Source organism: Eschrichtius robustus, chromosome 10 (assembly GCF_028021215.1).
Source record: "Eschrichtius robustus isolate mEscRob2 chromosome 10, mEscRob2.pri, whole genome shotgun sequence".
NCBI classification, from domain to species: domain Eukaryota; kingdom Metazoa; phylum Chordata; class Mammalia; order Artiodactyla; family Eschrichtiidae; genus Eschrichtius; species Eschrichtius robustus.
The window spans coordinates 97448207-97592385 of NC_090833.1; the positions used below are offsets into that span (position 1 = coordinate 97448207).

The following is a 144179-nucleotide window of genomic DNA, read 5'->3' on the forward strand; positions in this document are numbered from 1 at the left end:
TCCTAGGTTCAGACCACGTAGTTGGGGAAATCATTAATTCAAGGCAAAGACAGTTTTATGGACTTAATTAAGAAATGTCACTATTCCGAACTGTTTATTCTTAATTAGAGATTAATGTAAATATTAATGTAAGCATTGAAAATCTACACTACACCCATCTGTAAAATAGCTTACTGGTAAGCATTATGTACAGTCTACACTACTTATTACTATAACAGCCTTAAACCTCCATTCCCAGAAGGATTGCTCAGTTAATGAGATGGTTAGTCCCATCACTCCCTAGCAAGTTCTGTGCTGGCAAATAAAAACTCAGGTATAAAAGAGAACGAAAGAAAATTTTAGACATACAAAGAGGTAGAAAGTTCATAACACACAGACTTTTCTGAAAGAATTCTTCCAGGATGTTCTCTAGTGCAAAACAAAAGCTGAATTCAAGAGAGAGGGAAACAGGATACAAGAACAGTGGCAACAACTATAATTGTAACTTATGATTAAGTCTAATATACTGTCAATAAATTATAATCTGGATCTAAAATCCCATATGATATCAGCATTAGATCTGGAGTGGAACTCTCAGAGTTCTGGGCCAAATGCAGGGAGAACACAAGAGCCCTACTCTCACTGTCTCCACTGGCCATTCAATCTTCGTGAAGCAGCAGTTGTCATAGAATAATGACTCTGCTGGATCAAAATCAACGCCTACCAGTAAATGAGCAAATTCTTTGAGCACCTTAGAAAAGACGTGCCCTATAGAAACAAATTACACAATTTTGAATATTTTTATTGTTAATGAAAACTTAGAGCATCTTGTATCCTTACAGTAAGAGGTAATATCACAGATTCTCATATCACTGAACTTGAAAAATACATTTCTTCGAATCTGATCTCCAGAAACTTTGTTAGGCTCAATTATGATGTTTTTGTATTAAGTGTGATTATAGTGGAAATTTTTGAAATAAAGCTGCATCTCACATATACTTACATGTGATACATGATATGAAGGGCTTTCAGGAGAAAAAAATATTTCTTGTGTGGCTTTCCTGCATGTTAATAATCAAAGAAGCAAACTGAGCACAATGCTTGAAAAAATTCTTATGGAATTTAAAAGGAAATAACTGCCTACGAACAAATCACAATTTAAAAAGTTTAGGCAAAACACAAGACAAACGCAAACCAAAATATGTGCAGGGAAGAAACAACAGTGAAACTAGTATAGGCATTGGGTCACATATTCCTGGGAACCAATTTGGTTCTAGCTGCTAGGATTTATGTGAACCTAAGTATATTAAAAGCATCTCTGGGGACTTCCCTGGTGGCACAGTGGTTAAGAATCTGCCTGTCAATGCAGAGCACACGGGTTTGATCCCTGGTCTGGGAGGATCCCACATGGTGCGGGGCAGCTAAGCCGGTGCGCCACAACTACTGAGCCCACGTGCTGCAACTACTGAAGCCTGAGCACCTGGAGCCCGTGCTCCACAACGAAAGAAGCCACCACAGTGAGAAGCATGCGCTCTGCAAAGAGGAGTGGCCCCCGCTCACAACAATTAGAGAAAGCCCATGTGCAGCAACGAAGACCCAACGCAGCCAAAAAATAAATAAAAATAAGAAATAAAATTTTAAAACAGCATCTCTGAATTAAGACACAAAATGGAGTATTAATATGTATTTAACTGGCAGAGTAGTTAGAAGCATCTGAAATATATACATTCAAAAAATTGTGTGTGTGGGCTTCCCTGGTGGCGCAGTGGTTGAGAATCCGCCTGCCAATGCAGGGGACACGGGTTCGTGCCCTGGTCCGGGAGGATCCCACATGCCACGGAGCAACTAGGCCCGTGAGCCACAACTACTGAGCCTGCGCGTCTGGAGCCTGTGCTCCGCGTCTGGAGCCTGTGCAACGGGAGAGGCCGCGACAGTGAGAGGCCCGCGCACCACGATGAAGAGTGGCCCCCACTCTCCACAACTGGAGAAAGCCCTCGCACAGAAACGAAGACCCAACACAGCCAAAAATAAATAAATAAATAATTTTTAAAAAAAAAACCACTATTAAAAAAAAAAAAAATTGTGTGTGTGTATACATGCATCAGAAGGTAGATATATAGACATATATATATACATATATACACATAAACATTTTGCCCCATTTATTTTATCTCTTGTTCACTCTCTTTCTCCATATGTTTTTCTTTCTGAATCATTTGAAAATAAGTCACAGACACTACGTTTTACTACCCCTTAAATACTTAAGTATAAGAACACTTCTTACATACTCACAGTACAAAAATAAAAACCTGGAAATCCAACATCGACACAACACTATTAACTAAAATATAGCCTATATTTAAATTTTGTTAATTTTCTTTATATATGTGTGTGTGTATATATATATATTTGCACATTGTGGACACACAGCTTTTTTGTTGTTATTGTTAAATACACACCAAAAAAGAGCTTAACAGAAATTGTCTTAATTTTTAATCTCAGTCAAAACTTTAGACTTGATAATTCAGGAAAGTGAGCTGAAGAATGTTTAAGAGTAATAAACACATTTAATTTCCTAATTCATTAATTTCATGATGTATTTAAATATAGTGCTACCTGTATTTCAAAGCACCATTTCCTGTTATAATTTGTAAGAAAAGAAAATAGAAATTTAGCTAAAAAAAAAAGTATTCTTTTGAAAGCAGAAGCCCTGAAACCCAGCTCTAAGTATAAACACTATTTAGCATATATTTTTAAAAAGTGTAATTGAGTTATTACTGGTAAATTAATAGGAAAAGAACTGCAGACGTGGGCCTTAAGTACCTTCCTGAGGCATTCTGTAGGGGCTTAAAATCATTCACCCTACAGAATAAGGGCGTTCTGTCCTTGCTCATAGTGACACAAACAGTCCCAGGGTTTCCCCTCCTGGAGATCTTGGTGGAGCAGGGAGGCCTGAAAGTCTAGCTCCAAGTCCTGCAACTGTCCAAAGGAGCTGCCGGTGTGAGGCCAACTGCTGCTCCCTGAGGCTGGAAGGGTCCTGCCCCAGGATTCCAAGGAAGGCACTGGCCTCAGTGGCAGTTAAATGAGAAGACCTAACTGTACAGGCTTGATGGGCATCCATGTATAATGGCCCATCCTGTGGGAAAGGAGGAAATCCTTCCCTGGATCATAGGGTGGGAGAAATCCAAAAGGGCATTCTGGTGATGACATTGTGATACTGAATCATTCAACATAGCCTTTGAACTCTGAACTTTCATATACATACATATATATACAAAATATATATGATTTTATATATATATATAGGACAAGCAGAAATCGCTATAAGTCATTTCATAATTTTTTTATTCTGTTTTATTTTGTTGAGATATTTCCTTTTGGTAACCATTAATTTTGATAAAATTTCAAACTTGCAGAAAAGCTTAAGAATAGACAAAGGCCTCCTGTAAATTCTTTATCAAATTTACCATTTTAAACATTTTGCCCCATTTACTTTACCTCTCTCTTATTCTCTCACTCCATTTGTTTCTTTGTTTTGTTTTGGTTTTTTTCTGAATCATTTGAAAGTAAGTCACAGACATTAAGCTTTATTACCCCTGAAATACTTAAGAATAAGGACACTCCTTACATAATCACAGTACAAAATTAAAACCCTGAAAATTCAACATCAACACAACACTATTAACTAAAATATAGCCTCTATTCAAATTTTGTTAATTGTCCTAATAATGTCCTTTGTAATTATTTTTCTCCAGGTTCAGGATGGAATCCAGGACTGTTAGCTGCATTTAGGTGACATCTTTAATCTGGAGACGTTCCTCAGTTTGTCCTTGTCTTTTATGACTTGGAGACTTTGACAAATACAGATCAATTATTTTCAGTTTGGTTTCCATATGATTAGATCCATGTTAGCAGCTTGGAGAGGAATTCCATAAAACTGATGTTCTGCCCAATTGCACCCTCTAAGATGGCACAAACTCCAACACCATGCGCCCCAGGGACACTTGATGCCTATTTGTTGGTGATATTAACTTTGGATAACCAGATTGTTTCTTTACTGTAAATTTTCTGTTCTCCATTTCTAACTAATAAGCTGTTCTGTAGGAAAATATTTCAAAACTAAGCAGTTATCCTGTTCCTCATCAAACTTTCATCCACTGATCATTCTTACCTGAATGTTATTAATATGCTCTGAAGACAGGTTTCCAATGCCATCATTCCTTCTACATTTGTTAATTGGCATTCACTATAAGAAACAGCTTTTCCTTTTCTCTCACTTACTATGTATTCATTAATTTATTTATACCTGAATATACTAATGGGCTCCGATTTCATCTCATTCCTTATTTATTTTGATGCTCAATTGTCTCCTGTATTAGTCAGCTCAGGGTACTCTAACAAAATACCATAGGCTGGGTAGCTTAGACAACAGAAATGTCTTTCTCACAGTTCTGGAGGCTACAAGCCCAAGAACAAGGCATCATAAAAGTAGGTGTCACCCTGAGCCTTCTTCTTTTGGCTCGTAGGTGGCTGCTGTCTCACTGTGTGCTCATATGGCCTCTTCTTTGTGTGCGCTTGGAGAGAGAGAGAGCAGTTTTGATGCCTCTTATAAGTGCCTCACTCTCATGACCTCATCAAACCTAGTCACCTCCCAAAGCCCCCACCTCCAAATCCCATCACATTGGAGGTTAGGACTTCAACATATGAATTTAGGAGGGGAAAATATGTTGATCCCGTCTGGACAATTATCTCCTATTGGTCAGAGGGAAACACTTCAAGCCGACTCTTAAGTCCTTTTCACAAGCTCCAATATTATTTGAAGGCTTAATTGTTTTCTGGCATAAGATGTACCAAGGTCATCTTGTTCTTTCATTGTCCTAGATATGGAATCAAGAATTTTCCAAGGACCCCTGTTTCTTTTTATGGGGAGTGATATTTAGAAAACAGCACACTATATGTGCTGTTTGCTACTGGCTTATTGCTCACTGCTACTGGCTTATCCCTGCTCTCGGTCCTCTCAGCAGAAAGAACTAGGTGAACATGCAGATATATGCACACACATATACATATACGCACACACACATGTACATATACAAACATACATATACACGTACACGTACCACTCAAATACACATACCCATGTACACACACATGCTTGTACGCATACCACACATGCACAACTTATATATACACACACAGACATAGAGACACAGACATATATACATGTATATAAGCTTTGTAAAAATAATAAAATGAAACACAAAATAGACATTTTAAATCTGATTCCTGAACCTGACACTATCACAGAAGCATATCTCTTAGGAAATGTAGTAGGAGCTAGACAACATGGTGAACAAACCTCAAAGAATCAGGAGTCATTGACTCTTACCACACCTGTTCACCTGAGAAGCAGCTGTGAAGCATGCTAAGCAGAGTGGCAGCTGTATCTCTTAGCAATACCTTGAGTCTTAAATGTTCTGTGTTCAAAATCTCTACTCTTATAGTCACAAAGGTCATATTCACATTTACTTTAACGTTGGAATAAATATGGCTATATAACAACAACTCTTAGTCTGTGAAACATAGAGATGAATACCTGTTTTCCTTGGGGATTTGCTAGTGCAAAGCCTTCATTTGGTTGGGCTCATACTGAATGATGCACAAAGAGGCAAGTAGTGGATCAAGGGAAGGCAAGACTCCATGGGACACAATCTAGTCCCTTAATCTCAACTCTAGACCATGAGGAAATTCTCATTTAAATGAGAATTAAATGCAGTTCATTCAATGCTCTTAGCTATATTAAATTAATAGGTAGTATTCTATATTATAAATCTCTTTTATAATGTAATCTTTGAGGGCAGGATTGATACACTCATAGCATTTTAGTGGACCTTCTGAAATCTGCTAAGAGAAGACTGGAAGGCAGTGTGAAAGAATGCTGTATCAAGGCTTGCTGAATGATGGATGTTATCAATGAGACCATCCCGTGTGGGTCAGCTCAGGGACACTCCAGATGATGTTTTCCAAGACAAGAGTAAATAAGGACCAGTTGGTCTGAAAAGTGTAACTGGAAACTGTTCTATATACATCAAATTGTTTAAGAAAATTAATTAATTCAAGGAAGATAAATGATTATCTGCCACCATATGAAGTTTTGCTTGTTAGTGAGGGATTACGCACATACACAACCACACACAATATTATTGAAAACATTTTAACGATGGTTCTTTCCAGAATACTGTGTTCACTAATACATCTGGATAAGAGGAACTGTGTAAAAATTGTATACAAACTCCTCTAACTTCTTCCAACAAGCTCTAGTTTCTCCCCATCTTAAGCCAAAAAGAAAAATGATAAAACTTCAGTCCTCAGCTAAGTTTACCCCAGAATGACTATAAAATAAGACTAAAATAGCATAAAACAAAAATCCAGGTCTTTGAAGCCATTTGAGGACAGCCAAAGCCACCAAGATACCAGAGTAAAGGGAAATACATAGAGTGGGCCTTATATTCGCCACAACCCTTTCCTTCAGAGCATTTGTTAGTTTGCCATTCTGCGCACAGACACAAAACAAAAAATAGCAGCCCAGAACTTACAGCAATCTCACTGGGCTGCAGGAGCTGATGGCCAAAATTTGAGAAGAAAGGGAACCAAAGAGGACTTGACATTCTGCATGCAACTTCCTTCTGCACAGGGCGTTTGATAAATTCTAGGCTGTATGTATGGATCAAAGAAGACAAGCAAAAAAGCAGTTTTAAGAGACTATAAAATGAAAGCAGAGTTTCAGCTGTTTAATAGTGCTGGAGAAATGGAAGTTGGAGTTCAGAGCCTATCAAAGAGCAGAAGTCCTGGTCAACATTCGAGGTTTTCATTTGAGACCTCAGAAAGTCTTCACCCTGGGAGTCAGAACAAACTAGAAAATGCCAGCTTTAACAATGTCTGAAATACCATCTGAACTGGATTCAGGTGAACTACCCACTCTCTATCTGCCTACCAGCAGAAAATCCAATCTAAGGAAAGACAGCTTCATCCTGAGCCTCTATAATTGCTTATGAAATTTCTGTTATTTAATGAAAATGCAGTGCACTAAGAATTCCAGAAACATGATCAGGTAAACAAAAATACAAAAGTAAAAACAGACAATAGAGAAAACCCACAGGTAAACCATATCTTGTCATGTCTCCAATCCCGCAGAGGCCAACTGTGAGTCAGAGTTTATTCAGAAATGCACTCGTGAGCAATAATTATGGAAGGGAGGGTACAGGGGCAGTACTGGGAAGAGAGAGAAGTTGAGTCATCATGAAGACCCAATTATAGTCTAAACTGACTCCATGGAGAACTCTAGACCAAGAATGGGCTTTCTGAGTTTTGTTAACTTGCGCAAAGATAGGCAGGCATTTATGTTCCTCATCAGTCAATGGATGTGGGCTCCCCTAGGGTGGTAAGACCTTGGCAAAGTGGTTCTGCATCTACAGCTGAGGCAATCCCTGGAGTTACTGAGAGCTGAAAGCTGTCTGCTGACAGAACTCTGAGCAGTGGAGCCAACAAACGTTTCAGTGAAGAGGGAATGTGGGTACACATCACATGTTCAAGAGGATGTATAAAAGATGAAAGATAGATAAAACTAAACTGGGATTTAAAAAAGATGTCGTGTTATTGGGACCTACGAAAAAACAGAAGCCAAGACAAGATTCAATGTGCAAGATATTTATTAGGAGAAACACTTGTAAGAGTGTATTAATCATGTTTGTTATTTTCTATATTTTATGATGCTTTGATATCTTGAGGCCTTATGGACCCAGAGAGAGATTGACCCTTGCAGGGTTAGCTAACTCCTAGAGAGAGCAAACAACTTGCCTGAAAGCATGCCTCTGATATGCAAACCAACTAATCCAGAGCCTATACTCCCAACCACCTCCTTTATCTAATTCTCACACACACCAAGCCAGTACTCCTCCTGCCCTACATCACCTCCGTGCCAGGTACCAGACAACTAGGGATGACTTTTATAGCCCAGAGTCCACCAAAATCATTCAAACTATCCAATCTTAGACCTGCTCAGATGCTTAGCCTGTCTTACCTTTCCTCCCCATGAAACCACACTAAATTCTCTGGCTCATGCTTTTGCCTCTCCTTCTCCCTCCTGACTGACCCTGGTGCTTCCCCATGTGGCCCTGCAGGGCACAGTATGCTCCCTCCCTTTGGGAATTTTAAGTAATAAACTCCTCCTTCAAGGCAGTCATCAGTCCATATCTGTCATCTTACCATACCTAATTAAACCAAATCCAAGCTACCCACCATAACAGAGAGGAAATGGAGAGGGACCCTGGGCGAACCCAGATATGACCCCAGGAGAAGGAAAGAGAGAAGAAAGGAACATGTGTGGAAGGACCTTATACTGAAGTGCAGTTCTAAGGTATGCCTGGCAAGGATGTCGGGGACACCTTAAGGCAAACTCTCCTGGCAAATGAGTCCTCCATCTCTCAGGACCATCCTGACCTTGGTATTCCTACAAAGCTCACTGTCTGGGGTCAGCCTGTGGGAATCACAGCCCCAGTACAAACACTGTGATGAATTTAGAATGCAGCTGCTGAGACCAATGGTCAATTAAATATAGTCCCTACTTTGGGAGGTAAGAGGTACATTCTCATGGCCACCAAAGATGGTAATTCTAGAACACAAAACATGTAACTTGAAACAGAGATTCAACAGATGGGATATTAGTGAACAGGAAAATGGGTCAATAAAATTTTTTTCGATAGAAAAATTATGGGAAGGGAGAAGGAAAATACAGAAAGTTTGAAGACTGTACATGAAAAGCAGTGGAAATGTATTAACAAAAATATTTATAGTACAAGAATAATGAAGAGGGAGAATTGGACAAAAGTAGTATTAGAATAGGTACTGACCAAGAATTTTCCAAAATTAGTATCAAGTGACAAATTCAGAAAGCTCTACAAACCTCAAATCTGACAAACAAAAAATAAGCCAAATCTAAATTTATCTTACTAAAATTGCCGATAATCAGTGACAAAGAGGGGGAAAAGAATCATTTTGCTTTCAAACAGAAAACAATAACATTTTTCAGAAAAATTATGGGAGTATCTCTCTCATTATTTGGTCAATAAAAGAACAACATTTTTTAAGAGCTTAATGAAAATAACTGCCAACTTACAATTCTATATCCAGTAAAGAATATACTTCAAAAAAGCATGTGGTTATACTGGAGATATAATATGGAACATGATGAGTATCATTTACATGGCTGTATGGTATATTTGAAAGTTTTTAAGAGAGTAAATCTTAAGAGCTCTCATCACATGGGAAAAAAAAAACATTTTTAGCTATATGAGATGATAGATGCTATCTGTAACAATTACAAATTCACATACTCTTTCACTCAGCTATTCCACATATAAGAATTTATACTACAAATAAACCCTCAAATGTTTGCAAGAATGTACGGATAACATTATTATCCATGGCTTTTGTTTAAGGACAGTAAATGGTTAAATCAATTTTCATACTTTGACTCAATGGAATACTAAGTGGCCATATCAAGGAAATGATCATGTATTGATAGATTGATCGCCACTATACTCTTAAGTGAAAAAAGCAAAATATATAACAGAATACACAGTATGCTATCTTTTGTGAAAAGGAGAGTATAGAAGTATATATGAGTATTTGTATCTTCCCTGAATGTATGCATAAATTTTCTTTGAACAAATATGTTACAAATTAATAATATTGCTTGCCAGCAGGGAATGGGATTGATTAAGTGGGAAACAGCAGAATAAGGGAGATTTTTCACTGTACGCTCTTTTGTAACTTGTAAATTTATTATCTATTCTGTCTATTAATTTTTTTTAAGTAAAGCACTGGAAGTTTCCAGTTCTGGTAAAGATGGAACAAGCACGCTCCATCTTATTGAAGGCAAATAAAATCCTAGGGCAGAATAAATGGAACAGCTATCTGAGGACACTGAAATGTAAATGGTAAAAGGTAGATTGAAGAAACAAACCAGAATCCAAGTAAGAACAATCCAGCAGTGAGGTTCTTAGATATTTTCCCCCCCTTTGGTATCTCCTGACCTGAATTCAAAGTCAGCTTGAAACCTGAAATTGCACACAAGGTGTAGAGAGAATGAATTCCAAGAGAAGCCTTTTCTTTCTGATCTACCTTTAACAATAAAGAAGGGTGACTTGTGGGGGAGAATCAAGATCAAGAGGTGAAGTCAAGGGCCAAGGAGAGTTATTTCTAGACCTTGAAACCTAATTGAGGAACCCCCAATATTTACCTGGCTAGAGTTCAGAACGTGTATGGTAAAGTGACTACTTTTTTACCTTCCATTTTATCTCATTTTGAATCACAATGTCTAAAGCTTCTATCCTGTGCCTGCTATCATGCCCTTGTATAATTCCATTCTGCTGAAGGTGGGTGGGCCATGTGACCTGCTTGTAGCCTATAGAATATGTCAAAAGTGATAGCATGTTACACCTGTGATTATATTGCCTTATATAAAATTCTATCTTGCTAGCATAGATTCTCCTTCAGAGCATGATGAAGTAAGTATCCATGCTGGAGAAGCTCACATGACAAAAGCAGATGGCCTATAAGGTCTGAGAGAGCCTCCAGCTGATAGCCAGCAAAAGTCATATAGCTGCAAGAAAATACATTCTGCCAACAACATGAATGAACCAGAAGTAAATGCTTCTCCAGTTAAGCCTCCAGATGAGAATACAGCCTGACCAACACTTTGATTGCAGCCATATGAGACACTAAGCAGAAGACTCATCTAAATTTTATCTGGACTCTCCTGACCCACATAACCTCTGAGATAATAAATGTATGTGCTATTTTAGCCACTAAGTTTAAGGCCATTTGTTATGCAGCAATAGAAAACTGAATATAGTGGAATGAAATGCACTGAACCACAGAGAGAAAAATAGATTGGAAAACAAAAAAGGAACAGAGCCTCAGACTTATTAGACAACATCAAAGGGTTTAAAATTTGTGTCACAGTCCTAGAAGAGAATGTGTGCAGAAAAAATATTTTAAGAAATCATGACTAAAAACTTCCCAACATTGGCAAAAGACATAAACTTCCACATTGAAGAAACTCAGTGAATCCAAATAAATCCTTACTCAGATACATCATGAGCAAACTGCTAAAAAAAAAAAAAAAACCAGAGAAAAATAATGCATAACACAGAGAGAAACAGTGATTTGAATGATGACATGTTTCTCATCAAAAACCATAGTGGCATAATTCAAAAAGAGTTATGTACCACAATGTTCATTGCAGCTCTTTACAATAGCCAGGACATGGAAGCAACCTAAGTGTCCATCGACAGATGAATAGATAAAGATGTGGCACACATATACAATGGAATATTACTCAGCCATAAAAAGAAATGAAATTGAGTTATTTGTAGAGAGGTGGATGGACCTAGAGTCTGTCATACAGAGTGAAGTAAGTCAGAAAGAGAAAAACAAATACCATATGCTAACACATATATATGGAATCTAAAAAAAAAAAAAAAGGTTCTGAGGAACCTAGGGGCAGGACAGGAATAAAGATGCAGACGTAGAGAATGGACTTGAGGACACAGGGAGGGGGAAGGGTAAGCTAAGATGAAGTGAGAGAGTGGCATGGACTTATAAATACTACCAAATGTAAAATACATAGCTAGTGGGAAGCAGCCACATAGCACAGGGAGATCAGCTCAGTGCTTTGTGACCACCTAGAGGAGTAGGATAGGGAGGGTGGGAGGTAGATGCAAGTGGGAGGAGATATGAAGATATATGTATATGTATAGCTGATTCACTTTGTTATAAAGCAGAAACTAACACACCATTGTAAAGAAATTATACTCCAATAAAGATGTTAAAAAAACAAAAAAAACATAATGGTCAGAAGACAGTGGAACACATGTTATGCTAGGAGAAAAAAATCCATGTGCATGTAAAATATTATTCAGGAATGAAGGCAATAAAAAGATATTCTCAGATGAAGGAAAATTAAGAGAATTTGTCACCAGCAAACCCACTGTAAAAGAAATGCTGAAAAAAGTTCTTGTGAAATAACACCCAAAGAAAATATAGAATTTCAGGAATAAGAAAAGAGAAAAAGAAATAGTATCTATTTAAATATTTTAAAATTTTCTCTGCTTAAGTTCTTTTAAATATGTGTGACAACTAAAATCAGAAATTATAACATTGTCTTATAGGATTTTGTATATATGTCTACAACATAAATGGGGGAAAGTTAATGGACTTATGTTGTGGTAAAGTTTCTATATTCAACTTGAAGTGGTAAAATGTAAAATTCTTAGTATAATAGGAAATGTTAAATATGTATATTTTAATACCTAGAGCAATCAATAGAAAATTACAGAAATATTATTTTTAAAATTCAATAGATAATTTTAAATGGAAACCTAAAAACAATTCAAATACTTCAAAAGAAGTCAAGAAAGAGTAACCAGGAACAGAAAACAGAGGGAATAAACAGAAAACAAGTAATAGGAGAGCAGACCTAAATGCACACATATCAATATTATGTTATATGTTAATGGTATAAACACACAAATTAAAAGACAGAGATTGTTGGAATGGATTTAGAACTGACTGTATGCTGCTTGGAAGAAATGCAGTTTAAATAAATGATACACACAGGTTAAATGCGAAAGGTTGAAAAAAGGATAAACCATGCAAACACTGGTGAAATCAGGAGTGGTTACACTAATATCAGACAAAGTAGATTTCTGAGCAAGGAAAAACAGCATGAATAAAGAAGAACATTAAACAATGACAAAAGTGTCAAATAACAAAGAATACATAACAGTCCTAATGTGTATGCATCAAACAACAGAGATTCAAACTGCATGAAGCAAAAACTGAAAGAATGGGCAGATCTACAGTTACCGTTGAAGACTTCAGTATTCCGTTCTCAGTAATCAATACAACAATCAGAGAGTAAATCAGCATGAATACAGAAGAACTGAACAACATCATCTAACAACTTGATCTAATATTTATAGAACACTTCATCCAACAGGAGCAGAATTTTCATCAAGAGAGATCATATCCTAGGTCATAAAACAAACCTCAACAATCAGACAGAATGTATTCTCTGACCATAATTAAACTATCTAGAAATCAATTATAAAAAGATAACTGAAAATTCTCCAAATATTTAGAAACAAAAAACATACTTTTAAATAATCTATATGCAAAGAGAAAGTTTCAAGGGAAATTAGAAAATATTTTGAACTGAATGAAAATGAAAATATAGCTCATCAAAATTTGTGGAATGTAGCTAAAGCACTAGAGAGAAATTTATAGATTTAACTGTTTATTTAGAAAAGAAGAAAAAATTCAACTCAGTGATCTTAAATTTCCAACTTAAAAACTAGAAAAAGAAGTAAAAAATGCAAAACTAGGGGCTTCCCTGGTGGCGCAGTGGTTGAGAATCTGCCTGCCAATGCAGGGCACACGGGTTCGAGCCCTGGTCTGGGAAGATCCCACATGCCGTGGAGCGGCTGGGCCCGTGGGCCACAATTGCTGAGCCTGCGTGTCTGGAGCCTGTGCTCCGCAACAAGAGAGGCCGCGATAGTGAGAGGCCTGCGCACTGCGATGAAGACTGGCCCCCGCTTGCCGCAACTAGAGGAAGCCCTCGCACAGAAACGAAGACCCAACACAGACAAATAAATAAATAAATAAATAATAATTAAAGGTGCTAATAATTAAAAAAAAAAAAAATGCCAGACCCTTAGCTGTTTAAAAAAAAAAAAAATGCAAAACTAGTGGAAAAAAAAGAATTAGTACAGATAAGAACAAAGGTCAGTGAAACTGAAGACAGAAAAACAGTAATGAAAATGAATAAAACCTAAAACTGATTTTTTTTAAGAATTAATAACTTTGATAAACCTCTAGCCAGAATAACAATGAAAAAGAAAGAGAAGACACAAATTATCAATAACAGGAGTGAAAAAAAAAAGATATCACCCCAGACCTCACAGATATTAAAAGGATAATAAGAGAGCAATATAACAATTCTAGGCACATAAATTAGACTTAGATAAAATAGACAATTTCCTTGAAATCCATAAACTATACTAAAGCTCACCCAAGAAAGACTAGACAAGCCAAAGAGTACTATATCTAACAAGGAAATTAAACTCATAATATAAAAATACCCCTTCACAAAAGACTATAGGCCCCAATAGTTTCACTGGAAAATACTATCAAATCTTTAATGAAGAAATAAATCTTCATAAATAAATGGTGCCAGAACAATTAGTTACTTGTATGCAAAAGAAAAAAAACCTCAAACTAAACTTCACACCTTATACCAATAGTAACTCAAAAGTGTATCACAGATCTAAGTGTAAAATGTAAAACTATAAAACTTTTAGAAGAAAACATAGGAGACAATTTTAATTACCTTGGTTGGGCAAAGTGTTCTTGGCATGTTTTAAAAGAAAAAAAATAATAAATTGAACTTCATCAAAATTAAAAACTCTTGCCCTGTAAAATATATTATTAAGAGAATGAAGAAACAAGGTATAGACTGGGAGAAAACATTTACAAAACACTTATCTGACAAAGAACTTATATCCAGAATATATATATATTTTTTAAAATTCCCAAATCTCAACAGTAATAAAACAAACCAACTTTTTAAAATGGCAAAACATTTGAACAGACATTTCACCAAAGAAGATGTATTGTTGGCTCATCAGAAGATGCTTAGTATAATTAGCCATTATCTATTTGGTAAATGCAAATTAAAATCATAATGAGTTATAGTTTCACACCTATTAGAATAGCTTAAATTTTTTAAAATGTCAATGCCATGTCTGGCAAGAACACAGGGTAACTTGAATTCTCATACATTGTTAGTAAGAATGCAAAATGATACAACCACTGTGGAAAAGAGCTTGGTAAGTTCAAGAAGTTAAATATACAAACACTATATGACCCAACAATCCTAATCCTATGTATTCACTCTTTTTTTTTTTTTTTTTTAAAGATTTATTTATTGATTGATTACTATGTTGGGTCTTCGTTTCTGTGCGAGGGCTTTCTCTAGTTGCGGCAAGCGGGGGCCACTCTTCATCGCGGTGCGCGGGCCTCTCACTATCGCGGCCTCTCTTGTTGCGGAGCACGGGCTCCAGACGCGCAGGCTCAGTAGCTGTGGCTCACGGGCCTAGCCGCTCCGCGGCATGTGGGATCTTCCCAGACCAGGACTCGAACCCGTGTCCCCTGCATTGGCAGGCAGACTCTGAACCACTGCGCCACCAGGGAAGCCCTGTATTCACTCTTGATAAATAAAAACATGTTGACAGAAAATCTATACACAAATGTCTATAACAGCACTTTTTATAAATCATCAAAAGCTGCCAACTAGAGAAATGTCTTTTAATAGGTTATTCAGTAAATTCTGATACATCCATACAATGGAATATTACTGAACAATAAAAAAAAACCCTAAACTATTACAATACACAACTTTGATAAAACTTAAGGACATTACACTGAGTGCAAAAATCCAACCTCAAAAAATTATATACTCTATGATTCCATTTATACAGTACTCTATACACGTGTTCAAACTCATATACAACTGTACACAAAAGGAAGCCGACTTACTATATGTAAAATTTTTAAATAATATAAATTAAAATAAACAATGCAAATGAAGCTGTAGGCAAGAAGCACAGGATTCCTCAAAGACTTTTTAGTTGACAGTGTGTGTTTTGTCCTGGTTCTTCTCTAAATTCTTTAAAAAAATTTTTTCCTATCTGCAAACAGCAAATGCTGGAGAGGGTGTGGAGAAAAGGGAACCCTCTTGCACTGCTGGTGGGAATGTAAATTGATACAGCCACTATGGAGAACAGTATGGAGGTTCCTTAAAAAACTAAAAATAGAACTACCATACGATCCAGCAATCCCACTACTGGGCATATACCCTGAGGAAACCAGAATTCCAAAAGAGTCATGTACCAAAATGTTCATTGCAGCTCTATTTACAATAGCCAGGACATGCAAGCAACCTAAATGCCCATCGACAGACGAATGGATAAAGAAGTTGTGGTACATATATACAATGGAATATTACTCAGCCATAAAAAGGAAAGAAATTGGGTCATTTGTAGAGAGGTGGATGCACCTAGAGTCTGTCATACAGAGTGAAGTAAGTCAGAAAGAGAAAAACAAATATTGTATATTAACACATATATGTGGAATCTAGAAAAATGCTACAGATGAACCAGTTTGCAAGGCAGAAATAGAGACACAGATGTAGAGAACAAACGTATGGACACCAAGGTGGGAAAGCAGGGAAGGGGTGGTGGTGGTGGTGGGATGAATTGGGAGATTGGGATTGACATGTATACACTAATATGTATAAAATAGATAACTAATAAGAAGCTGCTGTATAAAAAATAAAATTAAATTAAAAAAAAATTTCCCTACAGTTGTGGGTGAGCTAGGAATCATTCCCCATTTGGCTCATTTGTGATTCAATGAACCAATCTCATAATTGGCCACTTGAGAATGGAAAATTCTCATTTGGGCTTTCCCTTTAGCCTTGTCCAAGTATCCTACATTTTGACTGCACTAAAAGATTACTAAATACAAGAAAGGAAAAGGAGAAAGGAGAAACATATTAACCTGTGCACTTACCATATTTTATACAACTATCATCAATCTACAGGAGGGCCAGTTCCACAGCTAAGGTGCTAAGGTCTCCCAGAGCCTTCTGCTATGGCCCAACTGCACCAGAAGGTTTGAGGTGAACTGACTATATGTAATAGAGGTTTAATTCTCGTGGTAAGGTAGCAAGTGAAAGATGAAGCACAGCAAGGGACAGGTATGGCCAGAAGAATTTTTCAGCAAACTTTCTTTAATTTTCTACTCAACATTAGTAATAATCAGATATTCTGTGGGTGATATTTCCTTCCTTGAATGGTTTATGGAAAAAGCCATCACCTACCTATCCTGAGACAGGCAGAAAAAGAGACAGACTTGTGTACACACAACTCCATAAACATGACATGGAGGTCAGACCCCTGCCTCACTCACTCATGTCTGAGATGACTGACAGTAATGATATCTGATTCTAACTCCTTCTTTCTCATTTGGGACTCAGGGAAGTGGGCCACCTTTAAGAGAAATATCACCAAGTAGGAAGCATATAAAAGTTCCCTTGGCAAAGAACAGACACACAGACTTCACCAGGTCTCTCATGCTTTTATTCCCTCTCTTGTAACTTAGGTAAATGGCCTTTTGGGAAAACAATGGTCCCGCCTCATGGTATTCTCAAGTGACAGCTTGGCATATCTATCTTTTCTGAAATGAAAAAGAATTGTTACAGCACAAATGGCCAAAAATCTTGTCCTGCAAAGTGGTATTTTCCAAGGGTGCACTGAACACCAGGCAGGCTTGAGTTTCCTTAATAAAGTCCCAAACCATTGTCAGTGCAGCTACAGCCAAACTCAGCTACAGCCTTGGCCTCTGTCATAGTCCCCCAACATCCAGCAGGTACCCCAGACACTCACATCTGTCTAGTTGTTACCACTTTTGTGGCCTTTTCCCAGCCCACACATTTGCTTCTGTCTTTCCCCTGACTTCATATTTGCCCCTGTTCATACCCTTGTTTCCTCCAGCCTTTTCCTACCCAGTCCCTACCACTTCTCCCCATCCCCCTGCTCACTTATTTCAGGATTTTCACTCAATCCCTTTTCTTCTCAACAGTTCTTTTCTGTTTCTCTAGTCCCTCCCGGTCACTTGGTCATTGATCAAAAGACATTTTTTGAGAGAGATAATAAAAGTTTTGGCAAGGATGTGAAGAAATTGGAACCCTCTTACAATGCTGGTGGGAATATGCAATGGTGCAATTGTTAGAGAATAAAGTCTGTCAGGAGGGAATTCACAGAACATGTGAAGTAGGATGTGCCAGGAATCTGTCTCTCCATCTAGACAAAAATTGCACTGACAGAATCTGTCTGATGTAACTATATTGGAAATCTGGAGCCTATTGAAGGCTTGCAACTTCCAGGGAAGTCTTGGATGGTAAATTGCAGTCAATTTGGGGCAATTTCAGCTCTTACCACAGTAGCAGCTACCCATCCCCCAACTACAGCCATGTGGCAGGCAGCTGTGCACGTGTTCTATGAGCAACTTGAACAGAGCTTGTAGGAGATGGGATGAGGAAAAAGGAGTCTATCCTCCAAATATGGGGGGATCTGTGCTCTAACTGTTTTTGGGTTTTTTTTGTAATGTATTTTTTTTAACATCTTTATTGAAGTATAATTGCTTTACAATGGTGTGTTAGCTTCTGCTGTATAACAAAGTGAATCAGCCATACATACACATATATCTCCATATCTCCTCCCTCTTGCGTCTCCCTCCCACCCTCCCTATCCCACCCCTCTAGGTGGACACAAAACACCGAGCTGATCTCCTTGTTCTATGAAGCTGTTTCCCACTAGCTATCTATTTTACGGTTGGTAGTGTATATATGTCCATGTCACTCTCTCACTTTGTCCCAGCTTACACTTCTCCCTCCCCGTGTCCTCAGGTCCATTCTCTATGTCTGTGTCTTTATTCCTGTCCTGCCCCTAGGTTCTTTAGAACTTTTTTTTTTTTTTTTAGATTACATATGTTATGTGTTAGCATACAGTATTTGTATTTCTCTTTCTGACTTACTTCACTCTGTATGACAGACTCTAGGTCCATCCACCTCACTACAAATAACTCAATTTCGTTTCTTTTTATGGCTGAGTAATATTCCACTGTATATATGTGCCACATCTTCTTTATCCACTCATCCGTTGATGGACACTTAGGTTGCTTCCATGTCCTGGCTATTGTAATTAGTGTGCTCTAATTGTTGATTGCTGCTTCTGGTCACAGAGGCACAGATGAAGAGGCAGGCAATCATTGTTGCTGCACCTTCGCCCACTGTTGCAAGCCCCTCCTATTTTGGCTAATGTGATTTCCAGGAAATTTCAAGGGCTGGTGCCATTTTATTCCACTACATGTTTTGCTTTTCCTCATTCAGAAGCCAGACATTAAAGACTAGGACATCCAAAAACAAGTGCACATACAGGAAAAATTTAGAAAGTTGCTGTGCATGCCTAAAGTATCAGAAAAGACAGAAGAAGACATTAAGTTTATATCACAGGCTGATGCTCAGCACAGAGAGGCTGCAATAGTCAACAAAAACAAAACCAATAGACAAAAACAATGACAAAAAATAACAAGCCCTAGGGAAGGCTAGAAACCCTGAGTTCCAGAGTTACTGAATTATTAAATTCAAGTGTCCAGTGTTCAAAAAAACCACAAGGCATACAAAGAAACAAGAAAGTATGGCCCAGGGACTTCCCTGGTGGTCCATTGGGTAAGATTCCACGCTCCCAATGCAAAGAGCCTGGGTTCAACCCCTGGTCAGGGGACTAGATCCCACATGCATGCCACAAGTAAGAGAAGTCCGCATGCCGCAACTAGGAAGTCCGCATGATGCAACCAGAAGACCATGCATGCCGGACTTCCCTGGTGGCACAGTGGTTAAGAATCCACCTGACAATGCAGAGCACACGGGTTCGAGCCCTGGTCTGGTAAGATCCCACATGCCATGGAGCAACTAAGCCCGTGTGCCACAACTACTGAAGCCCGCGTGCCTAGAGCCGGTGCTCCGCAACAAGAGAAGCCACCACAGTGAGAATCCCGCGCACCGCAACAAAGAGTAGCCCCCACTCGCCGCACCTAGAGAAAGCCCGCGCACAGCAATGAAGACCCAATGCAACCAAAAATAAATTAATTAGTTAATTAATTTAAAAAAATAAATGGATATTAAAAAAAAAAGATCCCGCATGCCACAACTAAAGATCCCACATGCCACAGCTAAGACCCAGCACAGCCGAAATAAATAAATAAAAATAAATAAATAAATAAATAAAATATTACACACAATAAAGAAAGTATGCCTCATCCAAAAGAAAATAATAATTCAACAAAATTTGTCCCTGAAAAAGACTTAACATAAGACACATTAGACAAAGTCCTCAGAATAACAGTCTTAAAGATGCTTGAAGAATTAAAGGAAGATGTGGAAAAAATCAAGAAAACGATGTATGAACAAAATGGAAATATCGATAAAGAGACAGAAAACCTTAAAAGAAATCAAAATGAAATTCTGGAGCTGAAAATTACAAAAACTGAAATTTAAAAATTTACTAGAAGGATTCAAAGACAGTTTTGAGCAGGCAGAAGAAAGAATCCATAAACTTAAATACAGGACAATGGAAATTATCATGGTTGAGGAACAAAAAGAAAAAAAAGAATGAAGAAAAGTGAACATAGCCTAAGAGAAATAGGGACACCATCAAAAGAACTAACATATGCATCATGGGAGTCCTAGAAGAAGTAGAAGAAAGATAAATGGGCAGAGAGGATACTCGAAGAAATGATGACTGGAAACTTCTCAAATTTGAAGAAAGACATGAAAATAAACATACAAGAAACTCGATAAACTCCAACTGAGATGATCACAAAAAAACCCACACCAAGACACATTAGAATCAAACTTTCGAGAGTTAAAGATAAAGAGCAATCTTAGAAGCAACAAAAGAGAAATTAATCATCACTTACAAGTGATCCTCACTAAGATTATAAGCAGATTTCTCATCAGAAACTTTGGAGGCCAGAAGACAGTGAGCTGATTTATTCAAAGTGCTAAAAGGAAAAAAAACTCTCAAGCAAAAATACTATATCTGGCAAACTGTTATTCATAAGTGAGAGGAAAATCAATACATTCCCAGAGAAACAAATGTTAAGGGAGTTTCTGACCACCAGACCTTCCCTGCAAGAAATGATCATTAAAGTCCTATGACGTGAAATGAAAGGACAAAGATGGTAACTCAAAGGTGTGTGGAGAAATAAAGATCTTAATAAAGATAGATACATGGACAAATATAAAAGCTTGTATTACTGTGACAATGGTTTGTAACTATACTTTTTGTTTTCTGTATATTTTAAGAGACAAATACAGTGGGATAGATTTAGAAATCAATAACACAAAGAAAACTGGAAAATTCACAAAACGGTGGAAATTAAACAACACACTTTTAAACAACAAATGGGTAAAAGAAGAAATCACTAGGGAAATTCAAAAATAGAGATGAATGAAAACAAAAACATACCAAAACTTATGGCTCTCAATGAAAGTGGTGTTAAGGAGGAAATTTATAGCTATAACAGCTTACATTTAAAAAACAAGAAAGATCTCATATCAACAACCTAACTTTACAACTTTAGGAACTTAAAAAGAAGAACAAACTGAAACCAATCTAGCAGAAGGAAGGAAATAAAGATTAAGCCAGAGATAAATGAAATACAGTATACATAAACAATAAAGAAAATCAATAAAACCAAAAAGTGTTTCTTTCAAAAGAGGAACAAAATTGGCAATACTTTAGCTAGATGGACCAAGGAAAAAAAGAGAGAAAACTCAAATTACTAACACCAGAAGTGAAAGTGGGGGCATTACTATCAATTCCACAGAAATAAAAAGGAAAGTACTGTGAATCTTTGTACTCAAAAAAATTGAATAACTTAAATTAAGTGGACAAATTCCTAGAAACACAAAACCCACCAAGACTAAATCACAAAGAAATAGAAAGAGAATAGACCTGTAACTGGTAAGGAAATTGAATCAGTAATCAAAAATCTCCCAAAAAATAAAAACCCTGGATCTGTTGGCTTCACTGTGAATTCTACCAAACATTTTAAAATGCACTAATACCAATCCTTCTCAAAGTTTTCAAAATATTAAAGAGGAAGGAACAGCTCCTAACTCATTCTATGAAGCCAGCATAACCCTGACACCAAAGCCAGACAAAGATACTACAAGAAAACTACCGACCAATATCTCTTATGAACCTTGATACAAAAATCCTCAACAAAATACTACCAAACAAAATTCAGCAGCATGTTAAAAGGATTACGCACCTTGACCGAGCAAGATTTATTCCTGGAATGCAAGGATGGTTCAAAATATGAAAATCAATCAATGTAATATGCCACATCAAGAAAATGAAGGAAAAAAACACATGATCATCTAAATTGATGCAGAAAAATTATTTGAAAAAAATTGAACATCTTTTTACGATAAAAACCGTCAACAAAATAAGAATAGAAGGAAACTACTTCCACATAATAAAAGCCATATATGAAAAACCCATAGTAAACATGTGATGAAAGATGGAAAGCTTTTTCTCTAAGATCAGAAACAAGACAAGGATGCCCACTTTCACTACTTCTATTCTACATAGTACTGGAAGTTCTAGCCAGAACAATTAGGCAAGAAAAAGAAAAATAAGACATCCAAATTGGAAGGGAAAAAGTAAAATTATCTCTGTTTGCAGATGATACAATCTTACATGTAGAAAATCCTGACAACTCCAAAAAAATATGTTAGAACTAATAAATGAATTCAACCAAGTGATACAAAATCAACACACAAAATTACTTGCATTTCAGTACACAAATAATGAACAACCTGAAAAGGAAATTACAAAGACAATTCAATTTACAATAACATCAAAAAGAATTAAATATTGATATTTAGGAATTATCTTAACCTTAACCAAGGAAATGGAAGACTTATACAATGAAAATGACAAAATATTGGTGATAAAAATGAAAGATGACAAAATAAGTGGAAACACATTCCACATTCAAGGACTGGAAGAGTTAATATTGTTAAAATGTCAGTATTATGCAAAGCGATCTACAGATTCAATGCAATCCTTATTAAAATTCCAAAGATATTTTTTGCAGAAATAGAAAAATCCATCCTAAAATTCATATAGAATTTCAAGGGACCCCAAATAACTGAAACAATATTGAAAAAAAAAGAACAAAACTGGAGGATTCACACTTCCTAATTTCAAAACCTACTACAAAGCTATCATAATCTAAACAGTGCAACAAGTGCAACATTGGCATGAAGACAGACATATAGATCAAAGGAATAGAATAACGAGCCAGAAATAAGCTCTTTATTATATGGTAAAATGATTTTTGACAAGGTGCCAAGACCATTCAATAAAGGACAGTCTTTTCAACAAAAGGTACTGGGAAAACTGGATATCCACATGCAAAAGAATAAAGTTGGAAAGTTGGACCCTTACTTAACACCGTATATAAAAATTAGCTCCAAATCGATCAAAGATTTAATGTAAGACCTAAAACAGTAAAACTCTGAGAAAAAAAAAACAAAACATGGAACAAAAGCTTCACAACTTTAGATTTGCCAGTGATTTCTTGGATATGACACCAAAGGCACAGGCAACAAAAGTAAAAGTAGACAAATTGAACTTCATGAAAATTTTAAATTTTTTGTCAAGACATTATTCACAGAGTAAGAAGGCAACCCACAGATTGAAATAAAATATTTGCAAATCATATGTCTGATAAGGGATAATTATCCAGAATACACAGAGAACTCCTAAAACTCAACAACAAAAACAAACAACGTGATTCAAAAATGGGTAAAGGACTTTAATAGATATTTCTCTAAAGAAGCTATACAAAAGGCCAATAAGCACATGAAAAGATGATCAACTTCACTAATCCTTCAGGAAACGCAAATGAAAACTGCAATGAGATACGACCCTACACCCATTTAGATGGCTACAATCTAAAACAACAACAACAAAACATTGTGTTGGTGGTGAAGTGGAGAGATTGGAACCCAGTGCAGTGTTGGTGGGAATGCAATATGGTATAGTCACTGTGGAAAACACCATGAGGTTCCTTGAAAAATTAAAAATAAAATTAGCATATGATCCAGCAATTCCATGTTTGGGTATATATCCAAATGAAATGAAAGCAGGGTCTCAAGGAATATCTTCACACCCATGTACATAGAAGCATTATTCACTACAGCTAAAATATGGAAGCAACCCAAATGTCCATCACCAATGAATAGGTAAGCAAAATGTGGTACATACATATAGTGGAAGATTTTTCAGCCTTAAAAAGGAAGGAAATTCTGCAATATCCTACAACATGGATGAGCCCTAAAGACATTATACTAAGTGAAATAAGCCAGTCACAGAAAAACAAATATTATATGATTCCACCTATATGAGGTACTTAGAGTAGTCAAAATCATAAAGAGAGAAAGTAGGATAGTGGTTGCCAGGAGCTAGAGGGAAGGGAGAAAGGGGAGTTATTATTTAATAGGTAATAGAGTTTCAGATTTGCAAGATTTGTTGGAGGGGATGATGGTGATGGTTATATAGCAATGTGAAAGTATTTAATACCATTACACTTAAACGTAGTTAAGAAGGTAAATTTTACGTTATGTGTATTTTAACACAATTTTTAAGAAGGAGGAAAAAGTCTGGCAGTTCCTCAAAAGGTTAAACTTAGAAATACCATATGATCCACCAGATGGTGGATCTACTAGACTAAGACAACTGTCTTTGAAATAACTGTCTTAAGGATGTTCAAAGAACTCAAGGAAGATGTGGCTAAAGTCAAGAAAACAATGTACAAACAAAATGGAAAATGTCAATAAAGAGATAGAAAACATAAAAAAAATCAAAAAGAAATCATAGAGCTGAAAATTACAACAACTGGCAAAAAAAAAATCACTAAAGGAATTCAAAGGCAGATTTAAGCAGGCAGAATAAGGAATTTGTGAACTTGAAGAAAAGAAATTATTGAAGCTGATGAACAGAAAAAGACTGAAGAAAAGTGAAAAATGCCTATGGGACTTATGGGGTACTATCAAACAGATCAACATACCCATAGTTGGGAGTCCTAGGAGGAAAATAAAGAGACAGAGAAATTATCTTAAGAAATAATGGCTGAAAACTTACCAAGTTTGATGAAAGATATGAATACAAACATCCCAAAAGCTCAACAAACTCAGACTAGGATGAGCTCAAAGAAATCCACACCAAGACACGTTATAATTAAACTTTCAAAAGACAAAGACAAAGAGAGAATCTTGAAAGCAGCAAGAATGAAGCAACTTGTCACATACAAAGGATCCTAACTAAGATTATCAGTAGATTTTTTTCATCAGAAACTTTGGAGGCCAGAAACAGTGGGCTGATACATTCCTAAGTGCTAAAAGAAAAAAAAAAATTAACAGCTAACAATCCTATAACCAACAAAACTGTCTTTCAAAAGTGAGAAAGTAATTAAGACATTTCAGGTAAACAAAAAATAATGTAGTTTGTGACACTAGACCTGCCTTGCAAGAAATTCTAAAGGGAGTCCTACAGGTTGAAATGGAAGGACACAAGACAGTAGTTTAAAGCTGAATGAAGAAATAATCCTCAAGAAATGTAAATATATGGGCAATTATAAAAGCTAGTATTATTCTAACAACAGTTTGTAACTCCACTTTCTGTTTCCTTCATGATTTAAGAAACTAATACATAAAAAGTTATTAGTCTAAACGCTAATATTATTCTAACTTTGGTTTGTAACTCCACATTTTGTTTTCTACATAATTTAAGAGATAAATGCATTTAAAAAATTATTAGTTCATGTTTTTGGACACACAATGTATAGATGTAATTTCATGACATCAGTAACTGAAAGGAGTGGGGACAGAGCTGAAAAGGAGCAGAGTTGCTTTATGTTATTGAATTTAAGCTGTTATAAATTCAAATTAGAATGATTTAACATGAGGATGTTAAATGTAATCCCCAAGGTAACCACAAATAAAATAGTTAAAACATGAAAGCAACCCAAGTGTCCATCAATAGATGAATGGATAAACAAAATATGGTGTATGAATACAATGGAACATCTTTCAGCCTTAAAAAGGAAGGAAATGCTGACACAGGCTACAACATAGATGAACACTGAGGACATTATGCTAAGTGAAATAAGCCAGTCGCAAAAAGACAAATCTGTGTGACTCCACTCATATGAAGTGCCTGGGGTAGTCAAATTCATAGAAACAGACAGTAGAATGCTGGGGGCCTGGGGGAAAGGAGGAATGAGGAGTTATTGTTTAATGGGTAGAGATTTTCAGTTTTGCAAGATGAAAAGAATTCTGGAGATGGATGGTGGGAATGGTTGCACAACAATATGAATCTATTTAATGTCACTGAACAGTACACTTGAAAATGGTTAAGATGGCAAAAATTATGTTACATGTATTTTACCATAATAAAAAAGAGCAAGGGAGTGGCTGAGTTCCTGAAAACAGGTGTGTGGGTGAGGGGACTGCTCAAGCCTTCAGAGCTTGGAAGTATGAGCTCTGGAGTGTAGTCTTCCCTGTGCTTTCATGTTGATGATTTTCCTTGGACCTCACAGTCATCTGTGCAGAAGGCAGACCCTTACTTCCTCATTTTAAAGATCAGACTAGAAACAATAAATGCTGGAGAGGCTGTGGAGAAAGGGAAAACTCTTGCACTGTTGGTGGGAATGTAAATTGATACAGCCACTAAGGAGAACAGTATGGAGGTTCCTTCAAAAACTAAAAATAGAACTACCATACGATCCAGCAATCCCACTACTGGGCATATACCCTGAGAAAACCAGAATTCCGAAAGAGTCACGTACCAAAATGTTCATTGCAGCTCTATTTACAATAGCCAGGACATGGAAGCAACCTAAGTGTCTATCAACAGATGAATGGATAAAGAAGATGTGGCACATATATACAGTGGAATATTACTCAGCCATAAAAAGAAACGAAATTGAGTTATTTGTAATGACGTGGATGGACCTAGAGTCTGTCATACAGAGTGAAGTAAGTCAGAAAGAGAAAAAGAAATACCGTATGCTAACACATATATATGGAATCTAAGAAAAAAAAAAAAAAAAAGGTCATGAAGAACCTAGGGGCAAGACGGGAATAAAGACACAGACTTACTAGAGAATGGACTTGAGGATATGGGGAGGGGGAAGGGTAAGCTGTGACAAAGTGAGAGAGTGGCATGGACATATATACACTACCAAACATAAAATAGATAGCTAGTGGGAAGCAGCCGCATAGCACAGGGAGATCAGCTTGGTGCTTTGTGACCATCTAGAGGGGTGGGATAGGGAGGGTGGGAGGGAGGGAGATGCAAGAGGGAAGAAATATGGGAACATATGTATATGTATAACTGATTCACTTTGTTATAAAGCAGAAACTAACACACTATTGTAAAGCAATTATACTCCAATAAAGATGTTAAAAAAAAAATTTAAAAAAAAGAAGTTCTTCAGGGAGAAGGAAAATAATACAGGTCAGAAACTCAAATCTACATAATAAAGAGTATCAGAGAATGAATAAGTTAAAGGTGAAATAAAAACATATTTTTCTTATTCTTTTGTTCAAAATAATATTAGCAGCAAGGTATTCAGTTATGTATGCTTATGTGTGTATGTGTGTGTATATAGTAAACATACTCTTACCAAAAATCCAACAATAGCACTTTTTGGTATTTACTCAAATGAACTGAAAATGTATGACTATGCAGAAATCTGCACATAAATGTGTACAGCAGCTTTATTCATTCATAATTACCAAAACTTGGAAGCAACCAAGACATCCTTAAGTAGGAGAATGGACAAATAAACTGTGATACATCCACAATGGAATACTATTCAGCACTAAAAACAAATGAGCTATGAAGCCATGAAAAGACATGGAGGAACCTTAAATGCATATCTCTAAGTGAAAGGAGCCAACCTGAAAAGGCTACAAACCATATGATTCCAACTACTGTATATGACATTCTGGAAATACTAAAACCTATGGGGACAGTGAAAAGACCAGCGGTTGCCAAAGGTTAGAAGAGAACAAGGGATGAATAGCTGGAGCACAAAAGATTTTTAGGGCAGTAAAACTTCTGTATCATACTATAATTGTAGATACCTGTCATTATAAATTTGTCAAAGCCAGTAGAATGTATAACATCAAAAGTGAACCCTAATATAGCCTATGGACTTTGGGTGATAATGATGTATCAGTGTAGGTTCATCAATTGCAACAAACAGACCTCTCTGGTCGGGGACGTTAATAGTGGATATTGATAGTGGAATAGACTGTGCCTTGTAGGGACAGGGAGTAAATGGGAAATTTCTGTGCTTTCTGCTCAGTTTTGCTGTGAACCTAAAACTGCTCTAAAAAAGAACTTATTCATTAAAAAAAAAAAATAACCACAGGTAGCAAAGACATAACAATATTGTTCTGTTGTTATTTTTATGGTGATTACATTGCTAATTTTCCTTACAGGAAGTGAGGAAGTGTTTTAGCTATATTAGTAAATTTCTAACCACCTGCTCATTCCCTTGGGAATTCTAAGAGGTTTTAGAACTCATTGGGAAAACCACTTACTCTCCATAGAAATGCAGCTTTAGGATTTAAATCCACATTTAATCACGGAAATAAAAAGGAACACAGTGTTAAGTGGGTAGCCTTGCAAACGTCTTAAACACTATTGTGCAAACCTGCCATTGAGAAATCCAGCTCAAAGAAATCCAGCAAAGGGGATTGGCATGTTGTCAAACTCGTCCTACTCCCTGTGGATCCTGAATGTTTGACTCCAGAAACCTGGCACTTAATTTTAATCAAGATTTTCAAGAAGACACAGGACATTCCTACTTTCCTTGGCTCCTTCCCCATTTCCAACACAAATAAGATGTGCTCTGGGCTCAGGACTAGCATTGCCACACACCCGAACACTCATATGTTTGGAATGAAGAAGGAGTGGTTATTAATTTCCTCCAGTCTGTGACATAAAAAACAAACAAACAAACAAACAAACTCAGTTTGAGAGCTCAAGGTTGCAGACAAAAAGCACAATAGGATTTCATTTTAAAAATATGATTGAACACAACTCGGTCCAGAATTTGGGAGAAAGAAAGATTTCGGGGCTCCACCTAGGAGGGTCTGGACCCTGCATTTGGAGGGCACTTTGCTCAAGATGGAGAACAAGCTGACTTTCAAATCAAGTAATTATGAGAAACGAGGAGAATAGGGACTATAAGGAGTTTAGAGCCCCCCTTGGCCTCTGCTTGGCACTGCCCTGATTCCACCACCTCCTTTTTGAGCGCCTCTCTGAGTCCCTACCACTTGGACCAACATGGCAGCTCATGATGGGCTTTTATGTTGCCCTATACATAATTTGGCTTGAACTTTATGCTAACTAGAACAACCCGTCTTGTGGTCTATGAAACATACATTGTACATCTGCTTTAACCATTAAAGAAAAGGGTGCATTGTCCAGGGGTAAAGAGTGTCCATCTGGAAGACAGAGATAAATGCCTCCCTTCCTGGGACTCCTTTGATGATAAGGCTTCCTTCCTACGAGCTAAGGCCATACTGACTCGCTGTGGATGTGCCAATCTGTCTTTTTTGAAACCTTGAAGAAATGTACCCCCATCAGGTTTGATGTTTTGTTCCGACAAAATATAAAACTGTCCTGAAAACCATGCTTCTCTGGAGCATTTCCTCAGAGCTATCTGAGAAGCTGTCTTCTGGGCTATAGTCCCCAGTTTGGCTTGAATAAAACTCTCCTCTATTCTTACTATAGATTGGTTTATTCAGTGTTTCCAGTGACATCAGCAATCTTAGCGAGCACCCTGTCAAACCCCTTCATCTACAGATCAGGAAACTGAGGTTAAGAAAGGTGGAATGACTGACCTGAGGACACCAAGAAAATAAGCAGCAAGCACAGAAGGGAGGTCAGTCACCAATAGGTTACCCTTGTTCACTGTGCCAAGATGAATTGTGCCAACTCTCTGACTCCTTCCTTTAAACCTTGCTGATTGAGGTGGGAGGAAGAAAGGGCGTGAAATATAAACATGACACAGAGAGTCCTTTTGCCTTATTCTCTGATCATATTTTTGTTCAGGGTACATATGAATGCTTTCTTCAACCTAGATGACCCAGATGAAGCCACAGGTGTGCATGTCTGGTCCACCTCTGCTGGGGATCCTGGCAAGTCACCTAGTAACTCCCTAAATTGGCTCTGAACACATCCTCCAACTTCCAGGTAATGCGTCCCTGCCCTTCTGTCACCATTGAAACTGGAACCTCTCCAATGATTACAATAACTGCCAGTTATTACTGTCTATTACTGTGCTAGGTGCTTCATATTTATTAAACCATTTTATCTTCATGATAATCCAAGAGGGAATTACCATTTCCATGGTACAGATGAGAAAACTAAGAAAGCAGAGGGATTCTTTTAAATGTGCTGAGAAGGTTAAAGCTAGGACAGGAGACCAGACCCATTCACCTGGGCCTGGACTACACTCATTCCCCCGCTCTGGGGACTGTGGCCTTCTGTCCCCACTCCAGCTCCCAGACATGGGCCTGCAGCCTTCCCAAAAGAATCAAACTTAAATCTTTTTTTTATTCCATGAACACATCACACCTGGAACCCAAGCTAGACCCAGAGCCTGGGGCTCCTTGACTATCTAATAAAGAAGATTGATATGATTACTTTGTTTCAGGGTCTTCATCTAATAAAGAAATGTAATAGATGGAAAAATAGAGAGAAGAAAGGAGAAGTGAGGAAGGGAGAGAGAAAGATACTAAAGCAAACCTCCCTATACTGGCTTATCTCACTACCCTGGGGGTATTCATAGTAGTGCAAAGCAGTGCATCAATACATACATGCATACATATACATACACACATGCATGCACATACAAACACATGAATGCATGTGTATATGCAGGAGTGTGTAGACATGAATATATATGTAATGTATATATTTGACTCTAATGTATAAAACTAGTAAGGATTGGTTGTACATGATTGTGAGTCATTGAAATGGAAATGCTAAATGCATGTGAAAAGATGCTTCCTGAATGACAAATGCAAGTCATCCATCTCAACCAGTGGAACAGGAAGAGGGGACACTTGGGCATCCCACGATCACCTGGTGGGATCTGAATAGCTCTGACTTCTCTTTTTCCTTGTCACTGGGGAAGGTCGTTAACTGTGCTGGGTGGAAAGTGCCCTGCCCCTGCCTCTGTGCCTTTGCCCATGCTGTTCCTGTCTCCTGAAAACCTCATTCCCAACTCCCTACTCAACCCCTCAGTTCATCCTCCTCCTCCTTAAACGGCCCAACTTAAGTCTTCCTATTCCAGGAAATTTTTTCCTGATCAACACAAGCTCACAACTCTTTTCTTGTCTGAAACCCTATACAATGAGTTCTTCTTTACTGTTATTTATTGTTGAGATTGTCATGAGGAGTTAGGGAGATAAGTGACATAAAAGCTCCCAGCACTAAGTCTAAAATATGATAGGTACTCAACAGTGAAGACTGCTATGGCTATGCTGGAAATAACATAGAACAGGAAGCAAAATAAAAACAAAAATGTAAGTTTCTTGTAGAAATGTTTCATTTTAAAACATCTGGATTTTTTTTTCCCACACAATAGTAGTAAGGGTCTAGGTGAATGTAGGTTACGTGCTAGGCACAGTTCTGAGCACTTAGCATGTGCTGTCTTGTTCTGTCTTGTTTATTCCCCCACGGTCATCCTTGGAAATGAGTTCCACCATCATCCTTGCTTGACAGATGAGGGAACGAGGCACACAACTAGGAAGAGGGTGTATGGGGCTTAACCCATCCTCCAGACCACTCTGCACCCCCTTGCTCTCCCCAACATGAAGCACAGATCTTGTAAGGTCAGAAGGTTCACCTTCAAAATAGCATTTCCTTTTTAAAAAAATTTTTTTTAACTTTATTGAAGTATAGTTGATTTACAATATTGTGTTAGTTTCTGCTGCACAGAAAAGTGACTCAGTTATATATATATATATATATATATATCCTTTTTCATATTCTTTTCCATTATGGTTTATCACAGGATATTAAATATAGTTCCCTGTGCTATACAGTAGGACCTTATTGCTTATCCTATATATAATAGTTTGCATCTAAAATAGCATTTCCTTTTGTCCAAGCCCAAAGCCCAAAGCCCAAAGCCCCTGGTGACTTTAAGTTCACGGTTCTGTTTGTATGACCAGCAGAGTTGAGAATTGCAGTGTGCCTGGGACTTCCCTTTAAACAGCATGCTTCCCACTGCCTAGTACAAAAGCACAACACAGGAGAACAACAAACATTATCAACAGCATTTTTTCTCTTGAGTGTATTCATTTTAGCAGTTCAAATTCATTTTTCAAGTTTCCTATAAGCAGTTTCCCTATTAAATTGGACTCCTCAGAACTCACGTGAACTCTTCACTCTTTTTTCCTTCCCTAGTAAATTAGATTTGTTTTGTTTTGTTTTGGAAACAGGATTTTGATTAAATTTTGTTTCCTTTGAAAGAATAAAGCAGTGAAAAGAATAAAACACTTTTAAGCAGGTAAAATTCTATTCTTCTCAGGAAGTGGAGAAAAGTTCACCGGCAGAACCCAGGGAAGATCTGGGCTGATTCCAGGCTGGTGTTGGGTTAGCTGCAGTGCCTGATTCAGGGGCAACCGCACTGGGCAACCGTCCATCTGAGAGATGAAAATCCCTCAACTGCTGCTGGGGTGAGTCTCCTTGGTGGCCCAGATGCATTTCAGGGCCCAGTGCTCACTTCTGGCAGAAGGACTGCCCTGCAGTGGGCCCTGGAGCTGCCTCCAGTTCAGACACGGCCAGCTCACTCAGGGATCACACAGGGGCCATTCAGGGCTCCCCCATTTGGCTCAATGAACCTTCAAGAGAAGGTAGGCCACTAGAATCATTTTCTACATTCCAGATATTTATCTGATATGACCTTTGAGCCCTTTATAAAGATATCCTCTACAGGTGCATAGTAGTAGTATTAAAGATCACCAATTAAGAGAAGACATTTTAATTAAAAACTAATATAGTCATTGGAAAGAATGTTTATATTTTGCTCATTATAGGGAACAGAGATAGAGTTTGCTAAGGACCAAGGACTCCTGGCCCTGGGTCCTCTCAGTGGCTTCAGAACCAGGATGGCCTCTGCCACAGTGTTTCCCAGAGCTGCTCCCATCCATCGACTCCTCCTATTCAGAGAAGCGGAGAAAACCTGTCTATAACAGGTCTCCTAAAAGACAGTGAGGGATTAAGGGGTCCCAGCTCATGCAACTAACTTATTCCTGCCTCTCTGTACCTTGACGGGTAATGGCCGGACCACAGGAAGTATTTGCAACTCCTAGAAAAGAAGGGGATTACAAATTAACACAATGTAAATATAATAAAGTAAAATGTTATCCTAAAACAGAGAGGTGCACAACTGTTTTTCTTTTACAACGTGTCTCTGTCTCTAACTAGCTAGGTGACTTTGAACAAGTCACTTTATCCCCTGTCCTTCCGCCCCTGAGTTGTTCCCTCTGAAAAATGACTGAATTTGAACTTGATGGCTCCTGCATGCCCTTCATGCCCTGCAGTCCCGGGCACTCTGGGCTGCCATGCGGGGATGATGGCTTCTTGGCAGCTGAGGCATCAAGTGAGAGCAGCATGGTGTACCAGGTACTTGCAGCCACAACTTGATTTAATTTAAACTGTATTTCATGAGGTAGATATTAATATCCCCATTACAGATGGGAATACAGAGGTTTAGAGAGAATAAATGATTTATCAAGGTTCCTAGAGCTGGTTAAGTGGTAGAGCCTGGATTCAAACCTTGAAAACCCATGCTTTTGGCGGCTCTGCGTTGAGATCCTGCCACTATGCTAGACATTGGAGTAACAACCCCAGGTACACAGCACTTACCAGGAGCCAGACACAGTTCTAAGCACTTTGCATATACTAATTCGCCTAATCCTCACAACGGTCTCATGCCATTTCACAATTGAGGAAACTGGGGCACAGAGAGATTAAACAACTTGCCCAAGGTCACAGAGCTGGTATGTATAGGAGGGATATTCATAAGCACAAACGATAACTTTAACTGGGTTTCTCCTTTAAAATAAAGTATGGAAATACTATTTTTTTACATCTATCTGTAGAATATTGGCACAGAAATTTTTCCAATACCAAATCATCTACCTTTCAAAACTTCCTCCAATACTAAGATTCTGTTCCCCAAGAAACCTAGTCACAGCGTCACCCCAGGACCCTCAGGTTGGGTATACTATAAAATACATTCGTTTCTAGAACAATTAATTTATCCTTCTTTAAGAGGGCTCTCCTAATTATGTTAATCTGCACTTTTAAAAAAAATGTGTAACTTAGTTATCCAAAACTTGAAAGATGAATAGGATTCTATAACATTATAAATTGTTTATTTGTAGTATCCTGAACTGAAACTTAATAATTTCACCAAGCATAAAATAAGCTCTTGTTTAAGTAAAATGCTGGACAATCATTGCTTGGACAATCTAAGATCACCCTTTTGAAGTTTTTCAGGATTTAGGATTCAAAATAACATTTTTAAATGACTCAGTGTTTATACAACACCAGCACAGGGAGATGTGGGTGAAGGTGAGAGAGCAAAACACAGTGCTCATATATTTTATAATTATTTATTGAGTATGCACTAGATACTCGTGAATACAGTGATGAAAATATTGTCACAGCTCCTATCTTTGGTCAATGGAGAAGGCAGACATTAATTCATACATGCACAACTACATACTTAGGTTTTATTACGTGAAACCAAGAAGTTCAGAGTCCTGAAAAAAAAAGAAGTGCAGAGTCCTAAGAGAGCTTATAACTCAGGGAGGGGAGAGCTCCCTGAGAAAGTAATGTTTGAGCTGAGATCTGAAGGATATATATCTCAGATCTTGGTTGAGAGATGAGAGCATTCTAGGTACAGAGTGTGCATTCCAGGTACATGTGCCAAGATGCACAGAAGAGGAAAGGAAGGGCTAGTGGTGATGGGACACAGAAGGAAGGATGGTTAAGGATGGGGCTTTAGGTAATGGTGTGGCTGGCACAGTGGCACATCCAATTCTACTCCCTCTTTCCCGAAAACAGAACCCCACTTTATTGAGGCAGTGGGCAGAGACCCCTTGATCTCAGTGAAGGCAGGCCCAGTCCCCAGACTCAAAAGATAAGTCATTACCGGTTGGCTAATTTTTTGCCTCCTTTCTCAGTGACCGGAGAGGGGTTGGCAAGTGGCCAGTTCTGACCAATAAAGGAAAAATGCAAGAATGCTGGAGGGTTCTTGGGAAAAATCAGATTTTCAAATAAAACCTCAGAGATCAAGAGAAGACATCCTTTTTGCCTTGCCCCTCTTGTCCTGACTGTATGTGACAGTGCGGCACTGTGGTCACCTGGAATGCATGACAATCTTAACAACACAAAGCCACCGGGTGGAGGATGGCAGAGTGGAAAAGTAGCATCTGGGTCCTTGACATTTCCAAGCCTCTGAGCAAACCCTGGAACTGCCTCCCCCAGGCTCCTTGATATGTAGGATCATGGAAGGCCTTTGTTTAAGTCATTATTGCTCAGGTCCTCTTATTCACAGCCAGATGCAACCAAAACTGATATGTGGGGGAAGACATTTGTTTCAGTGGTCTATTGTTAAGTCGTGAACCACCTCAGAACTTGATGGCATAAAGCACCCATTTATTATTATCTCTCACAGTTCTGTAGGTTGACTGTGCCCAGCTGGGCAGTTCTCACTTGAAGTCTTACAGGTGGTTGCCGTCATACAAAAGTTGCAGTCACGTGAAAACTCGACCAGGTTGGATGCCCAAGGTGGCTCACTGACATGGCTTTTGGCTGGGTGCTCAGCTGGGGCTGTCAACCATTGTGCCTATTCATGGCTTTTTCACGCAGCTTTAGCAGCTCACAGTATGGTGGCTGGTTTCCTAGAGGGAGTATTCTAAAAAACAGTGTTCTAGCAGAAACAGTAAAATTTTTTTATGACCCACTTTCCGAAGCCACATGGCATCACTGGTCAAAAGCAAATTGCAGAGCCAACCCAGATTCAAGATGTGAATACCAGGAGGTGTAATTCAGTGGGAGGGTCGTCTTTGAAGACTAGGTGCCATACTGTTGAAGGATTTTAAGTGATGAGTGATGTAGTCAGATGGTTGCTGTATCGAATGGATCAGTGGAAAGGAAGATAAAATAGGGAGACCAGTGAAGTGGCTTTCGAGGATTGTGATTGACTCCAATATCCATTCTGTTCCTCCCATTGTGTATCAGCAAATCATCCCTTCTCTCCTTTACACTGACTGATTCAGGTGTGGACAGATCCAAGTCATGTAGACCAAGGAGACTTGAGCAGAACTCTCAGGGTCTCTTAGAAAATTCGTTCCTTGCTCTTAAGAAAAAACCTCTTGAAACCAGTCTCTCTCTTTGCCTGGACGTGAACATGGAATCATGCAGAACTGATTACCATCAGCTGCTGTCTTATAGCCAGTGAGGAGTACTGGTCTTAAAATTATCTTGATATTGGTCTTACAAAGAAGTTGATACTGTGGGTAGTGGAACAAAGATCTCAGAAGAACCAGAGGCTTCAATAGCTTTGTTGAGCCACAGGACTGGGGTTATCCAGGGATGACCTGAACCTCACTTTTTAAATTTTTCACAAATTATTTGATTGATTGATTATCACTGCATATTTTGCAAGGCTACAGGTATAATTAAAGACATTAGAGCAGGTGTCCAGAAGGACAAGGGATGAGAATGGGAGTGGGGACTGGAGACAAAGTGGGGGGAAACGAATGGATGGATGAATAAAGAGACTACAAGTGATTTATAAACTTAGCAGTCTGAATAACTCAACTTTATACCCCTACAATAATAAAAATAATAATAATGAATTGAGAGCCCTTAAGAAATATTATCTAAGAAAGGGTTGCAGGAATGGATTCAAGGGTGTGCATACAAAACTACCTGTTTGATATACGGCAGGGTAATGGGAGATTTAAGGGATTTTCAGTTAATTTTAATATTATGCCAACAAATCTATTTGATTTTAGAGCCAAACAGAAATTCTTCTACACCCCACAATAAGATATTTTTCCACTGTTCAATACACATAAATCACTGATAACAGTGACTGACACATAATGCTATATACGTTAGGTAAAATATTATAAAGAACAATTAAAGATACAACTTTGCTGAATTTTGATTTTTTTTCCCATTTAGCACATACACTATATACACATATACATATATACTTACGTATATTATAGCTTAAGAATTCAGAGAAAAGCACGAGGTTTATAAAAATAAAAATCTGTCCTGGCCCACCCTTCCCCACCCCAGATTCCCATTTCCAAAAGGCAACTACTTCTTTTAGTTTCTTCTAAACATTTCTTTATATTTTTAAGCAGCTTGCTCTTCTTGTATTTATGATATTTTCATTTTGCTGTTATTCATTAACAACATGTTATAGAAGATGAAGATTCAGGTGTCTTAACATTATCCCTCACACACATTTCAACATTTCACCAACTCCCATCTTCTCAATATAGTTGAACCCATTTTTCAGTTAAGTTCATTCACAGTGTTTCTATTATTAAGTGACTTTAAACGTTGTTCACTGTCAAGCCAAATAGTGATTCCTCTCTGTAACATTTTTCTTCTGGGTTTAATTGCCTCTTTTTGTTAATTTTCTTGATGTTGGACCCACTTAGATCCATTCCTTCTGTCCTCCATCCCGTTAATCCAATTTGGCCTAGTCACACTTAGGCCTGCCCACAGCTGTCCTCCTGGAATCTCCTTCCCTTCTTTTCTGTGTGAGGTGTCCCATGCCGTCTTCTTTCTTGTTTTGCTACTCATTTGGGAGTGGCAGATCACCCAGGAGTTTCTTGAGAAAGAGTACCAAGGTGGATCGGTTATTAAGAACTTGTGTGCAGGCATCAGTGCTGTTCTGTTTTCCAGACATGGAGTAACGTCACACCTCCTCGCCCCGTGAGTAGAAGTGGCATGTCACCTTCATGCCACAGCACTAGTTGCTAGTGTGAAACTGGCACTAACGCAATGATAGGTGATGTCCAGGATGGTGGCTGTTGCGTTGGCCTGGATCATGAAAAAGGGCAGTGTTGCAGAATCTCCCCTACTCTCAGATTTACAAAGGGGTGTAGCATAAGCAAGAAATAAACTTGTTATAATAAGCCACAAAGATTTGGGGGATGGTTGTTACTGTAGCATCACCTAACTGATCCTAATTGAGATACACTGTATGTCTTCATTCTACTTTTATTATTGAGTAATAGTTAATGATAGACTCCTTTGTTGGAAATCATTTCCTTCAGAAGTTTGAAGGCATTGAGGACTTCCCTGGTGGCGCAGTGGTTAAGAATCCGCCTGACAATGCAGGGGACAGGGGTCCAATCCCTGGTCCGGGAGGATCCCACATGCTGCGGAGCAACTAAGCGCGTGTGCCCAACTGTTGAGCCCGAGCTCTAGAGCCCACGAGCCACAGCTACTGAGACCGTGTGCCACCACTACTGAAGCCTGCATGCCTGGAGCTGGTGCTCCACAACAAGGGAAGCCACTGAAATAAGAAGCCTGCGCACCGCAAGGAAGAGTAGCCCCCGCTTGCAGCAGTGAAGACCCAACACAGCCAAAAATAAATAAAATTAATTAATTAAAAAAAGAAGTTTGAAGACATTGGTCTATGCTGTCTGGCTTCTAATATTGCTAATGAGAAGTCTGACCCTATATTTACACTTGAACCTTTTTATATGACCTGTCCTCCTATCCCCCCTTTTAGAAGATTTAGGAGCTTTCTTTATTTTCATTTTTCTTTAACTTTACAATGATATAAGTAGTTGTGGGACTTCTTATAATCAGTATGTTGGGCACTTGAGGGAGCCTTTCAATCTGGAAACTCATGTCCTTTGGGGAATTTTCTTCTATTATGTCTTAGATTGTTTCCTCTCCATCTTTTCCTATGTGCTGTCTTTCTGGAACTCAAGTATATGAATCTTGCAGTTCCTAAACTGTTTCTCTCATCTGTGTGTCTATTGTCCCTAATTTCTATCTCTTTGTTTTTTTTGTTTGTTTGTTTGTTTTTTTGTTGTTTTTTTTTATCTCTTTGTTTTTTTGTTATATTTTCTGGGACATTTCTTTAACTTTATCTTTCAAGACTTTTAACACATTCTTTCATTTCTGCTTCCATGTTTTTAATTCCCAAGAGCTCTTCCTTATTACCTAGATGTTCCTTTTTATGACATATGGCTCTTGCCTCATGGTTGCATTATATTCTTCTTCTTTCCATGAAACTATATTTTTTCCTTCTTCATTTCACATTAACCCTGTTTCCCCAAGTTCCTTTTTTTTAAAATAAGCTTTTTATTTTACAATAGTTTTAGATTTACAGAAAAAATTGTGAAGATAGTAGAGTTCCTATATAACTCACAACTAGTTCCCCTATAATTAAACAGCTTATACTAGTATGGTGCATTTGTCACAGCTGCAAAGCCAGTTGTGCCAAGCTCTTTTTATTCTTTGTTTTGGTGTTTTTCTTTCATGTTAAATTATTTTTTCAACTCTGCGGTGTCTCTTGGATGACCATTAATATTTAAGAGTTAGGAAAATCCTGATATATAAAGTAAATGGCATTTTACTGGGCTTTAATAAAAAAGTCTTTTCAGTGACTATGGTAAAGTCTGTCACTATATTAACATTCACTTTATTCAGTGTCTGAGTGGGCAGCAGTCCAAGGTAGGAAAAAATTAAAATTTTAGAAAAATTTTTTAAATTTTAGAAATTTTTTCAAGTGTACTGGAAACTAATACCTAATACGACCAAATAGAAGTAATATCTGAGGAAATATGGTTAATAGGGAAAACAGGAGGCCATCTTAAAGTAAATGTAGTTAATATACCCAGAAAGTGGTGCTTTAAGGCAGAGCCTTTATACCTCTTTTCTCCTGTATCTACACTCATTTCCATTTCTATTCCTTACCTCTCTTCTGAACTTCAGATCCAAACATCCACCTGCCTATGGGACATCTCCATGTAGATGTCTAACATCTGCTTTCAAACTTGCTCACCTTCAGTCTTCCCCATCTCAGAAAACGGTAATGCCATTCACTCAGTGATTCAGGCTAAAGACCTTGGAGAATCCTTGATCTACCTTTCTCTCCCATCCCACAGTGGCAAATCTTATCAGTTCTATCTTGAAACTGTCTCTGGTATGATGACTTCTCACCTCATCCAACTCTACCACCAGCGTCTAACTAAGTCAGGACCTTTGCAGTAGCTCCCCTCACCCTACACCAGCCACACTCTCGTCTTTGGTATTTCTTGAACTCCCAAAATATTTTCTCATCCCTTGGTCTTTCCCCTACCTATAACACTCTTTCACCAAACATTCATAAATTTCATTCCTTTATTAAAAGTTCTGCCCAAACAACAACTCTTTAGAGAGCCTTCCCTGTCCACTTTCTGTAATTCTTTATCTCTATACATACTTTCCCTTTCTTCATAGCATTTCATGACATTAAGCCGTATATTTTGTTGTTTATCTGTTTATTACCTGTCTACCCACTAGAGTGTAAGCACCAAGAGAGCAGGGATGTGACATTTTTTGTGCATTTCTATGCTCCAGTGCCTTAGGAAGTAAGTGCTCAATAAATAAATGTTGATGAATTCCACATCTAGAATTTTAAATAATTTACTTCTCTAGAAATTAAAAATGATCACTGAAATTGATTTTAAATCAATGACCTGATGGGCTGAATAGGCACAACTAAAGACAAAATGGTGGACTAGAATATTGACACCAGGAATTTTACCAAAATGAAGCTTAAAAGGACAAAAATTGGAAATTTTGGAAAAAAAGTGAATCTATATAAAATTTAAATACATACATATAAAGAAAAAGGAGTTCTTTATTGTGGTAAAACATACATACATAACAAAATTTACCATTTTAACCACTTTTAAGTGTATAATTCAGCACCATTAAGCATCCTTTTATGTGCTTAGTGACTATTTGTATACCTTCTTTGGTGAAATATCTGTTCAAATCCTTTGCCCATTTTTTAACTTGGTTGTTTGTTTTGTTGTTTTTGTTCAGTTGCAGGAGTTCTTTATACATTCTGGATATTAATCTCTTATCACTTATGTAGTTTGCAAATATTTTCTCCCATAAATAAAAAACTGTTTTAAAGGTAACATAAATAATAAGGTAGATATAGTCAAAAAAATTGTTCTAGAACTGAAGAAAGACATAATGCTTCAGCTTGAAAGAAACCACCTAGTACCCAGTAAAATAAATGAAAAATGTTTAACATTACTATATATAATACTCATGTGTGTGTGTGTTGTGTTAGTCTCAGACTCTTGATAGTGATGCTTATGGTTAGGAATGCCTGAGACACTTACCCAGGGCCTATATTACAAGCAGCCAGTCCCCACAGACATTTCCCTGACCTGAGCCAATGTTGTGGCTGGTCTGGTCCTTGCAGTACTTATTATGATTGCAGGATGCACTTCAGCAAAAACCATCAGGGAACTTTAAGGAACAAGGTTTATTACTCACAGGTCTTGGAGGGTACACGGCAAGCTCCAGGGCCACACTGTGAGGTCATGGAGAGGGAGGGAGGGAGGGAGGGAGGGATGGCGGGGGGAGAGAGAGAGAGAGAGAGAGAACCTAGCAAGAATCAGGGGCTCTGCCTTTGTTAGGGTCCAAGGTTGGGGTGTGTAGGGTTTTGCAGGTTCACTCTGTCAGGAGGAAGAAATTATTCTCTACCCTTCTAGGTTCTTCTGGCTGGTCTAAGAATTAAATTGACATGAAACAGATTAACAGGAGAAAATCACACAAAATTTTAATAACATGTATACATTGGAGAGACCCAGGAAAACCGGATAACTCACCAAAATGGCAGGAACCCTCACCTTACATATCATCTTCAGCTAAAGACAAAATAGGATGTTGGGGATAGCAGTTTGGGACTTCAAAGAGGGGGAAGGCAATTTACATGGAGATGGAAAAGCAACTGTTTGGTAAACAAATGTTTGCTGGCCATGCAGAGACAGTGAGACAGAGAGGAATTTTAAAAAACACACTGCTAGGTTCCTCCCTGTGTACACACCCAGTTCATACCATAGTTATCTATGGTGATAGCTCCCTTCCTGAAACAGGTCCTCTATCTACATTCTTTAGGCAGTTAGGAGGAAGGTCAAAGGTTCTTCCTGAGTCTTTTGGGCTTTGATTTTTTTCAGCTCAAAATAATCTGCATGCCAAAGAAACATTTTGGGGTGAGAAATTTTGCTCCTCTGTCGTCCCACTTTTGAAACTTAAGTTTCACAGTCCAGAAGTTAAGTTGATAGATTGCTTTATATCTCACTGAACCAGTATCTTAGTCCTGATCAGTTCAGTTACTCATTTCAGGAAGCAGAGATGCAGGTGGGCTCCCAAAGCTAGGTCTATAGGGTGTGAGAAGTTGGGTATTTAATAAGAGGCATTTCTACGGAGACAAAAGAAAAACAATGGTTAATGATTGGAGCAAGTTATAAACTCACTGTCTGAGTGAGTTCTGATTGCTGCCAGTGCAGAAGATTTCTCGATGTCAGGATTGAAGCATCTTTTGCAGTTTGAAATGTCTCTGAGGATGTCATCAGGTGTTCAGGTAAACTTTCTGAGTGCCTTACACAGCAATAAGCACAGAGATGGTCTAAACATGGGCTATTGAGGTAACCTCGCTTAAGTTTATATCAAGTTGTTCAGTTTCAGTTCACAGGGCTTCAGGAAAAGGGCAGTTTTAGTTCTCAACGATTCCAAGTCCAAAGTGGGAGAAAAACTGGAAACATTAGTTTGAAAAGTTGTAGTAAAAGATTTGAGTAAACTAGAAGAATTCAGGATCCAGACCAGCTAAGGAGTAGAAAAGCAAAACCTTGAAGACAATTAACAGAACTAGAATCTAATACCCATGACTGTGTATTAAAGTTCTACTGAAAAACAACTTTTTTCTCTAAAGTCATCCTCATTTCTAACAAAGATAGCTGAATTAACATTTAATTTGTTTGCCAAATAAATTTAGTTTCATTAAACCTAGCCTGATTACTTAAATCCAGAAAGAATAGTGATTGACCATAAAGACTATTTTAAATTTGCTTCGCTGGAACTTTTCACAAGGAATCCCAGATTAAATTTTTATTAGCCTATGGAGGCCAGGAAGCCATGAAGCCACACCAAGGACTTGCCATCTGACTTGCCTGTAATACCTATATATTTGGGTGAATTCCTCTCTTCTTGAGGTCCCCAAAATATTCTGAGATTCTTGTGCCTGCCAGGAAGTGACCTTCCTTACTCACCTGGTAAGGCCACTGAGAACCTGTTAGCAGGGTACCAGGCTAACTTTCCAAGGGATTTTATGGCTCCCTAAAGTCAGCCTCAGTTCCTTAAGGCTGTCTGGTTGTATCTGATTCTATGCACATTCTCAAATATGACTTTCCAGCCAAAGCCATAGCCAAAGTTTCCAATTGGGTCCTGTTATAAGGGGAACATATTCTTAGTGAACTTATACAAATAACTATATTGCCATGAAAATAAGAATACTCACTAAGAGTCTCCAAATTCTGGAGCAATCAGGTAGGGAGAAAAAAAGATAAATGTTTCAATTCTACTTACAAATGTGTAATTTACCAAGTAGCTATAATATTGTCAGCTTAAGAGGAAAGATTTCCTTATATCTGGAAAGCAAAGATTAAAAAGCCTGTAATAGTTCAGATGAAAAATCATAAAACTTATGATCATGTTCATCAGTTCATTCAGTTTGGTATAATTAATTCTTATTGATCTTGATCTTTGTTAGCAGTTTTATGAAGCCATCAGGGTTTTCATTAGAGTTCTGTAATTTCTTACTCAGTTAAGTATATGATTTGAAAGTTATCAGAAAGGTATGTATGTCAAAAAATTCTTTCTATAAATCTTCTTGAACATGAAGCATTTTTGTAAAAGCATCAGAGTAAAACAGTAACTGTCTATAAATGACAAAATACTTAAAATGGTATGGTTTAAGATCTTATTATAATGCAATTGACAAGGAAATTTGGTTATTTCTGTGACATACAACATTATAAAATAGTAACTAGAATTGTGATTGATATTATACCAAGACATATCTGAGTTTTAAGAATTTTATATAATTTCTATAACATTTATATTAGTAACGTTCATTCATACAATATAACCTAAGGTTTATCGCAAATTATCACTCATTTGACAATGCTTTCCATGTAATTTAACATACCAAATAAGCCTAATAAGTTTAATATCTCTCTTTGAGATTTTTCAGGGGCCCTCTGAAAACCTCAAAGTTAGCTAGAGGTCAAAAAGACTTCATCTAGAATTTGATTTGGGGAAATTTGTCAAAGATATCAAAAGGTTTAAAACACTTGGTCAAATAGGATCATAGGTCACTGTGAAAGAATACTTATTCACTTAACCAAAGTGACAATAAGATATTTCAAAGGCAAATACAGAAACTTACAACAGATTATTTAAAAGGTAAAGAAATTTTACAATCTGCTATCAAAAACAGATCAATATTGCAAGATAACTTTGCCCACTTAACAGAGAGAAAAATTCAAATTCTAGTTTTGCAACAGCTTAGTTTTAATATTAAAATTCATTCACTCAATTAAATTTATTATATTTATTCTAAATTTATTCTATTTTATTCTTAGCCAGTCCTAACCACGCACAAAAATTTTTCTCAGGGTTTCTTTTCCATAAACCTCTATAACACCTTTCTTTTGTATATTCAAATTTTGTCCTATGCTTTCCCTTTCTCTCTCTCTCTCCTTTATTTTTTAACTTCTTTTTAGGACAAAATTACTTGTTTTCCCCTTAACAAAATGCATTTCCATTCCTTATACTTTTTTCCCCTTACATATAAAGATGTTTTCCTTATTAATTTTAATAATTTTAATTATTTATATTAATTAGAGTTCTTAACCCTTAGAAACCTTAATTTCTAGTGAAAACTAAGGAGTAAGCAGTTGTGACCTGCTTGTTATACCAGTATTTTTTGGTTGTCAAACATGTGAATACATTTCATAATTTCTAGAAACATACATTTCCTCATAACATAATAATTTTTTTTCAATGTGGTACATGACATGTTTCTAATAAATCTAAACATATTTAGTTTTTCTGTAATAAGAAGACAAAAAGTAGGTATATTTATACTTGTTTAGCAATTAATATTTCAGCAATTTATCATATTTGGAAATGATCTAGACATTCGATGAATTTTCATCATTTAATTTAACTTAGCAAAACTATACAGTTTTGTTACCAAATTATTTTGGAAGCTGTTTTTAAGATTTAACTTACTTACATTTATCTACATCACTTGTTCCCAAAAATCATGTTTAGATCACCCTTGAAAACTTCAGGAGACATTAGACAAAGTCGATCAACATCCCAAGCTATTTTTCTTGCTGGCAAATTTTGTATCAGAGATAACATAAACTTATTTGACTTTTAATACATTTTTGGGGGGAATTATTTATTTATGGCTGTGTTGGGTCTTCGTTTTTGTGCGAGGGCTTTCTCTAGTTGCGGCAAGTGTGGGCCACTCTTCATCGCAGCGCGCGGGCCTCTCACTATCGCGGCCTCTCTTGTTGCCGAGCACAGGCTCCAGATGCACAGGCTCAGTAGTTGAGGCTCACGGGCCCAGCTGCTCCGCGGCATGTGGGATCTTCCCAGACCAGGGCTCGAACCGTGTCCCCTGCATTGGCAGGCAGACTCTCAACCACTGCGCCACCAGGGAATTCCCCGTGACTTTTAATAAACCTAGGTTTAATAAAAGTTTTACATTTAATGCTGACAACTCTAAACACATGCCTATTTTAATTGAACTGATAACCTTAAATTTACTTTTATTTGTTAAAGATTAATCCTGGATCACATGAACTTGAAAAATATTTGGGTTTGTTTCTATTACATTTAAAAATATTTAATTTGTAAGCACTTTTAAGCAAAGTAAACAGAGCTCTTTTACAAATTAATTTCAATAATACTATCAGAGGTAGAAAAAAATACCGTATCTCCAACATACACCACAGACATACAGACACAACCAGTGATCTCATAGCTTCACTTTAAAACTTTAGTCATGAATCAGGTATTACAATATAAAACTCACTAGTTTATAAATAACAGTTGGAATAAGTTGTTTATCTGCTCAGAAGACTAAGGTTTTTTACTATTTGTGGAAGAGACTTTTAAGATTTGCATTTGTCCTTGAAAAATCTTTACAGAGAGTATGAATTAGATTTTGGGGCAAGGAAGTCTTTCCAACAGGTTGTACTTTTTTAAAGCTCTCTTTCCTTCTTTTTGCCCCCTTTGGTTTCAGGTACTACCTGACTGAGGTCACAGGGCCCAGTCTTAGGCAATAATGAGCTGTGTTTACATTTCTGATTAGGTAGAGATTACAAGACAATGTTTTCAATTTCCCCAAAGAACTGGGTTGCTGCCTAAATGATATGAAAAGGCTGACTTGCTGGTCCAATTACATTTTCTTTCACTTGCTTCTTTATATCAAGGAGATTTCCAACAACTAAAATGGAAATCAAAATATTTCTATGTTCTAGAATTTCGGGGTTTATGTACCACATCTTTAAAAAATCTGCACAAGGCATTCAACAAAGGCCCTCTATCTGAGTGCATAAGTCAACCCTAAACCAGTTCACCCTAGGGATAAAAATCCTCCGCTACTACTCCTGTCAACCCCCAGTTTCCACCTTACACTACGTGGGATCAGGCAACCCTATTGACTTCTTTTAGTATGTTCAATTCACGTACGACGTTGCCCAAAAGGTGGATTTATATGGCCTGTCTTACAATACCAGGCAGGGGAAGCATTCCACAGTGAGACACAAAGTTCACTCCCACAAAACAATCAGGCAAAAGAGACACAACCATTTTACATAAAGCCCATTCAAATATTCCCATTTTCTCCAAACTGAGGTAAATAGAGCAGACTTGTTTGGGGCCCTTTAATGTTGGGGGGATGAGTAGGGGAGTAAGTAACCACATCAGTGTTTGTTTTATATATCCCACTTCTTAATAATTATCAAAAGATTTTCATTCCTCTGTGATGAATCCCATGATTCTTCCTTTTTTGATTCCTCTTTATTCTGCCTCTAGCAATATTTGTTAGACGTAGGTTGTTGTGAGGTTGCCCCTGAGCAGAGCTATTTACTTAGGTGGCAGCTGCCATTAAAAGTGCTAAAGAACTTCAGGCAGGGCAAACTTGACTCAGAGCAAAGTATCAGGTTTGCTTTCTCACCACTCAAGTGGTTTATTTTTCCTTGTTAGACCCTAGCTGATACATTGCTTCTAAAATGATCCCATCAATCAATTTTCAAGGAGCTGGCAGAGAAATCCTGGCAAATGCAAGCCAGAGCATGTCTCTCTTCTGTTCAGAACCCTCCAACAGCCCCCATGTCATCTGGGAAATGGCAGAGTCCTGAGAGCGACCTACAATCCCCATAAGACCAGGTTTCTTCCTCACTCCTAACCTCACCTCCTACTCTTCTGCCCTCTGGGTCAATCCAATCCAGCCAGATTGGCCCCTCATTCTGCCTTGAGCATTCTGAGAATGCTCCAACCTTAGGGCCTTGCACCTGTTAGTCTCTCTACCTACAAAGTTCATAGGAGCTGAGAAATTTTTGTAGTGTGTAGCACAAAAGACAATAGTATTGACTAGGTATCTGCATGGCTAGCTCTTTCATTTGCAACTAGTATTTAAGTCAAAAGTTAAATTCTCAATAAGCCTTCCCTGGTCATCCGATCTAAAATATCAACCTCGCAAACAATTGATATCCCCCTTCCCTGCTTTATTACTTTCTCTCTAGCATTTATCACTAAGACACTATATATTTTCCTTGTCTGTCTTGTTTCTTTCTGGTTCCCTTAGTAGGATATAAGCTCCAGGAAGAAAAAGATCTTTGACTATTTTGTTCACTTCTTTGTCCCTATCTCCTTAGGCTTATAGTGGGTACTGGTTAAATATCAGTTGAAAGAGTAAATGAAAAGGAAATGTAACCTCATGAAAGAAGAACTGACTGTTATGAATAAGAAATAATGAGCCAACTGAATTGCTACATTCACCAGAACAAAATACCACAAAACTACAGTGAATTAAAAAAAACATGGTGCAAACCACTTAATGGCAAAGGAATAGTATCTAGATTACACAAAGAACTCTTAAAACTGAACAGTTAACATAAAATCCAGTTGGAAAATGGGCAAAAGACATAAACAGACATTTTACCAAGGTTGATATACAGACCTCTCTCATCCTTATTTAATAACAAATAAACATACGAAAATTGGAAAATTCAAATTAAAACTACAGTGAGATATAATTACATACCTATCAGAATGGCCAAAGTAAAAAATTGTGACAACACCTGGCGAGGATGTAGAGAAACTAGATCACTGATACGTTCCTGATGGGAAAGCAAAATGGTACAGGCACTCTGCAAAATAGTTTGGCAGGTTTTGTAAAACTAAACATAAAATTACCATATGACTCACCAGTTTCACTCCTGGGTATGAATCCCAGAGAAATGAAAGTTGATGTTCACACAAAAATCTGTACACAAATCTTAATAGGAGCTCTAAAACTGGAAACTACTCAAGTGTCCTTCAACATGTGAATGGCCTAACAATGAGCAGAGCTAACAACGGCCTAACAATGACCTAACATCCATATCACAGAATACCACTCAGTAATGAAAAGGGAAACACTATTGATACATGCAACTTCCTGGATGAATCTTAGGGAATTATGCTGAAATTTAAATGCCAATCTTAAAATTTCCCCTATGGTATGATTCCATTTATATAAAATTCTAAAAATGCAAAATTATAGAAATGGAGAACAGATTAGGGGGTGTCAGGGGACAGAGACTGAGGAGGGAGAAGGGGAAGTGGGTGTGGCCATAAAAAGGCAAAATGAGGGATCCTTGTGGCAAGGGAATTCTTCTGTATCCTGACTGTATCAATGTCAGTATTCTGGTTTTAATATTGTACCATAGTTTTGCAAGATGTTATGATTGAAGAAAACTGGGTAAAGGGGACATGAGATCTCTCTGATTTATTTCTTACAATGCCATATGGACCTGAAAATATTTCAAAATAAGTAATTTATTTTTTTAAGTAATATTGTATCAGAATGGGCACAAATAAAATAGATTAATGGAATCAAATAGATGCTCCAGATACAAACTCTATCAAGTATGGTTTTCCAGAAGCAGACTACGAGGCAAGGATATGTGTGAAAATGATTTGTTAAGAAGCATTCTCGGGAAAAACTGGTGGGAGAGATTGGTGGTAGGATCAGAAAAGAAAGGAGGCTGTAGTAAGTTGAATAGTGGCCCCCAAAGACATGGTCTTATCCCAATCCTAATCCTACATTGTAAATGTCACCTTATTTGGAAAAAGGGCTGTAACTAAGTTGTAATTAAGGATTCTAAGATGAGATCATCCTAGATTATCCAGATGGGTCCTAAATCCAGTGACAGTATCTTTATAAGAAACACAGAGGAGACATACACAGAGAAAGAGGAGAAGACCATGTGAAGATGGAGATAGAAATTAGAGTGATGCAGCCACAAGCCAGGGAATGAATGGAGCCACCAGAACCTGGAAGAAGAAAGGACACATTCTCCCCTAAAGCCTTCAAAGTGAGTACAGCCCTGCAAACAGCTTGATTTTGGATTTTTGACCTCTCAGAATATAAGAAAATAAATTTCTCTTTTTTTTTCTCCCACCCCATTCGTGGTAATTTGTTATGACAGCCCTAGGAAACTAATACAGATTTTGGTACTAGGAAGTGAAGTGCTGCTGTAACAAATACCTAAAACTATGGAAGTGGCTTTGGAATTAGGTAATGGATAGAGGTTGGAAGAATTTTGAGGTGCATGAGAGAAAAAGATTTGAAGAGTCTGCAAGTAGAAATATGGGCTTTAAGGATAATCCTGGTGAGATCTCAGAAGAAAGTGAAGAGCATGGTAGAGAAAATGTCTGTCATCTTAGAGAATGGGGATCCCATCATGACCAGAATGTTAGTAAATATGGATGTTAAAGTCCTTTCTGTTGAGGGCTCAGAAGGAAATGTGGAACATGTTATTAGAAACTAGAGGAAAGGCAATCGTGGTGATACAGTGGCAAAGAACCTAACTGAATTGTGTCCTGTAGCTACGGTGGAAAGCAGAACTTTTAAGTAATGAACTTGGATAATTAGCTGAGGAAATTTCTAAGCAAAGTGTTGAAAGTGTGGTCTGGTTCCTTCATGCTGTTTCTTCAAAAATATGAGAGGAAAGAGGTAAATTGAGGAAGGAACTGTCAGGCAAAAAAGAACACAGCACTTGATGACTTGGGAGGTTCTTGGGTTATCCATATTGCAAAGGATGAAAAAATTAGTAGAGTCACTGTTGGGAAAGTATGCTCTGGAGAGAGGGCCAAGGATGCAGCTGGACAAACTTTTTGTAAAGAGATTAAATATGTGACTCATGGATCCACTCAATCGTCTCAGCAGAGCCAGAAGTAGAGACGGGGTTATTCAGAAAAGATCTCTGGAGGACTCTCTGTTTATGGCACAGTCTCATGACATACATGGGAGACCCACAAGGTTTCTGAGAATGTTGTATCAGCAGAAACACGGTCAGCTTGGCCTGAAGGGACAGAGACAGGACAAAGTGAAAGAGTGCTGTTGAATTTCCAGAATTCTGTTGAATTTCCAGAATTCTACAGGGCTGTTAAAGCTTCTTAGCTATAAGCATATGCTCCCCTTCAAGAAAAATGAAGAATGACTACAAGGGCAGAGCCATGGACTCAAGAGGTAGAAGCTGGAGTTGTAGGAGCAGAGACCTACCAATCTACCATAGGTGCAGAAGCCTATGGAGCTGTGTGCCCAGATGATGTAGCTTCATAACACAGAGAATTATTCTCAGGTCTTGAAACAAAATGAAACTGGCCCTGCTGGATTGCTAACTTTCTTGGGACTGATGACTCCTTTATTCCTTGCATTTTCTCCCTTTTGGCATGGAAATGTCTATCCTATTCCTGTCCCACCCTTGTATTTTGTATGTGATCTTCTGGCTTTACAGGTCAATAGATGGAGAATTTTGCCGTTGGATGGGTTATACCTAGAGATTCATTCATATCTGATTTAGATGACTTAGATGATGAGATTTTGGACTTTTCGAACTGATGTAGATGAGGGTTGAAACTTTTGGAAATGTTGGAACGGAGCAAATGTATTTTGCATGTGGGACAGATGTGAATTGTGGGCCAGAGATTGGACTGTAGCTGAGTTGAATGGTGGGCCCCCAAAGTACATGTCCATGTCATAATCTCTGGAACCTGTGAATATGGTCTTATTTGGAAAAAGGTTCTTTGCAGATGTAATTAAATTAAGGCTCTTGAGATGACATCAGCCTGGATTATCAGGATGGGTCCTAAATCCAATGACAAGTGTGTGTAAAGAGACACATATAGGACAGAGAAGATCATGTGAATACAGAGGCAGAGACTGTAGTTGTGCAGTCACAAGCTAAAGAATGCCAGGAGCCACCAGAAGCTGGAAGAGACAAGGAAGGATTATCCCCCAGAGTCTTTGGAGGGAGTGCAGCCCTGTCGACAACTTGACTTTGGACTTCTGGCCTCCAGAACTGTGAGAGAATAAATTTTTGTTGTTTCAAGCCACCCAGTTTCTGATAATTTGTTATGGCAACCTTAGGAAAATAATACAGGGACCATGCAAGAGTGCAAAAGCCTGCAAGGTTCCACAGGGTACCCATTCCAGTGATCTATTGTAGCAGATAACTTCTACATAGCAACCAATCCCAAAGCAGTGGCTTAGGACAATAACAATCATTTGTTTTGCTCACAAATTTTGGGGTTGTCTGAGCTTAGCTAGACATTTTTCACTCAAAGTCTCTCAGGTGGTTGAACCAGAGGGTGATTAGAGCCAGGGTCATCTTGAAGGCAACTTCCCTTACATGTCTGGCACCTGGACTGGTAAGACTCAAACAGCAGGGGGCTGGAGCAGGTGGGGTCACTTCGCCATCTCTTTTCCTGTGTATGAGGTACCCACATGATCTCTCCACATGGCAGCAGCAATCTACTGTAGAAGTTGTCACAAGGTACACCCAGATTCAAGCAAAGAGAACATAGACTCTACCTCTTGATGGGTGTGTCAAAGAATTTGCACACAGTACCCTTGACTCAATCTAGAGGAGATGGTGAGGTTCACCCCTTCGAATCGTCTTGCTCTGTGCGGCCAGGAAGCTCGAATATTTTACACCCCAGCAACCATCAGTCACCCACCCAGTAAAGGGCTGCCTGAGAAAACATGTTCTCAGATCCTTCCAGTTCTCCATGAGAGTAGGAAACATGGGTTCTGGCAGCCTGAAGGTAGGCCTCTGAAAATTGCAGGAGCTGGCTGTTGGGAGTGAATGCACCTGGGCGAGGCAGCGTGCGCAAGCATGGTACTGGATCCCAGGGCACCAACACCATCGGGTACATAGTGGCAACTTCATGTGCAGTGCATAGTGCTGGTGCCATTTCACAGAATTTGGGAAAATCAGGATTACTCAAATAAATGGCACTGAGAAAAATTGTTATTCCTTTAGGAAAAAATAAAGGCCCATACCTCTCATCATACAAAAATATAATTTCCAGAATAATTAAAGAGCTAACTATAAACAACAAACTGAAGCATGGGAGGAAAACCTAAGTGTGGTGAAGATGGTCTTTCTAAGCAAGATACAAACCCACAGGCAATAAAGGAACAGACTGACACATTACATAAAAATTAAAATATAGGTATGACAAAAGACAATGTAAACAACTAGACAGAAATTGGGCAAAAATAATTGTCACATATGAAATAGGAAAATATAAGATATTCAGAATGCATAAAGAACTTCCATACATCCATTAGAAAGTGAAAAATAACTAATAGAAAACTGGGCAAAGAATATGAATTGATGATTCACAAACGGACTACAAATGCCAATAAACATATAAGAATAACCATGAATAACCAGCAGCATGGAAAGTAAAATTCAGTGGAGACATTTTATCTCCATTAAATTCAATTGGCCAAAAATTTTAAAAGATTGATAATATCCATCATGAGATAGAGTGTGAATACACTTTCAAACATTTAAAATTGGTTGAGCCATTCTGGAGAGCAGTATGGCAGTATTTATCGACATTAGCATGCATATTGAGTAAAATTCGACTTTGAGGAAACTTGTCAGATATACCCCAACACGCACAGAAAGACAATAGGGCACATCAATGTTTACTGTAGCATTGTTTGTAATAGGTGAAAAAGTAGAAAAAACCTAAGTGTTCACCAATAGGAAAATGTTTAAATAAAATGGAAAGAGAAATACACATAACAAATTATTCCAATAAATAGGCTTCTTCGTTGATTAAAAACACAAGATTTATAGCCAAAAAAAGAATGGAAGAAAAGCAATTGTAGAACAATATTGTCCCTATGCTCCCGGTTATATTTAAGAAATCCAACCGAAGTGTGTGTGCACACCACGTTGGGATACAGAGGCTCTTGAAGGTTCCACACCAAACTCCTATATGGCTTAATACCTGCAAATCCTTAGGCTAGGCTTTATACGCAGTAAGTGCTATATAAGAGTTGTCTATTTTTTTTTACGATAATGCATTCCTGCATTACTTATGTAATTTAAAAGTAAAGAATATGTTTGCGATTGCATTAATAACTCCCTGCACCCAACTGCCTAACAAGCACGAGGGCCATTTATTAAATCTCTCCATCCTGAGAGCCTATCACAGGGTCTGGCACATAATGGCCACGTTGTGAATATCTGTTGCGGGGACCAGCCTGCCGCTTCCCACCCCTCCCCGCACCCAAGCGAGACCTCAAGTTGACCTTCCACCCCGAAACCTTCCTCAGCCAGCGCAGCCACCGGCCGCCCAGTACGCAGGAGCGAGAAGGCGGGGCCCAACTCACGGCAGCCCCGCCTTCCGGGCGTGTAGACGTCACTGGACCGCGCCGCGCAATATCTGACGTGCCTGCGGCCCGCCTTCCGGAAGGAAACCCTGGCGGCTAACTATGGCGACGGTGGCGGAGCAGTGGGTGCTGGTGGAGATGGTACAGGCGCTCTACGAGGTGAGCTTGGCGGCCCCAGGGGTCCACGACCACACCCAGCCCTGGGGAGGTGGGACGTTTTGTGTGGATTTTTGGTCTGAGGCCTGGGCAGGCCTGGCCCGGTTACGCCCGGACCCCCGGCGTCCCTCGCTGGAAAGGCTCATAGGCGCACACATTTCCCAGTGGCGGAATGTAGGGAGGCACGGGCGGGAGCCGGAGCCGGGGGTCTCGTATTGCGCTGCTGCGAGCGCGGAGCCCTCTCCAGGTCCTGCCCGAATACAGGACAGAGGCTAGTCAAAAACAAGAGTTGGGACTGATGGTAAAACGGAGTGATGAAAGTAGAGTGGAAAATCTCAGTCTGGAGAGGTCCCAGGGAAGACAGGTTCTCGGAACTGTGGAGCAGGGAATAGGGGAAAGAATTGTAATAAGTTGGACTTTGTTTTTGTTGGGACGTGGGGTTAAAAAGGAAGCCGAATGATTTAGGTATGTGAAATAGTTTGTCATTCTTCCCGCCTACGTCCCATCTTCTGTCTTGTAAAGATAAAATTATTTTAGTAAAAATTTAAAGAAAGACCAGTTAGGAGCTTTTTTGAAAGGCCAGCTGTTTCAAGTAGGTAAAATAATATGAAATTTAAATGTCAGTCTTGGAGAATGTTCATTCATTTGACATTTAGTGAGTTTCCATGCACTGTGCAATGGAACTTTCTGCGTGTTCTCTGAGCTGTTCAGTACAGTAGCCCACTAACCACATGTGGCTGTTAAGCACTTGAAACGTGGCTAGTGCAACTGAGGGGCTGAATTTTTCATTTAATTTAATTTAGATGTGTATTTAAATAGTTGAATGATGCTAGTGACTACAGTATTGGACAGCAGAGATCTAGATGCTAGGAATAGTGCAATGAGGGAACAGGTGGAAGTCCCTGTGCTTACAGAGCTTACATTCACTTAAAGTGAATCTGTTTTCTTTTGATAATTTTCTTAAAACTTAATATAGCGTTTACTGGTAAGCGTGATGATGCAAGATGTATTATTGCAAAACCCATCAGGACTTTTTGAAAAAAAACAGTTAAGAGAGCAAATAGAGCTTAGGTGATGTCCAACCTTAGATAGATTATAGTGACTAAGAAGAACCACTAAAATCTAAGATTTCTTTCTTAGAAATGAATAATTTCTACTATATGTTGTTGCTGCCTTTTTGAAGACTGCCCTTTGACTATGTAACTTCTCATACCCTGGTATTGACCATGAGTGAGACTTGAGAGAAGGTCTCCTTGATGTAACATTTCCTAGGGAAGAAAAGAAGCCACATTTGTGATTTTTATTAATTCAGTAGACATTTCAACTTTTCTTAGGATTTCTTTGTGGAGTGGAATGTTTAGTGACTTGGACTTATGTTTGTCAACTATAATCCAATTATTGATAAAACCAAAAGGATTTTTTTAGTAGAGTCCTCATTCTTAAATGAATTATAGTCAGGAGGGATCAGCAAATTTTAAAAATAGTCTTAGATTTCTGGTTTTGCTTCTAATTTCTGTGCACAGTGTATGCAGAATTTGAGGAGTCTTGCTGTGTACCCATACATATGTAACATGTATGTAGTTTTAAAGTTATTTGTCCAATGACCTGAAAGTTTATTTATGAAATAGTCAGCAGTGTCCCTGGTCCCCGCTTCTGAACTTTTTTAACTATTGTGAATCATCATTGCTTTTTTTTGTCTAATGTTTGAAAATAATTTGTATTTACGTTTCTAAATACCTCTTTTTTTTTTTAACATCTTTATTGGAGTATAATTGCTTTACAATCGTGTGTTGGTTTCTGCTTTATAACAAAGTGAATCAGCTGTACATGTACATATATCCCCATATCTCTTCCCTCTTGCATAAATACCTCTTTTAAATGACTTTTCAATGACAACCTATTGGAATGTAGCACCCGATAACTGACTTATGGAGGTTTAGTTGATACCTGGAATCTTTTATATGCACTTACTGTATCTAGTTGTGTAAGACGTAAAAGTCAGCCTGGCTTTTATCCTGGAAATGTTCAGTTGAAAAGAAGACCTGATGTGGATAATTTCATTAAGGTACCTTTGTGGATGTTGACATGGAAAACACTACATACTTTTGGGGAACTGTGGTAGAAAAGAGACCTGCTATTTCTTTAAGCACTTATAAAGTCTTTTTTTCTCTGCCACGTTCCAAGGAGAATTTAAAGAGGCCTATTGGGGATACAGGAAATATAGTAAGTTGTGCAAAAGTCTTTGAGAATTATGGAAACTGGTGTCCAAATAATTCTCAATTTATCCATGGTATGTGGGGGTTGTAGAAGGCTTGTGAAGCTGTGAAATGTTTGTTACAGTCATTTCCCACCAGTAAAAATATAAATTACCTGAAGGATCTGATAGTTGATATTGTTTGACTATTGGAATTCTGTGTCAGATTTAATTTTAAAAATTAATTTTATTCCTAAAGATGTTTTTATCCCTAACGCTGCAGTTTTAGAGATTTTTCATGTAGGAGAAATTGCCTTCTGTTAGAAATGGGAAAAGGAATGAGTAGAAATGAAGTGCGCTTTGAAAGTAAATTTTAAGAAGTAATAAATAGGTTAAAGGTCATGGGAGCAGTATATGCAAGTGAATTAAATTTTATGTGCAGGTTTTGGAAATGTTTATTTCCCTTCTTGTTTTGCTTCTGTTTTTGACTGACTCCTAGGCTCCTGCTTATCATCTTATTTTGGAAGGAATTTTAATACTCTGGATAATCAGACTTCTTTTCTCTAAAACTTACAAGTTACAAGAACGATCTGATCTTACAGTCAAGGTAAGAAGTTAAATCTCTATTTTATTATTTGGTGTATGATTATAGTTGCTACATCTTTCAAAAAAGGACTTGTGGTGGCTCAACTATAAATGTTAAAATATTTTCTGGAATGTAAGGAAATCAGGGTAAGCAAAATACGGGGATGCCAGGGATAAAGTGAATACACAAAGGAGTACCATGTTACAGGCCTTTATACTTTGCTAGGAGTAAACAGCAGCCTGGGAACGTACTAGATGCTGGACGGGAAGCATGGATGCATGCTGCATTTCAAATGTCCGTATACAAGAAAGATTACATGAGTTGCTCGGGAAAAGCACCACTATTTCTGAAGCCTGAATGAAAGTTTTCCCTGTGGTCTTTATAAAGGAAATTCAGAGTTAGAAAGAATCCTCCCCATCCCACTGCTCTCCACCTTCCCACCCCAAATCAAATTTTGATGTGTTCTGTATGGTAAGGGACCCAGCTCAAGCCCAAGCTAGGCAAACCTTAGGAAGCAGACGTGTCGAGAGGACTTGCAGTCCTGCCCACTTCGAGTCTGTTAGTATGAGGGACCAAGGGGTTTGTGGAATCCCCTACCTTCTCACGCAGGTAGGAACGCTTAGTAACTGTGCCCCAGGTGTGAGAGGAAGAGCAGTTTTGACTGCAGTGTGGTTTCTGTAGCTTGGATTGTTTCCTTATCCAGCCTCTGTAGCAATGTGCCAGAATACTACTTAGGGATACAGAGACGGTGAGAGATGTTTTCCCACAAAAATGCCTGAAACTTTGGTTCACAAGGCAGCATTGAGTGCTGCACAATGAAGGAGCACTGCTCTCTTCTGGAGCATTCACAGAAGGAAGTGCAAGTGGAATGGAATTACAGCAATGTGGCAATTGTTTCCCTGGTTTCACTGGCTGCCCCTGCTGTCCTGATCATTCATATTTGTCATGAGATGGTCAGGCAGTATCCCCCCTAGGGGATAAGGGATATGCAGCAAATGGTTCTTAGGGCAAATAAGTTTTGGAAACCTGGGTAAAGAAGACTAAAGAGGTGTCTCATTGCATGATTTCTTGTAACCTTTAATATGACAGTGGATATTTGAACTGCTGTTTGGAGAACTGCCCTAAACTTGACCATAGATCCCCACCCCCGCCTTTTTTTTTATGAATACCTTGTGAGATAAGTGTGCCATAGAACACACTTTTGATAGTATTGCAGTAAGATTGGGCTATCTGGGCCAGAAATCCTGTCTCTACTTTTTTCCCTTGGTATTTAGGAACTCCACGTGAATGATTATGAGGCCATGGAATAGATTTCTAGCCCAGCTTTTTAAGGGGTTGATCATTCCTAATATTCTTAGTTTAAGTTTAAACAAGTCAATCCACACAAATATGCATTTTAAAAGAAGGATACTGAAACATAATTTTAGGATAACCCTCTAAAAGCAGAACTTACCTAGAGCAAGATTCAGTAATCACTGACATCTTACCCTAAAAGCTGTGGAAGAAAAAAAAACTATATGAGTGTTTCTAAAGCTTAACTTATGGCAGCAAAGAAGAAATGCCCTTCTCAGTTTTATAGGTCTGCAGAGTCTCTTTTTTTATTATTAATTAATTTATTTATTTTATTTTTGGCTGCGTTGGGTCTTCGTTGCTGCGCGTGGGCTTGCTCTAGTTGCAGCGAGCGGGGGCTACTCTCCGTTGAGGTGCGCAGGCTTCTCATTATGGTGGCTTCCGTTGTTGCGGAGCACGGGCTCTAGGTGTGCGGGCTTCAGTAGTTGTGGCAGGCAGGCTCAGTAGCTGTGGCTCGCGCGCTATAGGGTACAGCCTCAGTAGTTGTGGTGCACGGGCTTAGTTGCTCTGCAGCATGTGGAATCTTCCCGGACCAGGGCTTGAACCCATATCCCCTGCATTGGCAAGCAGATTCTTAACCACGGCACCACCAAGGAAGTCCCCTGCAGAGACTCTTGAATACCAGGCAATCTTGAGTTGATTCTCAAATCTGTCTCTGTGGTAGCAAGTGGACAGTATGCATGATACATACTTCAGGCTTGTTCAGGCTGCTGTTCTGTGCAGTCCTTGGCAGAAATAGATGAGGAATTTATTGGCTGATTTACTCAGCCAGCATTTTTGAGTGCCTGAGCATCAGGTGAATATGCTCCTAGCCATGCCCTAGAATTGCCTATTAGGAGAAAAGTGCACAGAAGCATTTAACAGGAGTGTGAAAATAGAAGTATTGAGAGTGGGCCTGTGTAAGGCAAGAATTGCTGTGGCTGTCATGTTCATCAGGTGCCTCATCTCATCCTGTACATCCAGACTACATTTTCAAAATTACATTGTTTTCTAGTTCAAGAAAGGATAAGAAACTCAAAATAGTCAAAATACTTGGAATGCATGAAATAACAGGTAAAAAGAATAAAGTGGTTTTTTATGAGAAATTTCCAAACAACTAAATCCTATTACAATAATTATTATAAGAGAGTCTTTTGGTATATTTCAGTTACTTCTGAATCCTTGCCAATGGCTTGTAGAAACAGTGCTTTGTAGTCTAGTTGATCCCTTCCTGTGACAGTCATGCCTGTAAGAACTTAAGGCATGGCTGTCTGTCATATCTTGCAGTAGAGGCTGAGCTCCCTTACCTGCAGTCATGCCTCTCACCTTTGTGTTATAGACTTTTTGTTTTATCATCAGTAGCAGTTATACTTCCTACTTCCCACAGTGAAAACTCCTGAACATAGAAATAACAGTTTTTAAGAAATTTCCAGTCAGCCACAAAGCTTCATGGAAAAAGAGCCTTTAGCCTGAGATAAGGAAAGAGGTGAGGGGTTAAGTGCACAAAACTCAATAGCGATTCTGTGTCATTTCCAGGCACAGCAGCTGGACGTCTGTGTCTAGCATTGTGTTCATTATGATGGTTCCATTACAACGAAAAGCTTAGATACTGCTAGAGTTGCTGTCCAGTAATTAGCACTGCACTGTATTTTAACTGCTTTTCCCCTGTAGGAAAAGGAAGAATTGATTGAAGAGTGGCAACCAGAACCTCTTGTTCCTCCTGTCTCAAAAGACCATCCTGCTCTCAACTACAACATCGTTTCAGGGTAAATTGTTTTTGCTAGTCGAGGGCTTATATTTGGTTTCCTGTAGGTAAACTCAACAAAGTATACAGTGGTTTATATAGTATTCCTTTTTTAACTGAAATAAGATTTTTAGAAATTTCTGGAGATCAGAAACTGCTTTTTAATAGTCTCCAATTTGGGTTTCTGAGTTTGTCCCTTTTTAAAAATATATATATACATATATTTTAAAGTAATACACACATGTAATATTTCAAATGGGAAGACAGTGAAAATGAAAAACAGCATTCCTACTTTTTCCCACCTGGATTGTTTCTGATTTTAGATCTGTTGAAGGTTACCTTCATAACTAGATATTAGCAGTATGCTTACACTACTGTTTCTTGATTGATTAATGATAGGCAGTGCCTGTTGACTTTCACAATATGAATTATGAAACTTCAGCTCACTTATGCTACCTACCTCCTGGCTTCCAGTGTTTTATTTATTTTTATTTTTATTTCTTAAATTTAAGTATACAGAAAATATCAGGCACATATGTATCTACCACCCAGAAGTAATAGGTATTAACATTTTGCTCTCTTTACTTTAAATCTATTTTTTAAAAGAAATAAAACATTAGAAATGCAGTTGACCCTTGAACAGTATGGGGGTTAGGGGCCCTGACCCTCTGGGCAGTCAAAAACCTGCATATAAATTAGAGTCAGCTCTCCAGATACCCAGTTCCTCCAGATATGTGGTTCTACATCCATGGATTCAACCAACTGTGGATCATGTAGTACAGTAGTATCTACTGTTGAAAAAAATCTGTGTATAAGTGGACCTGCACAGTTCAAACCCATGTTGTTCAGGGGTCAAGTGTATCACTAAAGAAATCCCTTCCCATCTATCACTTACTCTTGCCTCCCAGGCAAGATAACCACCATCTTGAAGTTGGTAGATGTTTTTCCTTTGCTTATATTTATACTTTTGCCACAGCATGCCTGTTGCCATGAAAGTGTTTAGTATTCTATTTAAAAATATGTTGTAGGATATTCTCCTGAGTATGTCCTTCTACTTCTGGTCTGATCTGAGAGAGGCTTGTCTTCTTCACTTTCGTGAATTTCTTTGGTCTCATGAAAGTTTTACTTGTCCTGAAATCAGACTTACCAATCATTAATGTTATGGTTATAAAATCCTTCCTACCACAAAGGTCTAATTTGCCTGTTTTCCGTATGACAGTTAGTTGTCCCAACATTATTAGTTGAATAGTCCATTTTTTACCTACTGATTGGAAATTTCCCTTCTTTCATATGTCAAGTTCCCTTATAAAGGATCTGTTTCTGGCTTTATTTCTATTCTTTTGGTATATTTATCTCTCCCTGTGCCAGAACCTCGCTTATACCACAGCTTAATAATAGGCCTTGACTAGAGTGAGTCCTTCACCTCCTTGTTCTTCACAATTGTCTAGGCTATCCTTGACTCTTCACTATGAGTTTAGGTTTAGCTGCTCAGATTTGACCAGAAAATGGGTTTGGGTTTGTGACTAGTAATGCATTGAATTTATGGATTAATTTGGAGAGAATTGGTATATTGCTAATACTGAATCTCTTCACCACGTACCTTGTGTGTCACTTGTATACTTAGGTCTTTTATGTCTCTGAGAGAAGTTACATAACGTTCTTCATAAAGATTTTGCTTAACCTTTTTTTCCCTACTTTTTATTTGGAAATAATAGTAGATTCACAGGCAGTTGTAAGAAATAATACAGAGAGATTTCATATACCCTTCATCAGTTTCCCCCAATGGTAACATCTTGCTTAACTATAGTACAGTATCACAACCAGGAAATTAACATTGCATATCTTTTAATAGCTTTGTCTCTGGGTTCCAGAGAGTTTTCACCTCTGTCATGAGGCATCATTTTCTTCTTGTTTCTGTGTTATTGCATTTGCTAGGATACCTACCATGCAGTGTTGAATAGGAGTGGTAACAAGGGCCTCTGTATCCTGTTCCGGATGGCTTTTAAGGGATAACCTGTATGGTGTTATAGGCCTTCCTTTCTCTTCCTAGTTTGCTAAGGGAACTTTTTGTTAGTTTTAAAGTCAGTGTTAAATTTTATTAAATTTTTTTTTTATCTATTGAGATGGTTGTGACTTTCCTCCTCTAATTCATTGCTATATTAAATTGTACTGATCGATTTTTTTTACATTAATTAAGCATATACATAAATTTTTATGAGAAAAATTGCAAGCAACCATGCCACTCATCCTCACCCCAGATTTCAGCTCTGTAGACTTGCAGAAAGATGGGAGATTTACTCTCCGGAAAGGCTAAATATAAATTGAAAGTCCTAAGAATGTGTGAGGAGGCGGGTGCCATTCTAAAAACAGAAAGCAAGTATATAATGAATAATGGGATGCTAATCCCGTTTCCTCCAACTCAGCTTTCAGAAAGTTGGAAACCAGATTTATATCCTCATATACACCTCACTGGAGGATTCCTCTCTGGTGAAACTCAAAGTCAAGAGAATAAAAACAGAAAATTTTGAGTTTGGGGTCTCCACAGATGAATAAACAAGTCTGTGTCTCATTATCATAGAGTGAAGCCCACCATTTACAAAGAAGCCAAGCCCATTTACACAGTGCTTGCAATTAGCATTTCAGTGTCTTACTCTTAAAAATGTGTGGACAACCTTAAATTATGGTCCATTGATTTTCAACAGAATGCTGAGACAATTCAGTAGGGAAAGAATACTCTTTTTAACAGATTGTGATGGGACAACGGGATATACACATGTAAAAGAATGATGATGGACCCTGACCTCACACCATGTGTAAAAATTAGCTCAGATTAATCATGGGCTTAAATTTAAGAGCAAAAACTATAAGTTCTTAGTTTAGAAGAAAGAAAACAAAAGAGTAAATCTTCATAATCTTGGATTGGCCAGAGATTTTTAGATATGACACAAAAGCACAAGCAGCAAAAGAAAAAATAGACAAACTGGACTTCATTAAAATTAAAAACGTTTGTGCTTCAAAGTCCACTACTAGAGAAATGATACAAAACCCCACAAAATGGAAGAAAATATTTTCAAGTCATATATTTGTTAAGGGGCTAGTATCCAAAATATTAAATATATAAAAAGAACTCTTACAACTCAGTGATAAACCCTATTTAAGCGTGACTATTTGGTTAATTTTTATTAATTGTTGGATTTTTTTTTTTTTTTTTGCTAATATTTGGTATTTTTAGCATCAGTATTGAAAAATGAGTTTAGTCTTTTTCTTTTCCCTTACTGTGCTGGCCCAGCTTTGGTATCAGAGGTATATTAGTCTTATAGTTTTCCTGGCAACACTATTTGTGTTTGTTCTGTTGAGCATAGATTTTTAATCATGAATTTAATGTCTTCAGTGAGTTTTTAAAGCTGTTCATATTTCCTTTTTGAGTAAGTTTTTGTTACTGCCATTTAGTAATTGTTCATTTCTTCTTTCGTTTTCAAGTGCATTGGCATGAAGTAGTTCATAGAAGTAGTTCATGAAGTAGTTCATAGTAGCTCCTTTCATATTACTTCTTCTGCCCTGGGTCCTGGAGTGTTTGAGATTTTGTGTGCAGTCTCTGTTTCCCACAGCACTCTGGCTCTCCCTAGAGGAAGCTCCACTGACCTTCAAAACCAAATGTTTGGGACTTCCCTGGTGGTCCAGTACGAATCCACCTTACAGTGCAGGGGACCCGGGTTCAATCTCTGGTCAGGGAACTAAGATCCCACATGCAGTGTTGCAACTAAGCCCACGCACCACAACTACACCGAGCCCACGCGCCTCAACTAGAGAGCCCACGTGCTGCCAACTACAGAGCCCATGCGCTCTGGAACCCCTGCACCACAACTACAGAGCCCACACACCCCAGAGCCTGCGTGCCACAACTAGAGAAGAGAAAACCTGCACACCACAACTAGAGAGAAGCCCACGTGCCACAACAAAAAATCCCGCATGCCTCAATGAAGATCCCGCATGCCTCAACTAAGACCCGGTGCAGCCAAAAATAAATTTAAAAAGTAAATAAATAATAAATTAAAAAAAAAACGCAAATGTTGTGGGGGTTCATCTTCCTGGTGCAGGACATCCAGGCTGGGGAACCTCTTGTCGGGCTCAGACCCCTCACTCCTTGGGAAGGGCTTCTGCAATTGTAATTATTCTCCCATTTGTGGATCACCTACCTGCGGGTATCGGTCTTGACTATACCATGTCTGCACCTCACCTACCCATCTCATTGTGATTCCTTCTTTATATCTTTAGTTGTGGAAGATTTTGTCTGCTAGTCTTCAGGTCATTCTTATTGATAGCTGCTCTGTAAATAGTTGTAATTTTGGTGTGCCCATGGGAGGAGGTGAGCTCAGGGTCTTCCTAGTCTGCCATCTTGGCCACTCCCAATGCAATAAATTATTATTTATTTATTTATTTTTGGCTGCGTTGGGCCTTCGTTGGTGCACGTGGGCTTTCTCTAGTTGTGGCAAGTAGGGACTACTCTTCGTTGTGGTGCACAGGCTTCTTGCTGTGGTGGCTTCTCTTGTTGAGGGCTCTAGGCGCGCAGGCTTCAGTAGTCGCAGCACGTGGGCTCAGTAGTTGCAGCACACGGGCCCTAGAGCGTACAGCTTCAGTAGTTGCGGTGCGTGGGCTCAGTAGTTGTGGCTCGAAGGCTCTAGAGTGCAGGCTCAGTAGTTGTGGAGCACGGGCTTAGTTGTTCTGTGGCATGTGGGATCTTCCCCGACCAGGGATCAAACCTGTGTCCTCTGCATCGGCAGGTGCATTCTTAACCACTGCGCCACCAGAGAAGTCCCAATAAATTATTTTTTAATTAAGGTGTGTACATTGTTTTTTAGACATAATGCTGCTGTACACTTAATAGACTACAGTATGGAGTAAACATAACTTTTACATGCACTGGGAAACCAAAAAATTCATGTGGTTCTCTTGATTGCTATACTTGCTTCATTGCGGTGGTCTGGAACCGACCCCGCAGTATCTCTGAGGTGTTCCTGTATACACAATTTTCTTGAGTTCTGGATTCTTTCATTCGTCCGGTTGTCTCTTCTCCCTCAAGTGCCAAACCTGTTGTTAATGGGGGTCTGTAGTATTTGTTCCTTTCTGGTAAAGCACCATTGTCCTATTTCTAAGTTCACTTATGTAATTACTGACTCTCACTAATAGTGTGATTGTGGGTTTTGGCTGGGAAGGGTTTTATTTTCCCTCCTTTGACTCTTCTGAAGCCTTGTTGTGGAGATGTCTTTCTGTATCGGTTTTATTTGCTTCTGTGAGGAACTTTGAAGTGTCTTCAGCTCCAGTATTCCTGTGTTAAGTGCCCTGTCTGGCTTGCTGCTGCAAGCCTGCATGGGGCACAGGTGTTAGCCTTCCACTTCTCATGGAAACTGTTTTCCTTTCCCGCCCCATGTGCTAGGCAGAAACAAGATGTCTACATCCCTACGTCATGCTGGCAGCTTTATCGACTCTGGTCAGGGGCTTTGGGTATACTTATTCCTGATAGTTTGATTTCTCTGTGTGTCACAGTTTTTGTAGAATGGCTTCAACTTTCACAGCAGCAACTGTTAGTACAGACTTGTCTATGTGGATATTTTGTTTTTTCATCTTTTTGTGGGTGCCAACACCTCCACATCAGGGAGGACTTATGAAACTAAAGAAGTCCTGGGAAGTGGGAAACTAAATAACAGTGGATTATTTGAAAGAGAAGAAGCTCTTGAAGCAATAGGAAAAAAGAAGAAAATATGTAATGAACACCTCTTATAATGACAAGTTGAGAGATGAAGAAATTGAGGCTTATGCAGGCCAGGTAACATCCCTGAGTTTCTGAAGTGGTCAGTAGCCATAATACTGACGGGATCTGCCTGACTCCACAACCATGTTCTTTTCACCGAGTCTTGTATGAGTTCATCTGCTTTTGTGAATTTACTTCAAGTAGTCATTCTTTTCCTTCCCTGGTTTCCCAGCATCTTTCGTTATTTTTCTCATAGAAAACCAGTTCTGTTAAAACATACCAGTGAGAGTGGTGTTTCCCCGTCTTTTCTGACCACAGTGCATTTTACAGAGCAGCCCAGTGCACCGAGCAATGCATGTGTAGAACAGTTCCGTGCCACCGTCCTTTCCCTGGCCCTGTTGGTGCATTTCCATTCCGTTCTATTCTTATGGCTTACTTTAGGTGAAATAGGCTGGCTGTGACTAAGTAAATTGATCTCACAACCCTTTAATAGCTCATGTCCCATAGTTTGGCCAGTGTTTTTGAAGCATGACTTAAAGCTAGAGTATTTGTCAGCAGAGGACATAATAGGTTGTCTCCTCAAGAGCCCATCTCTTGTCTCAGCTGAACTCAATCCATGCTTCTCCTATGCAACTGGCCACTCTATTTTCCCCCCTTTTTGGATGAGGGGGATTCCTTTTAAATGGTATTCCAGCATTAACTTTAGAAATTGGGAACAGCGCTTACTTATTCTTTTGGTGGCTTCCTGTAGGTAACATGTAATTTTTTTTTTAATATTTATTTATTTTTATTTATTTATTTATTTTGGCTACGCCGGGTCTTAGTTGCTGCATGCGGACTTCTTAGTTGCTGCATGCAGACTTCTTAGTTGCAGCGTGCATGCGTGATCTAGTTCCCCACCAGGGATCAAACCCAGGCCCCCTGCATTGCGAACGCAGAGTCTTACCCACTGGACCACCGGGGAAGTCCTAGTAACATGTATTTTTAAACCACTTAACTGTAAGATTGTTGCTTGCTCTGCCTCTTCATACCTTTGATCTTGATCTTTTTATGTTTCCTCCCTGTTTGTCTCATTCCAGGTACTTTATTTAGCAACTTCTTTCTTAAGTGAGTTTTAAAACTAAAGCAACGGTGTGCCATTAATCTATTCATCTTGGAATTCTAGCTCACTTTTTTTTATTTAAGTAGTACAGGGTGACCTATTAAGAGTAGAATTAATGACTGAGTATCTGATTTTTAATATACTATTGTCTAATTTTACTTTTTAAGAATAAAAAGAGAGATAGGAGGCTAGAATGCAAACAGAGTAGAATGGCAACACTTGTGTGTCCTGTCGCCTTCCCTCTTCTGGACAGCTGATAATGTGTGTCCTGTAACAAGAATGACTGCTGAAGTATACCACTCTTGTCTCTTTCCCCAGCCCTCCAAGCCATAACATTGTGGTGAATGGAAAAGAATGTATAAACTTTGCCTCATTCAATTTTCTTGGATTGTTGGATAACCCTAGGCTCAAGGTAAGTAGCACATATGCTGAAGTGGACAGATAACATGACTGACATAAGCATCTGGACATAAAATAAGAGACAAATGCAGAATATCAGAAAGGGCTGTGTAAGTACTTACTCTTTACTCTTTAGTGACAGAGCTGTAACCTAGTTTTCAACAAAGGGAGGCAAGGGTGTCCTAATGTGGCTTAGTGTTGGGTGACAACCAGAGAACTACATGAACCAGACCCAGGTAATAGTTGGAGATGCATCTAGGAAATTGCTTCATCTCCTGTTGGGATTGTGGGCCAGTAAACATTTTTTGAGGAAAGACCTATGCCCACAAATGCCAGAAAGTGCGAATGCATTGAGTTAACCAGGTTTTAATGATCAAGCTAATATAACTTTTCCATGTTTTAAGTCGTATACCTAAGTCTTCCCATCCCTCTTTTCTTTATATCCTGTTAGAATTGTCTTAGTACTAAGAAAGGAAAAGCCAGGGTACTGGGGAGCTATGTGGGTTAAAGAATAGGAAATGTCATTTTTAAACTGTTAAAGATATATTATTACAGTCTAATTTTTTTTTTTTACTTTCACAAAGGCAGCAGCTTTGGCATCTCTAAAGAAGTATGGTGTGGGAACTTGTGGACCTAGAGGATTTTATGGCACATTTGGTATGTTTTCTGTCATATTTTTCAGACTACTGCTTTCAAGAATTAAGATTCAGTTTGATTTCAGAACTCCTTGGAAAAGGTATCCTTAATGAGTTGTGGTAATAAGCTGGCGAACTTTCTAGATTTTGCGTTTGAGGTCATTGGTAGGAGATGCACTGGTCTGGGGCTGACTGTCCCTGTGGAGAAGAGCCATGGGTACCTAAGGCACACTGTCTCAGTAGGGCGAAGCCCGAGCTCTTGTTGCATTTGCCCCAGGAGACAGTGGTGTGAGGAAACTGTTTCTGCCGGGCATGACAGTTGTAAGGGGAGGCGTCCGGCTGTGAGTGGCTCTGCTCTTGGTAGTCGTGCAGGAACCCAGATTTTCCCTGTCTCGTTGCTCTAGGCCTGAGGGCACCATCTTTGTCTGTGTGGCCGAAGCCAGGTGATGAGTATGGGGGAGCAGGCGTGCAGGGCATTGGTACCTGTTCAGGTGGGCGGGTGGGGTTGCTCATCATTCTGCCCACATTCTGTTGGTGAGAACATAACCCAGGTCACGTCTCCCAGCAGAGGGACTGGAAAGTTGCTCTAGCTGGGCGGCCACCACGTGCCGGGAGGAAAGTGAGAACGGATTTGGGGGATGGGGCAGGTCATACACTGTGTAGCCCTTTTCTTTCTGGAATGAGGACAAAGGATCATTGATTTCCTTGTGTGTGAATGACCTGGAGATGGGCTAACTACATATTAGCATGAGAGTGTGATTTCAAACACTATGAACTCCCTAAATCAGAGTCATCAAAGAAGACCCTGGAATTTTATGGTGGTTTTTTATTAAATGTGTATTGTTCTTTGCTTCTGAAAATTTCAAAAATGTTGTTAAATAATTTTCCAAATGAGTGTATTACTGGAAATAACATTCTGGTTTACAAAATGTCAGAGGGTAGGGACAATGGGGCCAGGGAAGTCTCTTTTGTCTTCTCTACTCATTTTCATTTCTGGGTCTTTGTTTTTTTCACTTTAACAGTTAAGATGTTTTTATTTAAGGGAGCACCTTTCTTTATGCCTTAGCTAATTTAGTGGTTAAATTATTTTTATTGGAAACAGATGATGGGAGTTGGTGTCCAAGAATCCTACAGCTGGAAAGGATCTTTAAAATCTTGTATTCCAGCATCCCAGCTATTCAGAAGAATAGAAAGCTCAGAGAGGTTAAGTGACTTCCTCATGGTCACATAGCTAATTAATTGCAGCCCTAAAACTAGAAAATAAGTATTCTGATTTGCAATATTAATGGCAAGATCAAAGACTTAAAAGAGCTCAGATCAGAGGCTCCCTCTTTCCTCTAGCCTAGTGCAAACATGATTTGTTTGCCTGCTTTTTATTGGTAGGGTATTATTTCCTTCATAAGAATTAGAAAACTAGAAAAGGCATTTTTTTTACAGGGTTGTTTGTTGTAATCTGATCAACAAGGCTTTCTTTCCATGATCTGCTTGCGGGGTAAAGAAATTTTTTCTTAAAAGTCTCTCTTTCTAGTAGATTTTATTTGCATGTGTGGCCTTGGCTCTTGCTCGGGAGTTAAATCTGAGAAGACCGATAAGAGATTCATTGCTGAATTTAGTGGAAAAAAAGTTTCAAATCTTCAAGACCAGTTTTCCCAGAGCTATGGAAATATGTTGTTTTAATTGCCCAGTCAATTTTTCATTTGGATCACCTGAAATATGTGTAATAGGATGCTGTGTGCCTCTAAACTTGGGGGGGGTCGTTAAATTAATGATTAAAAAATTTTTTAATTTAAATATAGTTGACATACAATATTATGTTAGTTTCAGGTATACTATATAGTGATTTGACATGCATACATTATGAAATGATCACCATGGTAAGTCTAGTAACTGTCTGTCCCCAAAGTTATTACAATATTTTTGGCCATATTCCTTATGCTGTATGTTACATCACCATTGCTTATTTATTTTATAACTGGAGCTTTGTACCTCTTAATCCCCTACACCTAATTTTCCCCACCCCTGATCCCCTTTCCCTCTGGCAACCACCCCTTTGTTCTGTGTATCTATGAGTCTGTTTTCATTTTGTTTTATTTTGTTTGTTTTGTTTTTTAGATTCCACATATTAGTGAGATCATATGCTATTTGTCTTTCTCTGTCCAACTTATTTCACTTTTCATAAAACCCTCTTGATCCATCCTAAATTAATTTTCTTGATGGAATAATTCAATCCATGATATAAACCTCAAAGATTTAAAGAGATAGTGAAGTCTTCTCCCCACTGCCGTTCCACCCCCAAAAAAGCCAGCTGCTATCAGTAGTTTCTTGTTCATTCTTCCAGGATTTTTTCAGTGTGTGCAAACCACTTCCATACATTTTCCCCCCCGTTTTACAAAAATGGTAGCATACCACATACATGTGGTGTGCTGTTCAAGTGCGTTTTAAATTTAAATTGGATTTCATCTTTCAAGTGTCTGAATGGGCCACCAGAGTCAATATAATGAACACGTAATTGTGTATTAGCTACTCTGAACTACATTATTGGTCACTGTGTCATCCTTATCCTAATGTAGTTGAAGGTTCAAACAGACTGTGGTATCTGGACAAAGGTTGAAGGTTAATTGGCGGTGTGATGGTTTTGTAATAAGACACCAAACCTACAGCTTGGAGTAATGTGTATTGTTTTTTGAGTACATTGTCCTTCCTGTAAACTTGTTTTGTTCCTTTTCAGCAGTTGCCCATGCTTGCTTATCATCTTTTTTCCTTTCTTTATGTGTATATCGTATGTATTTTTACTTGGTTTTCCAACAGGGTATTTTCTGTGTTTTTCCTTATTCTGGAACTAATCACTTAAATTACTGTAGTTGTGTTAAATTACCTTGAAATGTCAGTGTTAGATAAGTTCAAGAAGCTACTTGAGGTCAGCTAAGGCTATATTTTAAATCTCTAAAATACCCTTGGGACTTCCCTGGTGGCGCAGTGGTTAAGAATCCGCCTGCCAATGCAGGGGACACAGGTTCGAGCCCTGGTCCAGGAAGATCCCACATGCCACGGAGCAACTAAGCCTGTGTGCCATGACTACTGAAGCCCGTGCACCACAGCTACTGAAGCCCGCATGCCTAGAGCCTGTGCTCTGCAGCAAAGAGTAGCCCCCACTCGCCACAACTAGATAAAGCCTGCGCACAGCAACGAAGACCCAACGCAGCCAAAAATAAATAAATAAATTTATTTTAAAAATAAAAAAAATAAAATACCCTCTATAATTAAATTATTCTGAATATTTAGGGTACATTTGCCCTTTGTACTGAGCATTAAAGCAGAAGTGAACTTCCCTTTCCTCTCATTTTAGTAGCTTACATGTGAGGCTAGGGTCTCTTTCCCAGGCCCACCAAAAGGTTGCTTTTGATTTTGGCTTTTTCTTTTCCTGGAAGTACTAATATCACTCAGGCATCTGTTTTCAGTGATGAAAATGATCCCTCTTTTAGCTCTTTTCTCAACTTTTCAGATAGTGAATGAAAATCACTTATTGGAAAAGTAAATTTCCTTATTAAAACATTTTCTGTTTATTATTTCATAGTAACATATTAGATGATACTAGATGATTAACACAGAAAAAGAAAATTGACAGTTGAATTAAAATTCTTCTAGTTTCTTAGGCTAAATGTTCTCCTGCCTCCTGAAGGCCCAGCAGGTTCCTAAAATAGTCTTGTGAGGACTGTGTGGATCCGAAGTTTTCCACCTTCTCATCTTATTGTTTTAATGTGTAGTTTAGAATCAGTCAAGTGATTTTATCAGGTTGTGGAGCCTCCCTTTCCTCTAAGGCTAATGGGGCCCCTATGCACTTTGATAGTTTCTCTTGTTGAACCTCTCTGATTGTTTTGTTTGTAATGCATTCAGATCTCATTTACATGTGGTTTATCCCTGTGCCTGGGATCTGCTTTGCATACATGATGCCTACTTGACTCTTTGGTCTTAAACTAAATCAAAAACAATTAGTGGCAGAGTTTCATGGTGAGAGATAGTGGCATGTAATTGTGTTCTAGAGCCAATAGTAAACAATTGTTCATTTGTTTATTTTAAAAAATATTTTCTCTCTGTTGTAGGACCATGACTGCATGTTTTAGTAGGAAGGGCATTTGGTCATAAAATTCCTAGATCTGCCGCTTCTTCCTACCAGTCATGGAATTGTAGTTTTTGCAGTGTAGGCAGGGAATGATCTTAGTTGCACAACTTAGAACATTTTGGTAAGAATCACATAAGATACCGTATGTGAAAACATTCTGGAAAACATTCAGCACTGTTTTTAATGTTCTAATGAGTACATAGGTGATATTTGTACTTTTAAGAAAATTGTCCAAGTCTCAAGGGATTTAAAAAAAAGTATGTAACACAAACATATGGAGATTTTAAGAGAAAATATAGTTGGTTGTTTTTAAACTGTTCTAAAGTTGGGTATTTCATAGTCTTTCCTCTGAAAAACAATCAAGAAGGCCATAATACCTCCTTTTATTCTGATAAATAGGAACTTGAACAAGTGGCTTTAATATAAGATAGTCCTTAAATATCCAGGATTTGGATAACTTAATTAGCAGATAGCGTACCTTTTTTCCTTCTAAAAGATTACTTTTTTTTTATTCTACAAATATTGAGTTAATTGAACAAACACCAGCATGTTGCTTTTTCGATGCCAGACATTGTTCTGAGTGTTTTATAAGCATTCTCTTGCGGTTCTCCTAACAATCCTTTGAGGCAGGTAGAACTGTTAACCGTTTGACAGGGGAAGGACCTGAGAGGCACAGAGCAGTTTTGGGCCTGTCCATTGTTCACACCTGGCAATGAGGGAGCCCAGATCTGAACCCCCTGTGATGACTGCCATGGCCAGGCCTTGTGTTTGGTGTGGGGCATCCTGCCCTGGCCTTGCCTCCCATCTGTTATGTTCTGGTGAGGGAGCAGGTGCCAGAAAGGGCAGCAAGTGCTGAGAAGACACAGGCTTTCTGGTCACCTTCCTCCGTGGCCTCTTGCCTACCATATTGGTTCCTAACAGTGAGTGAGAGAATGACGCATGCAAATCTGTGGCACTAATTGTTGAAGTGGATCATACACACAGAAGATAGGCATCCAAAGTTAAAGAACATGCCCTGGTAGTTTTTCTGTTTGCTGCCTCCCCCGCCCTTGGGTTAAGAGTTTCTTCCTTGCAGAGTAGCTATCAGACATCAAAAGAAGTTATGCAACTGTCCGTGTTTACCTGTCACAAAACCTGCTTTGCAAGGCTGACATCAGCTAAAACCCAGTGTCTTTAGATAGGAGGAGGAAAGGCCCATCTTTTTTAAACTCTTGGGACTAGGCAAGAACCAGTAAGTCATTGATTTACTGTAGAGGGATTCTTCTTACCACTTTATGGCAATGACATAAAAATGGCTCTGAGTATGTATAATGAGAATACTAACATAATTTTTATCAACTGGGTAGCTAACTCTAAAGCCCTAAAACAAAGCCAAGATTGTTTTACTGTTTTATTGCTAATCAATGAAGAGAGTCATTTAGAGCTACAGAATGATTTAAAATTCTTTTTTGTAGTTGGCAAAAACAGTTTGTCTGTATCCATAGCATGTTTTTTCTTTTTAAAATGGAGATACTGAATGAGAGCAATTCACTGTGGCTTGGGTTGTCCATCTGCTAGCTAAATTGTTGAGATTTGGGATAGATAATTCCCAGTTCAGAGGCAGCATTGTAATTTGAAGGAGGCCTCCTATGGGGGACCTGCCCTCCTGTCTCATCAGAAGTGAGAGGCAGCAGAGTGGTGGGGACCTATCTGTGGGCAGGGTGCTCAGAGAGCACTAACAAAGAGGAAAGGAAGACATGCCTGAGACATGCCCGTGCTCAGCTGCATGGACGTAGCTGGTTCTCTGGTGCTTTGCTGCTTTCCTCGTTCTCGCCAGACTTTGCCTGCAACACTTCCCTGGCGGCATATCTCGTGGAAGGGCGGGCAGTCAGGAGCAGGATCGAGTCTTCAGACTTGGGGGTGTTGATGTCACAGATTTGATGCTTGAAGAGCTAAGCACTCTTTTGGTGCCATTTTGATCAACCGGGATGCATTCTTCTACACGTTACTGTGAAATCTCGTATTTATTTACTGTTGCTCTAATGAAAGTGTCACTTCTATAAAAATGACTACCTGATTGGTAATGGAAGTCAAATGGTATTTCATGTGTTTTTTATGTAATAAACTATGTTGGTATACATTTTAACTTATAAATGGGAAGAAGCATGCCTAGTTGTTTATCATTACTTGATGGGATAAATTGGAATGGGATAAATAGTTCATTTTCACAATTCTATATTATCCTTTAAGAAGTCTACAAATGAAGTGGTCTTCAATTTATTTTATTATTTGGATATTGCTGCTAAATTTTCTAATTCCTCACTATACCTCTCTTGCCATCAAATTGAGGTTTAGTTCGGACCCTCTGTGTCTTCTCATCTCTCACTCAATAGCTGGCGCCCACCCCAGCAGCCTTTGGTTCACAATCGAGGGACCTCTGTGCCTTTAGTCAGAAGTCACTGTGAATGTGTTGTAGTTCTGAGTGTAGAAGGGACCCAGGTGCTTCAGACCAGGGGAGTGAAGGCACAGCTTAACCTTGTATCTGCCCTCTGGGCTCCGAGTTCTCCATTGACAGCTGCCAGATGCTTCTCTTAGCTGTCTCACTTTGTCAAGTGGCAGAAACCCTATATTTCTCTTTGATCCAGTGCTTATCAGAGTATTTTTATGTGATACTTACTAAATGTTTGATTAACAATTGAATGAGATTGTTGGACAGCCCTCATTTAACTACTTATTAAAATTTAGTCCTTTGTGAAGTTGTATCTTTTATAATTCTTAATCTTGTCTTTTACTAGTTAAAAAGCATCACAGTAAGATTAACTTGCCTCTGATAAATCAGTGAGTGGGTTTACAGATTTTAGACACTTTATTCAAATGTTCTGAAAAGTTGTTTATTCCTGTTGCTGAGCTGACCTTACTCACTTGTTCCTCCCTGGAAGTTGGTGGAAATCTCACACTTAACAGCTAACCAGGTCTCTGTTGGAAATATTTAGTCCACTCAGTGTCCAGCCTTGTATCCAGCTGGGTTAAGTTGTTTCTTTTGTATATCTCAGTCCTGCAGGTCTTTTCCCTCTCCCCCTTCTCACCAGGAATGTCTCTGGTAGGGAGGGGCATACTTGGAGGGAAGGCTGATGCTGAAGGGGTCTCCTGGAGCGAGGCTCCCAGCCACAGGTCCTCGACATCTGAGCCGGAGGGGTCTGCCGGGCCATCAGCCCTCTCCACCGCCCCTCACTGGGGAACGTCTGGGTCCCCCTGCCACTGCCTACACTTCTGAGTTCCCCTCAGTGGACATGCCACGGCTCTGAAAGTCTGCCTTTACGCCTCAGAGTTCCTCGTTTCTCCCATGAAGCTCCAAGGCTGGAGGGGCCTGGCTGCATCCTTCCTGTATCAACTTCTGAGTTCTCTTTGCGCAGAGCATGTGGTAAAACTCTGATCTTGTTCTCCAGACTTGGGTCCTGCTGTAGTTAAAAGAGCTAAAGAAAGTTTAAAAAAATTTTCTCTGCCTCATTTTAAGACACTTGGAAGTTTTCCAGTTCACAGCCAGCTGGTACACTATTTATTTTAGACATCGCTGGTCCCTCCATCCCAGGGTGTGAAGCCTCATGGCTTAGCCTGGAAAGGTGAAAGGCTATATGGAACGATGATGTAAGAGAGAAAAAAAAATACCAGTTTAATAATTACAGTTTATCCCTATAATTACATCAACATTCTTCTTAAGCTGCTTCCATAAAAGGACCATATTTCTCTTTGTACTATACGTTTGAATTCACCAGTACACTTAAAAAGAAATTTAGACAGAAACTCAGTACTGCAGAGTGATGGCAGGTGCCACAACTAAGTGCTGACACAAACTGTTAGAGGAGTGACCACCACAACTGAAAAAGTTCCTATCTCTTGATGCAGAGTATGTGGGGTTCTTTTTAACTTAACTACTTTTCTTTTTTCTTTCTTTTCCTTTTAAAAGCTGGTTGACAGTTGTCTTAATGCCTGGTTTGGTCACTTCTACTAAAATGCAAAACGGCGTTAATAAGTTAATGTCGTACATTGGTAAAGTCTTGGCATTGTTGGTTGAGGGAAGTTAAAGCAGGCAAGGTCACTGGACCTTGAATTCTTATTGCTAGAGTGATATAAAAGCAAAACCTAGAGTCAGAGCTGTCCCAGTCACATGTTTATAGACAAATGAGTAGCTGATTCAGCTCACAGAGTATAGAAACAGTTTTGGCCCAGAATTATCTTAGTAGATATTGTATGACTTGTAACTTAAGAACAATTACATTTTGACCACAAGGTGACAGTATTAATAACTAAACTGCTTATGTTATTTTATTTATTCTTTAGTCAAAGAAAAAGAATTATGAGACAGTTTAACCATTTAACTTTTTACTCTTGAACTAGATGTGCACTTGGATTTGGAAGACCGCCTGGCAAAATTTATGAAGACAGAAGAAGCCATTATATACTCATATGGATTTGCCACCATAGCCAGTGCTATTCCTGCTTACTCTAAGAGAGGGGACATTGTGTTTGTGTAAGTAATCTTTACTGACATTTCTTATCAGAATTCCTTTGGAAATAATATTGGCCCTCCTAGAGAATTCCTTTGTTAGAGGTCATCTGCCTAAAATAATATTGATTTTTTTTTTTTTTCATTTTTAAAGAAATATATAGTCACCCAGCCAAGTAGTTCTGCGGAATTAGTGAGACCTCCACTGGAAGGATGCCTTAAGGTGTCGGTACTTTATTATCTGCCATTATGATTTTATTTATTGATGTTGAGAAGGCCAAACTTATGTAGGAGGGGACCAGCCCTCTGTTTTCCCTGTGCAGCTCTGTGACAGTGTGGTGTCCTTGTGAGTCCATGGTCGTAGCCCACATAGCCACTCATACTACCTGATAAAGTCACTCCACTTCTCAGTACCCTCGCTGCAACTCTTGGTCTCTGCTGATCTTGCTTCATGGCTTGTTAAGAATATAGAAGTCATGAGTTGCAGACTTCCTTAACTTTCCAGGAACAAATTACACACTTGCATACATGTGCACTAAATGTATGGTGTTGCTTTTTACTGTGGAGGGGAAGAGCAGAGAGGAGTAGAGTGAAGGCTGGCATAGCCCAGGCAGCTGGTTATACCCGTCAGGAGCACCTGCCACTAGCCCGAGCCTCTGTTATCTTTTGAGTGGACTATTAAATGACTCTCTTAATTTAGGTCTCAGAGTGACTTTTGTTTCCTCTTTTCCTTTTTGACACCATAGCCAGACACTCCATTTAAGAGCTTCCATTGTTCCTAAAATAAATATCCAAGTTCTTATTACGATCTTGTACATTCTAGACTACTGTTTTAGGCCCATTTTCTACCATTTCCCCTTAGGTGGTCATGCTGTGTAGCCTTACCAGCCTTATATGCTAGTTTCCCCTCAAGGCCTTTGCACGTGCTAAGACCCTAAGTCCCTACGCCTAGAACGCTGTTCCTCCTCTCATCTCCTACTTAATTCCTGCTCGTCCTGCACACATACCACCTCTGCAGGAAAGCCTTCCCCAAGCTCTCAGACCAGGTCAAGACCCCTTGCTGCATGTGGAGAAAATTTTACAGCCAGAGGAGTTTGGTATCCTTGTGAATCCATGACCATGCGGGCATTTACGTGCCTGTCAAAATCACTGTTTCTCAAGCCTCCCTTAACTTACATATGCAGGTGTGTGCGTGTGTGCTCATGTGCGCCCGCACCGTCTGCTCTTGGCTCAGCTTGCCTCACGCTCACTGTACTCTTTTACACCACTTTCAACAGTTCATACCAGCCCATTGCCTAGGATAGCATGTGCCATTTAGTGGTGCTCAGTAAATACCTTCAGTAAGAGAATGAATGGAGGCTGGAGCTCAAAAGAGGGGTCCAAGTGACTGGACTTCAGAGCCCGGCTCACCTCAGTCCCTGTACCATCCTGCTGCTTCTCACTCACTGTCAGAGCACCTGTAGTGCAACAAGCTCAAGCACACACTGCAGGGCTGGCTCTTCCTGGGGGTTTTCAGCGCGCTTGTGTCCCATTCTTCCCCACAGCCCTGTGACAGTTACCTGGGAGCACACCAGCACATGGCCTGGGCCTGAGTAGAATTGTTTCCCAATGTGACCATGAAAATGAATGTTTCTATTAATTTCTTGCACATAGTTTAAAAAATCAATAATAATAAAGACTCATCACAAATTTGAGAGCCAGTGATTTAAACAGTGATTCTAGGTTTTTAATAAAGCATAGTTGCAGACAACTACAATACAGTGTCAGCCAATATCGCTTTATACAAGCCCCCACCATAAATTCCTTTTTGAGTTTAAAGTCCAGAAGAAGTTTACAGTTACAGTTGAACTTGTATGCTTCCTTTGTCAGATAATAAATACTATATTGTCCTTTTGGTTTTCACTGCTAGGAAACCTAGTCTAAACTCACTTTCAAATCTTATGCCTGGTGTCTTAGAATTTCAGTTTCTAATGAGTCACTAGACAACTTAATTATTCCCTTATACATAATTTTAAATATTCCACCTGAAATTCATTTGAAAGTAGGAACACTAGAGGTAAAAATGGTGTTTAGTAAATTATTTGATAAATTGTTTTTGATAATTTCATTAGGCATAGACAATATGTTCGATGTTTTATTTTCTTTCTTTTGTAGTAAACAGTGATAATGCTTTGCCAGTAGGTCTCAGAACAATGGTTGTTTATATACGTAAGTCTGTCTTTGTCACTCTGTCTTTATATTACTTTGTGTACCCTTTTCTAATGAAATGTTTTATATTGAGATAATTGTGGATTCACATACACTTGTAAGAAATAATACAGAGATTTTATGTGCCCTTTACCCAGTCTTCCCCAATGGTCACCTCTTGCAAAACTGTAATACAGTTTGAAAAGCGGGATGTTGACATTGATAGAGTCAAGATAATCCCTCTTGTTGCCACACCCATATCCCTTCTACCCTACCCACTCTGTAGCCCCTGGCAACCACTAATCTGTTCTCCATTTCTATAATCTCATGATTTCAAGATTGTTGTACAGGGACTTCCCTGTTGGCGCAGTGGTTATGAATCCGCCTGCCAATGCAGGGGACACGGGTTCGAGCCCTGGTCCCGGAAGATCCCACATGCCACGGAGCAACTAAGCCCGTGTGCCACAACTACTGAGCCTGCGCTCTAGAGCCCGCGAGCTACAACTACTGAGCCCGCGAGCCACAACTACTGAAGCCCGCATGCCTGGGGCCCGTGCTCTGCAACAAGAGAAGCCACCGCGATGAGAAGCCCGCGCACCGCAACAAAGAGTAGCCCCCGCTCGCCGCAACTAGAGAAAGCCCGCGCGCAGCCACAAAGACCCAACACAGCCAAAAATAAATAAATAAATTAAAAAAAAATAAAGATTGTTGTACAAATGTAGTCATACAGTAGGTAAAACATTTGAGGATTGGCTTTTCTCATTCAGCATTAATTATTTGGAGATTCTCCAGGGTTGTTATGTGAATCAAGAGTTTGTGCCTTTTGATTGCTGAGTCATATTCCATGGTATGGTTACACCACAGTTTGTTGAACCATTCACCTATTAAGGATATCAGAGTTGTTTCTAGTTTGGGGCTATTACAAATAAAGGTGCTGTAAATATTCACGTATAGCTTTTTCTGTGAACATAAGATTTCATTTCTTTGAGGTATATGCCAAGGAATGCAGTTGCTGGTCATAAAGTATTGTGCATTAAGTTTTTTAAGAAATTGCCAAACTTTCCCAGAGTGGCTGTATTATTTTACATTTCCATGAACAGTGTATAAGTGATCTAGTTTCTCCAACATCCTCAGGAGCATTTGGTGGTGTCGCTTTTTTTTTTTTTTTTTTTAGCCATTCTCATAGGTGTGTACAGATATCTCATTGTAGTTTTAGTCTATATATCCCTGATGCTACCATACTTGCTGTTTTTAGGCTTTGGTCCTGGCATCAGGGTAATACTTCATAAAGTCAATTTGAAAGTGTTCCCTCTTTTATTTTCTGGAGAAACTGTATAAAACTGTTGTTAATTCTTTAAATGTTTGGTAGAATTCTCCAGTAAAAACAGCTGGACCTCGAGATTTTTTTTTTTTGGAAGTATTTTTACTATGAATTTAATTTCCTTAGTACTTGTAAGACTATTCAAATATTGAGTGAGTTGAAGTAGTTTGTGTTTTTCAAGGAGTTGGTCCATTTCTTCTAAATCGTCAAATTTGTATGTGTAGCATTGTTTGTGATATTCCCTTACTATCCTTCTAATGTCTGCAGATCCCTGTTTCCTTCCTAACTGGTAATTTCTGTCTACTCTCTTTTTTGTCATTTTTGCTAGAGATTTGTCAATTTTATTGATCTTTTCAAAGAATCAGCTCCTTGTTTCATAGATTTTTCTACGTTGTATTTTTGTTTTCATTTCTACTGATTTCTGGTATTATTTCCTGCCTTCTGCTCATTTGCAGTTTAGTTTGCTCTTTCTAGGTTCTTGAGGTGAGAACTTCAATTACTGATTTGAGACTTTTCCTCATTTCTAATGTATTAGTGCTATGAATTTCCCTGTCATCACTGCTATAGTTGTGTTCCACAAATTTTGATGCATTTATTTTCATTTTCGTTTAGTTCATTTTTGTGTTTTATTTCTCTTTAGACTTTCTTTTTGACCCATGAGTTATGTAGAAGTGTGTTGTTTAGTTTCCAAGCGTTTGGAAAATTTTAATTTGTTACAGTTTGTTTTATGGCTCATGATGTGGTCTATCTTGGAATATGTTCCATAGTCACTTAAAAAAGAATATTCTGGCAAATACAGAGAAAAGACCACGTGAGGACACCAGTGAGAAGGTATCACTCCATGATAGGACACATGTGATTAATTTCCTTATTTATACATTTCTGGTTTTCATATAATAATATTCAATGATCAAATGTTACACTGATCATTATTTTTTAAAAGTCACTGATACGCAAATTAAAAACCAGAAAAAACATACAAAATGTTCATTTGCCACTTCTATCCTTTAATCCAGTAAGAGAGAGCGCTAGTTTTGCATGTCAACTTCCTAAGGTATACTTATATAAAAGTTTTAGTGAGACAAAAAGCAATTTACATATGAAACTTTATTTACCTTTTGAGAGAAATTTTTTTTTTGTCATTATTAAATAGAAAAAAAAATATTCTGCTGAATGGAGTGTTCTATAAATGACAATTAGATCTTCCTAGTTGATGGTGTTATTCAGTTCTTCTATATCCTTGCTGATTTTCTGTTTGGTAGTTCTGTCAGTTGTTGTAATTCGTCAATTTCTTCTTTCACTTTTATCAGTTTTTCTGTCTTGTCTTTTGTAGCTCTGTTATTTGGTGCATATTTAGGATAAGTTTTCCTGGTTAATTGAGTCTTTTTATCATTATATAACATCCTTCTCTGTCTCTGGTAATTTTCTTTGTTCCAAAGTCTACTTTATCAGATATTAACATAGGCACTCTGCTTTCCCTTTTGAATGTTTGCATGTGTTTATTGTATGTAATATATATGTATACCCTTACTACCTATATTATTGTATATAACATACATACATATATATAGCATATAACTATATATATGTATATAACTACATGTATACACACACACACACATTCCCTTACTACCCATCTCATTACATTTGAAGTGAATTTCTTATAGGCAGCATGTTTAATACACTCTGCCACTCTGTCTTTAAATTGTATATTTTAGCCATTTACATTTAATGTAATTATTGATATATGGGATCTTAATCTCCCAATTTTTATTTTTTGTTTCTTATTTGTTCTCTCTGTTTTTTGTTTTCTTTTTTCTTTTTCCTGCCTTTCTCAGGGTTAATTGAATGAGTTTTGGAGTTCCATTTTTATTTATCTTATTTATTTTATTTATTTGTTTTCGAGTGTTTCCCTTTGTATAGTTTTTTAGTCATTGCTGTAAGTATGATGTTATATGTACGCATAAGTTATCACATTCTACTGGTGTTATTTTACCAGTTCAGTTATAGAATCCTTTATCTTCCTTTACATCCCCTTACTCTCCTTATTTATAATACAGTTGTTTTAAGTATTTCCTGTAAACACTTTGAGAACCACATCAGATAGTGTTATAATTTTGACTTTAACCATCCACAATGACTTAGAAAACTCAAGAGGGGAAGAAAAGCCTAGTGTGTTTGTTCATACTTTTTACAGTGCTCTTTCTTCCTTCCTGATAATCTAAGATTCTTTTATTTATTTATTTTTTCTATGTGGAGAGCTTTCTCTAGCCATTCCTTTAGGGGAAGTCAGCTTGGGACAGAGTCTCTTAGTTTTTTTTCAACTGAGAATGTCTTCTCCCCCTCATTCCTAAAGGATATTTTTGCTAGTTTTGGATTCTTGGTTGCCAGGTCTTTTTTTCTCAGCATTTGAAATACATTGGGACACTTTTTTCTGGTGTTCATGGTTTCTGATGAGAAATCTACTGTCACTCAAATTGCTTTTCTCTTACATGTAAGGTGTCATTTTTCTTGTGCTGATTTCAAGATTTTTTTCTTTGTCATTAGTTTTCAGAAGTTTGACTATAATTGTATTGGCATTTATTTGTTTGGGTTTACCTGCAAGAATTTTGCTCAGCTTCTTTAATATATAGTTTTAAGCCTCTTCTTTAATCTATAGGTTTTCAGCCAGTATTTCTTTAAGTACCTTTTTAGTCCCACCCTCATTCTGTTCTTTAGAACTCTACAGACTTGAATGTTGCATATTTTATTGTAGTCTCACAGGTCCCTGAGACTGTTCTTTTCTTTCTAGTCTGCTTTCTCTCTGCGATTTACATTGACTTGATTTCTACTGTTACATCTTCCAGCTCACTGATTCTTTCCTCTCTCCATTCTGCTGCTGAATTCATCCACTATGCTTTTTCTTTTGACTGTTTTGCTTTTTAGTTCTAATATCCCCACAGGATTCTTCTTTGTATTTTCCTTTTCTCTGCTGCAGCTTCCTGTTTTTTCATTTGTTTCAAGCATGTTCATAATTACTCATGAAACATTTTTATCATGACTGTTTTAAAGTCATTATCAGATCATCCTGACAGCTCTGCCATCTTAGTACTGGCATTTGTTGATTGTTTTTTTTCTTTTTTTTTTCATTGTTTGATATTTTCTGGTTATTGGTATGACAAGTGAAACATGAACAGTTTCATATTATGCTGTTATAGTTTATGCTTTATTTAAACTTTCTGTTTTAATTGGCTTTCTCTGACAGTCTTCCAACAAGGGCACTGCTGCCTCATTACTGTCAGGTGGAAGTACAAGTCCAGGGTCCCCACGGGGCCTCCACTGACACTGAGGTGGGGTTATTTTCATTTCTTCTGGTTGTTGGTGAGAGTCCTACTCTTGTCTGAGCCTCCCCTAACACAGCCTAAGCATAGGCAGGGGAGAGTGTCTCTCCCTGCAGGAGATTGGAAGTTAGGTCTCTCCACATGGTCTTCACTAACACCACAGTGGGAGCCACTTGTTACTACCCAACGGAGATACAAGTTCTGGCTCCCTTCTCTGACAGCTCCCACAGGGGTATTGGGGAGCCTTGTTATGGCCTCATGAAGGCTAGAGTCTGGGTCCCCCTCTCAGCCTTTGCTAGTGTGGAGGGGACAGGCCCAGGTTTTTCTGTGGTTTGGCTGCAGTAGAGACCTTTGCTGGGCTGCCCCCTTTCCTGTCCCTTTGGCTACAGAGAGCAGACTTCTGTCAGAGCTTTTCTGTCTCGCCTGTTGGCATTTCCAGTTTGCCAGCTGCATCAGTTCCAAGTTAGGAAAATCCAGGAACTTGTTTCATGTCATTTCTCAGATCCCTCGCTGGTCTGCCTTTTCTCTCCATTTTTCAGCATCATCTTATGTTTGTCTTCTACATGATGTCCAGGATTTTTGGTTGTACCCAGTGAGAAAAATAGGGAAAATATGTCTGTTTTCTCAGAAGTAGAAGTGTTGCATGTACTTTTAAATAATACACTTAATTTAAGAAATATATCCTGCCCCCCATTAACTCAATTTAGGAGATCTTACTGAAGATTAATCTGCATGAGTTCTCCCCTGGGTTATGTAGAGTCAGTAACCCAGTATTCCTTTTGATGGCAAAGTAATGGCAGAGTGGTGGCCAGTCAAACCAGAGATGCCACTGATAGTGAGATGCACGAATATTTCATTTATTTTTCAGAAAGAGAAAAGTACTTTGAATAAACTAATATGCCATCCGTATAGTAAGATGCATGCTGATTTCTCAGAGGTCAAAATATGGCAAGAGTTTGCTTCCTGGAACAGAATCAGTATGGTAGTTATGTGGAAAGGTTTGCAGAGTGAAGTGCAAACAATAATATATTAATGTTCAAACATGTTTTATTTATTTGCCATGTTCAGTTTTAACAAGTGGATGTTGGTCAACTTACAAAAGCAAGCATTCCTTTTCTGAGAATGTTGACAAGACCCTTTAAACCCCAATTTGGTGGGTCTTTCTTCCTTGCAGAGATAAAGCTGCCTGCTTTGCTATTCAGAAGGGATTACAGGCATCACGTAGTGACATTAAGCTATTTAACCATAATGATATGGATGACCTGCAGCGACTATTGAAAGAACAAGAGATTGAAGATCAAAAGGTATGATTCTTTTGAAGAAAATTACACAGTTCTTTTGTACTTTCTAACCAGCTAAATTATAAATGAAATGGTAATTTGTCATGAAAACTTGCCTGTGGATCACATGTGGACATTAAATAAGGGTGTTTCTGCTTATTAAACGTACCTCAGATTAGAGAGTCAAGCCTGATAGTAATTGCCTCATCATTGCCATAATTATATATGGCAAATTTGGGGGAAGGTTATCTAGGCAGCTTTCTAAAAGAGAGAAAGAAAAACAGCATGCATTTTGGGGGTGGAGGGATGTACACTCAACTCTACAGAAGTAACAACAGAACTCATTAGGGCATTGACAAGATGTATCTAGTGAATTCAAAATAGGCTTATTCATATCAAAATAAATCATGTATCAATTCACCAGAAGAAACCATGGCGGCAGATCTTAATTAATGAATTTATGAACAAAGTGAAGACTCTTTCTCCCTACCCCAACCTCATCCCAGATCTCTGAGCAGCTGCTCCCTGTGGGAAGCAGCTGCCTCAAGCATGGTTTCCTTCTACGTTGCAACCTATTTACACTTCTTCTCAAGCACCTGTGTAGTCCCTTGGGACAGGGAGGGAATTAGGCAGGTGGAACTTGCTCCTTGTTGTTCTGATAGAGAGTGGAACAGAGGAAGCGTGTTCAAAGCATCACTGTTAGAATTAGCATTTATTTGCCCCTGACAACATGAACAGAGAAGGTAGTTCTGTGGTCTGTGGTTCTGCAGCAGGAACCACTGTGTGTGAACTGTACTGGGAACCTGGTCACCACATCCTTTGTCTCAAACACCACTTTCAAGTGGACTTTCCCAGTGTAACTCGTCCGTTACTAGAGTAACCGATAAAAATGCTCATCACATCCTTAATTTTGTGTTAATTTCCGTTTTTCCAGATATTTGAATTATTCCTTTTGGATTCTGTCATCTTTGTTTAGGTGATAGCCTAAGAGCAGCACTTCATGATTATACACATTCTTGTGATGAATACGCATAGACTTCTGCTATTTTATGCTAGGTGTGCTACAGACAGTGTTTTATAAGTATACAATTTAGAAGAATCTATAGGGAAAATCTTAAAATTGAGACCGTTCCACCAATGAATTCTTTCTACAGATTGTAAAAAGATGTCCCTTTTCTTATTCAGTAATAGAATGCTACCGTATTGAAAAACACTGCCTTAGAAAGTGTGACCAATGAACCAGTCTGCTGTAGAGTTATTTCGCCAAGTTAGCATTGTACAAATTTGGAAGACAACATATTCAAGTTCTGTGTGTGTGTTGTATAAGATTTATAATCTGTGGAACATTTTTTTTAATGAATAACAAGAAATAAAGTTATCTTAAAATTTATTTCCATTTTATAGTTTTTACCTTTTTACTAATTAATTTATACCACATATTCCGGCCAAGAGTAGACTTTCTAAATTACTTTACATTTTGGTTTTTGGAAATAATTCTTTTTTAATTTTGTTTTCACAAAAATAATAAATGTTAAATTTTTAAATATTTTGTACTTAGATGCTTATATTTCCTTTGAAAGTAAGTTAAATAATCTGAGTTTGGATCAAACTCTTTTTGTCAGTTTCCCAACTAATGGGGTTCATATGTTTTTTCATTCCTTTTCTTAGAGTTCTCTTATCCCATATTAATCCTTCTTAAAAAAAAAAGATAATAGATAAAAACAGCAGTTCATAGAAGAAATGCAGATAACTGAGCAAATAGAAAATAGTCTGACCTCACTAACAGTTACAGAAATTAGGGTAAGAGTTTTTGCCTGTCCAATTAGGGAAAACTTTTTATGGTAATAATCAGTGCCACACTGATGTACAAAGGGCCTTCCAGAAACTCTGAGGAGAGCTTCAGTTGGCACAGCCTTTCTAGAGGGTAAATGGGCAGGTATATTCTGGGATTCTTAAATATCCATACCCTCTGGAGTGCTATCTTTAGAAGAGAATCAGAAATGGTGTCAGAGATGGAAGGGTATTCACGTGATGTAAAAAAACAAAATGAGGGAAACAACCTAAATCCAGCACTGTGGGAATAGTTAAATAATTTACGGTGTATCTACAAGGTGGAATATTAAATCTCCATTAAAATCATGGTTTAAATAATATTAAATAATGTGAGAATGTTCACAACATAATATTTTAAAAACTCAGGTCCTAGAACGATTGCAGTAAAATCCTGATTTGAACAAGGTAATTTACAAAGATATGTATTTACAAGAAAAAGTTACCAGTGTGTGGTGTAACGAGCTCATTTGTTAAATTCTTTTTTGTACTTTTCCATTTGCCAAGAATATTCCAAAAATAAAATATTCCTTCATTGAGTATTTTAAGATCATAAGAAAGATACTTTGTTTTTTAAAGGCAGGGAGAGGCGGGATGCCCCCATGTCCTCAGCTGTGACCTCCCAGCAGACCCACAGCCTTCAGGTTTGAGTTAGTGACAGAGTGAAGATGACCAAGAATGATGTAAACTTTTGCATGCTTCAGCCGACACTTTTTTGAGTATTACATACAGCTGTGGGTTCTAAAATACCCCTTAAATAATAGCTCTGATATTTGAGTTTCTAGTTGTTCATTAGAAGCTTAGAGGCAAGAAACCTTTGAGTAGAAAGGTGGCGGCAAACTCTGTGGAATTTTTTCAGTGCAGCATACCTGAAACATCTACAAATTCAGCAGTGGGAGTGGTTTATTAGTGATTTGACGTCAGTGGGGTGTGGGAAGATGTGTGTTACTTGAAAGAGTCCCTCCACTGCACCACCTCCAAACATGACTGGGTGAGGTCATAGTCCAGTTTTACTTGAACCAGTAGTGAGGAGGAAGGAAGGAGAAGGGTTTCATCTGTTTTTTGGTAAGTAAGGGAGGTCAGGGTTTGTCTGTTTTTTAACTTTTTATTAGGAAAATTTCTGGCACATTCAAAGGAAACAGTAGTATAGTGAAGCCCCCTGTACCCTTCTCCCGGCTTTGTTTTCAATATTCTGCCACTCTTGTATCATCTGAACCTTCACCTAACTCCCCACTCAGTCTCTGTGATGATGATGATTATCATCATCATCATTAGAGTTCTTTTTATTTTAGGTAAAATTTACATTGAAATACATTAGTCCTAGTTATACAGTTTTGACCAGTGGTTATACCCGTGTAGCCCAGGTATCATGGCCCCCATCATGACATAAAACGTCCCCATCTCCCCCAGAAAGTTCCCTTGGGTCCCTTCCCAGTCATTCTGGGCTTGGAGGGTTTTGTTTGTGTTTTAGTATTCTCAGTGTCTAAACAGTTTGTGTTTGTGTGTGAGGCCTCCTAGTTGACTGTGTGACCTGAAAACATGTCTGAGAGAAGAAAGCACTGTTTTTCATCTCAAAATAACAGGATCTCAAACCTTGAGCTTGAAATTAATTTAGTCTATTTGTTGATTTATCTTGGTGAATAAATCTTGTAGGGTGAAAGTGCTAGAGAGCACATAACAGATTTTGTATTTGGAGTTACTGACATTTAAAACATCTATTTTTTTTTTCTTTTAAAGAATCCTCGCAAGGCTCGTGTAACTCGACGTTTCATTGTAGTCGAGGGGTTATATATGAATACTGGAACTATTTGCCCTCTTCCAGAATTGGTGAGCAACCATGTTTATTTATTATTTTAGTATTTAGACTATTTGGCAGTTAGGCCTTTTGTTTATGACCATTTTTAATGTATAATGTCTGCATTGCTTTGCTTAATATGTATCATAAGCACATTCTGATCATACTAGGGAAGTAGATTAACATTAAATGCCAACCCTGACCTTTAAAGAGTAATCAAGACTGAGTTTTATAAAACCAACTTTATTGAGGTATAATTGACACATAATAAAATATACTCACTTTAAGAGTACAGTTTGATAAGTTTTGACAGATGTATACTCCCCTATCACCATCACCACAGTCAAGATATAGAACATTTCTGTCACTCCAGAAGTCCCTCATGCCCCTTTGTAATCAGTACCCCATTCCTGGCCGCAAGCCACCGTTGATCTGCTTTCTGTTCCTGTAGTTTTGCTTTTTGTAGAATTTCATATAAATGAAATCATATAATACGTATTTTGTAAAACTCAGCTTTTTAAAAGGGGATACAATACACTGTCTTTAGAAACCATGACTATTGAGATTTTTTTTTTTTAGGTGAAATTCACATAACATAAAACTAGCCATTTTAGAGTGTAGAGTTCAGTGGCATTTAGTACATGCACAGTGTTGTGCACTCATCAACTAGCTAGTTGTAAAACCTTTTTGTCACTCCCAAAGAAGACCCAGTACCCATTAAGCAATCACTCCGCATTTTTCCTTGCCCCTAGCCCCCACCAGTCTGCTTTCTGTCTATATGGATTTACCTATTCTGGATATTTCTGATAAATGGAATCATATAATATATGACTATGGCTTCACTCACTTATAATGTTTTCATTGTTTATCCAATTTGTGGCATCATTTATCAGTACTTCATTCCTTTTTTCTTCTTTTTTTTTTAAATTTATTTATTTTTGGCTGTGTTGGGTCTTCGTTGCTGTGCGCAGGCTTTCTCTAGTTTTGGCAAGCAGGGGCTACTCTTCGCTTCATTCCTTTTTAAAGCTAAGTAATATTCCATTGTGTGGGTGTATCACATTTTGGTTTTTTTGTTAACAGATATTTGGATTGCTTCACCTTTTGGCATTTGTGAATAGTGCTGCTATGAACATTCATGTACAAGTATTTGTTTGAATCCCTGTTTTCAACTCTGTCATGTATGTGCCTAGCAATGTAATTGCTGGATCATGTGGTAATTCTATTTTTAACTTATTGAGGAACTGCCATACTGTTTTCCACAGTGGCTTGTACCATTTTACATTCCCACCAGCAATGGAGGAGGGTTTCAGTTTCTCCACATCCTTACCAATGTATACTTTTTTTTTTTTTAATTTTTGCCATTCTAGTAGGTGTGAAGTATATTTGCATTTCTGATTTGCATTTCTTGAATGACTAATGATGTTGAGCCACTTTTCTTGTGTTGGCCATTTGTATATCTTTGGAGAAATGCCTCTAGAAGTCCTTTGCCCATTTTTAAACTGGGTTGTCTTTTTGTAAAGTTCTTTATGTATTCTGGGTACTAGACCCTTATCAGGTATGTGATTTGCAAATATTTTCTCTCATTCTATAGGTTGTCTTTTCATTTCTTTGATAGTGTCCTTTGATGCACAAAAGTTTTTAATTTTGGCAAAGTCCAATTTATCTAGTTTTTTGTTGTTGCTTGTGCTTTTAGTGTCATATCTAAGAAATACATTGCCAAATCCAGGGTATGAAGATACACCCCTATGTTTTCTTCTGAGATTTTTATAGTTTTAGCTCTTATTTTAGGTCCTTGATCCATTTTGACTTAATTTTTGTATATTCTGTGAGAGAGGGATTCAACGTCATTCTTTTGCATGTGGTTATCCATTTGTCCCTGTACCATTTGTTGAAGAAACTATTGTTTTCCCATTGAATGGTCTTGGCACCCTTGTTGAAATCAGTTGACTGTAGGTATATGGGTTTATTTCTGGACTCTCAGTTCTATTCCATTTGTCTATATGTCTAGCCTTATGCCAGTACCATGCTTAATTACTTAATTCATGTAGCTTTGTGGTAAACTTTGAAATCAAGACGTGAGTTCTCCATTTTTGTTCTTTTTCAAGATTGTTTTGGTTATTTGGCGTCCCTTGAAATTCCATTTGAATGTTAGGATCAGCTTTTCCATTTCTGTAAAAAATGGCATTGAGATTTTTTATAGGGATTGTAGTGAATATTTAGATTGCTCTGGGAAGTATTGCCATCTTAATGATACTGAGTCTTCTCATTGATGAACATGGAATGTATTTCCATTTATTTCAGTTTTCTTCAGTTTCTTTCAGTATTGTTTGTGGCTTTTACTGTAAAGTCTGGTACCTCTTTGGTTAAATTTATTCCTAAGTATTTTATTCTTTTTGATGCTATTATAGATGGAATTGTTTTCTTAATTTCCTTTTTGGATTGTTCACTACTAATTATAGAAATACAGATGACTTTTGTGTATTGATCTTGCATCATTCAACTTTTGCTGAACTTGCTTATTAGCTGAAACAGTATTTTTGTGGATCTTATTCTGTATATAAGATCATGTCATCTGTGAATAGAGCTAGTTTTGCTTCTTCCTTTCCAAGGATGGATGCTTTTCTTTTTTTTTCTTGCCTGATTGCTCTGGCTAGAACTTCCAGTACAGTGTTGACTAGAAGTGACAAGAGTGAGTGTCCTTCCTGCTCTTTAAAGGGAAAGCTTTCAGGCCATCACCATTGAGTATGATTTTAGCTGTGGGTTTTCCGTAAATGCCCTTTATCAAGTTGAGGAAGTTCCCTCCTATTTCTTATTTGTTGAATGCTTCTCTCATGAGAGGTTTGGGGTTTGTCAGATGCTTTTTCTGCATCAGTTGAGTTAATCATGTGGTTATCCTTCATTCTATTAGTATGGTGTATTACACTGATTTTCCTGTAATAAACCACCATTGCATTTGACCATTAAAATCTGAATCTATGAGTCCATCAATTGAATAGGGATTCAAAATAAAGGTTTCATATCTTATTTTTTAAGTTTTTCACTATTTCTTGAGGAAATCTAGATACATCCTAAATGTCAATAAAAGAGATTTGTTTTCCTCTCCTTCCTTTTGTGAGTGTCAAAGACTGATAGAATAATGTAGGAGAGATAGTCGGCCACAAGATGTTAGAACTGTATGTTACAGGGGTACAATAATAAATCAGTACTGATGGGCAAATATACAGCCAGTGAAACAAAATGTAAAGTGTAGGAACAGATCAAGTACCTAAAGTACTGAGTATGTAAAATTACAGTATACAAATTAGGGTTTGACAAAAGGATTCCTGTTTTGTTTTACTTGTCTGTGTTCCAGTACTGTGATAATATTATTAAATATTTTCTAAAACATGGTTTTTAGAAACTATCTCACTCATATAATACCTCTTATTAATGGATGGGAAAGAATTAGTATTGAAAAGATGTAATTCTCCCCAAATTAGTTTGTTCATTGTTAATGAAAATTCCGGTAAAAGCCCAGTGAGGACCCCTCTCCCAATTTGATGTTGATTCACAAGATTAGCCTGTAAAATCTTTTTTTTTTTTATGAAAGCTTCTTTATTTATTTATTTATTTATTTATTTATGGCTGTGTTGGGTCTTCAATTCTGTGCGAGGGCTTTCTCTAGTTGCGGCGAGCGGGGACCACTCTTCATCGCGGTGCGCGGGCCTCTCACTGTTGCAGCCTCTCTTGCTGCGGAGCACAGGCTCCAGACGCGCAGGCTCAGTAGTTGTGGCTCACGGGCCCAGTTGCTCCGCGGCATTTGGGATCTTCCCAAACCAGGGCTCAAACCTGTGTCCCCTGCACTGGCGGGCAGATTCTCAACCACTGCGCCACCAGGGAAGCCCTAGCCTGTAAAATCTTGATGGTTAAAAAATAAATTATCAGACGCATGATATGAGACATCAACCCATCTTATATATTTCTGTGCATTATTTCTATAGTTTCAGTGGAAAAAATCATAGTAATTAAACATTTAATAATTAAAATTATGATTCTGGGGCTTCCCTGGTGGCGCAGTGGTTGGGAATCTGCCTGCCAATGCAGGGGACACGGGTTCGAGCCCTGGTCTGGGAGGATCCCACATGCCGCGGAGCAACTGGGCCCGAGAGCCACAATTACTGAGCCTGCGCGTCTGGAGCCTGTGCTCCGCAACAAGAGAGGCCGCGATAATGAGAGGCCCGCGCACCGCGATGAAGAGTGGCCCCCACTTGCCACAACTAGAGAAAGCCCTCGCACAGAAATGAAGACCCAACACAGCTATAAATAAATAAATTAATTAATTAATTAATTAATTAAACTTTAAAAAAAAATTATGATTCTGGCACAAGAGAAGATTACATGAGTCATGGAAAGATTTAAGAGCCCAACTTCTCATGTTATATATATAAAAATTTAGTGGTTGATAATCACTATTTTAATTCAACTGTGAAACTTATCACATACATATCATAAAGGGGTAAATCAATTAAACACTAGGGGGAAAAAATCTGTACATATGTTCAGCCTCCCAATGTATAAACCAAAAAATTTATGAAATAATTAGAAGAACATATAGATAAATATGCATCTAAACATTAGATGGGAAAGGACTTTCTTATAAGCCGGAAAACAAAGGGGAAAAAAAAGATTAAAAAACATATTAATGAAAACTTTTTCTGGATTAAAAAAATGAATCTAAATTGGAATAGTGCCTCTGAGGGAAGAATATTTACAACATTTCCCTAGGAGTTTTTATGTATAATCAGACCAGTATTTAACAGATAGATTACATGTCTATACTCATAGTGTCTTAACAGTTCCTTCTTTAAAAATTGGCATTGTGCTGTCTATATTACTGAGTTAAATTGAATCATTTTAGAGCATCTAAAGTACAGTTAATTTTCATTATTCATGGTAGTTATGTTCTATAAAGTGTGTGTGTATATGTGTGTGTATGTGTGTGTGTGTGTATGTGTATATGTGTGTGTATATATATATATATATATATATATATATTTATGTTCTATAAACCTGCTGCAAATACTGAATTACCAAATACTGAACTTTTGCTCCTAGGGCAGAGTTAGTTTTCTGCCACCCTCTAGTCACAACACTTTCATCAGTTACTCAATACATAACCTTGTTTTATATGTGTTTCTGTTTAAAGACACCTTATTTAATATATATCGTTGATTTATCCATATTGAACTCACAGCCAACAGTACTATAACTCAGGCCTGAATGAAGTTTATGTAACACACACATTTTTTCCATAAGGCACATCACAGCCTTCTTGCACTTAGGCACTCTAGGCCGAACTTCAGCACTGTGCTTGGGGGCCATTTTAAACAACAAAATCACAACGAAAAGCACAAAATGCGAAAAATGTGGCAGTAAACAGAATGTGAAAAGGACACTTGTTTGCAGTATAAGCTGAAGCAGTAGCCTGTTAACTCAGCTGGGAAGGTGCATTTCAGGTGACTCAAAGTTTTTCACCACCCTGCAAATATGCCCTAAGTATTGATTTGGAGGTTACAAATAAATTTTAGCAAGTAGGCAGATTCACAAATATGAATTTTATGAATTTTCAGTATTTTAAAGTTGTGTTTATTTACCACTTAGGTTAAGTTAAAATACAGATATAAAGCAAGGATCTTTCTGGAGGAAAGCCTTTCGTTTGGAGTCCTGGGGGAGCATGGCCGAGGAGTCACTGAACATTTTGGAATCGCTGTAAGCTCTGCTTTTTTGGAACATTCCTTCATATAGTAACCATGCAGTTCCATCCTGCTGGGCAGGTTTCATGGGCACAAGACAGTGTTCCTCATCGATGTGCAGGATGCAGCTTTGGTGTCTGTCACTTCACTGAGCCCACAGAGGATTGGGTCAGCCAGACCAGGGTCCCCATCTTCCCTTGGAACTCAGTGGCTAATCATAGAGTTTGTGTTCTGTTTACACGGTAACATTTGATCCCAGCTTTCAGTGTTTCTTCTCTAGAAACAGTTAAATTTGCCTTCCATTTTTTCTTTAAAATCAGTAAGAATTCTCTAAGTTGTCCTTTAGAAAGTATCATAGCAGTGAAAAGATGTTCTTTCTAATATTTAAAATTCTGTATTTTTATTTGTGTGTATGGGGGTGATTTATATATATATATTAGAAATACCACCAGCATGGATTCACAAAGCCGCTCAAGGTCCCAGACAACTGGAGTGAGTTTTTTGTTTTCTCTTGCTGAAAGGAAATGAGCCTCAACTAGCCCTACTCTTAGTGGGTTTTGCTCCTAGAGCCTCGGAGAGGAACAGTGTGGGCCCATCTGCAGAACCTGTCCTCACCGACCACTGTGTAACCTGCCCTTACCCACCACTGTGTGGTTGATGTGCAGGAAGCTTTTCTCCAAATCTTGTGCATAAAAGTTTTGCAGCTTGTGTTAAAATGTTGAACTATAAAACATAAACTCGCCTTAGATTATTTGCATCCCTTTACCCATACAGACCTAGAGAAAAATGTAGAGCAGAATGACTATCACACCAAGTTGACTGAAGCATACTCTTCAAAGACAAACTGACATTTGGCAATGAAATGCACTGAAGAATTTAAGATAAATGGAAATTAATTCAAGTAAAATTTACACCAGAGCATTTTTAAGGCATGAAAATTTTAAAGAAGGAAAAAGCACTATCTAATTTCACTGTTCTAGTTTTCTCACTGCTTCCAGCAGTTGTCTCAGAGGTAGTATTTATAATGGCTTGAGTAAGAGTGCAGAATGTATGGACCTTATTTGGACCCTAATTCAAACAAATACTGTGAAAAACAAGCTTTGTGAGACAGAGATACTTGAACACTCAGTATTTGATATTAAGAAATTTTTCATTTTTTAAGTGTGGTAATGTTTTTGAAAGAGGGCATATCTTTTAGAAATGCACACTGAAATATTTATAGGTGAAAACATGTAAAGTCTGAGATTTGCTCCAAAGAAATGAAGAGGGCAGTAGGGGGCTTATACGTGGAACAGGATTGTCTGTAAGTTGATAATTATTGAATCTGTTGATGGGGATTCTTTATACTTTTGTATATGTTTGAAATTTTTCATAATGAAAGGTTAAAAAAAAAGAAGAAGAGTGCGCAGGTTTCCTTGTTGGATCTGTGGAACACTTGGAAAAACACCAGATGTGATCTGACCAGTCATTATTATGGCCATCATTGAGTAATTACAGAATGGCTACTGTATGCAGGATGGAACTTGGTGCTGGGGGCTGGAGCAGACGGTGAGGACCAAAGGAGTGCTGAGCCGTTGAGAAGGTCGTGGGTACTCAGGAGCCCAGTGGGCACATTAGGTTCATCCACTGCCCAGTTGGTCCACTTTGGTCAGAGCCCATGATGGCCCATTGCCATCATGTTTGGATAAATTGATTTCATTTTTGAAAAGGTGGAAAAGGTAAATGGAATGTAGTACTTGTTCCAAAGTGCTCAAAACCCTGATAGATTTCTTTTTATTTATCTCAAGTACCTTCTATGGAGAAGGACAGCTGAGACCACTGTTTTAGCAAGGAAATGATCTTATCTTGTACCTCTGAATATGTTTAGTGTCAAACAACTTTAGATTTCATCTTTTATCTAGCTCTTCCACTGTGAACAAATTGTCGATGAATGATGGAATGGCAAAAACGTATAAAGTGAGACATCTTCAGAGGTGGGCTATGAAACATCCGTCCTTTTAACAATTGATTTTGTATGACTTACCCTTTATTTTCAAGGAGGTAGTTTGAATCCAGATGTTGACATTAGTGCTGAAATTTTGTCTCTAGGATTGACATTGGCCTTTTTTTTTCCCCCCTCCTTTTCTTTAAATTGAGAAATAACTCCCACTGTCCCTCTTTTCTGACAGATTGATGATATTGATCTTATCAGTGCCAACATGGAGAATTCACTTGCTTCTATTGGGGGTTTCTGCTGTGGCAGGTCTTTCGTAATTGACCATCAGGTGGGTTCTTTTTAAAAACAAAAGCAAAAACTGAAACCCGTTGCTCCACTGGTCAACTAAAAATGTAACCGCTATTACAAAATTTCATTCTAACTTAGTTTTTCACACAATTTTTATTTAGAAGTAGATTTGTTAAAGAATCATTCAAAATATTTACATTTAGAAATTATCTCCCTTTCTAAAAAAGTTTTGGTTTTGTTACATAACTTCTGTACATGCCTGGGTCTTACCACCTCACCATTTGTACGTGCTGTTTGGTAGGGAGTGCAGAGATTTGGTGCCTTTAGATTTTTTAGCCAAAGAAAAACAGAGACAAAAAAAGTGTTTATGTTTTATAACTTGTTTGTTTCTTCTCAGCGACTTTCCGGCCAGGGATACTGCTTTTCAGCTTCATTACCTCCCCTCTTAGCTGCTGCTGCAATTGAGGCCCTCAACATCATGGAAGAAAATCCAGGTATAACCTTTAAACCCAGGAAATCAAAGATATTTCAAGTCATGTTAGCCATGCTGCTGGTTTGCCTTTTTGGAGAAATTAGCTGGAGGAAATGATTTCCCAGACAAAGTTCTGGCTCTGAATTACATTATCTGGCAATTTATGGGAAAAATGATGGTGAAGAAGTTGTCCCTGCCTCAGGGTTTCTGGGTTAGAGCTTCTGTCATGTTTCTGGAGATGAAGCCAGAGCCAAAGCAAAGCTCACTCCCTTGGTGGGCAGAGATGCCAGAAAAAGGAGGGACTAGCTCTGGGCCAGTCATCATTTAGTTTATCGGGGTTTTTTGAGAAATTAGCTGAAGTATGCTAATTTTTGGTACTTATAATTTTATAACTGTTGTCTAGTTTTCCCCATCAGCCTTTGATTCATGAGTTGGTGCTGAGGCCACACAGGTTTACCAACTATTAAAACTTGCTTAATGGGCAGTCGACTCAATTTAAAATGTGGTTCTGGGCTGTGATAGCGCCTCCTCACCAAAGACTAAAAGGAAAATGGAAAAGCAGGCCTGGTATTTGTAATTTTAAATTTTATAAATTTCTAAAGATTCAGCATTGGTTTTAATTCAGAGAATCAGTAAAAGTGAGTGTTTCTGTGTGCACATTCATATACTTGTCAGATACCCTGCCACTCCTGTCTCCTCAGATATTTCAGTTTGTGGATTTTCCTTAAAAGAAAGTGAAAATATCAAGAAGAGATCATAAACATTACTGCAGTGTCTATTTTTTTCCCAAATTGTTTAGGGTCCAGAAATATTTAATATATTTGTACCCTTTTGTTCTTGGCCAGATAATTTATAGTATCTTAATAAGAACAGAGCCATTGTTTTGTTGTGGAAAACTTTATCCCAGATTTTGCTGAAAGTTGGGTGAGCAGGTGCCAGCTAGTATATGCCACAGATGAAAGTTGGGGACCTTCAGAGGAGTTACTGGCTGTCTAGTTATGTGTTATTAGTGGGCAGAAGGATTTGCTGCGTTTTAAATTGATGAACTGGATCTTGAAAAACATTTTTAGATTAGTATATCCAGTCTTCCAAATGTACTATCAAATGTATTTGTTTCCTTCAGGTATTTTTGCAGTTTTGAAGGAAAAGTGCAAACGAATTCATAAAGCTTTACAAGGGTGAGTTTTATATATTTTCAACCAACTCAAAAGTTTATCTGCACAACATTTAAACAACTTGTGAAAAATTTTGAGTGTCACCTCTTTGGTTTTCAGTGCATTTAATAGGCTTGAGTCAGTTTGTCTAAATTGCAACTAAGAAACCAAAAACACAGTTCATTCAAATTTGTCTCTGTGTGTGAAACCAGAGCATCCATTTTGTCATTGTTTTAAAAAATCATAACTTTGTTTTTCTAAAAATGATACAAGCTCATTGGTAAAATATTACAGTAGTACAGAAGATAACAAAGATGAAAAGAAATAACAACATGCTGCCACCAGAAATAACCAGCATAAACACTGGAGAATTCCCACACATCTGTACGGGTAAAAGGATGTAATTAGATGACAGTGGGTTCATACTGTCCATGCTGCTTTTTAGAAAATTACTCATTTTTTTAAGTTACTTCAAGAAAAAGAAACAAGTGAAATCAAAGTGAACCTTATGAGTGTTCTGTTTACTTTTGTTTTAACTACACAAGAGTAGTTCTTTAAGATTCCTCTAGAATTGAGAAAAACATTGAGGCTAGTGACATCTTCAGGCAGATTTCTTATCTTACAGAAAATGATCTCACCTTGCCTGTGGTTTCTTTTTGCCTTTCCAAGTTGAAACCTGCCTTCTCAGTCGTGGAAGTCCTATCCCTATTGCCAGATATGGAAACTAGAAACTTTTCTAAAAAGGACAGGTAATAAATAAGCAGGTCACAGATGTTCCAGATAAAGTAGGGGGAGAAATAATTGAAGTCTGGGTCTGACCTATGATCCTAACAAAAGTTCTTGCGTGATTTGTGGTAGAGAGATATTATTGTTTCCAGTTACATTGGCTTATGAAATATTAATAAACCAGCTCAGCCTAGCACATTGGAGTCACTGTCAATTCATGAACACCTACCTCAGATGCCCTTTATTCTATGAGTGTTAATGTGTTTATTTTTTAAGTCCAATCCTCTACTTTTCCCAGCTCTCTCACACTTTTTCTTCTCTCCAAAATCCCTAACCCTCTGTCTCACTCCACCCACTTTTAGCTGACAGCCTTGCCTCATGCTGTCACTTGGGAACTCCCTCATTTTCCCTCACAAACCTGTACACCTGCGGGTATCCGAACCAGTCTTCCCTCGTGTTGTAACCAAAGAAACGTTCCTCCATCCATCACAGCTCTCCTTTCTTAAGGACCGAGTGCCTTTGGTTGTCTCCTCTCCTTTCTCTTCAGTCTCTCCCCTTTCCTGAGTCATTTGATTAGCATTCAAGTACACTCTGCCGTATCTTGTCTTAAATTCTTCTTTCCCGTGACCCCATACTCACCTCTAGCAACTAGCCCATTGCTCTGCTTCTCTTTGTAGCCAGTCTTTTTCCAGAGTTGTTTATGCCCTCTCCACATCCTCACCTCTCATGTACACTTGAAACTACTGAAACCCACCTCTACTCCTGCACTTTACCCAGTGTTCCTGTGACTACCGAGGGATGACTGTATTTTCTGGTGTTAAAACATCCTTGCATTCCTGAGTAAACCCCTCCTTGATTACAGTATATTTTTCTGCACTGTTAGTTAGGATTTTGAATTTTTATATCCATCTTTATAATTTAAATGGGCCTATAATCTTTTGTTACAACAACCTAATATAACCTAGGAATCAATGTTGTGGTAGCCTCAATAAAGTATTGAGCAGTTTTTCCACTTCCCTGCATTATGGAGCCATTGTATAAGACCAGGCTTGATTATTTGTTTCTTCAAAGTTGAGCAGGACTCCTCTGTAAGACTCTCTAGACTTGGGGCCTTTGGGCTGGGTGTAGTCTGTGATTCTCTCTCTTGTGTCTGTATTATTTCCCCTTTTTATTTTCTGTTTCTGTCGTTTTCATTCTTATGATAATCTTTCCAGGATTTTGCCCAGCACGTTTTTTTAAGTTTGATTTTGTTTTTTACTCATATTTTGTTTTCTTTGATTGATTTTTTTTCCCTTATTTTTCTGCTTTCTTGTTTCATTGAATTGTGTTTTTTTACTCTTTTTTAGCTTTTTACATTTAGGTTATTGGTGTTATTATTTTCCAATAAATAGCTTAAAGATAAACATTTCAAAGGCAGTAAGTATTTTCAGTGTTCAGTTCTAAGTAATTTTTTTAGTCTCCTCTAATCAGTGATTTGCTTCTCTCATCTCTGAGGTTGCATTTGGGAGAGGAAGTCAGCGGCCTATGCTACTTTGGGTCCTTGCTGGAATCTTGAAGAGCTCCTAAATTCTAACAGATAATTATTCATGTCCAGCGCTTTCCCCACACTAAGCACATGATGGAGACCATGTCTGAATTGTTGATTGTTCTATCCCTAGGACCTAGACCAGTGTTTAGTATTTCCATTTGGTAAAATGGGTAAAGTAATATGGTAAATAATGTGCTCTCCAGAAACGTTTTTTTAAGTCTAGCAGGCTCTGAAACACAGCTTCTAACTTTCTGAACTCAAGTTATAATTCTCTGTCCGTTTGGTTTTAGTTAAACTTTAATGCGACATTCAGCATCCAGGCAGCCAGAAAGAGAGCATTTTGTTTCATTCCTTCTCTCACCAACTTGCTCCACCTAACATGTGAGATGAGCCCATTTGATAGAATAATAAGCTCAATTGGGCTTGTAGGTGCCTTGTTTGTATCAAGGAAAATCCAGGCCATTTAATTCATATGAAATGCAATTTGAAAAGTAATTTTTTAAGTTCTCCCTGAGAGTACATGACCTAAAACAATTAATACTTCTTTGTGTACAAGTTTAACACATTCAGAATTCACCTAGGAAATGGGTTTTGAAAGCATATTTCTTAGTTTCTACAGTAGTAAAACAACTGATCTATAAGGTTTCCCCATATTCCAGAAGCCCTAGAGTCTGAGATTCCATGATTCAAACCTGCAGCCTGATTTATTGAGAGATCCTAGTGTGATGCATTACATTTAAAGAAAGTAGACACAAATTAATGATGTTCAAGGGTGGTTCGAAAGGCAGGTGAGCTTAGCTTCCTCACTTCATGTGATACTCGGCACAGGTAGTCATTCAGTGAAAGCTTGTTGAGTCCTAAACATATTTGAAGAATCGAACATGCTAACAAGTGCTTTTTGTGCTCATTTCATTCTAAGGGAAAAGCAGATCTTTCCAGGTAAAGCAGACTAAATGAAAGCCATTTAAAATGTTTAGCCCAATTTCAAATAGACATGTATCACTATTTTTGTCCTAGGAGATAGGTCAGAAATCAAACTATACCTGGCTAAATTATATGGCCTACAGTTCTCATAACACTGCAATAATCATTTGAAAATACAGGCTTTCACCCCTAAAGAAATCTCTCTTCCTTCCTGAGAAACAACAGATTTCTGTGCTGTTAATCCTAAGAGAGAAGAAAATAATCGTAATTCAAGAAAAATTTAAAATTAAACATGTACACAAAAAGACAGCTTTACAACCTAAATATATTGTTGGTGACCAAAATATAAAATTTTAGTGTTAGAAATCATCTCTGTAGTTTATAAAAGAGAAGATACAAACTAAAGATTTAGCAAATAAGGAAGCAGCATTATCAATTATAATATGTTATCCATGGAGGAAACAGAAGTAATAGAAAATGATGGTGCAGACACTTCCCTAAAGTGGGTGATGAGGGAGGCCCTCAGAGGAGTGACCCTGGACCTGGGACCGGGCGTGTCTGGCGCTAGCCGTGCAAGAACAGGAGAGAGCAGGTGAGGAGAGGAAGCGACAGGGCAGAGGCGCAGGGCTGAGTGGGCCTGCAAGGGGCCCCTTGAGGAGGGGGTGGCCCCAGCCAAGGTGGGTGAGGCATGTAGACCGTCTGGTGGGAGGCTGGGGATGACACACGTGTTCTCTGTGAAATGTGAGCCGGAGGGTCCTGTGGGACCGGGAATCCTCTTCCCAGCCGTGCTGCAGGGTGTCCTAGACTAGGAAGCACTGCCCAGAGCGTGCGTTTTTACCTCCCTTTGTCAGATCTGGAATCCCACCACATGATGTTTCCCATGGAAGTCCCAAGTTTCTATCACATTCATTAATGCAGACTTTGTAAAATTATTTATATGTGAGAAATCTGAGCTCGGAAGAGGATTTATGCTTGTGTGTGTGTTTCCCTTCCTCAGCATTTCTGGATTAAAAGTGGTGGGTGAGTCCATTTCTCCAGCATTTCACCTCCAGCTGGAAGAGAGCACTGGGTGTCGAGAAAGAGACGTTAAACTACTTCAGGAAATAGTAGCTCAAGTGAGTATCCAGTTATTCGGGTGAATCTCTTCGTGCCCTTCTACCCGGAACCCAAGCAATTTTTAAGGTCATTTTTAAGAATGCTCTCTTTGCCCTAAGAGATTGGGTACAACAGAAGTTGTGGTTACCCCTCTGGTGACATGGAATTGTTCTGATGCCCAGCCTTTCCGACGTCTGTCCCTGCCCAGTGGAGTCTGTAGCACGTCTCTACTGACAGGCTGCAGGTTACTCCATTGGGTCAATTTTCAGCTCACATTGAAGTTGTGTTCTTTGCCCCATTGTATTAAAATACGCTTTGCTTCCACTCTGAATAATTAGTCTTCCAGAAAACCCAGTTGCTTACTATTTACAAAGCCAGGCTTTCGCACATGTAGGTGGGGATGGCATTCTGTATGGTGATGACGCACAACACCGGACAGCTGACTGTCTGGGGCTGAACACCCAGCATAGCTCAGAAACAGGTCGAAATAATCTTGTAAGCAAAAAGGAAGGAAGACGAGCCACTTCTTTACCATGCCTAACTTGGGAGCTTGATTTAAATGTCTGACTTCTGAAAGTCTTACTACTAAGTGTACCTTAGTTATTAACTAAGAAACGCATCACTAGGGAAGATCCCTTGGGCTTTACTGTTCAGTAGAGCTGCGTTCACCCAAGTCCTCTCTCCTCACTTTCCTCCTTCTGAAGAACGGTCAAGTGGCCCTGCAGCACTGAGCACCGAGGGTGGTGCTGCCTTGTACTTGAATCTGAAATACATGGCGTACGTATTTGAGAATGAAGACAGGCTTCACCCTGCTTCCCTGTCCTGCTTGTCCTGACGGTTCCTTTCAGAGGCTCCTTCCCCGAGTCCGTGCTGCCAGGCGTCAGGGTAGTGGTGCTGGTCAAGTCTGCCGTGTGCCCCTGCCCGGCTGTGGCACAGCAGGCAGTCACGTGGCTGCTCAGTATGGAGACTGTGGTGCTAAGCCAGCCTCTGGCTTCACCACTGGCTTCAGCTGGCCTGTACCCGACGATGTGTGAACCACAGTACCTGCAGTCATTGATTCATGGAGAGCTTCTTGCAACTTGTGGATCATTGATTCGTGGAGAGCTTCTTGCAACTTGTGGCCTTCCAGAATCAGTTGTCCTAAAAAAACAAAATAAAACCAAACCCAGAATATGAGATTCCTAATTAAGGAAACGTGTCAGACTGTGAATGAACAGGCTGGAGTGGCTCTTGCCTTGCTGAGTTAGGAAAGGTCACAGATGTCTCCTCAGGTGCAGCTCTGCAGACTTGAAAAAAAACTCTTTAAAGGGGAAAAGCACCCCACAGACCTTTTTTACTGCCTCGGTGTTTTTATTGTCATATTACTTAAATGTATAAGCTATAAAAGGAAGTACAGCATCCTTTTAATTAGAGCTCCTGTACAAATGTAATACCAAAACAAATTTATAAATTAAATACAAGCAGAACAGACAAGCCTAGTAAGAGTCAAATTATGACATTACCTTCATGTGACAGCTGAGTTTGTTTTCTAACTGAGTTGCCGGGTGGTGTGACTGATGCTGACCGCCGCCAGAGCAGCCTTGTGAAGCTGCATGTCCTGTGTTGGAGTCTGTGGTGATGCCGTTATTATCCCAGAGCCTCCCCTCGAACCCCCTCAGGGTGCTTCTCTACACACTTTGTGTCACGGGACGTGGGCCTTCTCTAGGTGCCAGGGTGTCAGTTCCAGTCAGATCCACCTCAGTTCTTTTCTCACTGGGTAGCAACAGCTAAGGTCTTACTGCTACTCTGTTCCAGAGGGAGACTCAGAAAGGGCATGTGAATCAAGTGACTCGATACTTCTCTTACATAGGTTATCCTCATAACAAAAAGAAAAAGTGAGTCTGGACAATTCACAGATCCCAAAATTACATCTGTGGGCTCCCACTGGATATTGGCTGTCTTCAGGAAATCACCTTGAGAGTTGAATGAGGAGAGAACAGGCTCTGGGGAAGGGAACAGAATACTATCTGGAAACTGCATTTGTAGGAAGGAGGAGGAAAACTCTTAGAGTTTCTTTGCATCATTGCAGCGTCCATCTTAATAAGTCTTTTGTCCTGTTCCTCTTTGCTTTTTCTTTTCAATATTTGAAAGAGAAAAAAGGATCATGACACTGTAGTTCTTGTTTAAGCTTTGCAGAACTGAGCAGTTCTGCCAAATTTTTGTTGACTTGCTTGATAAAACAGTTTTTACAAACTGAGCTATGGTTTATACTGTTTCTTAACTAGACAGGACCAGAAACGGAGCCAGTCCAGATGTTTGCAGAAGGAGTTAACTTTTCCAAGTACACTTCCAGAATGTAGAATCAGCAAAAGACATCGCCTGCCGTTGTTTTCCATCTTTTCCTAGCAGAGGAAAACCTTGCCTCACAGCTTACAGAATGGCCCCTCTTCAGGCAAATACCTGCACTGCCACACGCTGGCAGTGATTGTTCTTTCCTTTACAGCACCCCTTGCTCTAGCTGGTTGTTCGTTTGTTTGTTTGTATAAAAATACGATTCACGTTCCATAAAATTCACTCTTTAAAGTATACAGTTGAGTGGCTTTTAGTATCCTCACAGGGTTGTGCAGCCATCACTATCTGATTTCAAAACATTGCATCACCCCAAGGAAGAAACCCTTATAAACCATTACCCTCGTCTGACTTTATGCTTTATTTTGATAGTGATTATTTAATTTTTAAAAAAATGTTGGCAGGTAGCTGATGTATTGGAAAGCTGTGCAGAATGTGACACCAAACTCTTCTGTGCTTGGTAGCACTGTGTCCAAGTGTAGCACATGGGAATCAGAGGTGTTGTTGATATTTGACGTGTGAGCAATTCCTCTCTGAAATGATTCTGCTGGCGTTATTAAGTCCAGCTCTTGGTTAGCCTCCGGGGCTTTGTTGGTCCTGTTTCCCCTTGTCCTAACTCTGCTTTGCCTAAAGTGGTAACCACTAGTTCCCTATGGCTGTTTAAATTAAGTCAGATTCAAAGTTCAGTGTTACAGTTGCACTAGCCATATCTCCAAGTGCCCGAGAGCCACGTGGGCCCCTGGCTGCCGTCGTGGACAGCACAGGACGGACACCTCCATCATTGCAGGAAGTTCTGTAGAGCAGTGCTCTCAAGATGATAAGATGATTCTGTGGTGTTTTGTTTTGTCTTCTAGCAGTTATAGTTGGAAAGGTGAATTAAAACTACTCTTGAGAGGAGCATTTCAGTGCACCTTCCTGTTTTAATGACCAGTGTCTGCAGTCCAGGCTGCAAATGTATTCCTTTTCCTCATACAGTGCATGGACAGAGGCATCGCGTTAACTCTGGCGCGCTACCTGGAGAAAGAAGAGAAGTATCTCCCTCCTCCGAGGTTGGTATACTTAAAATTATGACCTGAGTCATTGTTTTCTACTTTAAACTTTGTATGAAATGTATTATGTTTTGAAATTTTTTGAAAGACTGTCACAGGATAAGGAAGAATGTGTATAGTTAAAAGATAGAACGTCACCTGTTTCTGTTCTTAAACTAGATATTTTCCCGTATTAATTGAAAATCCCCTCAGGACTCTGTAATTAACTTAATGAAACATCTGCGATCCCAAGAATGAACTGGGACAGCCCAGGTTCGCATTGGCAACGACCTGCCACTGTGCTGCGGTAGCATGTGCTGGGCCAGCTGTTTCCACCACCAGGATAGTCCTTACGGGGGTGGGGGGGCGGGTGGGGGGGTGGCACAGTCTGGGGGGTGCTGCTCATCCCACCTCTGGCCCAAGTGCTGTGTGTTACTTCATCTGACAAACACGTATTAAACACCCAAGGAAAAGCAAAGTGACAGTGGGAAAAACCTCTACAAAGGTTCAAGCGGCCCTCAGTGGGAAGGCACCTCGACTCATGATTTAAAATTGGCGTTCATTCAACACCTGATTCTGTCCCCTAAGCACTTAAACAGTGTAGTCCAAGAAGGTAGACACCCAGAGCTTGAGGGTTTCAGGGTCATGAAACAGGTCAGGGAGGTCACAGAGGAGGAGGGCATGGTTAGTTCTGGCCTGGGAGGGACTGAGGCTTCCTAGAGCAGGAGACGCTTAAGCCGAGCCTGCAGAATCAAGCGTATCAAACAAGCTGGGGTGGGCATCGGGCCTTCCAGCAGGGTCTGCAGTGGTGTGGAGACCTACAGGTGCATCTGGGGAGCCCAGAGCACGGGTTTGATTGAGAGGCACCATGGAGAGGGAGCCTGGAGGAGTCTGGGAGAGACCCACGAGAGCACTCAGAGTCAGCGCTGTGCAGGCGTGGAGCCCTGGGCTGGGTTCTGGAAGGCTGTTCTGGCAGCAGCTCGAAAGCACCCTAAAGATCCTGCTCTCTCCGTTCCAATTACACCATCCAAAGTTGTGATCCTGTGTTTCATGAGGACGGGGGCCACTCTCGTGCCCTCAGGACTCTGGGCCCAGCCCAACTCAGTATGTATGTGTCCAGTGGCTGATGCAGATGTTTGCAGAGGGGAGTGAGAGGGACCCGGGTAGAAGTGCCCTGTCAGGCTGATATTTCTTGTCTTCAGTTTCCTGAAAACTTGAAAATTTCTGCCCCACATCAAAGTATTGTAGGACTTCTGTATGACTTACTGAATTACACTTGTGAACAACCACACGCTCATTAATGTGGGAAACGTTGACTTCCTGCTTTGGGCCTGATACTGCTTGCAGTGGTAGATTTAAAGGACAGAGTTCCCTGCCGGCCTGGGCAGAGCCCTACTGCAAGGTTACCTGGACTAGATCGCTACTAGTGCAGGCAGGGAACGGCAAACTCCTGTCAATAGCAGGTAGTAAAACGCTTTCAGCTTGCAGGACACAGGTCCCTGCCGCAACTACGCAGCCCTGCCGGGGCAGTGAGAAAGTGGCTAGGGACAGTAGGCCATGTTCCAGTAGAAGAGCTTCATTCACGAAAACAGGTGGCAGGCTGACCCTTGGTGTAGACTCTCATTTGACTATCTTTTGTGTCCCTTATTATTTCTCAGCATTAGGGTTGTGGTCACAGTGGAACAAACAGAAGAGGAACTGGAGAAAGCTGCGACCACGATCAGCAAGGTGGCCCAGACCGTGCTGCTTTAGTCTGGGGCCTGGTGGCCTCTCACCACGCAACACGCAGACAGGCCTGAGTCACTGCACAGTGAGCCACAGGGGGCCTGCGGGTACCAGGCGGGGCGTCACTAGATGGTGTGGGTATCGACTCAGTGTATGACCACGAGAAGGATGCTGGGTACTTGAAAGAAAACAAATCCAAAAGCCCAAGAACTGATTTTCTTAAGAGAAAAACTAATGACAGCATATAACTGAAATTTAAATTGTGCTACTTAAACGTTTTATTAAGACTAGTATTTTATATTCTTTTTTTTGTTGTCATTGTTTAAAAATGGAGCTTCAGTGTATCTTCTTTCCCTTCTAATGATAAAGATTGTGAGCACTCCTTAATATCTCATAGAAAATTGTCTGCAGCATTAAAGCTTAGAGGCACTTCAGCATATATGATACAAAATGTATTGAAGATCTAATCCAAACACACCTTTTTCAGTCTTCGTCATGTGGAGCTCAATGTATATATTGGCTACTATATAAAGGAATACTTTATGTGTGATTATTATAAATTTTTCATTATAATATATTTGAATCCTGGAAGTTTTATGTACGCTAAATACTGATATTGCACCATTTCTAACAGTGAATCTTCGCATCCCTGACCAGAGAATAGTCACTGTACTTCCGAAGGGAGCGATAATTTAAATCAAATACTGTTTTATTTTAGTATAATTGACCTCTTTACACTCGTTATGTGTTGACTTCTGATCGTTTCAGAAGAGGATTATTGTGAGGATCCCAAAACAGAAATCATGTCCTTGATAGTTTAGAATATCTAGAATGTATTCTTTTTTTGTATAGGGACGTATAACTACAAGCTTTTTCTCTAAGCTAAAGAAAATGAGACCTTTATTTCTTTTCAGCTTATGAATTCCAAATATCTAAAAAAGATGTGGAAGCGCTAAAATTAAAATTTTTAAGCTGTGCTTTAGCTATCTGTTTTTTCTTTAGCAAAACCAAGTTGGGTGGTATAAATGTTTGTGATATGTGCCACAAGGTAGTACATAAATATTACACTATTACTCCATCTCTTATTAAAGGGAAAGGAATAAAATTATATTAAAAATGCCATTTTATAATATAATGTTCATATTAACAAATGGTCTTCAACATCTTTTTAAATAACATATTTTTTTAATGTTTAGTTTCTACTTTGCTTGAGGTATTTTGTACATATGTGCCTTGTGATTGCTGCTGCTTTAAAGGATACAGTACTCTTTGGGGGATGAATCTGTTTTGTTTTGTTCTTTAATGAAATAAACCTACATTCCTGATAATCAGTCTTTTGCATATGTAATCTATTCAACAGAAGAGTCTCTTGATTTTAAATTCTGCAGACCTAGGGTAGTATTCTGTGTGTGTGTGTGTGTGTTTGTGTCTTGGGGGTTTTTGGAAAATATTAATTTAATTTCTTAGTGCCTTTCTTCAGTGTACAGTATCTGAAATTTCCTTGGTTCCTACTGATTTAACCCTTGGCCACTTATGACTACAAAAATACCAGACCTATTATCTTTATAAACAGATTAGGATTGTAACTTTTCAGCTACTTTTATAATACTCTATAAGTCAAAATTGCAATAATCTAGTTGTTTATTGCTACGTTTAAAAAATGATTGGACGTTCCTGGAAAAGATGGTGGACATTATTTAACTTTATTAACATTATTTAATGCTCACACATTATTTAACTTCAATCCTTGAAACACATCAACACGAACCAAAAATAGAGTCTTTATATTAAAGCTGTAGAGTGACCACAATCTGGTAATATACACCACAGAAAACATCTACTGGAAGCAGTAAATTTGTATGAAGCAAGCAAAATGTTGAGAAACAACAGTCATCTCAAACCTCAAGCAGGTTACAAATTGCTGTTTTAGAAACAGTGAGAGAGAGAGGGTTCTGAAGTGCTCTATCAACGGACCTCTGTTTAGAAAGGCAGTGGCTGGGTGAGCAGCATGGAAACCTTTTGAGCTGGTTTCCACTCAACAGTTGCCCCCAGGGGAGAAAGAAGCCACCCACAATGGCTCCCTTTCTGTTGTCCACAGGAGGCTCTAGCTCAGGAAGAGTGGGGCTTTGAGTCAGGTTAGGACACGTGGACCACAGGCCTAAATATAAAGCTTAAAACTACAAAACTTCTAAGAGAAAGCACAGGAGGAGATATTTTAATTCTTTGGTTAGGCAAACATAGATAACAATACCAAAAGCGTAAGCCATAAAAGGAAAAATTGGTAAATTAAGCTTCATTAACTCATTGTTTAATTTGTTCTTCAAAAGACAGCTTGAAAGAAATGAAGACAAGTCACAGACTGTGAGAAAATATTTGCCAATCATATATAATAAAAGATGTGTATCCATAAGTATAAAGAACACAACCCCAAAATAAGAAATCCAAAAGCATAATTTTAAAATGGTGAAAGACTTGACATTGCATCAAGAGAGACATTCAAGTATCTAAACTCATGAAAACGTATTCGACCTCATTAGTCATCAGAGAAAGGCAAATTAAAACTACAAAGAGATGCTATTACACACTCACTAGAATGACTATAATCAAAAAGATAACACCAAATATTGGCAAGATATGGAAAAAATTGGAAACTACATTGTTGGTGGAAAGGTAAAATGGTACAACTACTTTGGAAAAGTTTGGCAGTTTCTTAAGTTAATACAAATTTGTCATGTGGGCCAGCAAATCCACTTCCGAGAGAAATAAAAACATAGGTTTGTGCAAAAAATTGTACACAAGTATTCGTAGCAGGATTTTTTTTTTAAATTTATTTTATTTATTTATTTTTGGCTGCATTGGGTCTTTGTTGCTGCGTGCGGGCTTTCTCCAGTTGCGGCGAGCGGAGGCTACTCTTCGTTGCAGTGCACAGGCTTCTCATTGCAGTGGCTTCTCTTGTGGAGCATGGGCTCTAGGCGCACGGGCTTCAGTAGTTGTAACACGTGGGCTCAGTCGTTGTGGCTCGCGGGCTCTAGAGCACAGGTTCAGCAGTTGTGGCGCATGGTCTTTGTTGCTCCACGGCATGTGGGATCTTCCCCGACCAGGGCTTGAACCCGTGTCCCCTGCATTGGCAGGCAGATTCTTAACCACTGTGCAACCAGGGAAGCCCTATTCATAGCAGGATTATTCATGATAGTCAAATGTCTGCCAACTGATGAATGAGTAAACAAAAAGTGGTATATTCATACAATGGAATACAATTCAGCAATAAAAAGAAATGGATAAATAAATCTCAAAAAAAAAAAACACATTTTGGTAAGTGAAGAAACCAGATGAAAACAACCACGAAATTATGTGATTCCATGTATATCCAATGTCCAGAGAAAGCCAATCTAAAAAGAAGATAAGTTAGTGGTTGCCTGCGGCTGGGGGTGAGAATGAGGTTGACTGATGAAGACTGTCAGCACCGGGGACCTTTCCAGGAGGTGTTCTAAAACCGGATTGTGGTGATGAGTGCACAACTCTCTGAATATACTAGAAACCGTTGAATCAAGTACGAATCTCTGATAATGAACATAACTACTAATGAACTGACTTTCTTCCGGTCATTACAGCAAACACTTTCTTATCTGTGTTGTCCATGATGAACATTTGGAAGTCTATGATGTGGAGGGGGTGGCAGGCGTCAGCACAGAGGACAGTATGCCAGAACAGAACAGGAGGCAGCCCAAGGCAAATTCGAAAACAGAACAGGGTCTGGTCGTAGCTCATTATTCAATAGCCATGAGTCCTTGGACAAGACCCTACTCCTCACTAAACAAGTTCTTTCTGTGAAGTAGAGAGTTGGGCTGAAGGACTATATTTGAATTATCTCAAATCCTCCTGCTGTCTTAGTGTTTCCCGGGCCAAGCTGGAAAATTCTCCTTGTCTCCAGACAGACCTCTGTCACTGAGAAAGAACTACCCATACACACCTTTCCCGCAGGGGATGTGGAGGCCCCTTTGTTCGGCCTCACACCAACCAATGTCCTATTTTGATGACAATGCACAAGCCAGAAAACTTCAAATCTTGGGTTCCATTCCCCCGATTGTTGGTGCTTATCCTCAGAGTGACTGTCCCCTGAGCCCCACGCCATCCCTCCCCTGCTTAATGGCTTCCAAGAACTTCCTTGGAGGCACCCTCCATGCTGCTCGTCACCATGGGACCCTTTGTCCTCTCACCCTCATTTAGTCCACAGACCCCGTGACATCTGAGGAGGCTGCCGAGGGTTCCATGCACAGTGCAGAGGAAGCCCTGGAGCCAGGTCATCTAGAGGAGAACCAGCATCACCACCTGCCATCCGTGTGAACCTGGAGAGTGGCTTAAACTGACTGTGCCTCAGTTTCTCCATCTGTGAAATGAGAGTAATCGTGCCCCAGCCCACAGAGCCGTTGTGAGAATTAGGTGAGACGATACATGCAAATACTTTAAATTGCACCTGACGTGTAGTAAGTACAAAATATGTGTTATTATTATTATTAATGATAATAACGTGAATGAGACAAATTGGCAAAAAGAACTCGATACAGGAGTGCTGATCTCTTACCTCTTACATGATCCAGTAGGAAATCACTCCAGGAGGGCTTAGGACTTAACATGGCATCCAGGTCCGTGATTTTTCCTGCAACTGCTTTACGGAAGCCGCCCCAAATACTGAAGACTGAAGGAGTATTTGTCCCCTTAATTCACATGCACGGCTTAGAACCAGCTTCCTGCATGTTCTGTTGACAATCCAGATCTCCTGGCAGTTAATTCCAAGGCCACCCCTCCATCTCCCACACGGGGGCTGATAGCTGAGAAACGGAGTGTCCCACCCACCCTGGGGGCTGGAGCTGAAGAGAGAGACCTCTGTTCAAATTCCCAGCGTGTTTAGGCTCTGATGCCAGTGAAAGTGAAAGAGGCAGTTAAAGTGTGGTGTGTTGTCGGGTTTCCCAGCTCCTTGCAGGTAAGAAAGACTTGTATTTGCAGCTTAGCCCTTTCTCAGCTCACAAGCTCAGAACTAGTAGAGGTCTGGAGGCCAGGCCTCCCAACAGGCTGCCTCCATGCAGGCAGGCCTGAGTCCCCTACCGGGATAGCAGAGATGTCTCTCTATCTGCCCATCCTAACGCTGCTGCTGCTGAGCTGAGTTGAGTTAGAACAGGGCTGAGTTGCCATTTCCACGGCTTCAGATCTGTGGGTGATACATCATTTTATGGCTGTCACATCTGCCTCTTCCACATTCTTGATTTCTTTTGTTCAAGTGAAGAGAAAACCCTCATTTGCCCTGTGCAATCGACCCACAGTCTCTGCTTGGAGCTGAGCACCAGGGGATTGGTGAGTGCACGTGGCCCACGGTTCCTCCACATCTGTTTTCTGTCCCTTAGTGGCTGGGTGGCCTCCTGGCTCGTCTGACTCCCCAGCTTACATGGATGTGCAAAGTCCTTATTCTTCGTCCCTGGGGATGAGGAGCCTTGCTTCCTCGTTGTTTACATTTTTAAAATTACACAGTGATTACATGTTCAAATTAAACATCCGAACAATAAGGAGGCATGAAGAATAAAACTTGAAAATCCTATTTCCACCCATTCCACTCCCCTTCCCAGGGGTAACTCTTATTCACAGTTCATTGGAGATCCTCCAGGACCGGTTTCTATTTACATATATACCTATATTCAAATAGATTTTTTAAAATGCAGAACAACAGCCTTGTTCTTGTTCCTTGTTCTGACTTAACCTAGGAATTTTTCTATACCAGGCCTTCATTCCTTTTACTTTATGAAGAGTATTCTGTAGTTTGGATGGGTTACAATTTATTTGACTAATTTTCTTTTCGTAGACATTTAAGTTTCTTATTTTTTTCCTGCGACAAACAATGCTGAAATGAACATCCTGGAACATGTAACTACATGTGCCTATGTGGGAATTTCTACGATGTGGATTTTAGAAGTGAAATCTTGAGTCCAAGAGTTTGCAAAGTCTTTCTTTGGATAGGTACCAACAAATAGTTTTATCAGGTATCTATATGACAAGTTTTTTTTAATTTCTTTTCTTGACTTTGTTATCTTTCTCTCCACAACTATTTCAAATTTTTATGCTATCAAGTCCGCCAGTCTCTTCCATTATGGCCTGGAAATTTTGCCTTGCTAAAAAAGTGTCCCCACTCCACAATTATAAAAAGGCCATCCTTTCTCCTTCAAATACTTCTTCGTATGGATCCATAGCCGCTTGGTGAGCCGTTTGTCTTGCCTTGGCTAATGTCAGAACTTTCCAACTATTGTTGATTTCTAATATGTTTTTGTATCTGGTAGGACAAGTCTCCTATCTTTCTCTTGTTCGAAATATTCTTTGACATTCTCACACTTTTTCTCTTCTGGAAGAATGTTAGAATCAACTTATATTTTAAAATCGGCACAGTTGTATCTGCACCACACAGCCTTCAGACATGTTGATGGAGACCTTAATTCTCTCAGGCACAAACTACCCGATGAGATCAAATGCTCCAACCAGCTGTGCTGATGGAAACCTCTTCTGAACATGCTAGAAGATCCACAGGGAGGGACTTCCCTGGCGGTCCAGTGGTTAAGACTCCACGCTCCCAATGCAGGGGGCACAGGTTCAGTCCCTGGTCGGGGAACTAAGACCCCACATGCTCCACAGTGCAGCCAAAGAACAAAATTTTTTTAAAAAAGAAGATCTATATTTATTAATCTTTGTCCCCTCTGCCCCCTGCATCAGTGCAACCTGACCCTCATTGACCCGGTAAACATCGAGTGAATAGATTCTAGGACAAGAGCAATGAGCTCTTGTTATAGACTCACGGCGTTGGCTCTTCCTTACAGCCTTGTACAACCCTGAGCAAATAGCTTTACTTTATGACAGTTGGCTTTCTCATCAGTAATATGGTCACAGTCTTACAAGTCCTGCCTACCTCTCGGTGATTCTCGAACCAAATGTGTGCCATGCGGTGTCAGAGCACGAAGAGAATGAGCTAAGGTGAAACTCCCTGTCTAATGAAATGAAAAGGGGACGAGGTGGAAAGACAGGTAAAAGCTAGACAAGAAAGCAAATGTTCTCCTTGGACTGTTTGCTACCCATCCCCCAACCACCCACAGAAGGCTCTAGAAGAGACAAAAGACATCCTGTTCTCAGGATCCCTGGAAGTCTTAGGGAGCTGCCTGGGACCTGGGGGAGTAAAACACCTCCAAAAATGATGGATGAACTCCTGCTTAAAACATCTGACAGAATTGCAGAAGAGTGTACAGAGCCCAGACCCAGCAATGACTCCTTCTCTCCTTATCCTTACCTGTCTCTGCTCCTCCTTGGCCTTCTGTCTGTTGGAAATCAGACCGAGGAAAACGATGGTCCTTAACTGAAAGCTTACAATGTACCAGATGGTGTTCTAAGCACTTTTTCATCCTCAAGGAAACCCTGTGAGGTGGGGATTATTGACATCCACATTTTATGGTTGAGGAAATTGAGGCACAGAGAGGTGGAGTGACTTGTCCATCATCACACAACCAATAAGAGGTAGAATCTACATAGAACCCAGGTAGTTGGGCTCCAGCGACTACGTGCCCATCCACCAAATCACACTGCTTCTTATGCAAAATCACATTTTCAATGTGCCTTCTCTCTCTGTTGGTTACATGTATCTGAGGATCCTAAGAATCTTAGATATCCATCTAAGAGGTATATATTGATACTTACCTCCAAAGTAAGGTGTTTGGAGTGATGTTCAGCTAATGTTAATGTTAATTCATATTCAAAATGAAAATGCTTTGGAAACTATAGCGTACTTTAAACATAAAAGATTTATTTGGTTTACGAATCACTGTGCTGTATACCTGAAACAAATACAGTATTGTAAATCAACTAAATTTCAATTTTAAAAATTCATTAGCTAAAAAAAAATAAAGACTTCTGCATCCTAATTCCAGGAATCTGTGAATGCTACCTTATTTAGAAAAAGGGTCTTTGCAGATGTAACTAATTTAAGGTTCTTGAAATGAAGAGATCATTCTGGAGTATTGAGAATTGGCGGGGGGGTACCTAAGTCCAATGATAAGTATCTTCAGAAGAGAGACACAGGGGAGATGAGAAGACGTGAAGACAGAGGTAGAGATCAGAGAGATGTAGCTACAAGCCAAGGAAAGCCAAGGATTACCAACAGCCATCACAAGCTGGTCATCTTACCCCAGAGCCTCTGGAGGGAGTGCAGACCTGCCAACATCTTGATTTTGGACTCTGGCCTTCAGAACTGTGAGAGAATAAATTACTGTTGTTTTATTACCTATCCCCCCCACCCCCAAAACATGATTTCTTGGTTTATATTTTTATGTACTCTCGCATTTGTATTTCATATCTATTTCATTTTCAATATAATTTTTTCTGTTCAATGTATTTTTGTGTTCTTGTAATCTGCTAAAAAGTCTTATAAAATATGATATATTTAATTCCTGTATAAGATTTATTAGATCTGTTTTTTATTTGTCACTTATGTGTACCTATTTGAATCCTTCTATTTTGTAAATAGTATGTTGCCGTCATTTTTGAAATTATATCTTAAAATTTTTATTCTTATGCAACATTTTCAGTGTAATTACTACTGACTAGATGACTCTAAGTGAGATATTTCCTTTAATTTTTTGAAAGGTATGGATGAGGCTATTTGACATTAGTTCTTTTTCTTTTAAATTTAAAAATCAAATTATATTGAAGGATTTCTACCCCAAATGTTCCCATCTTCAGCCACACTCTCACGAGGCAACCACTTAAACCTTTTTCTCTTTATTTCTTCTGGAGAACCAAACATTTATCTAAATAATGTTATGTCTCTATTTCCTCATTTATCAGCCTTAATTAGGATCTCCTATTTCGAAAATATTTTGTACATATCTTTTCCCCATTTCTCTATTTGAATTACTACCTTTCATCTGTTCATTCTTCTAGGAGTTCCTGGTTTATGCCAGGTAATAACCCCTTATAGTTTCATGCAATTGCATTACTATCTGTCCTCTATATCTTAGCTGTCTCATTGAGCAGAAGCGTGCATTTTGATGTAACGAAAGCTATCAACTTTTTTTCCTTACAGTTTTTGCTTTTGAAGTTTAGTTTAAGGACTTTTCAACACTCTTAGCTCTCCACTGATTTCAGATATTTATTTTCACATTTAGGTCTTTAATCCAGCTAAAGTCTATCCCTGTATCAGGATTAGGTAAGGGCCAAATTTCATTTTTATTCTTCTTCACATGGTGAGATTGTTTTCCCAAATCATTCACTAAGCAAACTGTTGCTTCTCCATTAATTTATTCTTATAGTTTATCTTATATTAAGTCTCATACAAACAAGGATCAGTCTTTAAGTTATTATGTTCCCTTGGTCTGTTCATCTGTTCTCGTGCCAATTTCACTGTCTTTATTAAATTATCATCTTTCAACATTTCTTAATATTTGGCAGGGCACACTCACCCTTTGTTTTCTCTAAAATTGACTTCACTATTCATAGATTTTCATTCCTTCATATACGTTTTAAAATAAATTTAGTTGAGTTCCTCAAAAAATATCCAAGTGGAATTGTCTGATATTGCATTTCACTCATAGATTAATTTAGGAAGAATCAACATCTTATAATATTAAATTGTCCAATCTGAGAGAATGGGATATCTTTGTAAATATTTATTCAGATCTTCAATCTCCTTTATTAGAGCTAAGTTTGCCTATAGAGGGATTTTTGGATTCTTGGATAATTTCTAGATATTTTATACTTTTAGTTATTGTAATTTGTATTTTACTTTTATAGTATTTACTGGCCAGTTTTGCTGGTGTAGGAAAGCATTGACTTTTTTTTCAAATTTATTAGTAATTTATTATAGAGTAAATGCTCCAAGTAAAAGGAAAGAATTTTAAGATTGGATAGCAAAAACTTAGGTATATTAAAACTCCACATAATGTCCACTGTGTGTAAAGTGACATTAAAAAAGTAAGGTAGGGCTTCCCTGGTGGCGCAGTGGTTGAGAATCTGCCCGCTAATGCAGGGGGCACGGGTTCGAACCCTGGTCTGGGAAGATCCCACATGCCACGGGGCAACTGGGCCCGTGAGCCACAACTGCTGAGCCTGCGCGTCTGGAGCCTGTGCTCCGCAGTAAGGGAGGCCACGACGGCGAGAGGCCCGCGCACCGCGATGAGGAGTGGCCCCCGCTTGCCGCAGCTGGAGGAAGCCCTCGCACAGAAACGAAGACCCAACACAGCCAAAAATAAATAAATAAATAAATAAATAATAATTAAAGGTGCTAATAATTAAAAAAAAAAAAAGTAAGGTAGTATAAGATTGAGCAATTAAGGAAAAGCAAACTGATATAACTACTGATATACTTACTGATGAGCATCATTAAGAAGTAGGACAGCAGGGATCCTTGTTCCCTCTTCTTGCCCCAAACACGGGCAGATGTCTAGGGGAAGAGTTTTCATAACTGGATTCCAGATGCTTTTCTGTCTTTCCACCCAGACTGGCCACTACAGTTCTGCCTCTTCCAGGAAGCCACGTCTCCATCACCAGAACTGTTGGACTTGTGACTTGATTATTCCCTTCTTCCAAGGAAAGTTAGCCTGTTTGTCTTGGTTCCCTTTGTTCCTGAGTCTCTCAGGGGTGACACAGAGGGCCCACGTGAAGTCTGCACATACACTTGGTTGTCTCACAGGAGAGGAATGCTGAGGTTGTGGGATTTATTTCAGTATCTTTGAAGTAGGAACCAAGTCTGCTTGTTGTCTCAATGGGAGAGATGAGCTCGTCTTTCCAAGTTCCTCGCTGCATTTTTCAATTCGATGTTACTGCTTCAATTCCAACAGATGTTTTTCCCCCAGGATTGTCCTGCTGAATTGCTGGGTCTTGGCGGACTCCTCTTCTCTCCACTGTCCTCAAATCTTCTTCTTGTTCTAACCAAGAGATCAGAGTGGGTTTCAATGATTGATACCCTGCTGTGGTCAGGTTCTTGTAGTTCTCCAGCATTACATCTCTGAAAAGAGTCCAGTAAAGTCCACTCTTCCTGGGTTAGGAAGTCCACAGCCACATCAGCGAAGGTCACTGAGTCCCAAGAACAATTTCTCAGACACTCAGTCATCATCCTTTCTGCCTCTGTCTTTTCCTCAGGAAGGCAGAAAGGGTCCTTAGAAAGGACACTTTTTTCCATTTTCATTTCTTGCAGGTACTGAAAACAATTCATTATATATATGATATACACATCATATTTGTATTAGACACCACTGGTTAAGACTGCAGCTGGACATTTGAAGGGAAGAAAGATGAAATTTTGTATTCAGTTGACATTCTTGAGCTTCCTTGATGGATGTTGGAGAAGCTTGAGGCTCTGGGCTTCCCTTTAATTTATCTCTGGCTTATTCCTTTATGCGTTCAGTAGATAATTAAGAAGTTATGAGCAGTTGAGAGCAGAAACATATTCAGAAACTGTCTTGGCATTATAATTCAAAGTTCCAAGCACACTCTGAACCACACGATGACCAGCATGACTCCAGCACTGATTTTTATAAGTGGATTTTGAAAACTTACTGAATCATTTGCTGATTCTTTTGTTTTTTTCTAGTTAGATGTTCATTATACCTCTTATTTCTTTTTCTTTCGTTGTAGCATTGTCCACGATCTCCAGAACAAGATTAAATGGTGGCAGTGGTAGTGGGCACGTTTATCTTGTAATTAACCATAAAATAAGTTGGGAAGTGTTCTCTCCTCTTCTCTTTACTGGAAGAGGAGCAATTTGTAAAAATTGGTATTAATTCTTTAAATGTTTGGAGAAATTGCCTATTTGAAAACATCTGAAACCTGGGGATTTCTTTTTCAGGAGCTTTTATTACAAATTCTATTTCTTTAATGATTATAGAACTATTCATGTATCTATTTTATATTGCTGAGTTTTGGTAGTTTGTGGTTTTTAAGGAATTGGTCCATTTCTTCTACGTTATCAAATTTGTGAGCATTGAGTTTCTTGTAGTATTTGTTTCTTATTATTTTAATGGCTGCAGGATCCTTTGTGACATTGGTGATTTGTGTCATCTCTCTTTTTGTCAAGAGGTTTGCCGATTTTATTGATTTTTTTTTTGACAAATGAGTTTTTGGTTTCATTAATTTTCTCTCTTGTTTTTATTTTCATTGACTTCTGCTTTTTTGTTGTTGCTGTTTGTTTTGTTCCTTCTGTTTGCTTTTTGTTGTTGTTTTCTCCTTTCTTTTCTATTTCCAGTCTTTTGAGTTAGGAATTTAGACTACTGATATATTTTCTCTTTTCTAATGTAAGGATTTAGTGCTATAAATCTCCCCTCTCAGCCCAGCTTTAGATGAATCCCACCAACTTTGATATGTTGTATTTTTTATTTCATTTATGCAATTTTTTTATTTTTATTTTTAAATTTCTTTTGAGACCTCCTTTTTGACCCATGGATTATTTAGAAGTGTATTGTTTAATTTCCAAGAATTTGGAAAGTTTTCTGTTGTCTTTCATCTACTGACTTTTTTTTTTTTTTTTAATATCCTTAGTGGAGTATAATTGCTTTACAGTGTTGTGTTAGTTTCTGCTGTACAACAAAGTGAATTGGCTATATGTATACATATATCCCCATATCCCCTCCCTCTTGAGCCTCCCTCCCATCCTCCCTATCCCACCCCTCTAGGTCGTCACAAAGCATTGAGCTGATCTCCCCTGTTCAGCTACTGACTTCTTGATTTGATTTTGTTATGGACAGAAAACATACTCTCTATGATTTCAATTCTTTTAAATTCATTAAGGTTTGTTACATGACCTAGGACACAGTCATCATGGTGAATGTTCCATGAACACTTAAATAGAATGAGTATTCTGCTATTGTTGGGTGGAGTGTTCTATAAATGTCAGTTAGATCTACTAGGCTGATAGTATTGTTCACTCATCTGTATTCTTCATGATTTTATCTCTGGTAGTGCTACCAAATACTGCAAGTTGGGTACTGAAATACCCAACTACAACTGTGAATTTGTCTATTTCTCTTTTCATCTCTATCAGTTTTTGCTTCATGTATTTTGAAACACTGCTAGGTGCTGCACACATACTCAGGATTGCTACATCCTGGTGGGTTGATTAATCCTTTATCATTATGCAATGCCCACTTTTGTTCCTAATAATTTTCCTTGCTCTGAAGTTTACTTTATTTGATATTATTATGGTCACTCTTACTATTTTCTAATTCCTATTTACATGATACATCTTTTTCTATCCTTTTACTTCCTACTTATCTATGCTATCTGTGAAGTCATTTTCTTAGTCTGTATATAATTGATAAATGTGTATTATTCACTCTATCTATTTTTAATTTTTTTCCAACTTTACTGAAGAATAATTGATCTCTTTTAATTGGTTTATTTAAATTAATCATTGATGTGTTAGAGCTTAAGTTCTGCCATTTGGTATTTGTTTTCTATTTGTCCCTTTGTTTCTCACTCCTCTATTTTTTTCTTGCTTTCTTGTGAGTTACTTGAACGTTTTTTAACATTAGATTCTTCTTTATTTGTAATATTTTTTCATATACCACTTTGTATAACTTTATTGGTGGTTGCTTTAGGTAAATTACCTATGTAATTTATCACCACCTATGGTGTCAGGGTTTTTACCCTTTTGAGTGAAGTATAAAAACCCTATTTCCATTTAGATCCCTTTACCCTACCCACTTGTTAAATATAATTGTCTTAAGTGTTTTCCACTATATACATTGAGCACCATATCAAATGGTACTATGATTTTAGCTTCAAACTTAAAGTATAATGAAAGAAACTCAGAGGTGTAGAATAGTCTGTTGGGTTCACCTCTATATTTCTTCATTCCAGGGTTCTTTCCCTCTCTGAAGGTCCCATCATTTGTCTGCTGTCATTTTCTGTATTAGTCTGCTCAGGCTGCCATAACAAATACCACAGAGTGGGACGGCTTAAACCACAGAAATTTATTTCTCACAGTTCTGGAGCCTGGAAGTTCAAGATCAAGGTGTTGTCAGGTTTAGTTTCTCCTGAAGCCTCTCTCCTTGACTCATATAGATGGCTATCTTTATGCTGTGTCCTCACATAGACTTTTCTATGTTCATGTGCCCCTGTGTCTCTTCTTCCGGTAAAGACATTAGCCCTATCGAATTAGCGCCCCACCCTTATGACCTCACTTAACCTTAATTATATCTTTAAATATCTTATCTCCAAATACAGTCTCATTGAGGATTGGGGTTTCAACACATGAATTTTGGGGGACACAATTCAATCCATAACATTTTTTTTTATGTTTGGAGAGCTTCCTTTAACCAATCTTTAGATGTAGATCAGATAGCAACAGATTCTCCTAATTTTCTTCCATCTGAGAAGTCTTATTTTCCATTCATTTCTGAAGGATAATTTTGCCAGATATAGAATTCAAGGTTGACAGTTCTTTTATCACTTGAAAGGTGTTGTGCTGCTAAGTTCTGGCTTGATGGTTTCAGATGAGAAATACGGTGTCATTAATTTGGTCTTCCTGTATAGTTAATGCATCATTCCTCTCTGATTGTTTTTAAGATTTCTGTTTTTTGTCTTTAGTTTTTCAGAAGTTTAATGATGATGTGTCTTTGTTTGGACTTGTTTGGGTTTATCCTATTTGGGTTTCACTTAGCTTCTTGACTCTGAAGTTTTATGTCTCTTGCCAAATTTATGAAGTAATTAAACATTATTTCTTTGATATAATGAAAGAACTATTTGAGTATTTTTTCAGCCACACTCTCTTTCTCATTCCCTTCTGGGACCCTGATGATAGAATGTTATATATTTTAAATATTTAGTTACATATCTGTTTCATAGATCCCTGAGGTTCCGTTCATTTTTTTTCAGTCTATATTTTTGTTTTTTTCATATTGTATAGACTCAGTTGATCTATCTTCAGGTTCATGGATTCTATCCACTGTCATCTTTACTCTACTATTGAGTCTACCACGTGAGGTTTTTTTTTTTAATATTCGTTATATTTTTCAGTTCTATAATTTCCATATGGCTGTCTTTTGTATTGATAATTTCTATTTTTTGCTGAGATTTTCTATTTTTTCATTTGTTTCAAGAGAATTTATAATTGCTTGTTGAAGCATTCTTATTAAATACAAGGATTTTTAAATCCTTATCAAATAAATTCAGCATCATAGTCATTTCAGTACTGGCATTTTTTAAATTTTAGTATTGGATTTTTTTTTTTTTCCTCATTAAAAGTGTGGTTTTCCTGGTTATTGGTATAATGAGTGAAATTTTATTGTATCCTACACGTTTTGGTTATTATATTAGGAGATGAGTGAACTTTTATTGTATCCTACACAGTTTGGTTATTAGGAGACTTTTAAATGCTATTTAAATCTATTTTATTAGACACTCACCCTGTTTAAGTTTAATGTCTAGGTTCTGGCCTATTTTTGTGAGCTGTAGTTCCAGTGACAGTTTAGTTTTCAGAGCCCTTGACATTCTATTCTGGTCTGCTTCATTCTTTGGCATTTCTGGGGCTCTTGCTCAGTCCCTGCAGGTGTTGCCTGAAGGGGTGGAAGTTGCTTTCCTGGGTCACCTAGAGTGCAAGGCCACGTTCAGCCAAGGGAGGTGGAGGGACTGAAGCCACAGGGCCTGGATCTTCTCATGCCATTGGGTGGAGAGTGGAGCCATGCCAGGCTGTGCTGATGCTGCCCCGCGGTGGACCAGTCTACCCACCAGTGCCCAGAAGAAGGGGTCGAGAAGGGGTTGGGTCAGCCCAGTGTGACTCTGAAGGCAAGTGGAACCCTCTGATGTGCCGCCTTGTGAAGTGGGAGTTAGCATTCCACCCCACCCCCCACCATTTTGGCTCTGTTGGGTTTCTCCTTTCTGGATTCTTAGGCCAATGCCTTTCTTGTCTGGCTGTTTGTTTCTTTGTTTGCTTGTCTACGCACATTGGTGATTCCAGGTTTCAGGCCTCTCTGGCACCCATATGAGGCATATAGGAGATAGAAGAACTCACCACATCATCAGTCCTGAAGTCCTGAGGTCTCTAACTAGTCCACCTCTTCTTTCCAGCTTTCAGAATCCTTTATTCTTGTCTGTTGGATTATTTCCAGGCTATTCAGTTGCTTTTTCGGGGTGGGGTGGGTGGAGAAGGGATAAATGAGCCTACACTTTCTTGTTCTGGAACTGGAAATGCTATTAAAGATTTTGCATATGGAAAGAGGAATGAACCATTTAAATTGCATGGCTGCAAGAGCCATTTCTGGGCTTTGGTACAGCGTGGGCACTCTGTCATCATTATTGGTTGAATGAATGAAAAAAATGGAGTTTTCATACTTTAATTTCAGTGTCCTGGAGGCATGTGTAAGACAGAGCCCCGTTTTCCTGAATTCTTGGACAAGTACTTCTCAGGGCTTTTAGGCTTCATCTTTCTGAGAAAAGACCACAATGAACTGGTGGCCTGAAGGTAGGAGACTGCTATTGTTCAAAAGCGGATGACACTACTATGTCCTTATGTCTGTCTATCCATCCATCCGTCCGTCCATCCATCCATCCATCTCTCTGTATATGTATAGTCACCTCGAGGATCATTATTCTTTTCTCTTTTCCAAAAAGAAGAAAACTTGCTCTTAAGTATTCAGACATACTTAGCATAATAAGTCAGGACTCGAAAACACCCCCTTAGCTAGAAACTTTCTTCAAGAAAAAGGCCAGTATTTAAGATACAGAAATGATAAAATTTTTGAAATTTTACTCTTAGTAACACCAGATTAACATGACAGAATGTCAGCATTTTTTAAAGATGTCAATGTTGAGATTTCAATGAGATTTCCTTCAGCTCATATTTCCTTTTCTCTGTGAATATTATGCTGCCTCTCAGATGTGGCTTTTTAAATAAAAACATCTTAATGAAGCAGTAAATAATTCTACAGTGAGGGGATCAGCTGGGAGGGGTGTGTTTCACAAAGGATCACACTCGCAGGTTTTGTTTTTGTAAATCTGAATGTTACTCCCCAATGGATACCCCACTTTTTGTATTCAAGAGATGAAATACATAAGGAATTCATTAAGAAATCAGGCTTTGGTGGGACAGCTTTGATTTGACACTTTTGAAATATGATCTAGGTCACAGTGGTGAATGGTGCAAACCTCTTTTTTGGCAACGGCATCTGGACTCGATTATTTTAAATTAGGTTGTGGGGTGCTGGCATCCACCCCTCTGCAAAACTGCTACTGCAGACAGCCCTTGTTCCCCGAGATGATATGACAGATTAGATGAGTTCTGAATACTTAGAAATAAACTTTTATATTAATTCTCAACTTTGTTGTTTCAGTACCCTGTTTTTATAAGCTTTTAGAATGTCACCTATTATCTTTCATTAGTAATGATGGCTTTCATGCCAAAGATAAATTAAACCTGGAGCATTTTATTAATATTTAACTTCTTCCTTCAGAAGCATAAGTGACACTAAATAGGTTCTTCAGCGAATATTTATTAAACGAATGGAAAATTACCCCAAGGTAATCTACCATTAAGAACACGCAGCTGTGCTCCGGGAGGTCCGTGGGCAGCTTTGTGGCTACCTGCACACTTTGTCCCACGGGCTTCACTCCCTTTCCATCTCCAGTGTTCAGGAATTCAAAACCCAACTGTCTCCTTCACTCCACCCTGACTGCAGTCAAACAAGAGGGTGTAAAATCGGGTTTAAACCCAGTTTTCGGCAGCTAATATGTACAGTTTTCTGATATCAGGAATGTTTATATTTGAAAGTTGATTTTTCAGAATCACAGTCTGGTTAAAAAAGAAAGAAAAAAAAAATACACTTTAACATCTAAAGAGTTTACCAACTGTATTTCCTCTTTTATGTTGTTTCAGAAATAGTCACACAGACATTTCTTAAATAATTTCATAGAAACCAAATTCCAAGTGTGTTTATGTTTCAAAGATGAATGGGTTATTTTGATGAGCTTTCAAATTTGAAAGGGCTTTATAACAAATATTTTGGGAAGAGATTGTGCACCAAGAAGATATGGAATGCGGGTCTTCATTTGTACCCACACGTCAGGGTGACACAATTGGATCCCACTTATTCTTCTCCCCAAGACTTAGCTTAAAAGCACCCAAGGGTGTAGACTATTAGCATCTGTCATATTATATCTCAAAGCTCTCCAAGAAACTGAACTCATTTAAACCCACCCAAAACCCACTTACAGATGAGAAGAGAGACAGGGAAACTAACTTGCCTCTCGTCCTACAGCCAGGATGTCACCAAGACCTGTTCTTGACTCCTATTCACTCCATTTGCTTTACTTTTCTCTCTATCACACAGCAATCCAAAATGGGCTAAAAATAGCCCTGGAAGATAAAATCCTGGGAAAACAATAATTTCCAAAAGGGCCCTCGAATCTCCCTTAATTTCTAACCAACGTGACTTTCCTTTGTTCCACTGAACTGTAACATTCTTTGTGTCCCACTCACTTACTTTTAAATTTGGGATTTTTTTCCCTTCAAATGATGGTGTTTGGGGTTTTTTTGTGGGGTTTTTGTGTGTGTGTGTGTATCAAAAAATAACTTATAAATCACAAAGTGAGAGAAACGCATTTATTTGTTAGAGAATAGCTGTTTAGAGTCTTGGGAACATTATTGATATTCCTGGACTATTGTTTCCGAATCCCTTTTCATCTGTTTCTGGACAGGCAGGGCAGACTCTTCCACGTTAAGAACAGAGGACTCTGGAGTTTTTCAGGAAGATAGAATTTCAATAAGGGTCTCCCAGTTTCTTAGCTCTAATGACCTCAGGCAACGTTTTGAGCCTCAGTTTCCCCTTCTATGAAATGAGGTGGGACAAGCTGCTTCCCAGAGGTGTGGGGCAATTCCACAAGGCAGAGGTAATCAGATACCCGACCCACTTAGGGCAGAACCCTGATTCCAGCGATGGCCAATCAGAATGGAAGCACACAACCGACGGCCAATCAGAATGGGCGCCCACAGCCAGCCTCAAACTCAGCTCTGACTAAGTGGGTCATACAGGGCATCCAGCCTGGTGCTGATTGAATGTCTACTGACTGACTGTGGCTGAGCTTGGGCTCCCTCAGAAGCAGACCCTGAAATGAAGATTAAAGTGACAGCAGTGTATCTAGGAGGTGATCCCGGGAAGCACCTGCAGGGGAGCGGGAGGCACTGACATCTCTCCAGGGATGGATATCAGTGAGAGGGTCACGCTGTGGACATCAGGGGCTCAGTCCTGCTGGGAACCTCTCAGTTGACTGCTTGGAGAGTCAGAAGGCTGGTTAGTGGCCCTACTCCTGCCCCTCTGGCTGAGGGCTGCTCAGCACATTCTTGCCCACTCTGCACAAGCTCCTGCAGCCACAGGTGCTGGCTGTAGGTGTCACAGATGGGCAGACATGAGCTCTGAGGGGATGTGGCATCCACAGCGTCTGCTACGACTGCTATTACAGGTTTTGCAAAAGAGGACTCAGCATTTAGCGAGTCTCCAAGGGGACAGTGGTCACTTTCAGCAGAGGGTTAAACCTAGGACTTCGGAGGACCTGGAAGCGCCCTGCCTGGTGTGCCGCCTCTCCCTGTTCTCTGCACGGTGAGCAGGCCTGGCCTGATGCTCAAGTTCAACTCCAGGCACCGACAGCAGGCCTTCACCCCAATCAGTCATTGGGCGAGTTGCGCTCCCAAGGAAAGGAGCTCACTACAACTGAGACCGACCCTGAAGGAGCTGACAGCTAGGGGCAACAAGCCCTTCCTTCAAGGAGTAACTGGATGGCGTGTCTGTCCAGTACGTTCTAGAATTCTGGCAGGCAGGCTCTCAGCTGCCCAGGGCCACCCCCTCTGAGGGTCCTTCTTTGGAGAAAAAACCTCCAAGCAATGACATGTGGAGTGAAAGAACTGGCTCACTCCTAGGAGGCCACTAGCCCCAAACTCCCTCAGCCGGCTTCTCAGCACCTGACTCTTCAATACGGGCAGACGGATGAGGGTCACCGTCGTGGGCGGGACCAAAACAAATGGACAAATCAAACATAATCAGGTAAAGAATTATTTACACACACATTCCCGTGGTTGGATATCATCAGAAATAGAAGAGAAAATTCTGCATTTGTGAATTGAGAAGAATTATCAGAGACCCAAAAAAAACAGCCTAAATTAATTTTTTTTTTTTAAGTTCAGTAGGTGGCATGGAAGATAAAGTTAAGGGAATATCAAGGTAAGAAGGATGGAAAAAATGGAAAATATAAGAAAATTAGAGAATCATTCTAGGAGGAACAATATCGAATTACCAAAGGTATGGAAAGAACGAACAGGAAAATAAAATGTTAAATGTTAGCGGATTCGCATTCACTTGGGTTTTTTAAATTAAATGCTTCCGCTTCAGCCAAATATTCTAGCCGAAGCTGAATTAAAGAATATGGGGCTTAGAGTTATCTACTTCCGCCCAAAACACCAGGGAGAATCGATAATCCTAAACTTCCATAGAGAAAAAAATACAGATCTTCTATTGTGACAGACACTGTGGATGTCCCCAGATCAGAAGCCTGCAGTATGGACCCTCCTGGGGGAATAATCATATCCAGGCCAGGCATGGTCAGCCAGGGCCCCTTGGCCAGTTACTGGACAGGGTGTGTTGTGGCACAGCCCTAACCAAGGAAATGCAGGGAGACATCTACTGGGACTGTTTACTCTTACTGCTACTCTCCTTGTTACTCGGGCTGTGATGTGTGGAGCTGGTGCAGCCGTCTTATCCCAATGAGGAGCACCATTGCTGACACACTGAGGAGGGAGGAGCAGAGCTGGAATGAACCTGGAGCCTTGAAGAGCATGGGAAGGTGCCAATCCAACCTTGGGATTGCTTCCTTCTAGACCTCTCCTTAAGGGAGCAATCAGTGTACTCACGCTACTTTTAGACAGATGTTATGTTCTGGGAAGAATCAGAACCATGCACCCCAAAATATGCCGCTTTGGCATAAGGATTATTTTGAGCTGAAAGCAGTTGAGAAGCAGCAGATATAGGAAAGGCTCTCTAGCCTCCCCCTATCTGCCTAAAAACAGGGCATAAGTTTCCCTTCGTGAAGCTGTACCCCTCTCCCCTACCAGGAAGGGAAGAACCACCTTTATCGCTGGAGATGGAGGTGCTAAGTCTGCATTAAAAAACCTTACTAAATAATCCTTATCTTTCACTACTTTCCCCCGTATATTTACCTCCCCAGAATTTACTGCCTCTAGAAGCCTAAACCCCTCTCCTTTATCTAATTGCATCTCCACAATTTATCACTTTGTTAAAATGACATAGAAGTCCCCAGGTCTAACCACTCCTTGGGGCCTTTACTCTTTTTCTGTAGAGGTCTCCATGTACACATAAAAATTAAAATGAACATCAAATAAAATTTGTGTGCGTTTTCTCCTGTTAATCTGTCTTTTGCCAGTTTCATTTGCAAATGCAGCTACAGAAACTAAGAGGGTAGAGGAAAAGTTTTGCCTCCCCTACAGCTCCTTGCTACCCAAGGCAGCTTAATTAATACACATACAAAGAATCAGAAATAATAGTAGCATGGAACTTTTCAGCAGCAATATGAGAAGTTAAAAGAGTAAGAGATTAGTAGAGAGTGCGCATTTCCCTCTGTCCTCACCAGCACTTCCAGTGGGTACCCCATGGTTTCTCATTGTCATTTTAATTTACATTTGCTGATAGCCAGTGAGACTGAGCATTTATCCCAGATTTATTGGCCATGTAGATTTCTTCTTCTAGGAACTGTCCACTCATTTTATACACTTTGAATTCCTTGCTCTTGCCTTACTGATGTGTAAATTTCCTTTTGTCTTCTGGTACTAATCCCTTATTCTCTATGTTGAAAATAACTTCTCAGTCTGTAATTTGGGGAGATTAGGGCTTGCATTCTGGCTGTGTCATCTTTTTTTTTTTAAAGACTTTATTTTTTAAAGCAGTTTTAGGTTCATAACATAATTGAGAAGGTACAGAGATTTCCCATATATCCTCTACCTCCTCACATGCATAGCCTTTCCCCTTATCAACATCACTCACCATAATGGTACATTTGTTACTGAGGATGAACCGACATTGACACATTATAATCACCCCCAAATCCATAGTTTACCTTAAGGTACATTCTTTTTTTCATTTATTTCATTTATCTTTTTTATCGAAGTATAGTTGATTTACAACATTGTGTTAATTTCTGCTGTACAGGAAAGTGACTCAGTTATACCCATATATACATTCTTTTTTATATTCTCTTCCCAGGCTATTAAATATAGTTCCCTGTGCTATACAGTAGGACCTTGTTGTTTATCCATTCTATATATAATAGTTTGCATCTACTAACCCCAAACTCGCAATCCATCCCTCCCCCACGCCCCCTCCCTCTTAGCAACCACAAGTCTGTTCTCTATGTCTGTGAGTCTGTTTCTGTTTCATAGATAGGTTCATTTGTGCCACATTTTAGATTCCACATATAAGTAATATCATATAGTATTTGTCTTTCTGTTTCTGACTTACTTCACTTAATATGATAATCTCTAGTTGCATCCACGTTGCTGCAAATGACATTTTTTCGTCCTTTTTTATGGCTGAGTAGTATTCCATTATATATATATATATATATATATAGAGAGAGAGAGAGAGAGAGAGAGAGAGAGAGAGTACACTCTTGATAATTGTACATTTTATGGGTTTGGATAAATGTATTATGATATATGTTCATCATGATAGTATTATACAGAATAGTTTCACTGCCCTAAAAATCTTCTAAGCTCTGCCTCTTCATCCCTTGCTCTCTCCCCCTTCAATGACAACCACTAATGTTTTTAATGTCTCCATTGTTTTGCCTTTTACAGAATGTGGTATAGTCAGAATCATCCAGTATGTAGGCATTTCTAGATTGAGTTATTTCTTCCTTTTTTTAATTGAAGTATAGTTGATTTACAATATTGTGTTAGTTTCAGGTATATAGCACAATGATTCAGTTATATATATATATGTCATATATACATACACACATATATATATGTATATATATATATATATATATATATATATATATATATATTCCTTTTCAGATTCTTTTCCCTTATAGATTGGTTGTGTCATCTTTGAGACTGAACCAACTCCTTTGTGATCTTAGGCAAATTACTCAACTTCAGCCTCCTCTTTTCTAACCAGGTGATATAACCCAACTCACAGGATTGTTTGGGGGCATTAAGTGAAATAAAGTATGTCAACAGGGTAGTAGATTAATATATGGAAGTAGCTTTTGTGATTTTTAGAGCAAGAAAGAACCTTAGAAATCACTGAGTCCATTGATCATCAAATCAATGCTATTTAGACAACACTTACCATGTACCAGGGGCAGTTTTGAGAGTTTTACACATATTAGCCTGTCTAATCCTCACAACCACGCTATTCGATAGATACTATTATTACCCCAATTTTAGTATGAGAAAACTGAGAAACAAAGAGACTAGGACACTTGCCCAAGACATCTTGGAGTGGGTAAGCAAGATAAAGCTATTGATACAATTTCTGCTCTTTCATCAACTGGGAGGAGTGCTCGCAACAATTCAGTTAAAAAAAAAAAAAAAAAGAATGTTGTTTAAACAGGAGATCATTTGAAAAGGACTGATAACCACTCCTTAGCTATTGCAAAGACATCTCAAGTTTCTAAAGAACTGCTGGTTGGGACCTACACCAGGGTGCGAGGAGCCGTGGACCCAGACCTGAAGTGTCAGCTACAGTCCTCCTCCCAAGCCCACAGCGCCCCAGGCAGTGTTCCCTGATCATTTCCCATAAGTTTGCAAGAAATGCCTTTGGATGCTGTAAGGAGGGACCACCCACCCTCATTATACACAACTGTGCTCTTCTGGGAAGAGAGTCTGTAGCTTCCATCAGATTCTCAAAGGGGCTTATCATCCCAAACAAGGTTAATTTACTAAACAAGCTACCAGTCTAAATCTTAAGCTCCCCCCAAAAACCTAAGAGACAGAACTTTCTTCTTTTTACTTTTACAATGAAAAGAGCTCCAGTTTCCCTGAGCTGCAGGGGCTCCTTGAGCAAGATTTACTCATGTGGATAAAGGAGAGTCAAGTGGTGGTGTAATGAGAGGGGAAAAAAAAATCCAGTTTTTCACACTCTTATGTTCAGTTCCTGGGATCCTGCAAATTAAACTGACAAAAAAAAAAAAAAAAAAACAGATTAAGGTGAGAAAAAGTTTATGTCATATACAAATGAGGGAGCCTCGCAGAAATGAAATGAAAAAATGAGTGAAAGATTGTGGAAACAGGACAAAGGAAAGGGGGTTTATGTTTCTAGGGGCAGTAAATTGAGGGAAGATAAATATATGGGGGAAACTAACGGAAGATAAGGGTTGTTTTAGTAAGGTTTGTTGGTGGGGATCCATCTCGGTATTGACTCTGTGATAAGAATGTTCTCTGCTTAGTATGGAGAGAGCACTTTATCACTGGAAATTGATGACCTGCTTTTAGGTGAGAAGGAGGAGGCCAGAGCCCTTTCTGCACCTGCTGTTTCTCAAGTGTTTGCAGCTCAAAATAATCAATATGCCAAAGTGGCATTTTTGCGGTGGCATATTCTGATTTTTCAGTGAGGGGTATCTCCATCACTCCCCTCCCCACCTGCCCCATCCCACCAGCCTTCTCCCAGGACAGGGTCATTCACTTTCATTAAGCAGGTAAACAGCCTGGAGATTTTTAACCAGAATGGATATTCTATGCAAACAAATGCTCTGGGGACTTGGATGAGCTCTGCTCAATGACCAGAAGTTGTGAGGCCCTGGGATTTGGGCCCCTGGGGGGACCTTCCCAGTGTCAAGGCCTCTGCTGCCCCCCACCCCCTTTCCCTGAACCATCAGGGGCACTGTTTACAGCCACTTAGTTCATTCCATCTCAACTGGAATTCAGGCTGGGCAGCTATATTCCAAATGCTTTCTTCAATGCTTTCGAGGTTTATTGCTATAGAAAGAGTTTTCTGAATTAAACCCATCTAGGTTAAAATCCATTCAAGGTTTTAGCAGAGCTTGGTGAACAAATGCTAATTCGCCTATACGGTTACACTTAGGTAAGGAAACTCGGGCTTGTTGAATTTAATCCAATACTTGGCCCACAGCACTCCAAGGTCTGGAGGGAGTTTGTTTAAGCAATCCTATTTCTCAAAGCCGAAACATAAGTACATTAAAATTCTTTACTGTATTGGGGAAATTTGAACAGATCACATTTTCCTGGTGGTGCTATTTTCAAAAGGAGAACGATGAATCCAATTGTGTGTATTTTACAAGCTAACATAATAATCTCCCTAACACCGTTCTGATGTATAAACAAACAAGTGTGGGTGCCCAAGGGGGAAACAACTGTGCATTTCAATATGAGGAGCAAAACGGGAAAGACATCCTGTCTCTTACAACAAAGGGAGATTTCTACTTCATTTTGAGCAGCATTTAAGGGTTACACTATAAAATCTTTTAAATAACATTTTATTATGATAGAAAAAAATATATGTTCATTGTATAAAAACTTTAAATTGTTCAGGAAAGCATCAAGGACAAAAATCACCCTTGACCCTTCCCCACAAAGGTAACAAACCAATTATTATTAATACTTGCAACGAGTAACTTGATTAGTGATAGAGTTAGTTTAGGGGGTAGGGGAGTAACATTTAAAGAAGAAATGCTTGAAGATGGTCCACATAACACTTAAAATCAAAATAATAATAATAATAGTTTTATATATATATATATATAAAATATATATTAATTCCGTGGAGTAGGTATTCACCCCATTGTATAAATGAGAAATGTTTTTCTGAATGAATTTCTGCTGGCATCTTTATGAACTGTCCTATTTATAATGATACTGTTCCTGAGTGATTGGAGCAATAACCATAATTAATGATTAGCCTTTAATGAGCCCTACACTTTGTCAAGCACTTATTTGATTTTTTGATTTTTTGATTTTTTTGTCAAGCACTTGTTTTGATTTTGCCTAAAAAACCAGGCAAAACCTCTCACGAATAACAAACTTTTTATGACTAAAAATTTAATCGTTAGGTCAAGATTAATTAGCAGGATATTATATTAAGATATTAGAAAAAATCCAGTGCCTTTGGCATGGAGCACCCGTTGAAATGGTAACTAGCGTAAAACAAAGGCTACCTCTGACTTTAGAACTGTTTTGCATCAGTTACACACACCAGGAGGGAGGCACCAGATTTTGGACCCAAGGGATGACGAATGGAGCAGCCACGTACATAATGGAGTCTAACCCTTTGAATAAATAAATATCTGCAAGTCCATACTGGTGCAAATAAAAACTTGAATAAGTAAATAAATGGGGAAGTAGCAACAGCTCTTTCTTACAGGTGAATTCCAGTTAACAATGGTATAAGGAACGAGGGAAATAGAAAATCAACATTAGGTGGATACAGACATAATAATCTTTGTAGGCAAGATCCGCCGATGGGTGTGAAAATTAGTGAGGAAACGTTTGAGAAGCAATAGGATAGTTGCATTGTCTCAAAATATCCCCCCCCCCTCCAATAATGACACTGCATAGTGGGGACCCCAACAGACAACCTTCCCCAGGGGACTGAGGGTGACCTCACCAAGGATCGGACAGACCCACATGAGGAACCCGGAGAGGGCACCTTGCACTAAGAAAGGTGCAACACCGCTTGGGTGGTTTTCCTGCTGAAAATGTGTAACCTCAACCTAATCATGAAAAAGCATCAGACCCAAATCAAGAGGCATTCTATAGAAATAACTGACCAGTGCTCTTCAAGACTGTGTTAAGGCCATGAAGGACAAAGATGACTGAGGAACTGTCCCAGAACCGTGGAGACTAAGGAGCCATGATAACTAGATGCAAGGTGGGATCCTGGAACAAAGAAGGGACGTAGTGGGAAAACTGGTGAGACTTGAATAAGGTCTGTAATTTGTGTAGTAGCATCCTTTCAACGCTAATTTCCTGGATTTGATCACCATGGTTTGGAAGATGTTACAGGAACCTGGGTGATGGTATGCAGGAACTCTCAGCCCTATTATACAACTTCTCTGCAAGACTAAAATTATGTCAAAATAAAAAATATAAAGAAAAGAAACAATGGCAACAGAGAGAATGGTTTCCTCCCACTTGAGCACCAAATCACGAGTCCCACGGGTGGCTGCTTTCCGTGGCTGGCATGGATTTGTGGTCAGTGATCTGGCTGAATCTCTCATGGGCAACTGGAACAGTCCCAGGAGAATCAAGGGCAAGATTTATTTAGTCTCATGAAAAATGGAAAGGTGCCAGTTATTAGTAATAAGAGAACTGGCTCTTGATCACCAAGACTGGCGTATGACTTGAACAGAAAGTCGAATTAAGGAATCTTCAAAGATATGCCAACAAATTGACTAAAATGTGTTCATAATTTAAAATGGAAGGCATGCATGATGTTCTCAAGCTTGTGTTGAGATTGCTGGGGGGCAGCAAATAATACCCCTCTTCTCTTCTCCTGAATTCTGAACTAATTGACAAATAAGACAGTCAGTGACCAGGATACCAGTTTTGCAAGTGTTAAAGTGGATTGGAGAAAAGAGATTTTCCTTTACTTTCTAAGGGCTTTTTTCTTAATATCCTCCCCCAGCCCCATCCAGTCACAGGCAGATCTGAGCCACCACAGCCCCTGAGAAGGCAGAAGAGCCCAATGACCAGATCTGGAGAGCCTGTTACCTCCAAAAGTCATGGATGACCCAGAAACCCTTGGCTTCCCCCAAACACCCATCAGAGAAATTCCCCTCTTCCCTTGTGCTGACTGGAGTGAAGGAGAAGAGATTCCTTGCTCCTGGGCTAAGCTCAGAACGCTGGGGGGAGAAAAAGGGAGGATGATTTCCCTACAGCTTATATCTAAAAGTCTAGCAAAACTACATGAATTAAGGTTGCCAGGGGCTGGGGGAGAGGGATGAATGCAGAGTTAGTGTTTGATGGGGACAGAGTTGCAGTTTTGCAAGATAAAAAGAGTTCTGTGGAGGGATGGTAGTAGCATAACAATGTGAATGTACTTAATGCCACAGAACCATATACTTAAAAAATGGTTAAGATAGTAAATTTTATGTTATGTGTACTTTACCACAATTTTTAAAATTTTAAATTGAAAATGAAAAAAAAGGTACATGAATTAATAACATGGCCACAAATCAATTATGACTTTACTGTACCAGTACTGTTCAAAAGCAAAATGAAATGCCATCACTATGTCTGGATTTATGCCTGCTCTGGAGAGAAGCAGAAAATGGTCTCAAAAACTTTCTTTTAATTATTCTTTCTCCAAGGACCACAGCATAGGGATGACCAGAAAAATATTTCTCTAAGCCTTTGTACTTGCTTCAGGAGTGAGTGAGTGAGAGGATGCCGTGAGTTTCCCAGTGATGAACAGGGAAGAAGCTAACATGGGGTCCTAGCAAAGATAAAGTCAGTGGAGACAGTGATTGTGGGGAAGTCATTCAGGATAGCGTTTTGTTCTACATCAAAGGCACAGATGATGGACCCTGATCAAGGTCGCATGGGGAGGTAGAGGGGGCACTGCGTCCCCTTCCCAAGATCCCATCTTGACTCCTCTGGATACAAAGTGGCTCTGAGACGGCTCCAGATGGAGACTGAACCCATGACCTCTCCGCATAAAGACATCATGACACCCACTACGCCATCTGGGGCTCATAAAACCACATTCTCTATCTTTTCTTGGCTCTCAGGCTAGTCAAAAGCTGAAGGGCAATATTTGGGACGGCTCTGGTTTATTCGTGGGCTTTAATTCAGAACACATTTCCACAAAGAGAGGCAGAACAAAGCACAATAGCACTAAAGTTCAATTTACATTCTCAGTCAGTGAAACAAAATGGAAATAAAAAACAGTTGTGCAAGAGTCATTTATAACTAAACTATGGCTCCAAAAGAGCCTTTCCTATAATGTCATGGAATAAAAGACATTTTTAAACCACCAGCAAGAAAAGCTTAAGTGACCAAAAAAGGAGAGGTGAAAGCTTTCTATTAAAAAAAAAAAATTAAATGAAATTAGAGCACCCATGGCAGCGTGCAATCTCTCTCTCCGAATTTGGCAGATACAAAGTCATTTCAGTATCTCCTGATTTAAAGTGTTTTCCTCCTGGTGATGTTGGTTTTGGTGCTGCTAGGCATTGGGAAGTCAGTGCTGTCACAGGAAATTCTGCAGGTTTCACTTCACAGTTTGGCGAGACTCCTCCAAGACCACAGCGCTTGTCTGCCATCACATCTCCGTGATTTCCAGGTACAGATTTGCCATAGTGAGTTACGTCTGGCTTGTTCTGCAAAAAAAATTTACCAAGTGCTAGCAGATGGCTGCAATTGCAACCACCATTGGCAGCTCCGCAGTTAAGAACCAGCACACAAAGCATGAGTGTTCTTACAGGATGGGAACCGTTCTAAGATTGCAGTGCTAAATAAAGGGGCTCCCTGAGTTAAATTTCAAACTTGATCTCCCACAGCTAGTCAGCAGCAGAACCAGAAGGAGACTCTTGACTCCACGTCTTGCACATCTTCTGCAAAGCTAAGAAATGAAAGTTCTTAGAAGAACACACACAAGCCTTCACAAGACTGGTCCATAAAGCTGCTCACAGCTCCTCGGGGTGCCAAGCTATCCTCACCACCAGGCCTTCATTTGTGCCATATTTTCTCTGAAACGTTTCTGAGTCCCCGTGCTAGTTTGTCACTGTCTGTTTAGTGTTTCTTTTACAGGACCTTTCCCACATTATATTGTAACTATCTATTTATAGGCCTGTTTCCACAGTTGTACTGTAAACTTCCTAAGGATATGGGACATCCCTCAGTCATCCTTGTCTCCAGGGATTTCAGCCCAGTGCCTGGTACGTAGTCAGGGCCTTGTGAAATGTTTATGGAATGGATTAATGCTCCATCCATACTAAATGCAGTAATTTTTCCAAGTTAGGTTTTTTTCCATTTTTGTTTTCCTTTAATTTCTGTATGGATACCTACTAAAGAAATCTACTTAGAAGATACATTTCGATAGGGTAGGAAACAGTTGGAGGGCAAACTTGTTTGTTAGCTCCTCCAGAACCCAATTCATAAAGTCAACTCCTTTGCTTGCCCCTACGAGAGTTTAGAATGGCTTAATACTTGGGTAAACAACAAGGTCCTACTATATAACATAGGGAAGTATATTCAATATCCTGTGATAAACCGTAACAGAAAAGAATATGAAAAAGAATGTATATATCTATAAAACTGAGTCACTTTGCTGTACAGCAGTAGTTAACACAACACTGTAATTCAACTATACTTCAATAAAAAATTTAAAAAGAATGGCTTAATACTTGTTTCCCAGACTCCCTTGCAGCTCAGTGTGCCATGGGAGCAGTTATGGCCAAAGATATGTCAGTGAAGGTCCCATGGGAGGCTTCCCCTTCTTCTTGCGCTGAAGGTCACCGCAGCCACCTCCAAACAGGGGGCAGCAAATGTGAATCTGAAATCCATCACAGCAAGGATGGAGGAGCAGGGAGACAGAAAGATCCGGGATCTCGGGGTACATCACAGAGCAGCTGAACCTACATCGGCAACTGTTATCCCCAGACTTCCTGTTCTATAAGAAAAAGAAGCCCTTCTTTTTTTGAAGCCATATTTAGCCCAAAGGTGGCCTAATGTCTTTGAACATTTTCAATTCAACAAAAAATAGTGGAGCAATTGCTCCGAGCAGAGCACTGTGCTAGTTTGAGGGGAAAGACATAGTTTGACTAAGACAAAGCATCAAGGAAGAAGCTTTTTGGAATTTATAGCAAAGCCTATTTGAGAGTGTTGTCATGTTCCCAAGTCTTATAATATTTTGTTTTTTCTGCTATGACTCCCCAATATAAGGCTATGTATGTATTTTTTCTGAACAATTATAAAATAGGTTGTAACTTTCATGACACTTTCCCCCTGAGTACTTCATAAGGAATCATTTCCAGATGTAATCTAATGCTCAGTCCATATTCAAATTTCCCCAGTTGTCCACCCCAAACATGTCCTATAGTTCAGCCGTCCCCAACCTTTTAGGCCCCAGGGACGGGTTCCGTGGAAGACAATTTTTCCACGGACAGTGGGTGGGGTTCAGGTGGTAACGCGAGTGATGGGGAGAAGCAGATGAAGCTTCTCTCGCTTGCCAACCGCTCACCTCCTGCTGTGCAGCCTGGTTCCTAACTGGTTCCTGCTGTGGACCACTACCCGTCTGCGGCCCGGGGGTTGGGGACCTCTGCTATAGTTGGTTTTTAGAACCACGATCCAAGCATTGCATTCTGTTTTTATCTAAACTAGCCCTCCCAACCCCTTATATCTGCATGATATTGGCTTGTTGGAGAGACCAGGCCAGTTGTCATGAAAAGCGGCTCACTTTAAGGATTTTTTCAGATTGTTTCCTGTTGGTGTTATTTTATTTTTTTTTTTTACTTTTTTTTTTTTTGGCTGCATTGGGTCTTCATTGCTGCGCGCAGGCTTTCTCTAGTTGTGGCGAGCAGAGACTACTCTTCATTGTGGTGCACGGGCTTCTCATTGCGGTGGCTTCTCTTGTCGCAGAGCACGGGCTCTAGGTGCACGGGCTTCAGTAGTTGCAGCACGTGGGCTCAGTAGTTGTGGCTCACGGGCTCTAGAGCGCAGGCTCAGTAGTTGTGGCGCATGGGCTTATTTGCCCTGCAGCATGTGGGATCTTCCCAGACCAGGGCTCGAACCTGTGTTCCCTGCATTGACAGGCAGATTCTCAACCAGTGCACCACCAGGGAAGTCCCTGTTGGTGTCATTTTATTGTTGCTCTGTCCCTGTATTTCCTATAACTGGAGTTATGTCTAAAAGTTTGGTGAGATTTGAGTTAAAATGTTTTTAGCCAGAACACAATAGGAGAGACATGTGGATATTTCTCACAGTTTCTTCTCGTCACACAGATCCGTGTGCCACCTTCTACTCCCAGGCAAGCTTCTCAGCCATCGGTCTTGTGACTCCGCTCCTTGTCCAGAGCTGCACACTGTCACTGTGCTTGGTCTGATGCATCTTGCGGTCACCTCCATGCCTCTGTGTGTGCTGGGCTCTATACAAAGATCATTTTTCTCCTGTAGTCCATAGTCGTAAGCACAGTGAACATGGCCCCTGTGTGTGGAAAGGATCTGGCACTTGCTTCTGATCAGTAAAATACAGCACCGGTGAAGGAAGGTCACTCCCTTAATTAGGTTGCATACAAGAGAAACTTCCATCTGGCCAGCAGATTCTCTCTCTTGCTGACTTTGATGAAGCAAACTGTCATGTTGGAGAAGTTGATGTGGCAAAGAACTGAGCACAGCCTCCACCAACTCCCAGCTAGGAATGAGCCCCTCAGTTAAACAGCCCTCAAGGACCTGAAGCCTGTCAAGAACAATGAGAGCCCGGAATTGATTCCTTCCCCATTTGAGTTTCAGATGAGACCCCAGCCCTGGCTAACACTTTGAGGGTAGCCTCAGGGGATACCCTGAGCCAGATCACTTAGCTAAGCTGCACAGGGATTCCCTACCCACAGAAACTATGAGATAATAAATGTATATTGTTTTAAACTGATGATACGTTTTGGAATAATATATTAAATAGCAATAGATAATGACTACAACCCACATACCACAATTCCATATTTCAAGCCAATTAGTCTTCAAGGACCAGCCTAAATACTTTAGTATCCTTAGTACCCTAATGTTCTGAGTCCCCATTGATCCTTCATTGTCAGAACCACACAATTCATGACTCAAACTACACCAGGACCATTAATACTATCCCTCCAACCGAGCCATATGTTCTTTGCAGGCAGGAGCCACACTTAAATGCTGCATTCTGAAGCATCATGCTGTATACATAAGAGGTACTCGCTGAACACTTCTTATTAACAACAGTAGCAATTATTATATTCAACAATCTGTTACAGTGTATACTCACTATAATCCTGGCTTACCAAATGTTGAGAGCTGTATCAGTAGCTATAATCAAACATGTCTATAATAAAGAGAGATGTTTGGCCCTGGTAAAGAAAACATTGTTATTTGGGATTTCCTCTTAGTTTTTACTTCTTGGGGAAACAATACAAATGGAGTGAGTTAGTGACAACGATGTTTTCCAGATGTTCTCTAGATATGACAATAAAAATATAAACAAGAGACTTTTCTTATTTTTTTCCTGAGGAAACTCTAATAATAGGTTCATTGTTAAACCAGTTGACCCTTCCCCACACTCACATTTTCCCCTTAGCTCGGTGTGCCAAGCACAGGAAGGACTTAAAGAAACCATGTGTTGGTAAAGGTACTTCAGGGTCCCCAGTTCAAGATGGGGTCCTAAGCATAGTATTTCTTCCCTTAGAAAGCCCATGAAATGGGAGAAAACTTACTTTTAAATGACAAATCCATCAGCTTGTTGAAAAACAGCAAAAGGGCTTATCAGAGAATCAAACATTTTGCCTAATCGTAAAAGATTAGGTGGCAACAGAGATGTTTGTCCCAAAACTAAAGCTCCTAGTTCATTTCTCAAGGGTCTAAACAATGCAGAGATCTGACAGCATGGGTATTTTTCTCTTAGAGAAGCATGGGAGAGAATGAGGTAATTTTGGACTAACAGGAAATTGGAAGGAAAAATAAAGATATCTCACCCCAAGGGTAAGAAATATATGAACTTACACCACCCCCTGAATAAGAGCATCCATTGACAGTTATGCAGCTCCCTGCCATGCCTACCTTCTCCCCAGCACACCTTCAGGAAAGGGGACTGATGGGAAGTCCTTAAGGAAACACACAAGAAGGCTCACTTGGATGCCTTCTGTCATTAGAATACGTGGAACATCCATGAGAGAAGGACCAAGATGAGCAAACTCAACAGACTTGGAAGAAAACAGAGACAATAAAGAGAGCAGTATGTGCTTGACAGTCTATTGTAAGTAAACAAGGCATCAACAACACTTCCATCTATGGTCTCCACATTGCAATAGAGCCAGGAACCACATTCCCAGAATCTCTTTCCTTGGTTGGTTCTGAGACAGTGTCTGCCCATGAAAGACACGTGCAAGAGATTAGGAGGACAGAAGACGAGAGACCATTATTTAGAGGTGGCAGTTATAATAGAACATGTGAACAGATGTTGAACTCAGAGCATCTCCCTGGATTGCCCTACAGAACTACCCATCTCACTTTTGCGGAGTGAAATTTGGTGGGAGCTTCCGAAGATTTATGAGAATTGCAGCAGCATCCTGGGAATCTCCTGAGAATCACCAGCTTCTGAGGAGCCAAGCTAAAATTTTTAATGGCTGCTTCACTTAGCTTTATCCCCCCACCTTTAAATAGTTATGTGAACCCCTAAATCTTTGTATTAAAAGCCTTAATACCTGGACAACATACATGACATTTTTTTTTTATACCTGAGAAAACCCTGCCCAATGTGAATTGCAATCATGATCCTTAGATTCAAGTGCATATACTGCATCAATAAAACAAGAATGGGGGACTTCCTTGGTGACGCAGTGGTTAAGAATCCTCCCACCAATGCAGGGGACATAGGCTTGATCCCTGGTCTGGGAGGATCCCACATGCCACAGAGCAACTAAGCCTGTGCGCCACAACTGCTGAACCTGTGCTCCAGAGCCCATGAGCGACAACTACTGAGCCCACATGCCGTAACTACTGAAGTCCGTGCACCTAGAGCCCGTGCTCTGCAACAGGAGAAGCCACCGCAATGAGAAGCCCGCTCACCACAATGAAGAGTAGCCCCCGCTCACCGCAACTAGAGAAAGCCCACACGCAGCAACGAAGACCCAGTGCAGCCAAAAATAAATAAAATAAAATAAATAAATTTATTTTAAAAAAGCACAAAACAAGAATGAGCTGCTAGGAAAAAGGAGCAACTAGGGCAAAAGTTGTTAGAACTTTAAAATTTTATATATTATATATATAAAATTGTGTAAATGTATGATTATTATAACTTGGGATTTCATCTGAAATTTCAAATTATTGATACAAAGTAGATAAAGATGGAATTATTTGTGGTCTATAAGGTAAAATCAAGGAAATTAGAGGTGAGAGAAAACTTGAGACATCAAAATATGTATATGTAAGTCAAACAAATTGGTTAGATTCTTTGAAGAAGAGAATAAAGTCAATAGGCAGATAAGGGACAATAAAAGAAATAATTAATGTAAGAATATTTCTTAGAGAGGAACAAGTTTTGAGATTTAAAGAATCCACCAAGTACCAAACAGAAAAATTTACAAGACACACACCTAGGTACAATTTGGAGGAACTCCTAACATCAAGGATAAGGAGGAAATCCTAAAACTTTCAAAGAAGATAAACAGTCTATTTCATGAACAACAAGAATTAGACTGAGGTCTCTATCTAATGCTTTTTTTAACACTGGAAGATAAGGAAGCAGTGCTTTCCTTCTTAGGGGAAATTATTTTGAACTTAGATTCCTGTACACAGCCAAAATATCGATGAAATCTGAGCAGAGACAAGGACTATGTTGGACTTGGAAAGGTAAGCTTTTGATTGCAGGCAGCAGGAGCCCTGAGGTAAGGCAGCGGTCACATGGGGTTGCTTCAGGGCTTAATGATGGCTCTAGAGACCCTGTTCCTGTCTGTCCATCTCCCCATTCTACCATTTCTAGCATCCGCTTCATTCTAAGACTCGCTCCCATTAGGGTGTCAAGTTTCCTAATTTACATGCATCAGGAGAGAAGGAGTGGAAACTCTACTTCCTTCCCTTCAATCTGATGAAACTGACTCAAGCCCGTGTGTGCCCTGCACAACATAACATGTGCTGATTATCTTAAATTAATCCACAAACTCAGTCATGTGGTTGAAGTGGGAGAGGGGTAAATACCTCAAAAGGGTTTTCTTGGAAAGAAAGAAGGAAAATGGGTACTGGATTGCCAAATAACAATACACTACACACTCTTGTATCCCTTCCAAAAAAATGATTTAAGGATATACTCCAATAAAATAGAAAAGACCTTCAGGAAAAAGGATGACACCTAAAGAAGAATGGTGAGCAAAGAAACGTAGAGATATATCTGATAGTTGTCAATGATATGGCTATAAAGTGGAACTCAGCTTTTGCATAAGCATTCCTTAAAAATTAGAAGCAAACATTGTTTTTCTAAAATAAGGTAATCTGGAATCACAATTCCCAATTATTTCAGCAAAATACAGGAGAAAGAAGCAGTTAAAAGACAAAGTCAACAAAAACACCAGAGAGTTTGTCTTGAAAGGTAGGAGAGTAACATAAACATATTTATTCTCAAAATTATAAAATATATATATATATATATATATATATATATATATGTATATTTGTCCAAGTGGTAGAGGTGAAATTATGAATATAGAAAAATAACAGATTCTTTCTCATTAACCATTAGGGAAAAGCATAATAAAACAACAAGGAAAAACAATTTCTTTCTTTTCTTTTTTCTTTTTGGCTGCGTTGGGTCTTCATTGCTGTGTGCGGGCTTCAGTAGTTGTGGCGTGTGGGCTCAGTATTTGTGGCTCAAGGGCTCTAGAGCACAGGCTCAGTAATTGCGGCGCACTGGCTTAGTTGCTCCGCAGCATGTGGGATCTTCCCGGACCAGGGATTGAACCCGTGTCCCCTGCATTGGCAGGCAGACTCTCAACCACTGCGCCACCAGGGAAGTCCATCCATCATTTTGGTAAACACTTGTTTTTATAAACTTGAGTTTTGGTAGGGGCAAAGGGAAGTATACTCTTGTAGAAGTATAAATGTATAAGCCGTCTGGAAGGGGATTTACTAATATCTCTCAAACATTCAAACACATATACACTTTTAACAAGCAATTCCCCTTCTAAGGAACTTTAAGAAATATTTGCACTTGTTCATACAAATAAATGTTGACAATGATGCATGGAGTATTACCTAAAATTAAAACAATGACCTATAAGCCCTCTAATAAAGGAACGACTGAATTGTTGAATATCCATACCACAGAATCTTCTGCAATAGTTTGAAGCAGAGTTTGGTTAAGTTTTTTCTGTAAAGGGACAGATGGTAAATGGTGTAGGTTTTGGGTGCTTTATGGTCTCTTCTTCAAC

The 144179-nt window shown here is 39.0% G+C and overlaps 1 protein-coding gene across 1 annotated transcript; it reads left to right on the forward strand.

The window, feature by feature from the left end:
- Positions 1 to 53930: 53930 nt before the first annotated feature.
- Positions 53931 to 108368, forward strand: SPTLC1 (serine palmitoyltransferase long chain base subunit 1). The gene is made up of 15 exons (XM_068551929.1): positions 53931 to 54033; positions 56724 to 56831; positions 59811 to 59905; positions 67053 to 67146; positions 67718 to 67790; positions 76263 to 76395; positions 84374 to 84503; positions 88047 to 88136; positions 93745 to 93852; positions 96005 to 96100; positions 96458 to 96554; positions 97656 to 97710; positions 101862 to 101979; positions 105263 to 105336; positions 106974 to 108368. The coding sequence occupies exons 1-15, from the start codon at positions 53977 to 53979 to the stop codon at positions 107065 to 107067; spliced, it is 1422 nt and encodes a 473-aa protein (XP_068408030.1). The 5' UTR covers positions 53931 to 53976; the 3' UTR covers positions 107068 to 108368.
- The last annotated feature ends 35811 nt before the right edge of the window (positions 108369 to 144179 follow it).

Coding starts and splice junctions, on each gene's coding strand:
- SPTLC1 (XM_068551929.1), top strand. CDS start 53,977: ATGGCGACGGTGGCGGAGCAGTGGGTGCTGGTGGAGATGGTACAGGCG. Junction 67,791..76,262: donor AGGATTTTATGGCACATTTG/GTATGTTTTCTG, acceptor CTCTTGAACTAG/ATGTGCACTTGGATTTGGAA. Junction 76,396..84,373: donor AGAGGGGACATTGTGTTTGT/GTAAGTAATCTT, acceptor TCTTCCTTGCAG/AGATAAAGCTGCCTGCTTTG.